Raw genomic sequence first — 143,269 nt, forward strand, 5'->3', positions numbered from 1 at the left:
CCATTCCCAGGACACAAAACTATAACAGTTTAGGATTGCCAACTTCCAGGTCAGAACTGGAGTTCTTCCATAATGACAACCAGTCTCCAGACCGTGTGCGCAAAGTGCAGCCAATTCATAGCAACGCCCCAAAGGGGTTGTCAAGGCAAGAGGTGAGCAGAGGTGGTTTGCCATTCCCTGCCTCTGCACAGCAACCCTGGAGTTCCTGGGCAGGGTCAGCCCTAAGCCGTTGCCCAGGGTGGCAGTCCTGGGGGAGTGCTGAACTCGGCACCCGGATCTGACTTGTGGGGACGGGGGGACGGGCAGGGGGTGATGGCGGCAGCCAGCCAGAGGGAGGTGGCCTCATTGCCACCAGGCCTGCTCACCACAGAAGGAAAGGGCGCCCACTCGCCCCCCAGCCATGCCTGCCACCACCTCCTCCTTCTGCCCACTGCGCTGCTGCTGCTGCTGCTGCTGTTGGGCAGCTGCCTACTCCTCCTCCAGGCTGGCAGCAGCCTCAGCCTCAGTTAGAGAGTCAGCCACCTGCCCGCTGGCCTGTCACAGCTGGTGCTGCCAGGCTGGGCTGGCAGATGAGCACCCCTGCCTCACTCATGTGGGAGAAGGGCTGGCAGGGCACCTCCCCTGTCACAGGATCCCTGCCTCGCTGGGCCTCAAAGAGCTGCCCGGCCAGCGTGTCCTCATCCAGAGCTGCTCCCGGAGTGCAGCGGCTCCTTGAACCTTCGTCTTTACTGGGCTGGGGCGGGGAAGTGCATGGCTGCACTCCAAGATCCCTCCGTCCCGTAGCGACAGACCTGCAGGTTAGTGATCTCCAGACTACAGAGATCAATTCCCCTGAACAGAGTGGCAGCTTCAGAGGCAACCTACTGTTGGCAGTCTTCAGGTGGCAGCTGCAGAGCTCCTGGAATTACAACTCATCTCCAGAGCAAATGGCTGGAGAAAATGGATGCTTTGGAAGGGGCTCTATGGCATAATACTCAACCCCTTCCCTCCCCAAATCCCACCCTTCCCAGGCTCCACTCCCAAAATCTCCAGGAATTACCCAATCCAGAGCTGGCAACTCTAAACCCTAGGTACATACACCATTCATTTCAGGTGAAACCCACCTCAATTCTCTCCTCCTTGGGCACCTCCTCTAAATCATACAGTATCCACATATTTCCACCCCACCACATGGGATTTTTGGGGAAGGGTGTGAGAAGCTTTTTGGATGTCTTACAACAAAAACTAACAATATATACAACAGCAGCAATACAATTTTACACCTGTAGATCAAACACTCCCTTCCCTATTTGGGCCCATCATAAGACCATAAGAAAAGCCATGTTAGATCAGGACAATGGCCCACTATTTGCTGCAGGCTTCATGTCCATCCTATTCCCTTTCATTCCCATCATACAACCATAAGAAAAGCCATGTTAGATCAGGACAATGGCCCACTCAGTCCAACAATCTGTGTCACACAGTGGCCAAAACCCAGGTGCCTTCAGGAGGTCCACCAATTGGGCCAGAACTTCAGAAGCCCTCCCACTGTTGCCACCCAAGCACCAAAAATACAAAGCACCACTGCCCCAGACATAAAAACATAAGAGCAGCCATGTTGTATCAGGCCAATGGCCCATCCAGTCCAACACTCCATGTCACACAGTGGCCCAAACCCAGGTGCCATCAGGAAGTCCACCAGCAGGGCCAGAACTCCAGAAGCCCTTCCACTGTTGCCCACCCCCCAAGCACCAAGAATACAGAACATCACTGCCCCAGACAGAGTGTTCCAGCTATACCTTATGGCTAACAGCCACTGATGGACCATATGTTTATGTAGTCTGCTCCATATGTTAATGTAGTTAATGTTAACTATATGTTAATGTAGTCCTCTCAAGTTAATTACTCTTTGGGTGAAGAAGTACTTCCTGTTCTAAATCTACTGCTCATTAATTTCATTGAGTGCCCACAAGTTCTTGTATTGTGAGAAAGATTCTACCTTCTCTATCCCATGCGGAATTTTGTAAACCTCTATTATAAATTTTACAAATGTCCTTTTCTTTCCTTTTGCACCTTTAGAAGCTCATTGCTTCACAAATCTTGAGTAACAGAAGACACTTATTTCCTGTTTAGGTGGATTTATTAGTGGAAAGTGTACTCTATTATAGACATGAAAAGACTAGGGCCCGGCTTCCTCGCCCTGCTGCTGAACTTGCACATCTGCTAAACTCACCCGCTTATTCTCTCATTCTAGATGCTTTCTCACTGGAGTGGAGATACTTTGTCACTGGAACAGGGCTGGGCCTGCTCATAGGAACCCTAAGTCAATAGCTTGGGTCAAAAACTCCACCCCCACTGGAGCCACTCACACTGACTGAGGGCTAACCAAGAAAAGAGAAAAAAGAAAAAGGGAGAAGGGAGAAGAAGGGAACAGATCTGGTTTCTATTTTTAAAGCCCCTCTCTAGCCTTTCTTCCAATGTACAGTCTGCTGCTTTGGAATTTGCATTGCAAACTAGGGCTGCGATCACAGTCATGAAATAATGCACTTCCAATCCACTTTTAATGTAATTTCCAACTGGATTTTACTGTGTGAACTGGCAGCATCCACTTCAAAAGTACATTGAAAGTGGACTGAAAGTGCATTATTTAGTGTGTGTGTGAAACAATGACTGGAAATTACAACATAGGAAGAACAGAAGAGGAAGGTTCAGTGCCAAACATTTGTAGCCAAAAGCAAGGTTGTGAGAAGCATGACTGAACTCCAAAGGGAGTTCTGGTCATCACATTTAAAAGGACCACATTCCTTTTAAATGCCTTTCTTCCACTGGAAATAATGGAGGCACCTTCTTTTGGGTCTCTTAGACACTGGTTCATTTCCAGTTCTGCAGCAATAGCTGTGCCCCTGGCAGACATAACGCAGCAATGGAATCCTCTCAACCTACAATGGAGAAGTGACAGGACAGGCTTTTGAAACTTTTCAGACAGGCCTGGCACAAAAGCTGGCCCCATAGATTCCCCATCCTCATGCCCCTTTTGTACTATGCATGGATGCCTCAGGAGCTGAGCTTGGCAGGGCCTGTGGATTGACCCTAAAGGAAGATACCTCTGCTGAAAAACAAAAGTCCTCTTTTTCCCTCATTGCTATGATCCTGACCTCCTTCTTGACATCTTGGCACGGAGCCCTTGGAACTCTCTCCATCATTTCCCTCTAGTTTCGCCTTTGTACTTTCTTGTTGCAATTGTCTGCTCCTGCAAGTCTTTCATTCTCTATCAAAACACCTCCTTATACTCCCTCACCTACAATTAAGTTCTTCTTACAGCTCTCTGGTTTTCAAAAGCCCCACCAGCAACTGTTAAAATCACAACCTTGTTCTGCTGTTTATAATTCAAACGTCTGCATATTCTCTGCCATGTGGTCGGGCCTCCCTTGCAGTGTTCAGCACTCTGCTCCATGCTTCACATATAAGAACATAAGAGTGGCCCTGCTGAATCAGAGCAGTGGTTCCTGCTTCCAGTGACCAGTCAGATGCCATGGGGCTGGGGGAGGTACCCACTGACTGCCGGCATCAACCTTTAAAGTCCCGTGCATCCTGGGACTCACGCCTCAAAGACCAGCTTCTCCCATATGGACCTACCTGCTCCCTCAGGTCCTCTTTGGAGGCGCTCCTTCAGTTGCTGCTGCCATCTGAGGATAAAAGGGTGGCAACCCACAAAAGGGCCTTCTCAGTTGTGACACCAAAACTTTGGGACTTTCCCCGGGGAGCTTAATCTGTCTCTCTTTATTGATATCTTCTGCCAATAAGCAAAATCATTTTCTGTTGTTGTGTTTGGCACACCTCCAGTAACTGTTATTGGCCCTCCTCCCTGGTTCTGCTATCATTTGTTTTTTATTGAATTATTTAAAAATTTTAAATGCTGTTTTTAATTGTTTTTATGTGCACTGCCCTGGGGTCCTTGTCAGGTGGAAAAGTGACACTGAAATGCTTTGGATACATAAAGATCTGCGGGCTGTCATGGCTACAGCCTCTGCAGACTGATAGGCATTTTGGAACCCCAGTTTTTTCAGTCAGGATCCCAGAAATCTTGCCCATCAAACAGTGAGATTAGGAAAATACAAAACGTGAAGCATCAGCACTGCTGCCTTGTTCGTTCTAAGCACCCGCTCCCTTTCTCATAATGAGTCTGCTCTCCCCCAAAGCCCAACAGACCAGATACATCACATTCCTCCCTCTAAATTAAGTAGGAAGGGGCTTCCTATTTTGCTTTCACATACCAGAAACCAGATTGAGAGTCCTTTTGTACAGAGAGGTGTCTGATGGTTCTGCATGTAATTCATGAAAAGACATAAAGTGACAGGCTGGAATCCCGCCTCCCCCCCCCTGCCTACCCTTACCCCCACCTCACATCAGCAGGAGAGATTAGGTGGGAACGTGGACTGAAACTCTTATCCTACATTGTCGCTGTTTTCAGGTGGCCCAGCACAGACTCTAGTTAGGATATCTGATCCGCACAGTAAACAACCATTCCTTGGGGACAACCGCTGCCTGCCTTAAGACATTCTGTCTCTTGATCTACAAAGCAAGGCTTTCAGTTGATCCTGAGAAGTTCAGACCTGCTAGTTTTGGAGAAGTGACTGCAATGGTGGTTTTAGCTGATGACCTCTGTCTGAACACAGACAAGGATCTTGCCTCTTTGCTGTGCCTGATGGACTCATCAGCAGCCGTTGATACACGGTGAACCATGGCATCTTCTTGAGATGTTTGGAGGCAGAAGCAGGTATTAGCAGATGTGCTTTAGATTGCTTTAAAGAGATCTTTATGGAGGGTTGCTTCTGGAGACAAATTGTTATCAGTATTGGAGCGCTCCTGTGGGGTTCCACAAGGCTCATCTCTATCCCCCTTGCTATTGTCTGCATATAAAGCTCTTAGGGGAAATAAGTCCTGGTTTTGAAGGAGATTGTTACCAATATGCTGATGACACTCCCCTCTCTCTCCACATCACCTGGTGATGCTGTAGAAGTCTTGAGCCACTGGTGTGGTTAAGGGCTAAGAGTGAACAAGATGAAACTGAGAGGTCAAGCTAGCTGAGAAGGCCAAAGTCTTGCAGGATGTTGTGCATTCCACATTTGACAGGGTTCAGCTCACCCTTGCTAACTTAGGAGCCTAGTCCTAACTTAGGAACATAAGAGAAGCCATGTTAGATCAGGCCAATGGCCCATCCAGTCCAACACTCTGTATCACACAGTGGCCAAAAAAATTTATATATACACACACGCTGTGGCTAATAGCCACTGATGGACCTCTGCTCCATATTTTTATCTAAACCCCTCTTGAAACTGGCTATGCTTGTGGCCGCCACCACCTCCTAACTAACAGTTGCACTCAATACTCAGTATTATTCCGAAAGAAGCAAACTAACATAGCTGCAAGAAATGCTTTCTACCACAATTTTAAATCAGAAGATACCCTCCTACCTTGAATTGGCTGAACTGGCTACGTGGATCCATGATAATAACTTTGAGACTAGACTACTCATAGAAATCCTAAATCAATAGACTAGGTCTGCCCTTGAAGTCACCTAAGAAACTCCTGTTGGTACAAAATGCTGCTGGTTGGTTACAATTGCAAGCTAGGCAAAGAATATATAGTATGCCTATTCTGCAGACCTACCCACTGAAGAAATTGGTCAGAATATCACAGAAGGGACTGTGTAATTTGGCTATGGCTATTTGAAAGGACGTAAATGGATACCAACAGCTGTTCTCTGTCACTGGAGTAAGTCCTTGTTCATCTTATTACATTCAGACGCCACTTGATATCATGTATATCCCTGGAACTAAGGAGAGGGTAGAGGAAAAGAAGTGTCTCAAATACAAAGTAGAAAAAAGTCCGAGCCCAGTGGCACCTTTAAGACCAACAACATTTTATACCTTGAATATGCGTGCATGCACATGAAAGCTTATACCCAGAATTAAACTTCGATGGTGCCACTAAACTCAGACTTTTCCCCTGCAGCTTCAGACCGACAGGGCTCCCCACGTGACTCTACCTTCAAATACTACGTTACACTGCTCTCTAGTGGAGACGGCTTAAAAGAGTTTATTTACAGAGACTCTTAGACTGTAACCCTATGCATATGTAATTATGGGTACATTCTATTAAAAACACTGATTTATTTCCAATTAAAGACACTCAAGATCAGACTGCTAAAGAGTGCAGCCTCTATCACTGCTGGCACATACTTGGAAGGCAAATCCCATGAAGTGCAAGGGAACGATCATACCAGCAGGCTCTGCTGCAAGTGCTACCACCATTAGTGTATACAGTTGGCTCCCTAAGCACACCTGCCCACCAGATGGCGCTATTTATTCTTTTCCTCCTCCTGGCAATCCCATTGACCTCCCCTTTCCATGCTTCCTTTTCTTCTTCCTACACATCCACCAACCAGCCTCTTCCATGCCCCCTCCATCTTCAGCTGCATTTATGCATGTTATTTATATCCAACCTTTCTCCACAATGGGCTCAGTTTCTGAATATAAACATCCGCATATGGGGCCATGTTGAGAACTAGACATATTGATTATTCCTTCTTGATTTCTCCTGCAAAGTGATCAAAGTAGGGTTTTTGTTAACTCTGTGATCATAATGACCAGCACTATGTGAAAACTATGCTCACTATATTCTTCCAGGCAGTTCTTGCTTCCTATCCCATCCCTCGGGCATGTTTGCTTCTCTTAGCAGCAGGGAAACCAGGTGATTGTCTAGGGCGCCAGCCTTCTAGGGGCACTGAATTGGCTGTTCCCTGTGTGACTCAGTGACATTATCAGTGGGGGGGGGGGTGGGACCAGAAGTTAGTCTTGCCTAGGATGCCAGACAGCCTAGGGTTGACCCTGCTTAGCTGTAGAAAAAAGCAGGAGTCCTGTAGCATCTGAAAGACTAACCAGATTTGTGGCAGGGGAGAGGTTTCTTCAGCTACAGCTAGAATAACAACCAGCGGCTTTCTCAGTAGTTGGTCTGATCATGTGCAGAATTGTCTGCCGGTGGGCATTACAGTGAGGAGTCTCTTCCCTCCCACCTTTGAGGAATGGGCCATTAGCTGCTTTTATACAGTTGTGTTGGTCTAACTCTGGGGTGCTTAAGAGCCACCTGAAATAAATGTCAGATGTTTGAGAGCCGCAAGGCATGAACTTCAGATATTTGAGAGCCACAAGAGGAAGGCAGGCAGACAAATAGGTGGAAGAGGGAGAGGTAAAAAGAAAGCAACGTTAAATGCATTCTCTAATTATATTAAGCATTTCAGCTTAAGGCATTATTAGAGATAGAGAAGGAAGGGGATCAGAAATGGATACGGTTTGAGAATGAAGCTAATAATGGGGTAGGAAAACATGGCATCTTTACGAACATGGGGGCGAAGGAACTTAATTTAAACGTGGGACCAAGGAAAAATGGGTTAAATGTGTGGAAGAAATGGCAGCCAAAATGGCTGAATCTGGTATCTAGATGGACACCATTAGAAACGTTGATGGAGGGAGATAAGGAGCACAGGTGGAGCAAACTACTTAAGATTAAAGGATTTAGAAGGGTAGAAGACTTGTTAATATTAGATAAGTTAAAACCATTACAGGAGTTACAAGAAGCCGTAGGAGTACAATATTGGCTTAAGGCTACAGGATTGTATACTAAAGTTAAGAAGGAAATGGAGAAGAGTAATTTAAATGAAGAACTTATGGAAAAGTTTTACAAATTAATGGGAAAAACAAAAAAAGGATTAGTAAGCATCTTATGCAGGAGTATGAATTCAGGCAACGAAGGAGCAATAAGCTACCTTCAACGGACATGGAGTTCAGAAGGCCAAATAACGAAACAAACAGGGGAGAAGTTAATGGAAGGTTTAAAAAAGGTTAAGATTCATAAGGTTAGAGAAATGGAACTGAAATTTTTCACCAAATGGTATAGAACTCCGGCTACCTGGAGGAAGTCAATGGAATCCTCTCTGCTGCCCGCCCAACAACATGTGATTTGGACCCTTGCCCCTCTTGGCTGATTAAATCTTGCCAGAGGGAGCTTAGATGTCCTTTACGGGACATCATAAATAGATCCCTCTTAGAGGGGCGTTTTCCAACACCTCTGAAAGAGGCCTTGGTCCGCCCCCTCCTGAAAAAATGTACAGCAGACCCGGCTGAATTGGCAAACTATCGACCGGTGTCTAATTTACCATTTTTAGGTAAAATTATTGAGAGGGCAGTGGCGTTGCAGCTACAGAGGTTTCTAGATGACGCTTCCGTCCTAGACCCGTGCCAGTCTGGTTTCCGGCCGGGCCATGGGACAGAGACGGTTCTGGTCGCCTTGGTAGATGACCTCCAGCGGCAACTGGATCGAGGTGGTGTGGCAGTGCTGATGTTGCTAGACCTGTTGGCTGCATTTGATACAGTCAACCATCAGCTGCTGATCCACCGCCTTGCCAACATAGGGGTTAGGGGGTTGGCCTTACAATGGCTTTCCTCCTTCCTCATGGGTCGGGGACAAAGGGTAGCGATTGGGGATGAGCGGTCCCAGAGGCGCACACTAGATTGTGGGGTGCCTCAGGGAGCAGTTCTCTCCCCGATGTTATTTAACATGTATATGCGCCCCCTTGCCCAGATTGCCTGGAGGTTTGGGCTGGGGTGCCATCAATATGCAGATGACACCCAGCTCTATCTGCTAATGGACGGCCGGCCCGCCTCCGTCCCAGGGAATCTGGACCGGGCTTTATAGGCTGTTGCTACGTGGCTTAGGCTGAGTGGGCTGAAGTTGAACCCGGCGAAGACAGAGGTTCTCTGTGTGGGTCGTGGCGCTCTGGGGAAGGAAATACTTCTCCCGGCCTTTGATGGTGCACCGCTGAAGGCGGCGCAACAGGTAAAGAGCTTGGGTGTTTTACTGGAGCCTTTACTATCAATGGAGGCCCAGATAACAGCCACTGCCAAGTCAGCATTTTTTCATCTGAGGCGGGCGAGGCAGTTGGCCCCTTTCCTAGAGCGTCGGGACCTAGCAACGGTGATCCATGCGACGGTCACCTCAAGACTGGACTACTGTAACGCCCTCTACATGGGGCTGCCTTTGTGCCGGACCTGGAGATTGCAGCTAGTGCAGAATGCGGCGGCCAGGCTGTTGCTAGGTCTCCCAAGTTGGGAGCATATACGGCCGGGGCTACGCGGACTGCACTGGCTGCCAATTGTATACCGGGTCCAGTACAAAGTGCTGGTCATTACCTTTAAAGCCCTATATGGCCGAGGACCGACCTACCTAAGGGACCGTCTCTCCCCGTATGAGCCCCAGAGAGCACTGAGGTCAGTAGGGAAAAACAAACTGACCATCCCTGGGCCAAAAGAAGTTAAACTTCAGAATACCCGCGCTCGGGCCTTTTCTCCCGCAGCCCCATACCTTTGGAATCAGCTCCCAGAGGAGGTGCGGGCCCTGCGGAGCCTTGATCAGTTCCGCAGGGCCTGAAAGACCACCCTCTTCAAGCTGGCGTTCATGAATTGCTGAATTATAGTTGTAACAAGGAAAACGCCAAAATGATCTGGTTCAGGGACCCTGTTATTATTATGTCAACTGACAGGGATAGCGTCAAACAATAATGTTAATGTTAGATTTAGTAATGTTTTAATTAAGTATTGACTGGTGTTTAAATAATGTAATTTAATGTTTTTATCTATTGTATTGTTAGCTTGTGGATGTTGTTAGCCGCCCTGAGCCTGCTTCGGCGGGGGAGGGCAGGATACAAATAAAATTTTACTTTACTTACTTAAGCCAATATGTTTCCTGGGTTGAGCCCTAAGTGTTGGCACTGTAAGAAAGAGAAGGGATGGTACACCCACATGTGGTGGGAGAGCCCTGAGGCCAAGAAAGTTTGGGAAATGGTAGTGGGAATGATAAAGAAATTCTTTCAGGTAGAGCCGAGAATTAACTTTGAATTAATGCATATGAGTATATTAGGGAATGAGACAATAGGGAAGAATAATCAAGATTTACTAAAAGCAATGATATCAGCGGGTAAAGCGGTAATAGCGGCAGGATGGAAGGATAAAAGTAAATGGAAGGAAAGAACTTGGCATAACTATCTCTTTGATTTTATCCAGTCAGATATAGTTGCTATAATGTCGCAAGAAGAATGTCCTGCTTTGCAGAGGCTGCCAAGCTATTCGGCCTAGAAGTTAGTCTGAAGAAGACAGAAGTTCTCCACCAGCCTGCACCCCAGGAAGATTATCACCCTCCCTGCATCACTGTGGGTGAATCAGTTCTGAAGACAGTCCAGCAGTTCAGCTACCTGGGGTGCATCATCTCCTCAGATGCCAAGATCGACAAGGAGATTGACAACAGGCTGGCAAAGGCAAACCGCGCATTTGGCCGACTGCACAAAAGAGTGTGGAGCAACAAGCATCTGAAAAAAGGCACAAAGATCAATGTTTACAAAGCGGTTGTGATGACAACCCTCATCTATGGCTCCGAATCGTGGGTTTTATACCGTCATCACCTGCGACTCCTTGAGCGCTTTCATCAGCGCTGCCTTCGCACCATCCTCAACATCCACTGGAGTGACTTTGTGACCAACACTGAAGTCCTCAAGCGGGCAGAGGTTACCAGCATCGAGGCACTGCTGTTGAAGACGCAGCTGTGCTGGGCAGGGCATATTTCTAGGATGGAAAACCACCGCCTTCCCAAGATTGCCCTGTATGGCGAACTCTCCACCGGCCATCGAAATAGAGGGGCACCAAAGAAGAGGTACAAGGACTCCTTGAAGAAATCCCTTAGCACCTGTCACATCAACCATCACCAGTGGTCTGACCTAGCCTCAGATCGCAAAGCATGGAGGCACACCATCCACCAGGCTGTCTCTTCCTTTGAGAACACACGCATAGCTGGTCTTGAGGACAAAAGGAGATTGAGGAAGAATCGCACTGCTACAGGACCAACCCTAAATCAGACTTTTCCCTGCAGCCACTGTGGCCGGACCTGCCTGTCCCGCATTGGTCTTGTCAGCCACCAGCGAGCCTGCAGCAAACGTGGACTATTGCACCCTTCTTAAATCTTCGTTCGCGAAGCCAAGCCGAGAGAGAGAGAGAGAGAATGTCGCAAGAAGAATCATGGGAGGAAAGAAGATCAAGAATCAAAGAAAAGTGGCGGACCTACCTGAAATGTGCGAAGGAAGAAAGGAGAGTGGACATTCAGTGGAAGCTTCAAGTCCTTTGTCCCTGGCTGGAAGAAGAAGAGGATGTATAGACTAAGGGGGGTGGGTTGGGGGGAAAAATGTAAAATGGATACCAGAAAGCATGTGGAGAAATGGATAGTGAATAATAATAATAATAAATATACATTTTAAAAAATGCATTCTCTAAGCCACTGGCTGGCTTGGCGACTTGATTTCAAGAGACAAATGCCTTCTTCCAAGCCAGCCGATGGGGCGGTGGGGCTTCAAGAGCTTCACAACATGTGTAAAAGAGCCACATGTGGTTCCTGAGCCACAGTTTGGCCACCCCTGGTTTAACTACTGCTGAGACTTTTGTGTTGGTGGTGGCATGACGGATTTTTTTTTGCTTTTTAAATTGTGCTTTGATAGGTGTGCTATTTTTAAGATTTGATGCCTTCGTGGCATTATGTTGTTTGCCAGGGGTGTCAAACATGCAGTCCGGGGGCCGAATCAAGTCCCCACAGGGCTCCTATCAGGCTCCCGAGCAACTGGCTGTCATCTGCTTTCTTCTCCTTCTCTTGCTTCCTTCATCACAGCTTGCTTTGCCAGGCATGCTCAATTGCACAGCAGAGCTACAGAGCAAAACCTACATTTTCTCCATTTGCTGAGGCTCCTCCCTTGGGGAGGAAGGGAGAGCTTGCTTTGCCAGGTTCTCTCAATCACAGAGCAGAGCTATGCAGCCAAGCCAATCTTCCTTCTATTGGCTGAGGCCCCTGGGGAAGGAAGGAAAGACCCAGAGCTTCCTTTGGCCAGTTCCCTGGGCCCCATGGGAGAAATACAAAGAAAGCACCCTTAAGACTGAGCGCTAATATTTTAAGGATGTTTTAAGGTGTTTTTTTTTTAAAAAAAATTGTGTCCTTTATAAAGTTTATATCTCTGCTACCTAATCTTAAATAGGTACACACACGGCCCGGCCTGACATGGCCCGCTCAACAAGGTCTCATTTATGTCAGATTCGGTCCCCATAACAAATGAGTTTGACACCCCTATTGTATGTTGTCTGGGGACAATGGAATCCAAACATTTTACAGATCTCTCAACACTAGGGAGGGTTGTGTTTTTCTAAACAAAAAAGGAAAGAACTTCACGTGACTTTCATGCCCATTATGTTCAGCATCCTTCAAGATTACTGCAGCCACAAACCACCATAGAAACTTTTTAAAGCACTGGATAACAAAACAGTTCCGTTGTCGTCTTTGTTAACTTCTTATGCCACTTTTAGCAGAGTTAAAGGGACAGCTGCTGATAGGGAACATGGGGAAATCCAACTGTGATTCACTCTCATCTCCGCCAGCTGCAAACAGAAACAAAGCCCCGTTGCCCAATGGGAAATGGGAATTTTGTGCCACTCGCTCCACTGTCTCTGCACACACAGCAGACCACCCGCGTGGTGTAGCAAAGCGTGAGGCTGGGGCCTGGGAGGGAGACCCCCCCGCCCTGTGCCATAGAAGCTTGCTGGGTGGCCTTGGGCCAGTCGCTCTCCGCATGACCTCCTTAGCAGGGTTGTTGTGAGAATAAACGGGAGGCGGGCAGAGCCACGGAGGGGTCAGAGAGGGCGCTGCCGGCCCGGCGGGAAAGAGCGACCTCTGCAGCAGCCGGGGAACTCCCGCGTGCAGCCAGCCGGCCAGGGGCGGGGCGGGGCGCCGGCGACAGCCAATGGCCGCTCCCGCTTGGCGCCCTCCCGCCCAGGCGGCGAGGCCGCGGGAGATTTCCGCCTCTCTGATTGGCCGAGCGCTCGCAGGGCAGATCTCGAACGCCCCTCGGCCGCCTTTTCTCGCGAGGCTTGGAAAGCGCGCGGTTTTCACGCCGGGGGAAGCGGCGGCGGCACTTTTCTCTCGCTCTCTGGCGCGCGGAGGGGAGCGGCCATGCCGGTGGAGCGCGGCGCTGGTGACGCCTCGGGCGGGAGCGCCTCAGGTGCGGAGGGGGAGGAGGGAGGGAGACCCCGGGCATGTGCAGAGGGCGGCCGGAGGGCCAAATAAAGCGGGGGGGCGCGAGAGTGAGCCTCCCCTCCCCTCCCCCCCTTGCAGGGCTCCTGGCGGCGGCGGCAGAAAGGAGGGGCGAGACGGAGGAGGAGGCCGTGATCACGCCGGCCATGCGGCAGGAGGAGCAGCAGCTGGAGGCCCAGGGGCGGGAGGAGGAGAGGCAGATCATGGAGCAGGTAGGCAGCCCTCCCCCCCCCCCGCCATGCAATAGGAGAACTGGGCGGGAAACAGTGAAATGACCCCCCCCCCCTCTGGGAGGCTCATCATCACTTCCAGAAGTCCTGTGGCGTCTTCATCAGTAATCAGCGTGTCAAAGGTGTTGGAAGGGTCCTGTTTCTCTGAAGATGCTGAGGTCTGTTGCTCTCTCTTGGGTAATGCTCCACTACAGGTGGCAGCTTTCTCTTGCTTAAGCCAGTGGTGTGGTGGTGACTGCCTGCACTTCTCCTCCGCTGTGCCTACCCAAATTGGGAAGGAGCCGATTCTTGGATCTTCTTCATACACTGAATACTTCGTGAAATCTCTTTTTAAATTCGAGACAGCTGAATGACAGAAATGAAGTTCAAGTGTCTTCTAATAGAATGATAGAAACGGCAAAATGTTTTTAGTGGGCAAGAGCATTTATTAATGCATGTGATATTTGAATGCAGTTCAGTGGGTACTACTGAAAGAATGGGTTGAGCTCTTTGGAACAGTGAGTTGAATCGGATCTAAGAGTGAGGTTTTTCTACCTTAGCTTTTCAACAGCTGCCCTCTAAGCTCCTGAGTTTCAGGGAACCCTCAGGGCAGAACTAGTAAAAATCAGGAATGTGTGGTGGTGGTAATGGAATGTGCTGTCAGGTCGTGGCTGTATTATGGCAGGCCTGTAGGGCTTTCAAGGTAAGAGATGAACAAAGTTAGTTTGCTATTGCCCGCCTCTGCATAGAGACTTGGTGCTTCCTTGGTGGTGATCTTCTGTCCAAGTACTAACCAGGGCTAACTCTTCTAAGTTGCTGAGATCCAACAACATGGCTTATCTGGGCCATCCAGGTCAGTTAGGCAGGAGTGCCTGCACTAAAAAAATTGATAGGTGGCTGTTGTCATTGTCTTCTTTTGCTTTGCAGGCTCGCATGTCCTGGGATAGAGATTCAGGTGAAATGCGCCTTAAGAGGCTTCAACACTTGCTTGAGAAAAGCAATATCTATTCAAAGTTCTTGCTGACCAAAATGGAGCAGCAGCAGCTGGAGGTAAGTGTGTTCTGTCAAAGCTCAGAAGCTAGACTAAGTCTGTACATCTAAGTTGAGTGTAGATCTCAGCAGGCAGCTGTGTTGGTCTGAAGCAATAGAACAAAGCAGTAGACAAGTGCACCTTTAAGACTAACTTAAGTCTTATTCAGAATGTAAGCTTTCGTATGCTCTTAAGCAGCCTTCATCAGACAAAGCTTCCTGTTCTGTACGGAGATCATATTTGTGTCCTGTCAGGTTGCAGCCGACTCATGGTGACCCCAGGACCATGGCATTTTCAGTGCAAGAGATGAACAGAGAAGGTTTACTGTTGCCTTTCTCTGTATAGCAACCCTACTATTTTGCATGCCAATTCACTGCCCACTCTCTATATGTAGGACTACTAATTCCATACTATTGTTTGATGAAATGAAAGCTTACATTGTGAATAAAACTTTGTTGGCCTTAGAGGTTGCTTCTGGACTCCAACTTTAGAAGATTGTGGTTGATGAGTTAAAAATGCATCTCAGGTGGAATCAATTTTTATGTAAATCAGTTCTCCTTCAGTGGAGGGAAGTCATCTAAAAGGTGCTTAGGTCACCACTCGCCTCTGCTCACTCCATAGGGCTGTACAGAAAACTACAGTCATCCACCTTCTGGGTGACTTCACCTCCACTGAAGAGAAGGAACCTTTAGGTAAGTTCCAGTGTTCTGTTCTAAAAAAAAAAAGGTAAAGGTAATCCCCTGTGCAAGCACCAGTCGTTTCCAACTCTGGGGTGACGTCGATGTTTTCACGGCAGACTTTTTACGGGGTGATTTCATTGCCTTCCCCAGTCATCTACACTCCCCCCCCCCCCCCCCCCCAGCAAGCTGGATACTCATTTTACTGACCTCGGAAGGATGGAAGGCTGAGTCAACCTTGAGCCGGCTACCTGAACCAGCTTTTGCTGGGATCGAACTCAGGTCGTGAGCAGAGAGCTCAGACTGCAGTACTGCAGCTTTACCACTCTGCATCACAGGGTTCTGTTCTACAGGGCCTGTAAGAAAGAGTAGTTCCTCCAGGCTTATGGTTTTCCATCTTGATTCCATTTCCCCTTCCCCTTTTTCTTCATACCAGACAGTTTTCAGATTATTTATTCCCCCTGAGATGTTACACCATTTATTAGTTGTGTTTTTGATTGTATTTTATCATTTTACTGTATGTATTTTATTATTTATTTATTGCACATATCCCTCCCTCCCCAAACTGGCTCATTTGTATTGTATTAGAATAAAATTCCTATTGTATTAGAAATGTGATTTTTAGATTGTTTATTATATGTATTATGATGTTACCCTCTCTGAGAGCAGCCTATAAGTCTAATTAAATAACTTCAGATCTAGACACTAAAGACCTTTCAGATCATCTGCCAAAATAAGTTCAAAATAAAAAATTACTGAGTGCTTTCAGCTGGATTCTGTGACCACAGTGTACTTTTGGATGGCTTGTTTTTTTTCCTCTCTCAGTTTTAGATTGTTAAGTTAATGGCACCAGAGTCTTGTGTCCATTTCTTTGTTCTTATATTTTTAGGAGCAACAGAAAAAAGAAAAACTAGAAAGAAAAGAAATGTTAAAAACCATGAAGGTAAATGGCTTAATATTAGACAAATGTAGGATGATGAATACTTTCTGTAAACTGGCACAATGAGTTTGTTGCTGAATCTTCCATGGCAAACAGTCATCAGGGCTGGTTCTAGCCAAAAACATTTTTCTGTTGTGGTCATGTTGCTGGTGCAATTGTTGCTCATTTTGTGCTTTTAACCTGGTTTTCTACCTTTTTTTTTTAAGATCTTGGCTTACCTTTCATACTAGATGCAGATTTCACTGGGGAGCGGGATTCACACACACACACTGTTATCATGGTTCTGTCATTACTTTCCAGCCACCTTGAAAAGAAAGCTGGCTCAAAAATAACACAAAGCTACATTGGGCGGGTGGGGGGGGGAATCAAGCTGCATTTGTGTTGTGCTGCTCCAGGATAGCACTGTACTTGAATCCTTTGGTAATGCTAATTGCTGGAAGATACTGGATAATCTACCCTGAAAAGACCAGTTGGCCTTTCAGTGCTTTGTGGGAGGGGAAAGAGCACATGAGGAATTTTTCAATTGCAAATTGAGACAAGCAGAGAAAAACCTTTGCCAGTTGCATTGTGATAGAGAAATAACATCTTAATGACTTTTCAATTTTGTTGGTGTTATCAATGACACCAGGGCAGTGAAAATGCAGGAGGGGGTGTTTGATTCAAACAGAAGGTGTTCCATACTTTTCCTTCTAGACAAATGAGAAAGGAAATCCTGACAATGGGGAAACATTTTTTTTCCAGGATTTAAAAAAAAACCTCAGGGGAAAAAAACAGGCTGTTTAAGATTTATGCATGAATAGAGGACAATATGTGGATTTTTTTTTTTTAAAGTGCATGTCTAGCATTGCTGAAATGGAGAAAACACTCTGGAATCAGTCCAGGATAGAGTTGCCAACCACAAGGTGGTGGCTGGAGATCTGGGAATACAACTGGTCTCCAGATGACCAATCTTAGTTCCCCTGAAGAAAATGGCCACTTTGGAAGGTAGACTCCATGGCATGTAGCCTCTGAAGTCCCTCCGCTTCCCAAGCCCTGCCCTCCACAGTCTTCAAACCCCCCCCCCCTTCTCCAGGTATTTCCCAACCCAGAGCTGACAGCATTAGCTCATTTGGTGGGCACAGCTACATAAATGGCACCTTCAAGGGTTCCTTCCTACTTTATAAAAGGATAATTTCAACTTTATTTGGAAATCATTTATGTCAAAAGCAGTTTCTGAAGGGTATAAAAAGTCTGAGAATAATTGTTCATGCTAGTGATGTGGAGTATCAATGTTATGTGTATGAAACATACTAGCAAGCTAACATACCTCTTAAATTCTGTGCCTTATAGAATGAAAAACTTACTGGCGAAAAAGGAGGCAAACTTGGTAAGTCTAAAAAAGTCTAGCAATTGATCAGTTTTTCTTGTTCTTATACATTCAGCTGCTGAAGTTCACATAATATTTTGTTACAGGTGCAAAAAAGAGATCCAGAGACGATGAAACATACAATATCTCTGATGTCATGTCTAAGGAGGTAAATCTTACAGTTGCATTCCTTCCAAAGAATGGACAAAAGTGAGACCCAAAAGGGGCTTTTAAAGGTGGAGGTGGGGGAGGAAATGAAGACCCATATAGTTTATCCAGCGCTACACTGAAAAAACTAACCTAGGAATGCCAAGAGGGAGACAAGGGGAAGAAGTCTTAGAAGATCACATGGGCTCCAAACCCCACCCCACCCCCATTTATAGTGGCCTGATGATAGTTCTTACTCTGTGTAAGTCTTTAAATACCTGTTCCCTTTTGTTTTGTGCTTAGTATACCTCTTTAAATTTAAGGGTTGGGAAATTTCAAGCTTCTTTACATAGATTGTCTTAACTTCTGCTCTGTGGTGTTTTTGTGTTTGTGTGGTTTCACTAGGAAATTTTGTCAGCGGCCAAAAAAAGTAAAGCCGAAGACAATCAGGTATATCAATTTAACTTAAATCCTGTTTATAAATTTTGATTGGGGGCTGGCTTTTGTATTTCATCAGACTGTCAATAGCGTTTTGTAAATGCAAACAAAGTTTGTCATTGAAAACCTGTTTTTCTTTCTGAAATTTCTTTTAATTGTGGTGAAGACTGGTTGTGTCTTTTTTTGAAAAAAGCTTTTTTATGATTAGGGTATTTGGTAGTGTTCCTGAATGCAGTTCTGGGCACATATGAATAAAATGTTAATAGTGTGTATGTACTAACTGCAATGACATTCAGCTTGTCTGCTCAACCAAGTTAAGTCCTTGAGGTGAATGGAAGTGGGTTTCCACAATTGGAAGCCATTTTAGCCTTTTGCAGTGGAAACAGCAGAGAGTTCATTATTCCTGTTCTATAATTTTGCACCATTTGAATCCAGTAGCAATTGTATTAGGACCACAAGTCTTGCTTTTGAAGGATATTGGTTTTACTGTCTTGTGCGCGTATACTGCTATATTAAGAGAAAGAATTGTGTAAATTTCCACTCTGAACCTGGCTTTCATTGGTTGCATTTCTTGGGCAGCAGCATGGTTTTTAAAAAGAAACTATCCAGTACAGCGAATGTCATTGCATTTGAGAATCATTGAGTGATGATGATGTTTAACTGTTGTTAGCTGCCCTGAGCCCATTAGAGGAGGGAGGGATATAAATCTGGTAAATAAATAAATTATACTGGTTACCAGTGTGTGTGAACAAGATCTTGGAGTACAAGTAGATAATAAGTTAAATATGACCAGTCAGTTTGATGTAACGGCAAAAACGGCTAACGCCATCTTGCTAACAGACATAACTTCCAGCTTGCAAGATGCCATAGCTTCACTGTACACTGCACTGGTCAGGCCACACTTGGAGTATTGTGTGCAGTTCTGGAGGCCTCACTTCAAGAAGGATGTAGACAGAATGGAGCAGGTGCAGAAGAGCGAGGAGAATGACCAGGAGCCTTGAGACCAAGCCCCACAAGGAGGAAAGGCTGAGGGACTAGAGAATTTCAGTCTGCAGAAGAGGAGGTGGAGAGGGGGGACAGAATTTGCTCTCTATAAGTCTTTGAAGGGCTGTCACTTAGAGGAGGGCAGGGAGCTGTTCCTGTTAGCAGCAAAGGAGAGGACTTGTAATAATGGATTTAAATAAGGATGGGAAGGTATCAACTGGATATTCAGAAAACCTTTTTTAATGTAAGAGTTGTTTAACAGTGGAATCAGCTACCGAGGGAGGGGGCAAGCTCCCCCTCCATGGCAATCCTTAAGCAGCGGCTGGACAAACACTTGCCAGGGATGCTCTGGACTAGGCTGATCGTGCATGGAGCAGGGGGTTGGGCTAGATAGCCTGTATGGCCCCTTCCATGATATTTGAGTGGTATAAAATAGGGGTGTGTATAAATAGTCATGAGGGATACAGATGTTTGCTTGTATTCCAAGTGAGTTGTGTTTTGCATAAAGGTTTGAGGGTTGTTTTTTTGTTAGTGAGCCATATTCGCTTGGTTAGGCTTTCACCGTAGCTGCTAAAGCAGAATGCATCAGTGATAGCAAAAATTAATAGTTCAACATGTGGATGGGGTAATCCATTGTCTGCAAACTTTCTCTTATAGAATGAAAGCTCATCTCTGAAACTGTGCGCAGAGGAATTCCAAAATAATGGGGACTCAAATAGCATTATTAAGAACAGGTTGGCACAGGCAATGCGCCACAGCGCCAAGCATTTCATTGACCCGACGCGGATGTTTAATGACCAGCCGGTTCCTTTTCAGCAGCCCAAACTCTTCTCTGGAGGGATAATGAGATGGTACCAAGTGGAAGGCATGGAATGGTTGAGGGTATGAGTTTACTCTAAAAACTTTGAGTGGCATCAGAGAAAGCTGTTAAAGGTGTTCATGTAGCCATTTGGCCTGGGCATTCGTGCTCGGCTCCTGTTACACTGCTTTCAAATAGGCATTGAAGAGCATTGAGTGCAGTTGGCATCCAGCTTCTGCTGTGCCAAAATTTCCCTGCTGTTGCCTGCTTTTGTTAGAACACTTTGACATGCTATTCAGACAGAGCCAAGATGTGGTTCAGAGAGCTGAGCTGTGGTTTGAGGTAAAGTCTGATTGGCTGGCCTGTGATGACACCTGCTGTTCCCTCCCTGTTGGTCATGACTTGGGTAATGAAGGCAGACCACTGACTGGAAATCGTGGCAGACCTGGATGCACCCGTACCCCCCCCCCCCCAGCCTGGGCTGCCAGAACTGCCGGCTGGGGCCATGCCCATCTCTGCTCATCACGAACCAGTGAGAAGTGCCCTGGGGGAGGAGTTAAAGGGGTTTGGCGGATTATAAGGGCTTCAAATGGTCTGCTAGGTAGATGCAAACGAATGAATTTGCCCTTCTCTTGTGCCCACAGATGCTATGGGAGAATGGCATCAATGGTATTCTGGCCGATGAGATGGGTTTAGGGAAGACAATCCAGTGCATCGCAACAGTGGCCCTGATGGTGGAGAGGGGGGTCACGGGGCCCTTCCTGGTGTGTGGGCCTCTGTCCACTCTTCCTAACTGGATGGCAGAATTCAAAAGATTTGCTCCTGAGGTAAAATGCCATCTCTTGTTTATTATTAATTTATTTTAAACATTTATTAGCCTCTTTTCTCCCTTGCAGAATTCAAGGAAGCTTATAATATAATTGATTAAAAGAAACAAACACATTACTTTGTTTTCTCCTTGACCTCTGGAAGCCAGGGCAGGGACTGTGTCTCAGTGGCTGAGCATCTGTCTGGCATGTGGGAGGCCAGACAGATGCTCAGCGGTCCCTGGCAGCATCTCCCATTCAAAGGGTCAGATATGAGGTGACGGGAAAGACCCTTTTCTGTCTGAGACCCTGGAGAGCTGCTGCCAGTCTGAGTAGACGACCTTGATGGACTGAGGAGCTGGTTCAGTATAAGGCAGCTTTGCCTCAGCATTAGAAAGTGGATAAAGGAAAGGGAGGGATCTTGATGCTATAGCCCTGTCCCTTCCCTATTCTCACCTTATTATGATCTGGGGGGAACTGAGATAGCCTAGGTGAGCCACACACCACTTCTCCCCCATCAAGACCCCAAAGCCCTGGCGGATGCTTCAGGAGAAGTAGTGCCAGCTATAGAACTTGTATGAACTTTGGTTGACTTCAGTTTCGACTGGTGCTCTGAGAAATTAATTCTTGTTGATTGATTATTTATGAAATATTCCACCAGAAAAAGATTCTTCATTTGTGGCTCTGGAATCAAAACGTTGAGCAGATCTGTTGAGTGAAGTCACGTCCCCTGCTAGAAGCATTATCAAGACGGTTTGGATCTATTTTTCAACTAGTTGGCAATTCTCCCCCTAAGCTGTGGAGTCTTGTGAGCAAAAATTCTACTTCATGAACTACTGGCATTAAATATGTGAGCTATTGCATGAATTAGTTTTTTCCTGAGCAAAAAGCTAAACTGTGAGCTAGCTCACACTAACTCAGCTTAGAGGGAACACTGCCTGTTGGACTAGCTATCTACAATTTGAATGCATCTCTGAAGGTATTACTGCATGGTGGCCTGTCTATATTGTTGGCAAGGTGGTTGTTATATACGCGGTATTTGGGTATCTGTAAAATCTTATTATGTACACAGAACTGGTGTTAACAATTCAAGTTGACAATTACTTTATTGTAATAAGAAAAACTGTGCATTGCATTTTGTAGTCTTTCAGGGCTGCAGTGTTGTAGTTGTTAATCCAGTTTTTTTTATATGGTAAAGAGGTACCCCTTACTAATCAGCCAATGCTTCCTAAAAATAATTAGCATTTTTTAAAAGTTAAAACCGTAGCTGGCAGGCATCTAGCATGACTCATGTATGTGTGATAAAGGAGGTATGTTTTTTCTTTAAAAAGTAGTACAGAAATGTTGGTTGCTGTGCTCATCAGGGAAGACTTGAAAAATAGATTCCCACTGGTTTGCATCGGTTGAGTTCTTATTGAATGACTGGCTGGATACGGGCCCAGCAGCACCGTAGAGACGAACAAGGCGTTTTGGGGTCAAATCTGGCAAAGGGAGCTTTGACTCTCCAAAGCAGGGGTGGCCAAACTTGCTTAATCACATAGAATAAGCATTAAATGTTTGAGACCCTCAAGACATGAACTGTAGATGTTTGAGAGCTCCACGGAAGGAAAGCAAATAGATGGGGAGAAGGCGAGGTGGAAGGAAAGCAACTTTAACTTTTAAATGCATTCTCCAAGCCACCACTGACTGGCTTGGCGAAGTGATTTAAAGAGACCAATGCCTTCTCCATGCCAGCTGACGGGGCAGTGGGGTCTTCAAGCACCACACAGCATGTGTGAAAGAGCCACATGTGGCTCCCAAGCCACGGTTTGGCCACCCCTGTTCCAAAGCATATGCCTGGATAATCTCATTAGTGCTACTGGGCTCAAATGTAAATGCTGCAGGTTATTTATAATTTATCATATGGCATACAGTAATATAAAATACAAAACTAAGTTGATACAAGAACACAGACTGATTGGGCAGTCCCCTAAATACTAATATCTAAATTTTCAGTCCACTCAGTCACAACTGGGGGGAATGCAGAGAGCTCCGTTACATCTCCCTGGAAAGCACAATGCTCAGATTCCTGTGGCAGATGGAAGATAGTTTGGGGGGCTGCACCACAATTGCATTCAGGTCCTGGTATTTTGCCCCATTGAAACAACCGGTCTGCACAGCTGCCAAAGCCTGTTCATATTCTGTTAGCCATCTTCAGTACTCTCACGTGGCAAGTAAAATCCTGCAGGCCTCTCGGTGTTTATCAGGTTATGGATATTGGTTGGAACTGATTGCATCCATGTTTGCAGCCATTCATTCCCTCGATTGAAATGTGATTGCAGGATATCCAGAGAAATAACCTGTCTCCTTAGACATGAAAAAGTTTCCACAGCCCCACAACATGTCTGGTGCCAGTGCAGCAATCGCATCTTGCTTTGTCTAAAACATCGGTGCGCTCTCCAGTTTGCCAATCAGCCGGAATACTTAATTGCTAACGTAGGACTCTGTCTCAGTGTCCTGTGCTATACTGCAAATCAATGTGTTCATTTTTTCAAGGTCCCCATAATGCTGTATCACGGCACCCAGCAAGAGCGACGTGCGAGGCTTCATAAGATCCGAAAGAGGCATGGGTCTCTGAATGTCCATCCTGTGGTCATCACTTCTTTTGAAATAGCCATGAGAGACAGGCATTCTCTTCAGGTGTGTAAGAAATTGTGGTTTAATCAATATAGCCCAGCAGGATCCCTAATATGATCCCAAATACATATGCATGTTAAAACCTTTTGCTTTGCGGGCAGGTGTCATGCATGAATGTGCTCTTAACGCTGTGTTAATTGTTGCTTTGGGTACGTGTCAGAACTGGAAGAACTTCAGTCGAGGCCCAAGACTTTGTTACAAAAGTATAGGTGTTTATTGAGAACTACAGAGCTGAAGGTACAGGATAACACTGATGCCAAGGACTAGCATTAGTTACATTTTATGCGGTTGTAGCAACAATAATAAAACGATCTTTCACACGGCTAGAGACAACTGCCCGTTTCTCAGGGTCTGTTATCAGGAGGGAGGATGGAGTCCTGCTGAGAAGGCCTGGTCGGCCTGGCTTCAAAGAGCACCTGCAGATGTTGACCAGGGGTTATCTGCCATCCTCCAGTGATCACAGTTTGTTTGAAATGCAGAGGAATTTGTGTTAGTGGCTTGAAGCCGGGCACAGTGTGTTAGTATCGGGTTACAGCATTGAGTCAGTCTGGCTAATGGCACATAGGAAAGTTACAAGTTCTGACATACTGCCCCCCCTAAGCTCTTCGCCTTGGGCTTGTGCGGGTACAGTAGGTGGAATTTTTTAAGCAGTTGTGGAGCTGACACATCACTGGCTTTGACCCACTCATCACAGCTCGGGGGAAAGTACTTCCATCGAATCAGGTAATACAGCACCCCCCGCTTGACCCTGGAGTCTAGGATTTCCTGCACCTAATGGTGGCTCTGGCCCTTCACTCGAGTAGGAGGTGGCTCTGGAGGGCGAGGGTGCCAGGATGTAGCTCCAGGATCTTTGCGAAGAAGGCTGCAATGAAAAACAGGGTGGATCTTACTTAGCAGTTTGGGCAGTTCTAGTTCCACAGTTACACTGTTGATCACCCTCTTTATCTTGAATGGGCCCAAGTACTTGTAGGCCAGTTTGCGGCAAGCCTGAGGAAGGGGGAGGTTCTTCGTTGACAGGAACACCTTTTCCCCTTCCTTGAACTCCCACTGGGGGGAGTGTTTTTTATCGAAATGCCGCTTGTATTCCTCTTTGGCCTCATTCAGGTTTTCCTGAATCACCTTCCACCCCTGGCATACTCCCTCCCACCATTGCTGACAGGAAGTTGGTTCGGGGGCCCCCGCTGGTAGTTGGAGGTGCGGGAAGGGCTTCCCCTCATACCCATTCACAATTTGGAATGGAGAGGTTTTGGTGGAGCTGTGCAGGCTGTTGTTATACCCATATTCGGCAAAGGCCAACAGTTCCACCCAATTCGACTGCTGGTAATTGATGTAACACCGTAGGTACTGCTCTAAAAGCCCGTTCACTCTCTCCGTCTGCCTGTCCGTCTGTGGGTGGTAGGCGGAGCTAAGCCCCTGTTCTATGCCGGCAATTTTGCAAAACTCCCGCCAGAAGTTGGCAACGAACTGTGGCCTGCAGTCACTAATGACCTTATCGGGGAATGAGTGGAGGCGGACCACGTGATTGAAAAATAGCTGGGCCAGCTTCTTGGCAGTGGGCAATTTCTTGCAGGGGATGAAATGGGCTTGCTTAGAGAATGTGTCCACCACCACTAGGATCACTGTTTTCCCCTGGGAGGGAGGTAACTCGACTATAAAGTCCATTGAGACCACCGCCCAGGGCCTGCTTGCGGTAGGAAGGGGGACTAGGTGGCCGGGCGGTTTCCCCCCCCTTCGCTTTGCCATGATGCATGTCGGGCAAGAGCTTACAAACTCCGACACGTCTCTTTTTAGCTGTGGCCACCAGAATTGCCTATTGAGCAGATTCAGTGTTTTTATGTAGCCGAAGTGCCCCGTCAGGCGGCTGGAGTGGCATTGCGTTAGAATGTCCCCCCGTAAGCTCTTTGGCACATAGATTTTCCCGTTGTAGTACCAGAGCCCCCCTTTTCCTTTCTCAATGCCTTCGGGCCGCTCCCCTCCCTCCGCTTCCGTCTCGGCCACGAAGCGTTCCCTCTCCTTCGACTCCGGGGACCCCGTTTGCTTCCCCGACCGGGTGGTGACTCCCCCCGCCACTGCAGAGGGGGGAATGAGGGAGTCTATTACTTCCTCCCTTTGGCTGTCATGTTGGGGCATGTGCGAGAGCGCGTCGGCCAAGAAGTTCTTGGTGCCGGGGATGTGTTTTAGCACAAAGTCAAACTTGGCGAAGAACCCCGCCCACCGTATTTGTTTCGCGGTCAGCTTGCGGCGGCCGGTTAGTGCATCCAGATTTTTGTGATCAGTCCAGATCTCGAACGGGACTCGGGCTTCCTCTAACCATGACCGCCATGTCTTTAGGGCAAACGTGACTGCGAATGCCTCTTTATCCCACACTGACCAGTTTCTTTGCTCGTTTGAAAATTTATGGGAGATATACGCACATGGCCGGAGCCCCCCCTCATCGTCTTTTTGCATCAATATGGCCCCCACCGCGACGTCGGAGGCGTCGCATTGCACCACGAAAGGTTTTAGCTCGTTGGGGTGGGCTAGGACCGGTTCACTTGTGAATAGTCTTTTCAATTCGTCAAAGGCGCGCTGGCAATCGGGCAACCAGGCCAGGCGCGCTCCAGGTTTTTTCACCTCCTCCCCCTTCCCTTTTGTCTTGAGGAGCTAGGTAAGGGGTACCATGACCTGGGCGAACCCTTTGATGAACCCGCAATAAAAATTTGCGAACCCGAGGAAAGATTGTAGCTGCCATCGGGTTCGAGGCGGTTCCCAATCTAAAACCGCTTGAATTTTTGCGGGGTCCATCGCTAGCCCTTCCCCCGACACTCTGAAACCCAGGTAGTCTAGTTCCGACTTGTGGAACTCGCATTTGGTCAGTTTAGCGTACAATTTGTTTTGGTATTAAGGTGGTTAACACTTTTCTCACCAACGGTACATGCGACTTGAGGTCTTTTGAGTAAATAATGTCATCAAGGTAAACCACCACCCCCTTGTACAAATATTCTCTTAACACTTAATTGATAAAGTTCATGAATACCCCCAGCGCCCCCTGCAACCCGAAGGGCATCACTAAGTACTCGAATTGTCCCATCGGCGTGTTGAACGCCGTTTTCCATTCGTCTCCCTCTTTGATCCGCACGCGGAAGTACGCATCGCGGAGGTCGAGCTTGGTGAACACCTTGCCTTCTGCCACTGTGCTCAACAGGTCTTTTATCAACGGGATTGAGTAGGCGTTGGACATGGAAATCCCGTTTATCCCACGAAAATCTGTGCAAAGTCTCAAACTGCCATCCTTTTTCTTTCGGAATAACATGGGGGCCGCGTGGGGGGCCGTGGCTGGCTGGATGAACCCCCGCTTTAAGTTCTTGTCTATGAATTTTTTCAGTTCCGCTTTCTCCGCCCAGCCCATCGAGTAGAGCTTAGCTTTCGGCAGTTCCTGCCCCGGTATTAGCTCAATGGCGCAGTCAGCGGGGCGGTGCGGCGGTAATTCATCTGCCTCCTGCTCGCTAAAGTCCCTCTTCAGATCCCGGTATTCCTTCGGGATCGACTTCACCTCCTCTATGGTCAGACACAGTCTCTCATTCTGAGGTGGCGCTTTGGGCCCCCACTCTGTCCGCCAGTGGTGATGCTCGCCCCGCCAGTCTGGGAACCGCACGATCTATTCCTCCCACCGTATGTCAGGTTGGTGCCTCGCCAGCCACCCTGCCCCCACCACTACATCGAAGGAGGAGGACGGGGCTATTACAAATGTTTCTATCCCCCAGTGGTCCTCGGTCCCTACCGGCACGGCCTGGGTCTCTTGAGTGCACGGCTCCCCTCTCATCACTGACCCATCCATCTGCTCGAACTGGATGGGGTGAGGCAGGGGGGATCGGGCCAGCCCCAGGGCCTCTACTAGGCGCGGGGTGATGATATCCCTGGTGCACCCGGAGTCTATTAAGGCTCGGGCGTGCATGAAGCGTTTTAAGCTGGGGTTTAGTAAAGTCACTGCCATAAATAAAAGTTCCCCGGTAACTCTCACCGTCATTGGTGCCGGCGTTTCCCGGACCTGCTTTGCGGCACCGATTAAAGCAGGTCGTTGTCGTTTTCCGCCAACTCGGGCTCCCACGACTCCTCGCTCGACTCCGCAATGGTGGTAATTTCCTCGTCAATTGCCATGGATGCAGCGACGACGCCCCGACTGGGCTCCTTGGCGCGCCCTCCCCCCTTCTTCGGGGTGCCCGCGAAAGGCTTGGGCGACGGGGGGACTGGCGCCGGCTTCACCGGGCAGTTGGCGGCGATGTGCCCCAGGTCTCCGCACCTGAAGCACTTCCTGCCGGCCCCGACCGGCGTGGAGGTCGCTGGTGGCCTCTTCCCCTCTGGTTTGGCTGCGGAGGGGGTTGGCTTCCCCCCTTTCTTCCCCAGTTGTTGCTGGCGGCGCATCCCGACGTGCTGCAGGTTCGTCTCTACTTCTCCCGCCAGCTGGATCCAGCCCACTAGGGTGTCGGGTCTCCCTTGGTGGTAGCATCTGTCGAGGATATTCGCGTTCAGGCCATTCTTGAACGCCGAGTATTTCATCAACTCGCTCCAGCCCCTCACCACCGCGCAGTGGGTCATGAATTCGGTGGCGTATTCGGGGGTGGTGCGGTTCCCCTGTTCGATTCTCTGGAGGGCTTCGATCGCTTTTTCCTCCCTCAGGGGTCCCCGTACTGCCGTAGCATCGCCTGGAGGAAGTCGGCCACCGTGGCCAGTTCGGGCTTCCGCCCGGTGTACAGTCCCACATACCATTTTCTCGCGGCACCCTTGAGTTTGGAAGCGATGTGGTCTACGCGGCTCGCTTCTGTAGGGTAGCTCGCTCCCCAGTGCGTGAAAAAGTTGTTGCACTGGATGGTGAAATACTCCACCTCGTCCCCGTCGAACGTGATCTTTAGCTCGCAGGTCCCCCTGCCGTCGCCCCCTCTGGGTGCCGCAGGCGGTGCTGGTGGTGGCCCCGCCGGGGCCGGCGGAGGCGGAGCGGTGGGGCCTGGCGCCGGGGCGATCAGAACTGCCGGGGCGACCGGAGCCGGTGGTGCCGCTGGGACCGGTGGGGCGGGTAGCGGGGGCCAGGCGGGGCCTCCTCCTCCCCCGTCTACTGGGGCGGCCAGGGCCGCCGGCGGGGGGTTCGGCCCGTGCGACCGGTAGGGCTCCCTGCAGGGCTCGGATCTGGTCCCGGATCGCGCCCAGCTGTTGTTGCATCTCCTCCGCCATCTGCACGCGCGACTGGTGGACCTGGTCGTGGATATCTCTCACCCAGTCGAACAGCTCGTTGCGGAGCGCTCTGGTCTGGTCCCCGCTCCCGGGGATCGTTCCCTCTTCTCGGTCAAGGTCCCATTCGTCTCCCCCCGCTCCGGTCGCGAGCACCCGGTATCTCTCATCCGCCGCATCCATGAGGGCGATGGATTTCCGCGGGCTCCAACTCCGCGAGGGGAAGGCGTCCGTGGAGAAGTGCGCCGGGTCTTTGACTTTGCGTCTCACCGCGGTCACCCCAGGCTCTAGTGGCCTCTCCTCCGGTGGTGCGCTGGGCTCTCCGTTGTCTGGAGCCTTTGCTGCCATCCAGCCAGGTTGCCAGTTCGGATAAGTCCCAGTGTAAAGGTCATCAGTGTTATAATGTCAGAACTGGAAGAACTTCAATCGAGGCCCAAGACTTTGTTACAAAAGTATAGGCGTTTATTGAGAACTACAGAGCTGAAGGTACAGGATAACACTGATGCCAAGGACTAGCATTAGTTACATTTTATGCGGTCGTAGCAACAATAATAAAACGATCTTTCACACGGCTAGAGACAACTGCCCGTTTCTCAGGGTCTGTTATCAGGAGGGAGGATGGAGTCCTGCTGAGAAGGCCTGGTCGGCCTGGCTTCAAAGAGCACCTGCAGATGTTGACCAGGGGTTATCTGCCATCCTCCAGTGATCACAGTTTGTTTGAAATGCAGAGGAATTTGTGTTAGTGGCTTGAAGCCGGGCACAGTGTGTTAGTATCGGGTTACAGCATTGAGTCAGTCTGGCTAATGGCACATAGGAAAGTTACAAGTTCTGACAGTACGTACATTTCAGTAATGCTTTCAGTTTATCAGTGCTTATGGTAAAGAGTGTTTACATTTGTCCAGGTGCCTAGCGAGGCCTGCAGGCCCCAGGAAAGCCTGCTTAGGAGTTACTGGGGAAAGCCTACATCTCCCAGAATCCCTTCTGTTCCTCTGATTGGGTAGCGAGGGGTTTGGAAGGAAACAGGCCCAGCGAGGGGTGTGGCCTGGGAAGAGAATATAAAGGCCAAGCTCAGGAAGTGGGGGTTCTTTCCCTGGGAGGCTTAGCTGGAGGTAGGCTGTTGCCTGGAGAGCCGGAAGCAAGGGAGAGGCCCTTACTCAAGGCGGGGGGGGGGGGAGGTAAGTGTAGTATTAGAGTAGGGACTGTAGAGATAGACACGTTAGGGCTTTTGTTTATTTTCCCTTCACCCTTTTACTGGTTAATGCACCTTGTTAATTTGTATTGCACTGGAATAAAGCTTTTTGTTGTTGTTTACTCTGCCTGGTCCATTATTTGGCCTAGCTAAGGGAGGCCTGAAGGACTTGGGAAGGAACTCTGAGCCTTCCCTTCTCAGGGGGAACCCTTAACCCAGAAAGGTGGCAGCAATTTGGTAAGACCCCCCCCCCCCCCCTGAGTCATGACACCAGGTCTTTTTTAGAGAAAATGAAAAAAAATTCAGCACCTAAACATTTTTGAAGTGGCGAAATTATATAAAATTTAGGTCCTTTCAAATTGGTCTATGGGGCAACCTCTGTCTGAAGATTTATCCCTGCTGCCCTGACCTGGGTGTGGCCCAGGCTAGCACACCCGAAGCAGGATCAGCCCTGGTCAGTATTTGGATGGGAGACCACTCAGGAAGCCCAGGGTCGCCACACGCAGGCAGGCACAGGCAAACCACCTCTGAACATCTCTTACCTTGAAGACCCCACAGATGTCTATGAGTCAGCTGTGAACTGATGGCGCTCTCGCTCATAAAATCTCTCCTACTGGAACGTGTCATTCACTTGCTTTTTACTGTTCAGGTGGTGATTGTCGCAAACTGTTGTGTGCTTTGGTTATCCTTATCTTCCGCGCCCCCACATCAGTCATCGTTATTTGTTTCACATCTTGCATAGTTGCATTTCAGTGAGACTGGTGTGGGCTGCTGTGGCATTGTTTTCCTTTTCATCATGCCAGCAGGAGGCTGTATAATGTGCCTTTCCTAACCAGCCTCTAATCTCCTCTGTCCCAGCAGTTGTCCAGAAACTTCAGCTGGCATTGCTTGGTTGGGGTCTGTCTGTCTCTCTCTCTATATATAAACACACACACACCCCGTCCAAGTCATTCAAAAGCAGGCGACTTTCATCTGTTAATTAGATGCTTAACTGAAGTTGTGACTCTATTTTTGGATTTGCTGTGCAGGGGTGTATGTGTTACCTGCTCCCTTCAAAGAAACTTTTAAGGGTATGATGACACTCATTTGTGACACACAACACTGCTTTGTGGAAGCGTGGCGTATTTGTGTGTACAGGAGTTGTGGGTTGACATAGTGGTGGGGGTTGCAGCATTGGGGGGGGGGATATGTGGAATGATTGTTGCTACCTAGCTTTCAAATGCAGAGCACCCCCCTCAGAATTGCAAGGTTGTCCTCATATATTTTGCTTAGGTTATGTTCTTTCTCTGTCTAAATTACTGTCAGAAAAACTCCCATCAGCTTGCAGTGTGGACTTCTTTGGCAGTTCCTGGGTTCTCTCCTTATGAAAGACCAAGCATGTCAGCTTGGGCTGACTACGGCTGTGAAGGCGGGCGGAGGGGGGAATGGGGGGAAATAACAGTTTTACCAGAGACACTTTTTCAGTTTTTCTGTTGGGAAATTTGGGGGAGTATTTTCAAAAATCCTATGAAGTTCCTGCTCTTTTTGAGCAAAGCTTGAGTTCAGTGGCATCTTTAGGACCAACAGTTTTATTCAAGGTATAAGCTCTTGTGAAAAATAATTTCCTCAGCCATTATATAGAGAAAGCGAGAGTTTAGACAAACAAAACTGGAAATTACCAGTCAATACATATAGGTAAAGGATGAACAGTAATTATCATGCAGCATAATAAAGATGATTAACAGATTCAAGAATCAAACAGGAACAATAAGCTTAGTTTATAGGGTAGCCATTTGTTTGGGTTCAATTCCGGGTTCAAAACAGTGAAGGAAATGTCAAAATTGGAGGTGGGTATATCAGTTATTGTAAGTAATTACTTGAGATTCTGCCACCCATCTCCTCTCAAACATAGAGGTGACTTTACAGCATCTTCTTCTTTGAAGTGGGGCAACTGGCTTTGTAGATTTTTCAGTTTATCCTGTAGAATAATTGGGAGATTTTATAGAACACTTTTTAAAAAACCTACATTGTAGACATATAAAGCAAAGACTTTTTTGGTTTGTGTGTGTTGCCAACAGTTTATGTGCTATAATATGTTTAATGATGATAAAGTGTTTCCAGTGTTATAATGTTTAGTTTAATACCGAAATAATCTGGTAGTCCTACTATTGTGGCTCTGACAGTTTGCATCCAAATAATACACTTCTGTTTACTAAATTTATTTTTGATTTTATTTCCCTCTATCTCTCAGATGGCAGAATTAAAGATATATGTGCTATGGTAGCATACTATGCAATGGTTTGCAACTTCTTCTCAGATACTAGGAATACTTATTATTTTTTTGTGTAGAAAATGAAGTTATTTATACTTTTACATTCCAGTGTGGTGTAGAGATTAAGAGTGATGGACTCTAATCTGGAGAACCGGGTTTGATTCCCCACTTCTCCACACAAAGCCAGCTAAGTGACCTTGGGCCAGTCTCCGTTTTCTCAGAGCTCTGTTAGCCCCACTGACCTCACAGGGTGCCTGTTGTGGGGAGAAGAAGGGAAGGAAGGTGATCATAGGTTGCTTTGATACTTGTTCAGGTAGTAGAAAGGCTGAGTATAAAAACCAAGTCTTCTTCAAATGGTACATTTTTATGTTAACTAAGTTATAAATGATAAATGATCTTTTAGATCAGTCAAATACAATTTAGGTTTTGCAGGAAAGAGGATTGCAAATATTCCAGTTTTCCCCAAGCTCTATCCCCCCTCCCCAACTTCAGAATTGCAGGAAATTTTACATTTCTGAGTTCTTGCGGTCCAAAGAGTCCCGGAGAACGTTGGGATGATTTTGTCTAGTCCAGTATCCTGTTTGTCAAAATGACTATCAGCTGGGCTTTTGAGGCAGTAGTTGTTCTTCTGTTGACTTCCACCACCTGGCATTCCATGTTGTCCTGCCTCTGAAAATGGAGATTCTGTTTAGCCACAGTTACTAATGGTCAGGGGTAGAATTCTAGCAAGAGCTCCTTTGCATATTAGGCCACATACCCCTGATGTAGCCAATCCTCCAATAGCTTACAAGACTCTTTTTTGTAAGCTCCAGGAGGATTGGCTACATCAGGGATGTGTGGCCTAATATGCAAAGGAGCTCCTGCTAGAATTCCACCCCTGCTAATGGTTATGATGAATCTTCTATGAATTTGTCAAATCTGTATTTAAAGCCAAGTAAAATAGTGATAGTTAACTATATCTTGTTGGCAGAGAATCCCATATGTTAATTACATGTGGTTTGAATAAGTAGTTTGTCTTTTTACCTTCCTGGCATAGGTTCAAGATATTAGGCTTTAAGGAAGAATACATCTCTTGAGATTTCCTATGGGAATCACTGGCGTCTGAAAACGAAACCATCTCATTTATGACACTTTAAAAACTTTTCTCCAGAGAAAGAACTGCAGGCCTTTTCTGGTCCATCTGGTTTAGTCATTCAAATCCAGGCAGCAGATTCCCCACCTTCTCTTCATACTTTCAGAAATGTGCTCAGCTCACTTCTTTGTGAAGTACAATAATCATCACAAAACATGGGAACAAAAAGAAGCATGCTTTTGTTTGTGCTTTGACCCCCTTAAAATAACCCGAAGCTTCTTTTCTCCAGAACTTCTACTGGAAGTACTTGATAGTGGACGAAGGGCACAGGATTAAGAATATGAACTGTCGTCTCATCAAGGAATTAAAACAGTTTAGGACAGACAATAAGCTGCTGTTAACTGGCACTCCCTTGCAGAACAATTTGTCTGAGCTTTGGTCCCTGCTGAACTTCCTGCTGCCAGATGTCTTTGATGACTTGAGAAGGCAAGTGTTGTATTGGGTGGGGTCTCTACACAAACTGCTACTGGAGTCCCCGATGCTGTGTCTGTGGGAGCCCTGGGGCCTCCCCAAACCATTCCTGGTAGAGCTGGTGGGCCGGATGGGACTTTTGCCCAGGAAGGTTTCTGACTGGCCAGCAGAGAATCAATTTGCTATGCAGGTTTTTTTAACATGAAGCTGTGGCAGCAGCCATTTTGTGACTGTGTCTGCCGTTGTGTATCAGAATTCGAACAGGGCCTGCAGGCAGAAAACGGCTGGGGACTCCAGGCCAGTCTTGCAGTCTTATTCATGCAGCCTGGACTCGCTAAACTGCCTTTTCACCAAGCAAGACCACCCAGTCAGTTTTTGACCATGACTGCATTGCATGTACCTAGATGTTTTGTGTCATATGCAGTCTCTTCAGGGTCTTGACTTGCAAAAGCAAATGTGAGTCAAATAGTCTGGAGAACTCTTCTTACCGTAGCAGAATGTATTAAAATGTGGGAAATGATTACATCTTAGCCGTTTTTCTTAAAAATCTATCCCTTTGTTTTCCTCCTAGCTTTGAGTCCTGGTTTGACATTAGTAGTATTTCTGAAACTGCTGAAGATATTGTTGCTAAAGAAAGAGAGCAGAACATCTTGCACATGTTGCACCAGGTATCAGTTGTCATAGATTAGATGAAAATACATTCATGGTTTTGTTGTTGTTGTCTGGAATTCTTCTTTTTTTCTGTTTACAGTAGAACAAAGTTTGAGAGCACTGGGACCTAGAAAACCCTCATAGTTTAATTCTGGGTGTCAGCTTCCATGTGCACACATACAAAAGCCTATACCTTGAATAAAACTGTTGGTCTTAGAGTTGCCCCTGGACTCAAACTTTGTTCTGTTACTTTAAACCAACATGGCAACCCACCTGAATCTGTATTTACAATAGAGTGCGCTTAAAATGAGTGTGCCCGCCCTTGCGTATCTACACACAGTATGCATCCCTGTGCATTTCGATCTACAGCGTCCCTCTTAATATTTGTGCATAGGTATGTGAAAAGTGTATTTGCTGAATAATTGAGCCAGTAATAAAAATACGAAGCGTTTCTGTTGAGCGGGTTCTGTGTCCAGACTCAGAGCTGGCGCATCCGCCCCATCCCCCTCCTGCTGCAGAAGCTCGCTGGGTGACATTGACTCAGTTGGGTGCAATATTTTAATCTTTAAATTCTAGATTTTGACCCCTTTCTTACTGAGAAGACTGAAATCAGATGTTGCTTTAGAGGTTCCTCCCAAGCGTGAAGTTGTCGTCTACGCACCTCTTGTAAAGAAGCAGGAAACTTTTTACACTGCTATTGTCAACAAGACAATTCGGAAGCTGCTGGAGGATGACCAGGTATTTGCTGTGGTGCTCTTCTGCACAGTGTCTGAGAAGCTGTAAAGCATAAGCAGTGCAGTTGCCAACTCCAGGAGATTTGCAGGGTGGAGACTGGGGAGGGGAGGGACTTCAGTGGGGTGTAATACCGTAGTGTCCCCCTGCCAAAGCGACTGTTTGCTCCAGGTAAGCTAACCTCTTGAGAGCCAGTTTGGTGTAGTACCTAAGTGCATGGACTCTTATCTGGGAGAACCAAGTTTGATTCCCCACTCCTCCACCTGCTGATGTGATTTTGGATCAGTCACGAGTTCTCTCAAGGCTGATCTGCTCAAGAGCACTTCTGGGAGAGCTCTCTCAGCTCTACCACCGCACAGGGTGTCTATTGTGGGGAGGGAAAGGAGATTGTAAACCGCTCTGAAACTCCTTTGGTTAGTGAAGGCGGGGTTATAAATCCAATCTCCTCTGCTCTGTTGCCTGGGATTAGTTGTAATCCCAGGAGATCTCCAGCCACCACCTGAAGGTTGCAAATTAGAAACAACCCACAGGACCACAATTACTAATATTTCATGCACTATAATTCCAAATTTATAGGTGAAAAGCAATACACACATACATTAGATTATGGAACGCTCTCAAAAATGTCTCAGTGCACTAAAAGTTCACAATACAAAGCAGAGTCCCATTGTCAAAGGAGGCCGACTTCATATCCTTCCAGCAAGGTACAGGCCACAATCCTTTTTCCAGTAATTTCAAGCACCATCCAAATGAAAGACAACTTCAAATCCTTCCTCCTTCAATTTATATAAATCCTTTATATAGTACATTTACATCAAAGTCTTTTCTCTTTCTGAACAGGCAACTGCTCAGAAACGGTTCAAGGCACGTTGTTGAAGTCCTGAAGCTGTTGTGAATATAGATTCTTGCCACTGGAGGTTGGACATTTGCTTGTGATCATCCTGTAGTCCAATTTTATGTGCCTCTTTCAAACCAAGCCCCTCTATCAAGCATGATCCATTTATTAGGCACATTTAATGTATTCTTTCTGGTGGATGGTGCAGAGTTTTGTGGCACTGGCCATGCACCAGATGACTAAATCCAGGCACTGTGTCTGACAGGTGGGAAATTTTGTTCCTAGTCCAATTTGGACCAGCAGCCTCTATAGAAGTCAAGGGCTTAATCCTGTTTACATGTGCAATATGCGCGTGAAGCTGCCTTATCCTGAGTCAGATCATTGGTTCCATCAAAGCCAGTATTATCTACTCAGACTGACGGCAGTTCTCTGGGGTCTCAGGCAGAGAAAGGTCTTTCACATCAACTATTACTTGATCCTTGGGATTGAAGCTGGGACCTTCTGCATGTCGAGCAGATGCTGTACCACTGAGCCATGCCCCTGGCCGGCCTTTATGGAAGCTAGCGGAAACCCAGTGGTCAGTTGCACTCGCCTTCTTGAAGAACAATGCACCCTGTTAATGGTTGCTTTCTTCCCACTGGCACCTGGGAAATGGCAGTCATGACAGCTACTTTTCTTTCCTCCAGGAGCCAGTGGTTGAATTGAACTCTGCAGGCAGACCAAAACGTCGAAGTCGGAAGCTGATTAACTATCGTGAGCCTGGTGAAAACGATTTCCCTGATGAACTGGAAGTACTGATCAGCAAAAGGCAAGAGGAAGTTGAAAAGGAGAGGTGCTTATCCTAAATCTGGCTTCATTCATTTACGGAGTGTCTGGTTTCATTTAGGATTTACTAAGATCTTAGAGACAGACAGTTTTTATAAAACATAATTTTGTACAAATGAGACAACAGTTGAAGTAAGAGTGTCTTGAAGAGTTGTGCTCACTGACTCCTCTAGAAGTCCCTGTAATTAAGAGCAAGGATAACACACGCACAAAGCTGTCTTATACTGAATGGCACCACTGGTCCATCAAGGTCAGGCATGTCTGCTCAGACAGGCAGAGGCTCTCCAAGAGACTCAGAGAACAACGAGGGCTTTTGCATCACCTGTTGCCTGATCTTTTTTTAACCTGGAGGTTCAGAGGTTGCTGAGCAGATACTCTTTAACGTTGAGCCATGCCCCCTCCCTGATTTTGATCTGTGTTTGAGTCATACTCATGGTGTCATGTTTACAAACTTGCCTTTTGCAAGGCCTGTGATAGAAGTGAACGTGCCTTCGGACTCAGAAATCAACCTGAAGCTGCAGAACATTATGATGGTGTTAAGGAAGTGCTGCAACCATCCATACCTCATTGAATATCCTTTGGACCCTGCCACCCAGCAGTTTAAGGTAATGGGTTACTGTTAATTGGAAGGGTGTGTGTTCTCATTCTCTCTGAAGCGCATAATTTGCAGAGAACGCCTGTAGACCTGTGTGGGTGTCTCTTCTTGCAGCCAAGAACACTGTAGTGTTTGGTATGCATTTATCCTTAAAACATCTGTGCTCATTAAAGATATATTCACAAAGGAATCTCCATGTTCAAAGGCACTAAACCTCTGAATCTCAGAGCCAGGAGGCAACGTTGGCCCTCCAGAGGAACTTGTTGGCCACTGTGAGACAGATGGTGGGCTGTATGGTCCACTGGTCTGATCCAGCAGAGCTGTTCTTATGAAGGCTGGCCTCTGTGCCCATATGTTGGCCCTCCAGAGGAACTCTTTGGCTACGGTACAAAACAGGATTCTGGACTGGTTGGATTACTGAAGCCAGCAGTGTAGAGCCAGTTTGGTTTGGTGGTTAAGAGCAGCAGACTCTAATCTGGGAGAACTGGGTTTGATTCTCCACTCCTCCTCCACATGCAGCCAGCAGGGTGACTTTGGTCCTGTCACAGTTTCTCTCAGAGCACTCTCACTTCCACCTGCATCACAGGATGTCTTGTGTGGAGAGGAAAGGGTGAATGTGACTGCTCTGAGACGCTGAGTGAAGGGCGGGGTATAAATTGATCTCTTCTTCATAAGTAAGGAGGAAGGGGATTGAATCACCAAGATTTCTCCCTTTAGCCAGCTCCCCTCCATAACAGCTTGAACTGGACCATTGAGCCTTCTCCTCGGCTGGCCTCCTTCCTTTTTTTATAGTGTATGCTCCATGTTGCCCAGACCCTTTAAAAGTCCTCCCCACTCCCATGAGAACTCTGGTGTGTGCAAGATGTTGGGTCAGCCGGAGAGACTCCAAGGCTTTAAGCCCCCCTCCCTCGATCCATGGCAGAGACTTCCTTTCCCTAAGCCTGTGTTATGCTGTCCAAAAGCTGCTCTCTTAAAGCTTTAACCTGCCAAAACTTGGTTCTCCTAAAGACACACAAAGGCATAATTTACTAAGACAGTAAATGAGCAACTTTTGAAGTTGGCAGCTCCTTTACTGTTTTCTGGAGTTAGGCACAATTGCCTTTTGTTGGGTTGTGTGTGTGTGCAAAATGTGCATCACATCCCAAGGTGTAGTAAGGAAGTCAAGCTAGAATGGACCAGAAGTTGGAATGCTGCACTGCTGTTGTAAGACACGGCCATCAGGAAGTCCAGGAAATTTGAGGTTTGAGCCATCAAGCTCTTCTTTCAGAAAAGGGTTTTTCCACCTTTCTGATCCTGTGCAGTGTCCCCCTTTGCCCCAAAGATGTTTCTGAATGCCTGCAGTCACCCTCTGAAGCACCATTAGGTGCATTGTGGGCAGTTGCAGAAACTGTGGGTACTTGTGCATTGTGTGTGAGTGGAATGCACCCTGGAATCCAGCTGCTAAGGCAGGGGTCCCCAGCTCTTTTGAGTTTGTGGGCACCTTTGGAGTTTTGACCCAGCATGGCAGCTGGATGAGGTGGAGAAACATAGACACTTGGAGAATGCTCAAGTTCAGGGGAGAAGGGATGCAATTTAAAAATATTTGCTGGCGAGAAGTAGTGAAAGAGAATAAAAACAGCATTGTGTTGGCAGCTGCCAGTGAAACATTTGTAGGTATTTGTGAGTTTCCTGCATTGTGCAGGGGGTTGGACTAGATGACCCTGGAGGTCCCTTCCAACTCTATGGTTCTATGATTAATCTGCATAACCAAGCAGTAGCCCTCTGAGGAAAGTGCCTTAGCTGGTCCCATCCGCTTTCTGCTATCAAGTTGGTGACCCCTGCCCCAGAATGCAAATTCCATTTAATGAATGTGACATTAAATTACAGATTTGAGTCCAGGAGCATCTTAGAGACCAAGAAGATTTTCAAGGTTGATGCTTTTGAGATCGAAAGCTATCATAACCTCCCACATCTCGCTGGTCTTTAAAGTGCTGCTGGACTTGAATCCAGCTCTTCCACCGCAGACCAGACCATCTGCCCTAAAATGGATCTAATTTGTTTTTTCTGACATCAAGGTTGATGAGGATCTAGTGAAGAATTCAGGCAAGTTCTTGCTCTTGGATCGCATGCTGCCAGAACTCAAGAAGCGGGCCCACAAGGTATTGCTCATTGGTTGTGACAGAACACACTAAAAATGCCCTTAAGTGAAAGGTATAATTTGTCATCTTTTTTCTGTAGGTGCTGGTATTCTCACAGATGACCAAAATGCTGGACATCTTGATGGACTACTGCTATCTGAGGGACTACCAGTTCAGCCGCCTGGATGGGACCATGTCCTATGCAGAAAGGGAGGAAAATGTAGGTGACTCCTTCCCTTGAAAGGCCTTGGCCGCTGCACTTGGCAGTTCTGACACTCCTTCACACACTGCAGCAAATAATTTGTCAGCCATGCAGAAAAGCAAGAAGCCTGACTGGGAGATGCACAGGAGGGGGGTTGGTGGTGGAAAAGGCCAGCAAGTCACAGCTGACTCATGGGAACCTGTAGTGGTCTGCCATGACTTGCCTCCTCTCATCCAAATACTAGCAGGGCAGGGCTTCTGAGATCTGACAAGATCGGGTTATCCAGGTCAGGGCAGGGGACTTGGTGACAGGGTGTGCTGAAAGATCTGCATAGGCTTCTAGACTCCATTCAGAGAGCTCCATGGCGTGGGGCAGAGCACCTGAAGGACCACTTCCTTCCATCCTGCCAGTTAAGATTTGCTTCCCAGTTCTTGCTCTCTATTCCCCCTGGCTTCAGAGGAGAGGCAAGCAATGGCTTTTCCAGTGGTGGCACCTCTCTAGTGGTACTTCCTTCCCCTTAAGGTTTGCCTGGAGTGCCTACACTACTCTTTAGCCAGGCTAAAACATTTTTTCCCAAAAAACTTAAATGATTATTTGCTCTTTCAGCTTTGTTTTACAGTTTGCCTTTAACCTTATGTGTTTAATACTCTTTTGAAGCTGCTCCGTGATTTCAGTTTTTATGCTGTGGCTGAATCTCTGCTTTTAACAGTTAACATGTATGGTTTATGTTTAAATTTGTAAACTGCTTTGGGCAGCTTCTCTGGAGAGGCAGCATAGAAATTTTCCAAGCAAGTATGTGAGAGTTGGTATAGCTGCAGTGAGTGGATTTTGCTGTGCCTAGACTGGAGTAACTCTTTGTAGGGCATGATCTGGAAAGCATTTGGTTCTGAGTAGCACTGCGCTGCTAGATGGTGTGTGAAGAGGTGAGCGTGGTGAAGTTAAGCCCAAGAGTTTCCTGACAAACTGAGCCTGTGAAAGTAGCTGAGGTTGCAGTGGAGACCTCAAAACTCTGTAGTTATTTGATTTTGCCAAATGAAATTCAGTTTTGGCAGAATTCTGATATAGTGACAAGGGGAAAGAGGGCACAGCAAATCTTCTACTCTTTCCTGAGTTCTGAAAGTTCCCAGGCTTAGGCTGAAGGTGCTCTTGCAGCATAGGGAACCCCTCCCCCCCAGTCAAAATACAGAAGATAGAAGGCTGTGGATAAAAATTAGTCAGGGTATTGCAGTAGAAAGCAAGCGCTAAGTGTTAGTCCCAAAATGATGCAGGTAGAGCTTCCATGTAGCAGCCCATAGCCAGGGTAGCCTGATCACATCAGAACCTAAGCAGGATCAGCCGCGGCCAATAGTTGGATAGGAGATCAAAGACTAGGCTTGCCATGCAGAGGAAGACAAAGGCCAGCCATCGTTACTCATCTCTCTCCTTGGAAAACCCCAGGAGGTGGAACTTCGTGGGGTTGCCATGATTAGGTTTTGACTTAACTGCACTCTTACCTTACCTTAAAACTGCCATGCGCTTTTGCAGCTGTAGTGAGGAAGGAAGCTGAGAACAAAGAATAGCATGCCCCTCTGCCTTCTGGGAGCCAGTGTGGCGTGGTGGTTAGTGTCAGACTAGGATCTGGGAGACCCAGGTTCGAATCCCCACACTGCCATGGAAGCTTGTTGGGTGACCCTGGGCCAGTGACACCTAACTTGCTGGGTTATTGTGAGGATAAAATAGAGGAGAGGATAATTATTAAGCCACATTGAGTCCTCACTGAAAAGAAAAGGCGTATAAATGAAGTAAATAAAATCAATTATATGGCTAAAAGAGACAATACATATCTGGATGTTTCAAAATACAATATAACCATGTTTCCCATTGTGTACTGTGTTTGCTTGAAGGAGATTGTCTTTTATGCCTTAAAGATGCTTGTTCGGTCTTTTGTAGATGCGTAACTTTAACACGGATCCAGAAGTTTTTCTCTTCCTGTTGAGCACACGGGCTGGAGGTCTTGGTATCAATTTGACGGCTGCCGACACAGTCATCATTTATGACAGTGACTGGGTATGTTTTGCACACCAGCAGACATAAGTTGTGAGCCCCAGCCCAGAGGGCTATGTGTTGAGTTCTTGCACACACAGGGAGCTACAAAGTCCCCTCTGTGTGGCAGTGACCCCAAGTCCATTCCTGAAACTTGTGGCAGTTTCAGCAGTATTCTTCTAGTGCCAGGCTGTGATGAGCCAGGTGCCAGAACAGAGCATTAGGACCGTGCCCCCCCCTTTTGGGACTGTTGAGGCTTGCCGAGAAATGCCTACCTGACTAAGTTCACACAGGCCCAGTTATGCCTCTTGCAGAAAGAGTGTGAGGTTCAAAAGCTGGGGTTCCTGAAACGTAAAGGTTCTGTTATTTACCCTACTCTGCCACAAAGGCAGGTTTCTGGCAACTGGCGCTGTTTTGATATTGATTATTTTAACAGTTTTGTGTGTGTGTGTTTTTAAATTTTTAATAAATTCAGTTTCACATATTATAAAAACAAACTCAAAAGAACACAACAAATCAGATAGGCAATACAATGAATAATAAAAACCTAATTCAATATATAATCAAATTTGTAAGATAACAAGATCGCATATTTTGCAGTCTTGTCATTCTTCAAGCACCTATATATTTTAACACAGCTGATACTTGTCTTTAGGTTGTTGTTTGCTCTTGGTGATAACTTGCCAGTGTGAAGGTGGGCTTATCTCTGAATAAATGTTTAATATAAATACAGCACTCAAAGGCAGATCCAGTCCTCCTGTGCATTGTGCAGTGTGGAACAGCCCTCTCAGGTTTAGAAATAGAGGGACTTGGACACAGTTGCGCTGAATCTTCTCCATAAGGCGTTGGATCTGTTGTCGGTGATGCTGGTCTTCTCGAATAGTTTGGCTGCTTTGTTGTTTCCAAAAGGAATCTTTGCAGTGAGAACTCCCATGCAGAGAATCCAGCATTACTCAAAAACTCAGCAGAAGTTTAACGTGAGGTTCAAAGGGTGACTTACCTTGCATTCCTTTCTCTGCCATAGAATCCTCAGTCTGACATTCAGGCCCAGGATCGCTGCCACAGAATCGGCCAGACAAAGCCAGTGGTTGTGTACCGTTTTGTAACCGCAAACACCATTGACCAGAAGATTGTGGAGAGAGCAGCTGCCAAAAGGAAGTTGGAGAAACTGGTCATCCACAAAAGTTAGTGAACCTATCAGCCCCGAAATGATCTCTTTGGCTTCTTGTGAGAGCCGTTGCCCTTTCAGGTGGTTCTGTGCTCTGATCAGCCCAGCTGAATCTCTGCATGACCAGGCCAGATATGCTTGCTGCATTGCCAGTGCCCATGTCCCAACATCTGCTGGGGAGGGGCTGAAGAAAGGGGAGGAAAGCGCACAGAGGTTTCCAGAGAGGGAGTAAGCCGTTGGAGCAGTGACTGTTGTCAAGTCGGCTGAATTCAATAACGAGTCTCTTGATAGAGTAACAAGTTTATTGTAATCAGAACTAGAGACCATGGCAGAGATTGAAGGACTGAAATACATATGCACTAATCCAGTATTTAAGGTATGAATCTAAAGGATTCCTACGGGGGGGGGCAATCTATGCAACACATCTTCACACTAGGATGCTACTTCTTTCGTTCCCAGGCCGAAGCCTTGACACCCCATACTCCCCACAGAGAACAAGGCTGGGAAGGCGCCACTATCTTGTTCACAGGTTAGCATTTCAAAGCAGGTTACACAACAAAGGCATTTCTAGAGAGGGGGCAGGAGAGTGAGCTAGCAGCCCCCGGTGTACACTGTAAAGTACCCAGACTCCTTTACTTCAGAACCAAACTTAATACAGATATTGAGTAACTCATAGCAGACTTGACATACTGCCCCCCCCTAGGGCCCCCCCTGCCGGGCGGCCTTGCAAGGAGGGCGATTCACATTTATGGCTCCGGAACTCGGGCCCCGAGAGGCTCCGGCACTCCCCCTTCGAGGGGAGGGTTGGTGAATCTTGCGAATGCCATTTGGACGGCCCCGGAGATCTGCGCAGTAGGCTGCAATGAAAAACAGGGTAGACTTTACCAAGGGCAGGGGGGAGGTCTAACTCTACTGTCACCGGGTTGATCACCCGCTTGATTTTGAATGGCCCTAAGAACTTAAAAGCCAATTTCCTAGACGGTTGTGCCAGAGGCAGGTTTTTTGTTGACAGAAATACGGAATCCCCCACCTTCAAGTCCCAGACTGGCACATGGCTTTTATCGTACTGTTTTTTATACGCCTCCTTAGCCAGCTTCAGGTTTTCTTGAATGGCTGGCCAACATTGGCTGGGACCTTGCCACCATTGCTCGAAACTTGAGCCCGTCAATCCCTCCCCCCCTGGCAGCATGGGGATCGGCTTTCCCTCATACCCAAACACTGTTGCAAAGGGAGATGCTTTTGTGGAACTGTGAGCGCTGTTGTTGTAAGCGTATTCAGCGAAGGGGAGGAGGTCCACCCAGTCTGACTGGCGTAGGCTCACAAAGCACCGTAGGTACTGCTCTAGCACCCCGTTCACTCTCTCAGTCTGTCCGTCCGTCTGGGGGTGATAGGCAGAGCTTAGCCCCTGTTCCATCCCTAATAATTTACAAAACTCCCGCCAGAAGGTGGCAACGAACTGAGGCCCCCTGTCACTTATGACCTTGTCAGGGATGGAGTGATGCTTGGCCACGTGGTCGAAAAATAAAGTCGCTAGCTTCTTGGCCGTGGGTAATTGGCTGCAGGGGATGAAGTGGGCTTGTTTTGAAAACGTGTCCACTACCACCAGTATGACTGTTTTCCCCCGGGAGGATGGTAGCTCGACTATGAAGTCCATGGACACTATGGCCCATGGCCGTTTTGCTGTTTCCAGAGGCTGTAGGAGTCCCGGGGGTTCCCCCCCCCTCTTTTTTGCCATCACACACACCGGGCAACCAGCTACAAAGTCCGACACATCCTTCTTTAGGGACGGCCACCAGAACTGCCGGTGCACTAAGTGCAAGGTTTTTACATAGCCGAAGTGCCCAGCTAATTTGGAGCAGTGACATAGTTGGAGAATTTCTTTCCTTAATGTTTCCGGGATGTACAGTTTCTCCCCCTTGTACCAAAGAGCGTCTTTTCTTTTCTGCAACCCCTCCGGCCGCCCACCTCCCTCCCGTTCGGCCTCTAGGGTGATTCGTTCTTTGCTTAGCCCACTCAATTCCTTTTTCCTCTGCGAGCGGGTAGTGACCATAGCCGCCACTTGTGTGGGGGGGATCAGGGAATCTACCACTTCCTCTCTCTGGCTCTCATGCTGTGGGAGCCTGGACAGGGCATCTGCTAGAAAATTGCGGGTCCCTGGGATGTGCTTCAGGGTGAAGTCGAATCTGGAAAAGAAGCCCGCCCACCTGATTTGCTTTTCACTCAATTTTCTTTTCCCTGTTAGTGCCTCTAGATTTTTGTGGTCCGTCCATATCTCAAAGGGCACCCTGGCTCCCTCCAACCAGGACCTCCAAGTTTTCAGTGCAAACATGACAGCGAAAGCCTCTTTGTCCCACACTGACCAGTTCCTCTGCTCCTCTGAGAACTTTCGCGAAATGTAAGCGCAGGGTCTCAGCTTCCCCTCCTCATCCCTCTGCATGAGAATGGCTCCTACGGCGACATCGGAGGCGTCGCATTGGACCACAAACCCCTTCCGCTCATCTGGGTGGCTTAAGACCGGCTCGCTTGTGAACAGTTGTTTAAGCCGGTCGAAAGCCGCCTGACAAGTCGGTGTCCAATTCAGCCTGGCCCCTGGTCGCTTTGCCTCCTCCCCCCTCCCCTTCGTCTTCAGGAGGTCTGTTAGGGGCAGAGCGATCTGGGCGAACCCTTCAATGAATGTCCTATAGAAATTGGAGAATCCGATGAAACTTTGGAGCTGTCTACGTGTCCTCGGGGGGGCCCACTCTAGAACTGCCTGAACTTTAGCTGGATCCATGGCCAGCCCGTCCCCAGACACCCGGAAGCCCAAATAGTCTAGTTCCGTGCGGTGGAACTCGCATTTAGACAGCTTGGCGTAGAGCTGGTGCTTCAGCAGGGTGGCCAACACTTCCCTCACTAGTTTCACATGGGATTGTTCGTCTTGCGAATAAATAATGATGTCATCAAGGTACACCACCACCCCCTTGTACAGAAATTTCCGCAATACATCATTTATGAAATTCATGAACACCCCAGGTGCCCCTTGCAATCCAAACGGCATGACTAAATATTCAAATTGCCCCATCGGGGTGTTGAACGCCGTTTTCCACTCATCCCCCTCCTTGATGCGCACTCGGAAGTACGCGTCCCGCAGGTCAAGCTTTGTGAAAATCTTCCCCCCCGCCACCGTGCTTAGCAAATCTTTGATGAGGGGGATGGGGTAGGCGTTTGACATGGAAATCGCGGTAATCCCACGAAAATCAGTGCAAAGCCTAAGACTGTGGTCCTTTTTCTTTCTAAACAACACGGGGGCCGTGTGGGGGGCCGTCGCGGGTCTGATGAACCCCCTTTTCAAGTTCAAGTCTAGGAATTTTCGCAGCTCCTTCTTCTCAGCCCACCCCATTTGGTAGAGCTTGGCCCTGGGAAGGCTTTCCCCGGGGATTAGTTCTATCGCGCAGTCTGTGCTCCTGTGGGGGGGTAGCTGGTTGGCCTCCCGCTCACTAAATACTTCCATCAGGTCGCGGTAGGCGTCCGGGACATGGTGCACCTCTTCCACCAGGACGCACGCCCTCTCCCGAGCGGCTGGCGCTCGTGGCCCCCATGCTGCCTGCCAAAGGTGCTGGTTGCAACTTGGGTCGGGAAATCTGATGGTCTGGGCTCTCCAGCGGATGAGGGGCTCGTGCTTCTCCAGCCACCCCACTCCCAGGACCACGGGGTAGCCACAGGCGGGCGCGATCACAAACGTCTCTGAGTCCCAGTGGTCCTCAATCCCCAGGGGGCACGGCTCAGTCTCTTGCGTGCAGGGTTCCCCCCCCATTACTGACTCATCCATCTGTTCAAGGTGCATGGGGTGGGGCAGTTGTAAGCGTTTCAACCCCAGAGCCTCCACCACCTTGGGGGAAATCAGCTCTCTATTACAGCCCGAGTCTATGAGGGCCCGGATCTGTAGGAACCTTTTTAGCTTTGGGTTCAACAATTTGACCACTATAAAGTACAACCTTCCCGTGGGTCTCACCGTTAGCGGTGCCTCCTCTCGGTCGACCTGCTGGTTGGCACCGTTCAAAGCAGGTCGGCGTCGTTTCCCGCCGGCTCCTCTTCCCACGCCAGCTCGGCCAGCTCCTCTGACAGACGCACCTCCTCCTCTTGTAGGTCGTCTTGCACCAGGAGCGCGCTGCTCTTCGCCGTGTCCTTAGGGCGGCCGGTGGTTTTCTTGGGGCCGGGGGTGCCCGGGCGGGTGGCTCCCTGCGGTGGGGCGGCCCCGGTGGCTGATTGGGGGCAGCCGGAGGCCAGATGGTTGGGGTCCCCACACCGGAAACAACGTCGGGGCCCCCCCGGGGCAGCCACCGCCTGCTTCTTGACTTTAGGTGGCTCAGCCTTCCCGGGGCTTGCTTTCGGCGTTCCCCTGCCGGCGGCCAGTGCTTGGCACAGCATCGCCACTCGTTTCAGGTTGGTCTCCACCTCCCCCGTCAGCTGAATCCACCCCACCAGGGTATCGGGGCGGGCTTGCGTGAGCGCTCTATCCAGGATGCTCGGGTTCAGCCCATTGGTGAAGTGCTCGATCTTCATCACCTCGTTCCAGTTCCGAGCCCGGGCGGCGTTGGCCTGGAAGTCGGCCGCGTACTCTCGGATGGATCGGGCCCCTTGCTTCATGTTCCGCAGCGCCGCCAGCGCTCGGGTTTCTTGCAGGGGGTCCTCGTACTGGGTCAGCAGGGCTTGCACGAAAGTGTTTACGAAGTGGAGGACCGGGCTGTTGGTTTCGCATAGGCTCACATACCACTTCTTCGCTGCGCCCCGTAGCTTCGACCCGAGGTAGTCCACGCGGCTCATCTCATCGGGGAATGAGTCCCCCCAGTAGTGCATGTAGCTGTTCGCCTGGATCGCGAAGTAGTTCACTTCCTCCGGGTCCCCGTCGAACGTGGCGTCCAGCTCCCGGCCTCCCCCCAGGTCTCTTTGTCTGACCGGGGCAGGAGGGGGCGCCGCTGGGGCTTGCGGGGCCGCTCCGGGTGGAGGGGCGGCGGGGCCCTGTTGAACCGGGGGTCCCCGCGGACCCGTCGGGGCTGGCTGTTGCTGGCGAGCCCCAGTCACCCCCAGCGCTCTGCCCAGCTGCGCGGTCAGGGTCTGCATCTGGTCCTTGAGGTCTCTCACCGCCCCGTCGATCTCCCTGTGGACCATCGCGCAAAACGCCTCGTACTCCTCATCGGTCTGGTCCTTGGGGCTCGCCCCTCCGTCATCCGCTCCGCACTCGGCCCCTTCGCTTCCACTCCCGGGGGCTTGCGCCCCCACGGCTCCGGCGCCTTCGCTCGCATCGCCCGGGTGGGCGGCGGCGGCCTCAGCCAGTTGGACCCGCTTGGTGTGGCGGGTCATGATCGCCTCCCGTCGGACCGGGGCTTGATCCATCAGCGTAGTGGAGGTCCTTGGCTGGTATTGCCGTGGGGTCACCACCAGCTGAAACTGTGGAGGGGAGGCCGCGGTCCTTCTGGCAGTATGGATGTGCCAGGGTGTCTCGGCCCCCTCCACTCTGGTTGGGAATCCTCCATTCTCCGGAGACTGTTCGGACATCGCCTTTTCAGTTGCCGGAAAGGTTGAACTCCAAGATAGAGGAGTCCTTCAAAATGTCAAGTCGGCTGAATTCAATAACGAGTCTCTTGATAGAGTAACAAGTTTATTGTAATCAGAACTAGAGACCATGGCAGAGATTGAAGGACTGAAATACATATGCACTAATCCAGTATTTAAGGTATGAATCTAAAGGATTCCTACGGGGGGGGGCAATCTATGCAACACATCTTCACACTAGGATGCTACTTCTTTCGTTCCCAGGCCGAAGCCTTGACACCCCATACTCCCCACAGAGAACAAGGCTGGGAAGGCGCCACTATCTTGTTCACGTTAGCATTTCAAAGCAGGTTACACAACAAAGGCCTTTCTAGTGAGGGGGCAGGAAAGTGGGCTAGCAGCCCCCGGTGTACACTGTAAAGTACCCAGACTCCTTTACTTCAGAACCAAACTTAATACAGATATTGAGTAACTCATAGCAGACTTGACAACTGTCCCCAGAGTTGCAAGATAATTGGGGGTGGGAGGCAACACAGCCAGTCCTTCTTTTGGACCCTCTGGGTTTAAGTGGTTGTGGGCTGGGCCCAGGGCAGATCCCACCCAGACCTGAACCACCTGATGCTGAGCACAGGAGATGAATTCTTCTCTGCATACTTTAAAGCTTTTGGTTACTGGCTTGTCAAGAGTCATAGGAATTTGGGTGGCTACATGTAAAGACTTCTTCCACAAAAGAGAAGTTTTTGCTGAATTTGGAGCGTCTAGGGAAAGAAAACAATTCTTTGTTGGAGGGGGGTGTAATTTAGTAAAAAGCCCTCTTGATGCCAGGCCGAAGGGAAGACACCTTTGTCCACAGGACCTTGTCACACAAGATTTTGCACGACAAATGCTTCTCTTTGAGGCTTCCTCGTGCCAGGCTTGTGCTTTGGAGGCCAGAGCAAAAAGTGCTGCAGATGCTGCTTTCTGGTCCTTGTCTGTGTTTTTGATTTCCGGGGAGAGCGCTGAGAGAAGACACAACTTTAGTCAACCAAGGGCATTAAAGAAACTAATGTAGAACATGGCAGGATGGTCCCTCTTGTCTGTCTTCCAGATCAATTTAAAGGGGGCAGACTTGGTGCGAACAAGAGCTGCTTAGATCCCCAGGAACTGATGGAGCTGCTGCAATCCAGGGACTACGACAGGTCAGTTCCCCTCTGGCTGGAAGAAGAGCATCCTTGGTTTGGCTTCTTGGCACAGGAAACATATTATTTGGGGCAGGGGGAGCTGCAAGAAGGTTAATTGCTGAGCAGAAAGGTTAAAACGGATAAAAGGAAGTCCTTCTTCACCCAAAGGGTGATTAACATGTGGAATTCACTGCCACAGGAGGTGGTGGCGGCCACAAGTATAGCCACCTTCAAGAGGGGTTTAGATAAAAATATGGAGCACAGGTCCATCAGTGGCTATTAGCCACAGTGTGTATGTGTATATAAAATTTTTTGCCACTGTGTGGCACAGTGTGTTGGACTTGATGGGCCGTTGGCCTGATCCAACATGGCTTCTCTTATGTTCTTATTCTGAGGACTGATTTTCATGTTTGTACTTTAAATGTGTGTTCTTCATGCCATCAGGGAAGTTAAAGGATCCAGAGAGAAAGTTATATCTGACCAAGATCTAGAGCTACTGCTGGATAGAAGTGACCTTCTTGGTAAGTCCAGATTATGTTTCCTGTGAGCATTGAGTGGCTCTCTAGCAGCGCATTTGAAGTGTGAAACTCCATGTATAGAGGGAGAGCTCAACTCCTTTATTTTGTCCAAGAAAAGATGCCCGGGGGGGGGGTCTGAGTGTCACCTTAGAGCAAGGAGGGGTAAGCCATGACCTCGTTAACATTCATTTGGAAACAACCTGGTAACAAAGCCCTCCTGCAGCTCTTCAAAGTGTTCAAAATCTGTGTAGGGTATCCATTTTAATTTATTAGATTTCATTGTTCATTCTTAGCAAGTCATAGGAATGCCTTTGGTGATATCAGAATCTTTTCCAGCTTTAGCAAAAATCTGCATTTTCAGTGTGGAACTTCCAACCCAGTCTGCACTCTCACAATGATAAGTAGCAGCAGGATTCTGTGACAACATCCTGCCCTTGATGTGGCTGGTCATCTGTTTTGCAAGTTGCCCTCCCCAAGGTAGCTGTTGCTTAAGAATATAGCATAGTTAAAGGAATTATAGCAGAAATTCTTTAAGATGGTTTTAATTTTATCCTGTGGCTTATGATTCTTCACTGAAACCAGGGCTTTTTGAGCAGGAATGCAGTTCTGGCTGGCTTGGCACCAGGGTGTGTGGCCTAATATGCAAATGAGTTCCTCCTGGGCTTTTCCCAGAAAAAGCACTGTGTGAAACAATGGTGACATCAGGGGGTGTGTACTAATATGCAAATAAGTTCCTGCTGAGCTTTTTCTACCGAAAAAGCCATGACTCAAACAGATGACTGGACAAATGTAGCTTTCTAGATTTTTGTGATTATACTGTATAGCTTCAATGTAAAATTTTAAGGTTTTTAGGTTTTTAAATGCTTGATTTTAAATGTAATAACTTGTTCCGATTTTATTGTTTTATTGTTTGTTGTAAGCCGCCCTGAGCCACTTGTGGGAAGGGCGGGATATAAGTTACGGAATAAATAAAATAAATAAATAAATTTAATTCTGTTCAGTCTACTGAATAAGATCTGCCTCAATTCTAACCCCTATAACACTATCTTTGCTATTTTAATTTAACCCCCAGTTTCAAAAGCTGTCTCGGGTCCTTGTCTAATAATTATAGCCTGGCATAAAAAAGTGTCTCCAAAGGGGGGTGGGGCGTCGCTCTAAGATGGCAGACCTGCTTTGAGTTAGCTCTGCTCTCTTTGCCTCCTTACCACTAAAAAAACCGCTATGGACAACAACAAAAGTCACAAACAATGAAGAAAAGTACCCGGAAGATGCCTAAACCATCAAAAAATCCAGTTAAGTCAGTTGAAAACTTTTTTCCTTCCCTAACTTCTAAACTTACCGCGGGAGATACAGGGCTGTTAACACCAGCTAACATGGCGCCCGTTACTAACTCTTCCCAAATGGAAAATGATGCTGACAATAATGAAAGCCCAATAACAAAGGAAAATCTGTTCGTTTTCAAAGAGGAGCTATGTAAGTTCTTTACAAGCTCAATGACAAGCTTGCTCCAACCAGTTAATATAAAACTGGACTCATTAACAGCTGATTTAAAGGAAACTTCTAAAGTGGCAGAAAATGCCACCGAAATGCTTTACTCTGCACAAGATGAAATAAAATCACTGCAGCAGTTTGAAACGAGGGCGACAGAAAAAATCATGATGCTGGAAAATCGCTGGAGAGAAAGAAACCTCAAAATTAGGGGGGTAGAGGAGGGCGCGGAAGATAATACTACCCTAACCAAACTGGTGGTGGAATGGCTAAACAAATCTATGAAAAATGATGACATTTCGTTAAATAACATATCCAAACATAAATAGACTGGGATCGAAAGCATTGGGGAGAAACAGACCAAGGGACATCCTCGTGCAATTTAGTTCCCTGGAGGTCCGGGATGCTATACTCCAAGAGGCACGAAGAGCCAACTTCAAATTTAAAGGGGAAAAAATCCTTTTTCTTATGGACCTTTCTCCAGAGGCTCTTAAAAAAAGAAGACAACTTAGAGTGGTGTCCATGAAGCTATTTGAAAAGAAGATTAAGTTCTGCTGGAGTCCAGCCTCCGACATGATTTTCAAAAATGGCGCACTTTTCCAGGCGTCTGATGGCATTACGGGGAGGGCTTTGCTAGCAGCCATGAACATCGCAGTCACCCAAGAAGAAGAGGAACACCTGCTTTTGGCTGATAAAGACATGACCTGACTGTGTGTTGTTTTCAATACTGAGCATTAATCTCTTTTGTTATTTCGTCCTGGTTTAGCGTCTGTTTTATGCGAGACTCTGATCGGCTGTCCTGAGTTCGCTCCAGCAGCGGCCATGAACTTCAACAGGAAGCTGAAGCAAAAAGAGCCGAAAGCCAATTCCTGATATTGGAAGCAGACGCCAGGCTTATAAATTCTGCAATTAAGCCCTTTTACTACTTGTTCATTATTTTAAGTTTAGGTTCACTGGGACACGTTACCCTTTGCACCCAGTGCTGAAGAGTTAGTCTACTTTCGTCCCGTGAAATAACACGTTACTCTTTGCACCCAGGGCTGAAGAGCTAGACTATTTCTGTCCCATGTTATTGCGGCTTTTTGTCCACCAGCATTACTAATTTTGTAGGACTTGTACTGCGGTTTTTTCTTTTCTTTTCTTTTTGGATTTGAAGGGTAGCACTTATAGTTGGAAAAAACTTTCTTACTGAGCTAGGGGGTTATTGATTACAAACCAATAGTGAGAGACCAACAAGTCTATAAGTTAGTTTTTATTATTTTCCTGTGGTCTTTAATGCATGCCTCTATATAATAAGAGTTGTTATCTTGTTATGAAAACTACTTAGCTCAGTTAATGTATTCCGTTTAACCTGAAATACCAATTCATTAGAAATGTTAGTATTTAAGGATATAAAAATTGATTTGTTGAATAGATATTAATTAATTAAACAAGATTTAGACTTAGGAAATATCATTGTTGTTGAACTTGGAATTAATGAATTTTGGCAGAGTAAGCACTTTATTGAGAAGATATAGTTTAGGAAAGGCAAGGGAAATTTTAGTTAAAAATATTAAGGTAGTCTTCCAAACAAAACAGTTAATGAATTCTATATAATCTTCTTCGTGGTCTCTGTGCAGTCCCACACATGGGTTTTTCCGCTGGAACGAACCCGACCTCGGAGAATTCAAAGCTAGCCTTAGGAGTTATTTTTGGCACGCACTTCCTCCCGCCCTGGGGAGCAGGCATCCACTGCGCATGCCTGGAGCGGGGGGAAGGCGCTCCACCCACCAGTTTCTTTCCGACGGCCGACCGGGATAGTCCTTCCTCGTTGCGTCTCCTCTCAACTTGCCTCCTCAACTGTTTTTTTCCTCCGCTACCGCTAACGTTCTTTCTTCGTTTTTCTGCTCCGTTTACTTCTGTCTGGTATAGTATAAAAAAAAAAAAAGAGTTCTTTATATATTCTCCTTTTCCCTCTATCTCTTCCCTTTTCCTCCTTCCCCCCCCTTCCCCCCCGGGCGTATGGAAGGAAAAGAAGTTAAAATCACTTTTAAAAAGTGCATCCGTTGTGGGACTAAGATCCCCTCCTCAGACGGCCACGCTTTGTGCTTGATTTGCCTGGGCGAAACCCACAGGATTGACGCTTGTGCTCACTGTGCCCAGTTCGGCAAACAAGCTAGAAAGAACTGCGCCGCTAGACTGAACAGTCACCTACTGACCCAATCTCTGCGTCCGGCTATGTCTCAATCTTCTGATCCTCAGAAGTCACCACCTTCCCTCACACCTCAGAGGGTCGGTACGGTCCAGGCAGCTTCTGTGGCTCTGACTCCCAGGAAGCTTAAGCCCTCAAAACACCCGAAGAAGCACCACGATTCCAAGAAAAAACATGGTGAATCGACGGGTAAAGAGAAATCTTCGCCACACCAGTCGGCTTCGGATGCGAAAGCCGCCTTAGCGGTCTCTTCACTCCGAGTGCTCACGGCTCCAACGCCGCCTCCAGTCCTGACTCCGGTAGATGCTATCGAATCCGAGGTCATACGAATTGGCTCTCGTTCGCCTTCGATACAGGAATTCCTGCCGGAGGACCTCTTGGCGAAGGAACCTACCCAGCCATCTTCACAGCTTCTACAGCAACAGCAACTGCAACAGCAACAACTTCTACAGCAACAGCAACTGCAAAAACAGCTCGACCTTGATTCCTTCCGGGACGTTACTGTCCCTCGTACCTACAAGGACGCTATGGTGTCTCCCCTCCGCTTCGACTCTCCACGCCATCGAGACCACGCACCCGATAGGCGTCACGGAAGATCACTCTCTAGGGACAGACATCTTGCGTCCCCCAGAATGAAGCACCGGTACCAGACATCCCCATACTGGGAGAAGACCACACGATACCGTGAGCGATCCTTCAGTAGAGACGAAGGGAGTCGGTACCATAGCAGATCACGCTCTCCATCTCGTTGCTCCTACCCGCGCTATACGCCGTCAAGATCCCCTTCTATAGAATCTTACCGCACCCGTAGGCACCGTGACCCACGGCACCAGGATGTGGAACATCGAGAACGGTACCACGACCGGTATCAACGACACGACTCGACTAGGTACCAACAACAGGACCCGGCACGGTACCAGCAGCAGAAAGACTTGGGCCGGTACCAACCACAGGATTCAGCACGGTACCAACAACAGCACAGCCCAGCACGGTACCAACAACAGCAAAGTCCAGCACGGTACCAACAACAGCAAAGTCCAGCACGGTACCAATGCCATCTGTCATCTCGTTCTGAACATGCGGTATCGCCTCGCCATCGGGTTCCAGTCTCTCCTACACCGTCAACATCCAAGCAAACTAAACCGCCCTTACCACCGGATCCAGAGGATCCACGGGACGAAGACGAGTCAGACCTTGAGGCTTCAGACTCTTCACAGTCCTTATCTCAGCCGGCCTCCCCAGCCTCTGACATAGTCAAGCCTGCAGATCTCTCTCCCTCAGAAGGGGCCAAGTCCTATTTGGACCTCATAACCGACATGGCCACAGCTTTGAACATTAAGTTAACCACCGACCTTCCTAAAGTTACCGACGTCGTCCACGATTTGATCAATGCAGACCTACCTGCTACTTCATCATTACCCATGCTTCCAGTCCATCTAGAGGCCCTAAAGGAGGCTTGGGATAAGCCAGCCTCTATACCACCAACGTCCAAACGTGTCGAGTCACTGTACAAAATTCACGCCCCGGAGTCAAAATTTTTGTTTAATCATCCAGCACCTAACTCTATGATTGTGCATTCGTCGTCAAAAACTAAGCAAACACGCCACCCTGTACCACCAGAGAAAGAGGGGCGTAAACTGGATACACTGGGGAGAAAACTTTATTCAATCTCCACAGCATCAGTAAAAATTAATAATTACATGGCTCATTTTGCGGCATATGCACACAACATTGCAGCACAGCTCACCACTCTGGTACCATCGCTACCTGAAACATCACAACGACAGGCCACCAAACTGCTAAGAGAGCTCAATCGTCTTAGCAAGCAACAAATCAACACTGTTCGCCACTCAGTTGGATGCACATCCAGATCAATGGCGACCGCAATAGCTCTCAGGAGACACGCCTGGCTTCGCTCGTCTTCCTTACAACAGGACATTAAGTATAAAATAGAAGATCTCCCATTTGATGGGCAGGGCCTGTTTAATGCCACCACGGATGACATCCTTACCACCGTGGATGACAGTAGGAAAAGAGCAAAACGACTGGGGGTAACCCAACAGCAACCTCAAGGTAACAGGCAGAGACCTTGGAAAACCCCCTTTTACAAGCGCACTAGATCTCCAAAGCAATCTGATTACTGGAGAAGGAGGGCACCCCCTGCAAAGCAGCCCTTTCAACAACGCCAAAGACCGCAAGCTCCAAAAAAGACCACTCCAAACAGTCTCTTTGACTTCACCCCCTCCACTCCCAGACTCCTTCCCTTCCTACCGACGTGGCAGTCCATAACAACGGACTCTTGGGTACTGCAAATTGTAAAGAAGGGTTACTTCATAGAGTTCACCTCACAACCAAAGAACTCGCACTTCCTTGTAACCCCCCCCTCACAGGCTCTACAAGACGAAATCAACATCCTTCTGGCCAAACAGGCCATAGAGCCAATCCCCTCCCAATACCATCGCACGGGGTTTTACTCCCGGTACTTTCTGGTACCGAAGAGAGACAGGGGCCAGCGCCCAATCCTGGACTTACGCAGACTGAACAAATACATACGTCCCACAAAATTCCGCATGATTACCCTACAGTCCACACTGCCACTCATTCCCAAGGACGCGTGGATGGCACTGATAGACCTGCAGGACGCGTACTTCCACATTACCATCAACAGCTGCCACAGAAGATTCCTGAGGTTTGCCATAGGGGATGCCCACTACCAATTCAGGGCACTTCCCTTCGGCCTATCAACCGCCCCAAGGGTCTTCACAAAATGTATGGCAGTGGTAGCAGCATTCCTCCGTCAGCGGGGCATAGCCCTTTACCCCTATATAGACGATTGGTTGATGGTGGGAATCTCGGAAGAGCAGCTCAAGGAGCACATTCAAATAACACTTCACCTCCTCGCTACTCTAGGGTTGCAGGTCAACCACCAAAAATCTCAACTCTCCCCCTCGCAGACAATACAATTCATCGGGGCATATCTATCCACCACAGACCATATGGCATACTTACCCATAGACAGGGTTACAAATATCCAAACCCTGGCCAACAATATAATCTCCCATCCGACACAAACAGCTCTCGTGTTTCAGCGCATGCTGGGTCTGATGGCAGCAACAACCGCCGTTCTCTCATATGCTCGGCTCCACATGCGGCCTCTACAACTGTGGTTTGTCAGGACCTTTCACCCACAGAGGCAATCACAACGGACGCTACTTTCAGTTCCCAACCACATTCTGCCGTCCTTACAGTGGTGGACAAGCCAGCACAATCTTCTACAAGGAATGCCATTCCTGAAACAATCACCTTCAACTGTTGTCACCACAGATGCATTGAGGTGGGGGTGGGGAGCTCACCTCGATTCTCTGATGGTCCAAGGTCAGTGGACAGCGAACGAAAAGCTCCTGCATATCAACTGTCTCGAGCTCCTTGCTGTTCACAGGTCACTGAAATCCTTCCTGCCATCTCTGCACGGTCGCCACATACAAATAACATCGGACAATGTGGCGACTGTGTTTTATATCAATCGGCAAGGAGGGACTGCGTCCTCCCGTCTCTGCAAGATGGCACTACGCTTGTGGCATTGGAGCATCGCTCACAAAATCCATCTGACTGCAGTGCACTTACCAGGGGTGCAGAATACGCAAGCAGATACTCTGAGCAGGATGACAATAAACGATCACGAATGGCCAATCAACAGGAAGTATCTCCTCCCTGTCTTCACTGTGTTTGGTGCCCCAACCATAGATGTCTTTGCGTCCCCGGACAACGCTCAATGCGACATTTTCTACATGAGAGGCCCCCCATCCTCCCTGTCACCAGGGGATGCGTTCCTACAAACGTGGAACGGCCCACTTCATTTCCTTTTCCCACCGATTCCGCTCATAACAAGGACAATTCAGAAGTTGCAGTTGGACCACACGAACTGTATCTTGATCACTCCTTGGTGGCCGCGCCAGGTGTGGTTTACCACTCTGCTCCTCCTATCGAACAGGACTTATCACTGCTTCCCACAGGTGCAAGATCTTCTGTCACAACAGAAGGGCAGGGTCCTACACCACAATCCTTCAGTCCTCAAATTAACAGCTTGGAAGATCAGTTTTTAGGTTTTCCTGACGATGTCAGACACATCCTTTTAAACGCCAGGAAGCCTTCTACTAGGAAATCCTACACAGCTAAATGGAAACGCTTTACTCAATATGCCAAGCGCAATAATTTCCACCCTGCGTCCTCCTCCATCTCGCAGATCCTTACTTACACCGTCTCTCTTTCGGAATCTGGCCTCACTTACTCCTCACTCAAGGTGCATCTGGTAGCCATCTCCGCCTTCCACCAGAGCATAGAGGGCCGTACAGTATTCGCACATCCTGTTACAAAATCTTTCTTGAAGGGAATTCTCCACCTTAAACCTCCGACTAGGCAACTCTGCCCTACATGGAGTCTATCTGTCGTGCTCAGTCAATTGATGAAGCCCCCCTTCGAACCAATGGCGTCTATCCCCTTGCACCTTTTATCGTGGAAAACAGCCCTGCTAGTTGCACTCACCTCAGCTAAAAGGGCCAGTGACATTTGCGCTTTTCGATCTGATCCGCCCTACACTGTCTTTCATCACGACAGAGTGGTTCTGAGGCCGGACCCAAATTTCTTACCTAAAGTGGTGTCACCCTTCCACCTCCAAAGTGTAACCACTTTACCATCTTTTTTCCAACACCCCTCGGATTCGGGACAGAAATCCCTCCATAACCTCGATGTGCGTCGAGCCCTTGCCTTCTATCTGGACAGGACTGCTGCATTCCGCAAAGATACCGCATTGTTTGTTTCCTACGGAACCCACAAGAAGGGACAGAAACTCTCTATACAGAGACTGTCTAAGGGGCTGGTTGAGGCTATATCACTTTGTTACAAGTTAGCTAAACAACCAGTTCCAGAACCTCTAAGGGGACACTCTACTAGGGCACTAGCCACATCCTCCGCCTTTGCGAGGGGCATACCCGTTGAAGACATCTGTGCAGCAGCAGTATGGTCTTCATCGTCCACCTTTGCCACGCATTATGCCATGGACATTCATGCAAGGCGAGATTCTTCCTTCGGGCAAGCCGTACTCCGCTCCATTTTCAACTGAGATGCCATGCTCTCCAATGGTGAGTGGGAGTACCTTTACTCATCTGTTATGTATAACCTAACTTCTGAAATTTCTCTTTCAGAAACAGCACCCACCTCCGTGCAGGTTAGCTCATCAGTCACCCATGTGTGGGACTGCACAGAGACCACGAAGAAGATAAACAGGTTGCTTACCTGTAACTTATGATCTTCGAGTGGTCATCTGTGCAGTCACACACGCCCACCCATCAGTCCCCGCTGCTGTTTCTGCGATTCTACATCCCTTAGACTATATTGCACTTAACAGCGGCTGGAAAGAAACTGGTGGGTGGAGCGCCTTCCCCCCGCTCCAGGCATGCGCAGTGGATGCCTGCTCCCCAGGGCGGGAGGAAGTGCGCGCCAAAAATAACGCCTAAGGCTAGCTTTGAATTCTCCGAGGTCGGGTTCGTTCCAGCGGAAAAACCCATGTGTGTGACTGCACAGATGACCACTCGAAGATCATAAGTTACAGGTAAGCAACCTGTTTTTTTAGTTGTTATTTATTTCTTTGGTTATAAAATGATCATATATTCTTATTTCATGGATAGTGAGTATTACATGACTGTTGGAGTTGTAAGTAAACTACTCAACTGTGCTAAGTAACACCAACAATGTAATTGAGATATGATCTCTACATTCATTTTTTACAAGGTTTTTTCAACTTAAATTTGTTTGCATATTAGACTGTTTGGTAATATACCTTAAAATCCTTTATGTATCACTTTACATTTACCTCTAATGCATAAAGTTCGGCAAACAAATAGCAGAAACAAAGTAGTTAAGTCATTTAAATGTAATACCCATTCCTCTATTTTAATTTAATGAATTTGTATAAGTCTAATTGTCGTTCATAGATTTTCTTAAACAGTAAAGGAGGAAAGAGGAGCACACATTTTAAAATCTTAACATTTGCTAAAGTGCCCTCCACCTAAGTTAGAATAAAAGTAATTTTGTTGATATACTCTCAGTTCTTTTGTGAGAGCTTTATGCTTAAAGGCTCTCTTAACCCTCTCTACAGGCAGAGGTGTGGAATTGAATCCCACTAGTTGAGGATTTTGTACATATACAAATAGTTTTTAAAGTTTAAAGCTTTTATCTTGTACTTTAGTGAATCTATACATAAAGGCTGTCCTGTTGAGTTATATAGAAGAAAGTTGAAGCAGTATTGTGCACAAAATGTCTAAACACATAAAAATAGTCTCATGGAATTGCAGAGGCTTAGGTAATTGTATCAAGGTCAAAAGAATTTCAAACCTTATGTATAAAGAGAAAGTAAACGTTTTATGTTTGCAAGAAACTCAAGAGATTCCATTTTAAAATCCAAATGGTTCTCACAAAGCTTCCAAGCACCAGGCTCATCCAAGGCAAGAGGAGTTGCCATTCTGGTCTCAAAAACTATCCCCTTTCATTGTAAAAACACTTTAGTTGATCCTCATGGTAGATTTCTGTTTATCAAAGGTGGTCTTGATGGATTGGCATTTATTTATTATATAGACTTATATATATATATATATATATAGACTTATATCCCGCCCTTCTCACCGAAGTGGCTCAGGGCGGCTTACAACATTGTAATTCACATAAATTCAGCTTAAAAACATTTACATAGTAAAATTAAAACCATAGTTAATAAAACTTGACAAGAGCGTCAATTTATGCCCTAAACAATAATCAAATAGAGTTCCTAGAAACTGTTTTCTTAAAACTAAATAAGTTTAAACAGGGAGAAGTAGTGATTGGGGGAGACCTTAACCTAATAGATGATCCTAAGTTAGATAAAACATACAAGAACAAATTTGAAGTGAAAGGGGTGCCTGCCACGTCCAAATTACAATCCCTTTTCTTAAGATATAACCTAAAAGATGTTTGGAGAGTACTGAATCCAGGTGTAAAGCAATACTCTTTTTTCTCACCAGTACATAACAATTATTCTCGTATTGATTACATACTCATGTCTAATGACTTACGACAACACACAACTGAGTCTGATATTGGATCTCACTCACTGTCAGACCACTCAATCATATCAGCTTCAGTTGATATGTATAACACAGAGGACATTGGCCACTCATGGTCTTTAAATTCTTTATTACTACATGATCAAAGTTTTTGTGATACGGCTATGAAACAGATTGAGGAATATTTTCATTTTAATAATAATAATAATAATAATAATAATAATAATAATTTATTTTTATATCCCGCCCTCCCCGCCAGGCGGGCTCAGGGCGGCTAACAGACATGGGGTCCCATGATTCACATTAAACAATAAACAATATAACAGGCATGGGAGTCCCATGATTCACATAAAGCATAGCAATTTAAACATTAATTACAAATAAGTTATTTAAAATACATAAAACATATAAAATAGGTGCTAAAATAATATAGTCCTGATGTATATGAGATGGCTAAATATCTGTTCGTTCATTATCAGGTTCTGTCTCAAATACCACAAGATGTCTCAAATGCCAACTGAAAAAGAAATGTTTTGCAAGCCCTGCGGAATTGGTTCAGGTCCCGCAGGGCTCGCACCATCTCTGGAAGGTCATTCCACCAGCGAGGGGCTATCACCAAGAAGGCCTGCTCCCTAGTGGCCTTCAGCCTAACTTCTTTTGGCCCAGGGATTGTTAATAAATTCTGGGAACCAGACCTCAGTGCTCTCCGGGGTACATATGGGGAGAGGCGGTCCTTTAGGTAGGCAGGTCCTCGGCCATATAGGGCTTTAAAGGTAATAACCAGCACCTTATAGCGAACACGGTAGACAACCGGCAGCCAGTGCAGGTTGCGCAGCCCAGGCCATGCAGGCTCCCACCGTGGTAGTCCCTCCAACAGCCTGGCCGCCGCGTTCTGGACTACCTGGAGTCTCCGTGTTTGGTACAAGGGCAGCCCCATGTAGAGGGCATTGCAGTAGTCTAACCTCGAAGTGACCGTTGCGTGGATCACAGTTGCTAGGTCGACGCGCTCCAGGAAGGGAGCCAGCTGCCTCGCCCTCTTAAGATGGAAGAAGGCGGATCTAGCAGTGGCAGCTACTTGGGCCTCCATTGATAGGGAGGACTCCAGTAGCACTCCCAGGCTCTTGACTTTGCGCACCGGTACCAGTGGCGCTCCGTCAAAGGCCGGTAAAGTAATCTCCCCTCCCGGTCCTCCGCGGCCCACACAAAGGACCTCAGTCTTCGCCGGATTCAACTTCAGCCCGCTCAGCCTGAGCCAGTCAGCCACGGCTTGTAGTGCCCGGTCCAAATTTGCTGGGACATCACCAGCCCGGTCGCCCATCAATAGATAGAGCTGAGTGTCATCTGCATATTGATGGCAACCCAGCCCATACCTCCGTGCAATCTGGGCAAGGGGGCGCATAAAGATGTTAAACAGCATCGGGGAGAGGACTGCTCCCTGAGGCACTCCGCAATCGAGTGGGTACCTCTGGGACAGTTCCCCCCCAATTGCCACCCTTTGTCCCCGACCCTCAAGAAAGGAGGAGAGCCACTGTAAGGCTAGCCCCCGAATTCCTGCGTCGGCGAGGCGGCGGGTCAGCAGCCGGTGGTCGACCATATCGAACGCCGCCGATAGGTCTAACAACAGCAATACTGCCGAGCCGCCTCGATCCAGTTGCCGTCGGAGGTCATCCATGAGGGCGACCAGGACTGTTTCTGTCCCATGGCCCGGGCGGAAGCCGGACTGGCATGGGTCTAGGACGGAAGCGTCCTCCAGAAATTCCTGTAACTGCACTGCCACGGCCCTCTCGATAATTTTGCCTAAAAAGGGCAAATTTGAGACCGGCCGGTAGTGTGCCAATTCGGCCGGGTCTGATGACGGTTTTTTCAGGAGAGGGCGGACCAATGCCTCTTTCAGAGGTGTTGGGAAAACACCTTCTGAAAGGGATCGATTTATAATATCCCGTATAGGATATCTTAGTTCCTCCTGGCAGGCCTTAATTAGCCAGGAGGGGCAAGGGTCCAGATCGCAAGTCGTGGAGCGTGCAGTGGCAAGAACTCTGTCGACTTCCTCCAAGCTGAGCGGGTCGAAGCAATCCAGAGTTGAATCCGAAGACACGCATTGGGCTTCGAGTCCACTTACTGCCTCCAAATTGGCGGGGCAGTCCTGGCGGAGCGATTGGACCTTATCCGCAAAGAATTTCGCAAAAGCCTCGCAGCCAATCTCCAATTCCTTAGCTTTAGAATTGCCTTGAGGCAATATAGTCAAATTCCGAATTATTCTAAATAATTGGGCTGGGCGCGAATTTGCGGATGCAATCCTAGCCGCAAAGTATGTTTTCTTTGCGGCCTTGATTGCCATCTCATAGGACTTCATAAACTTCCTATAAGATGTTCTAGTCGCCTCGTCACGAGTGCGTCGCCATTGCCTCTCTAGCCGTCTAAGGCCTTGTTTCAGCTGGCGTAATTCCGGGGTGTACCACGGAGCCAGCTTAATCCGAGGTCGCAGAGGGCGCCGAGGTGCGATCTCCTCGATGGCCCTAGAGAGCCGGCTATTCCAGGTCTCAATCAGGCCATCAAGGGAATCGCCAGAGGACCAGGAGTCCCGCAGAGCCATCTGGAACCGTTCCGGGTCCATTTGGCTCCGCGGGCGAGCCATAATCGGCTCCTCGCCTAAACAGGTTCGGGGGGGCATATTTACGCGGGCCTTGAGGGCGAAGTGATCCGACCATGGCACTACCTCTATGGTTATATCGCTCACTACAATCCCGGCCGCAAAGATCAGGTCTAACATATGTCCGGCCTGGTGGGTGGGGGTTGCAACAAATTGAGAGAGTCCCAGTGTCGCCATGGAAGACACTAGGTACGTCGCCTGGCTGGAGGACGGGTCATCGGCATGGACGTTGAAGTCACCCAGGATTATCAGCCTTGGGTGCTCCAGCGCCCAGCCTGTCGCCGCCTCGAGCAGGGACGGTAAGGCGTTGGCCGGTGCGTTAGGCGTACGGTACACCAGCCAAATCGCCAACCCCTCTTCATCCCCCCACGCCAGCCTGGCACATTCAATGCCCTCAATCTTTGGGGCCGGGAGCGCCCTAAAGGAGTAAGCCTCCCGTGCAAATAATGCCACTCCTCCCCCCCGCCCGCTAGTCCGCGATTGGTGGAAGACCGAGTAACCTGGGGGAGCTGTTTGCGAGAGGGCCACTGTATCACCCTCCCGGATCCAGGTCTCGGTCACGCAAGCCAGGTCCATATTCTGCTCGAGCATAAACTCTCGGAGAATTGAGGTCTTATTATTGATGGACCTGGCGTTGCACAACACCAATGACGGAGGCGGGTTACTCCTGGTCCTACTACCTGTCACCCTTGGGATGGGCCGCAGGCTGGAGGGGGGCCGAGCACCGACTTGTCTCTGTCCGCCTCCCTTATAATGTCTGCTCACACCGCCATACCTCCCCCTCCCCAGGAGCACCGGAATCCCTGAGCCAGCCATTCCTCGCTGGCAGCAGCTGCAATGAAACCACTATCAGGCTGGTATCTAATTACACACCCTCCTCACTCCGTCTAACTAACCCTAATACCAATTAACCCAAAACCCCCTCCAATCCTTATATATATTTGATAAAAATAATCCCAATAGCAATTAATTTACCCCTCCCTAATTCCCATCAATTTGCTAACAATATTTTTATGATCCAATTCAAATATACAATAATCAATCAATGAGTTAATTAGTAATAATTTAAATTTTTAACTACTGAATTCCGGAGTGGGTTGGCAGTTCTTAAAGTGCGACGTGAGTGCAGTTTGGACGCTCCTTGTGGGTTAGCAGCCACCGATAGGTATGATAAAGTGTTGCCGCTCAAATTACAGTCAATAGTCGGCCAGTCAGTACAGGGTAAAGTAAAGTGCACAGTGCAGGGTCCAGGGCCAAGTGTCAGTGGTTGTGCCCAGTCATGTAAACGCGCCAGATAGTTCTGAAAAATTGCAGGCTCCGGGTGCAAATAAAGATCTCGTGGTTGGGGCTTATTCGTTGTATCTCACGCAGGCTGGTGAGCCCGTGGTGGGTAAAAACCCCCCTCGTACTCCCCGCCGCGCCGTAAAGCCCCTCCTGTATTGCCTGTAGGGACAACCAATTCATATGGAGCCCTATTATGCCTGTACGGCCAGTTGTTGGTTTCAGGCAGAAGCACCCGGGTCACCCGCATCAAGGCTCTCTCTTGGGCGTCAGCCCCTTCGTCGCTCTGGCGCTCCTCCCGTCGCTCCTGTTCTACAAGCGTCAGGAGTCTCCCACTGCTCTCCCGGCTCGCCGCTACTCCTCCGTCACTCCCACTTCGCAAGCACAGGGGTCTCTCGTTATACTCGCCCTGTTCTCCGCTCTCCATTCCACTCCGTCTGCCCTGCTCTCCCTGCACTCGTCCCCGCTCGGCCGCTCGGTCGCCGGATCACCAGGCCGCCGGACCACGATGTCGATTTTAATCCTGGCCTGGGCGTCTACGTCGCTGCCGCGATCGACTGCGGTCCGCTCCGCCGCCTCGATTGTGCTCGCGGTCAGGTAGGCCGCGCGGTCCGCGCTCGGTTTGTTGTTACTGGGAGCGTCGGCGTCGGTGGCCCCCAGTAGCCTCCAGTTTCCTGCAGTCTCCAATGTCTCGTTCCTCGCCAATGTCAAATGCCAGCCTGTCGGGGGTTTTCGTAAGTGGTTGATGGATAGTAGAACCCGGTACTCGGGAGCTCTAGCACCTGAGCTCCTTCCTAGGTCGCCATCAAAAAGGCCTTGATGGTTTGCACCAGGGCTTTTTTTGTGCAGAAATGCATAGGAATGTAGTTCTGGCTGGCTTGGTGTCAGGGGGTGCATCGTGTGGTGTAAAGCAAGAAGTTGTCTGGGATGCGTTCAAAGCGGTAATGAGGGGCAACCTCCTCTCATTAGCAACTCACTATAAAAAAGAAAAACAGAAAACCATAAGTGATTTACAAAACAATATCAAAACACTAGAACTAAGACATGAGATATGGAGGCAAAAGAACCTTAAAAAACCTAGAATTTGAATGGAAGAAATTAGCAGTACTTGAAACATCTCAAATCCAGAAACAACTAATGTACTTAAAGCAGAGATATATCACTAAATCTCCTAAATATCTGAGATTATTGAAGCATAGAATATCCCAAAAAAAGACCTCTTCGTTAATTTATGCTATAAGATCCTCACAAGGTGAAATGCACCTGAAAACAAAAGAAATCACAGCACAATTTTTAGATTACTATAGAAATCTATATAGCTCTAATAATCCTCATCAGAATTCTATTGATGAATTCCTTAAAAAAATTAATTTTAAGACTAAAATCTCAGAAGAACACCTCTTTTTTCTTGAAAAACCTATTGATAGTACTGAACTGCAAAAATCATAAAAACTATGAAAAATAATAAAGCGCCAGGTAATGATTGACGTCTGAATTTTACAAAAAAAATTTTACTTAATATCTTGGATCCACTCCTAGAAACATGCAATTCAGTACTTTCAAAGGGCTCTATGCCTGATTCATGGAAAGAAGCGAGAGTAATAGTTCTACCTAAACCAGACAAGGATAAATTAAATGTAATTTCCTATAGACCAATCTCTATCCTTAACCACAACTTCAAAAAATTTTCTTCTACCTTAGCAGCCAGGTTAAATAAAATCATTTCTAATTACATTCATAAAGATCAAGCCGGTTGTATTCCGGAAAGATCAATAACGGACAACATAAGAAAGATTCTGAGCATCATCAATTATTATAAGAATACTAAAATAGAGGCAGTTATGCTGTCTCTTGATGCTGAAAAAGCCTTTGATAAGGTAGAAATTCCCTTTTTAAAAACAGTTCTTAGAAACATGGGATTTGGCCCTAATTTTTTATGTTCAATAGAAGCTATTTATGAAGATCCCAAAGCATTCTTGTCCATTAACAACTATAATTCACAAAGATGGACATCAAGAGGAACTAGACAAGGATGTCCCCTATCCCCAATTTTGTTTGCCTTGTCCTTAGAACCCCTAGCCCTGGCTGTAAGATCTGATCCTCAAATAAGGGGGTGTCAATTGGCTCTCAAAATGCTTCCTATAAAGTAAGTTTATTTGCAGACGATACAGTCTTCTACTGTACAAACCCACTACCTTCCTTAACTAGATTAATGACGTTAATTGAAGATTTTGGAAAAGTCGCAGGTTTCACAATAAATTTCAAAAAATCAGAAATATACCCTATTTGGTTGGGGTCTGATCTGGAGTCCAAGTTAAAAAGCGAATTTAATTTCAAATGGGTCAAATCCCACTTTAGACATTTAGGAATTTTAATACCTTTGGATTTACAGAATCTATTTAGAGAAAACTTTGACCCCCTATTAAAATCTATAACAACGACTTTCAAAGACTGTGAGAAACTTTCATTAAATTTATTAGAAAAAATAGAGCAACTAAAGGTCTTTATTCTACCAAAATTTTTATTTTTATTTCAAAACCTTCCCATAGTTATTAAACCTGAGATTTTTTAAAAATGGAGATCGTTGTTTCTAAATTTTATATGGGCAGGGAAAAAACATAGGATAGCCTATTCAACCTTAGTGAAACCTTTAACTCAAGGCGGAATGGCGCTTCCAGATCTGGAAAAATATTATTTGGCGGCTCAATTAAAAAATGTTTTGTTATATGCGACTCCACACCCAGAAAAAGGCTGGGTTCATATAGAACAATCTTTTATAGAACCAAACTTAATACATGAAACAATTTGGAACAGGCCTAGCTCACGTAGTTTAAATATTCAATTGAACCCATTTTTGAAGTTAACTCTGAATGTTTGGGACAAATATAGGCATATACTAGTGCCTCATCCTTCCCCAGCAACAGTTTTTTGGGGGCAAGACTGGTTTCCAGCTGCAAAGGAAAAAGCAAGTTTTAAGAACTGGAGAGAGGCAGGTATTTTTAGATTCAAACATTTAATTATAAATAACTTAATTAGATCGAATAAAAATTTAGAAAGAAAATTCCATTTTAAGGCCAACTGGATGCAATACAATCAAGTACACCATTTATTACACAACCCAAATATTTTGTCCCAATTGAATAGACCTTTGAAAGCCTTTGAAGAAGCCGTGACGGATTCAGAACCTAAACTTACGGGAAAGACTGCGATTATCTATAAAGAACTAAGTAACTTTAAAATGAATATAGAAAGCTCAATAGTAAAAGCTTGGGATAAGGATTGGGGGGCTAAAATTACAATAGAAAATTGGTCAAACATCTGGTCATCATATTTATACCACAACCCTATATTGAATTTGCGGCTACAAAATTTTAAAATTTACTCCAGATGGTACTTGACTCCACTGCAGATTTTTTATACTAAAAGATCAAAAGATGCTAACTGCTGGAGAGGGTGTGGCCATATTGGCTCATTTATCCACTGTTGGTGGGAATGTCCTGTTTTGGAATTCTGGAAGAAAATCTTACCCACGATTGTACGTATCATAGATCACAAGGTGCCCTTCTCCCCTGAATCAATATTGCTTAACCTATGGAATAATTCGGAAATACCAAAACATAAGAAAGAATTGGCATCTCTGCTTATTATAGCAGCGAAATTATTAATAGCTCATCAGTGGAAAGCTTCAGTTCTACCTTCTAAACGAAAATGGTTTCTAAAAATTTGGGACCTAATAGTGATGGATAAAATAGCTGGTACCAAACAAAATTCAGAAGCATTTGATAAAGGAAGCGAGAATATGTTTATAGAGAAATGGTTTCTCTTTTTTGCTTATATACAATCTGATCAAAGTGCATTTTGTAAATTACCAGATAAATACTTAGATTTTGCTTTTTATTAGATATTTACTTTGTATATCATATACAAAACAGGATGGCTTGTGTTATAGATATTGCTATTGTTATAGTTGATGTTTGTAGAATTATGTTTTTATTAAAAGTTTAAACCGGGGGGAAAAAAGTGTCACCAACGCATAGAGGTTTAGAAAAGGATGGGGGGTGTTTGAGCTTGATAAAAAACCCAAACCCATCTGCATCCTTCAGAAGAAGCTTCATCCTTCTCAGTGGCTCTTTGCTGTGCCCTCTGGCTCTTCTCAGCACTGTTCCCTGATGTGGCACCTGCCCCATGCGCCAGGAAGGTGGGCAGGGTCCTCACCCTGAGGGACTCGGGGCTGGTAGGTGGTTCTGACCTTGAGACGGTTGCTGCTAGAGGGACAGGTAAGCTGTGAGGTCTCTCTTAAGGAGCTTGCCTTGTGCCAAAGATGGAAGTAAATGTGGCCTTTTTGTCTGTTGGCAGTTCTGAATGTGGCTGTGCAGGAGCTGTGGAGTAAGTACCACTGCCTTAGACCTCAGAATTATTTTTCCCTTCTAGATCAAATGAAAATGACTGTACCGCTTAAACAGAAAAAGGGAGTTTTCACTGTCTTGGAAACCACGGAAGATGCCGGCATAGAAAGTGTACTATGAAAGAGGAGCACCTTGCCTTCAGAGGACAACATGCACCCGATCGATCTGAACTCAGAAAGAACTCTGCCAAGATGGACATATTCCAGCATTCTCGACCTTGGTTCTGAGTATAGTATTCTTAAGTGATAATAGAAGACTGTAAAATGTAATTTAGCTAAATTGGCCTAATTAGTGGCTTTTAGGGGGAGCTCCTTGTTGATAAATAACTGACATAATTTTTCTGGCTTTCATTGCACCTGTTAAGCTGCTCAATATGTACAGTTCTCTGGAAGTCCTGCTTAGAAAAGCTTTTGCTTTTTAAACAATGTTTTGATTCCTGGTGGTTTTATGCAGACAGAAGAGAGTCCCCATGTTCCTTGTTCACCAGGTGTGACTTTAGTTTTTGGTAACTGCAAAGAGAATTTATTTGCGTTAAACCTGAAGTATGAACTTTAGTTTTGGAGCAGCGGCACATCTGCAGCACGGTGGCTGCAGAGGGACAGGCTTGCGAACTCCTTAGGACCCTGCTGGAGAGACGTCTTCTGCAATTGGACTGTTTGTTTTTAGAGGCACCACTAAAAAAAGGTTACCTTCAGCAAGCAAGCTGAAGATCTTTTCTGAAGCTACTGTTTTCTTTTAACTACCTTTTTTGAATTCGTGTGTTTTTTAAGTCTGGGTTTTGAGGCTCTGTACTTCTTATCTAACACTTGGAAGAACCAGGGGCCGCTGAAGCGGGCAGTGCCCGGCAGCAGCTGGCATGACCCTCCTGGCTCGCTCTTCCTGTGTTCACCGTTTGACATCTGTTTTGGTCCTGGTTTGTTATGCAAAACAATAAAAATGACTCTTCCATGTTAATGATAGAGGCAATGACCTTGTAGCTAGACTTTTGGTGAGGTGCATGTTCCCCCTAGCTGCTTTTACAGAGGATTGGGGGAGGTATTTGTGAATTTCCTGCATTGTACGGGGGCTTGGACTAGATGACCCTGGAGGTACCTTCCAATTTTATGACTCTGTGTGGCAAGAGCTTTGACTGCAGTTTCATAGAGGACTTGCATGACAGGCCGACAGCGTCCTCTCGCTTTATCCCTACTGGAGTCGGCAGCAGAACTCAATGTTGGTACATGCTGGTGATTTCAAACACACCCACACTCCGTGGACAATGGCTGTTTAAGTGGTCCTTCTGGGATGCAAAAGGAAAGGCGGGTGAGGGCACTGTGCTTATGAATTCCCCTCAGACTGCGGCAGCCCTAAAGGCAAACAAGCCAGAGGACCCACCCCCCCCCCCACCTCCTGCCACAGGCCAGGTTTTGGATGTTGCTTGTATGTGCAGAGGGCTAATAAAAAACGTTTAAAAATGGCAAATTAAATCTGGGGGAAACCAAAGAAATAAATCTATAAACTAATTGTACTATGGGAATGACAGCTGTGCTAAACTCCCACACCACTTTCCCCAAGACAGCTTGAAATCCCATCTAGCTTTCAGACAAGAAAGAACCTCCAACCTGCCAGATGAGGGAACCACCCCACCCCACCCCAGACAAAAACAGCCAACACAAGTTTGAATCAACCACTTTATTGAACCAGAAAGGGAAGTTGGGTGTTAGTTTGGCTTTGTGGACTGACAGTATTCAACAACTGACAGTGAGAAGCAGTGGTATAAAAAAAAGGCAATTTGGTAAGGTCTATCATGTTTATCTTAAAAATGTGTGTGTTGTGCTATCACAGTAGTCTGGCAGCAGCCACCAAAAAGGTCCACTGCAGAAGCCTTGCTGAATATTTGTGTGGCTTGAAGAATTTGGAGGTGGGAGACAGTGGCGCTTTGGCATATGTCAGTGGTGAACCACCCGTTTCACTGTGGAAATACAGTGACCACGTCATAACCCTCAGGTGGTGTGGCCCGTTCCCGAGCATGTTTCTCACAGTAGATGCGGTCCTCCACAAAGAAGTGCCCTTTCTGCTTGAGGTTGGTTCCACAGTCGCTGCATACGTAGCATTCGGGGTGGCGGTTTTTGTCCCGGAGCTTTACAAAAACACCTCTGGGGAGAAAACAGGACCAGAGTCAAAGGTGAGGACTGGGAACCTCTGAGAAAAGTGCTGTGTACAGACTGGTCTTGTTCTGTTGTCCTTTATTGCCATCACAGCTGACTTATGGTGACCCCAGAGAGTTTTCAAGACAAGATGTTCAAATGTGATTTACCACTGCCTGCCTCCTTGCACTCCCATCCATATTTCAGCCAAGGCTGTTTATTGGCTAAAGCTAAACAAAAATTGCTCTTGGCTACCACCTGTCGAAAACATGTCCCAACTTATTCTGAAATGCTCTAGCCAGTGTTAGGTGGGGTGAAGTGGTCTACACAGAGGCCCTTCTCAGCCCTCTTCCCAGCATGGCACGCTCTGACGCTGGAAGGTGAGCACAGCATTCAGTGCCTGGTGTGGTCTGTGTTTGGCAGGTTGTTCCCACCTTGAAACAGCCACAGGAACTGGAGGATGGGTAAGCCATGAGCTTTCCTGATAAACCCATCTCCTTGGGGAAGACAGCCTGCCCTTCTCCACAGCCTCTGCACTCATCTTGGGGTCTTTGAAAGCCATGGTACCGCCTAGCCTTTTTAAAGCCTCTTTTTAGCTTACAGGTGGAGATCAAGCTGGCCCCAGAGAAGAGAGGAAGACCACCATTGTGGCTGCCCCCTCAGGAAAAGAGTAAGCCAGTCACAATGGGGGGGGGTGATGTGCCCCACTTTCTCCATCTGTTTCCTTTCCTCTGGGCCTTGCTGGCAGCAGTGCTCTTCTCCCCTGAGCTGCTCTGCCTCATGCTGATGAGGGAACAAGAACCCAGAGAGGGAAGCAATTCCCCTCGTCCAAGGGCTGCCTCGGGGGAAAGAAGACCTTCCGTGTTCAGGTGCAATCAGGAAACTGAAAAAAGCTTCAGCAATGCTTGGTTAAGCTTTGAATATTAATTCTTTTATGCTTGGTGTGGCACACAGGGTCACATGGCTCTCCACAAGCTGCAGAATGAGGACCTGTAAGCTAAAAAGGGGCTTTAAAAAGGCTAGGAGGCACTGTGGCTTTCAAAGACCCCAAGACAAAATGGACTTGTGGAATGTCTCCTTTAAAGAGTTTCACCAGGTCATGCAATAATAAAGCAAGAGGGATGCTGTAAGGCCATGGTCCTAGGACCTCTGCAGATATGAACATATGAAGCTGCCTTCTACCGAATCAGACCCCTCTGGGTCCATCAAAGTCAATATTGTCTTCTCAGACTGGCAGCGGCTCTCCAGGGTCTCAAGCTGAGGTTTTTCACACCTATTTCCCTGGACCCTTTTTGGAGATGCTAAGAATTGAACCTGGGACCTTCTGCTTACCAAGCAAATGCTCTACCACTGAGCCACTGTCCCTCCCCTAGATTACCAGATTTCCTTGACCTTATTACAGGTTTTTTGTGCAGACAAACTGAAGGGGGGGGGGGGAGATCCACGCATGTGGCCCTCAGCTCCTTGGTAGAAGGATGAGGGAAATGTGCAAGTTGCAGGCCTTCCTGTACTCCACTTCCTGATCTGGGCGCCTCAAGATGTTCAGAATAATCCTCCCTTCCCAGCCCCAGGCTGTTCTGGAATGGAAGGGACTGCCAAAGAATGGATGACCTGGCAGCACCCTGGAAATTGTCTCATTCGTACTCCAGAACACAGAACTTGGAAACATCTGCTGGGCCTAGAGTCTAGACGATTACAGGCGACATTGCAGGTGTCTGTCACTTTCTTTGCTGGCCTCCAGGGTGTTGCTAACAAGGAGAGGAGGCCTTCTGTGGTGAATTAAGAGTTACCGGTACTGACTCCATACAGACCTTTCCAAAGCATGGAGTGAGATCACTTGCTGCTGCTTACGAAATATGTAACTTTCTTATCCCATGATCCAACTTGAGAGGGATTGCTGAAATGTGGTGCATCTGTGCAATCAGCGGGCATGCTGGGAACTTTGTAGAACATTCATTCCCCAAATAACCTGGGGTGAACTGTCCCTTTGTGGATGCAATTGGGAACATTCTAATCTGTGAATGGACATTGAAGCCCCCACTTTCTAGGCCACTGGGTAGGATCTGGGAGAGCCCAAGTTTGAATCCCCCCTCTGCCACAGATCCTTGCTGGGTACTCTTGGGCCACTCACTTATTCTCAGCCTCACCTCACGAAAATAACTGGAGGAGAGGAGACTGATGCAAACTGCTGTAGGGAGAGAGGTGGAACATGAATGAAATAAATGAGTGAGAGATGTCTCCACCTCCCACAGGGACCAGCTTCTGCACTACTCCATGGGGTCTGGGTGCCAATACTCACACGATGCCAGAGCCGCACTTATCACAAATGGGCAGCTTCTGAGCATTTCCGATGGATGCTGCTACTTTGGTAGTTGGAGCTCTGACACTTCTAAATCCAGAAGGCTTGTCAGGATCTCCTGTGAACATTCAAACACAGGATGTTACAGAGTAGGACAGGAAGCCGCAGTCTGAGAGCAGGAAGACTTCTTTGCTGAAGGATAAGGAATGCAGCTGGGCCTGGGGACAGAAATGCTTCACCAGGGCAGAGAGGCCGTCATGCTCAGATCCAAAGTCTAAATTTTTGGTGGCAGGCTTTGATGGTGGCCAATGTGGAGTCTTTTAAAAAGGGACACATTATTTTCACTACACATAGAAACCCCTTTCAATTTGACAAGAAGGGGCTGCTGCTTTTAAATGTCCCATTCTGTTAATTACTCAAGTGGTCCTGCATAAAAAGACAATTCAGCAGCTGATAGTTGTTAGGAAAACCTCTACAAACAAACCAGTTGCATTAAAATCTAACCAGAAAAAATAGCAATTGGGGTGAATCAATAATGGGGGGAATTAGCAGGCTGCCTGGGGAATAAAACTGTGAAGTTTACTCATCATTGTGGGAAGGGAATTCTAGAGTCAAGATGCCACCACAGAGAAGACTGTGCTGATAGGTGCCCCCCCCCCCCCCCCGAAGACTGGGGCAGAGAGAGCCAGTTCTCTCTTCTGATAGGAAGATCCCAGGATGGGAAGTCCAGCATTCTGAGTTCTGTCTGGAATCCCAGTTACCAGGCAGTTTTGTTTGTCTGAAACAAGGTCCATTATGTTCTAACTCGGCCACATACTGCAACTATATACAGTGTATAGTAAAATTCAGCCCTAAAAACATATTTTCAGTCAGTAATGTGGCAGCATTCATTTCTGAATGTGAGGAAGCAGATATGCTCTCAGATTTACAAAACAGAGAATGCAAACAAAAAAAAGTTTAAACATTCCTAGAGAAAATGGTCTCCTTATATCCTCCAGGGATAGGTAGAGGAAAGGAATTCACAACTTTTTAAGAGAGGTACCCGTATTTTTCACTCCATAAGACGCACCTGAGCATAAGACGCACCTAGTTTTTAGAGCTGTTTGTGTGAATTTAGAGGCATTTGTGTGAATTTTTTTGCAGTATTCGCTCCTTAAGACGCACACACTTTTCCCTCCACATTTTTTTTGGGAAAAAGTGAGTCTTATGGTGCAAAAAATACGGTAATTCTAGGCCAGAGGTATGAAGAAATGCTGATTCTCAGAATTCAAAAACAATCTCTACTTGGGTCTGGCCTATTATCACCTTCATGGTCCTCCCCACAGATCCTTTGCCCAGCCTTTTCCTGTATCCCAGAAGATTTATGCAAATATACATTTTATCCAGAAAATAGAATTTCAGCCTTGCTGTGAGCACTGCCACTTCCCACCGCGGGAGAAGAACAGAGGGCCAAAGCAGAGGAGATGCCGCCTTCAAGGTCTTCACTCGGGCCAGGAGAAGCTGCCTCACAGCCACCACCACCGGGGCCTGATTTCACCACAGTGTTGGGGATCTCCTGAAATGATCTTCCTGATCTCCTGAAATGGTGCTGGGGGGCATGTTTCAGCTCTGAGAAATGACATGGGGGAGGCACTGTGGTGGTCCCAACCAGAACTGGGTCCCTACAGCCCTCTTGAATGGCACTCCAAAAGAAGAGTAGACCCCTGGGTGTCCCATCTAGCTTGACTCACAGGGATTGTAACCTCAGTCCAGGGAGCTCAGTCAGAGCAATGGCACAAGGAGGGGCGACCCTTGACACATGCGCGTGTCACGGAGCATGGGGTTTGGCCCTGATACCTCTTTGGAACATTGCTGGAGAGATCTTCTGCCTTGCTTTGTAATGAAGAAGTGGGAGGGGAGGGGAGTCCCAAGGGATGTAAAGAGAATGGCAGGATTTGAGCGGGAGAGAGAGATGCTGTGGGGGTGATATCAACATGACAATCCATTATGCTGCTTAAACAGCTGTGGTCTTCAAGATCGTTGTGAGGCCAAGGTAATGGATCTCTCACTATTCCAGAACAAATTCTGTTGCAGGTTAAGAATTAAGAAGCCGTGCATGAAGACAAGTTAATCGTTAATAATATATATTTGCCAGAAGAGACGTGCCGCATCATGGCTGGGAACTCTTGCCCATGACTGTGTTTCCCCAGCATTTCAAAAAGGTTAAATAAGTAGGCCCCACTTGATCCCCAACTCAAACCCACTTCTTCTCTCTCCACTCCCACAGCCTCAAGCCCTGAAAAGGAACAAAGACAGGAATCCTTGAAGGTCAGTTTTGAGAAGCAAAGCCACACAGGTGGGGGTGAAAGGATCAAACCTTCCTTTCCCCTGCTGCCTTCCCACGAATGCTGAGCTCCTCTCAACAGCTTTTAGTCTTTTAAAAATGACAGGATGATCCAGCCCCGGATCTACCAATGCCCTGCTTCTTTCAGCCCTACAAGACCCAAACTTTCATTTGGATCAGCACTTGGGTTGCTTTACTGTGCAGGTAAAGGAAAGGAAATCTTGCCATAAGTTAAAAGGAGGTTTTCTGTGCCTGTGCTCGTTACAGAGCCCTCCTTCCCAGTCATATGTTGAAGTTAAGGGCTGTTAAATGGCAGAGATTGTGTGCCCCTGGGAAGTCGAGGCCCCAGAGTGTTCCTCCGTTCCACAAGGCTGCCAATGGGGGTAGCCAGATGTTTCCTGGCAACTGGCAGGGGATGGCGGAGGGGGGGCCCAGCCGACACTGTGGTGACGGGTCTATGCCACTTGCAACATGATGTCATCAGCAGCAATTTGGCATTTATTTATTTCTTGATCTGATTGGATTTCTATTCCCCCTCCTCACAAGCAGGCTCAGGGTGGGTCATAACTGCTCATTAAACAGCATTAAAATGAAACAGGACAAACAATTTAAGCAAAGCTAACATTAAAATAAAATATAAAAGCCAAATTCCAGTCTAACCAGAATAAGATGGCAACAATTCAAGGCAGTCCGTAGGGCCTTCTGCAAGATGCTGACTTAGATGGTAGTTAACAGCAACCCATTTTCTGATGACGCTCCGTTCTCCTTTCAGCAGGGCAAATCACAGCGTCAGCACTGCAAGCAGGGGAGGCTGAGATGGATTGGACGTCTGCCACCTCAACTAAAGGCCCAGCAGAACAGTACTGTTTTACAGAATCTGGCTTCTACCACAGAGGTTTTGTCCAAATACCAGAGTGTCGCCCTGATGTCAGTGACAGGATGATGTGACTTCTGGGTCACGACAGAAGAGACACAGGCACGTCACTGCAAAGTCTTTTTCCAGCTAAGTCCCCACCGGTCAGCTGATCAGTGATGGGGTCTGGTGATGAGGGACCCCTGCATCCACCAGGGGGTCTGCCAACCCTATTGCCAGCTCAGGGTTTGGAAGTCCCTGGAGATTTGCGAGTGGAGCCCAGGGCGAGCAGGGAACTCAGAGCGTTAATAATGCCATCTAGAGCACCCCCCCACCCTCCAAAGCAGCCACTTTCTCCAGGCAAACTGACCTCTGTCATCTGGAGATCAGCCCCATTTCCAGGAGATTTCCAGGCCCCATCTGGAGGTTTGCAAGCTGAGTTCCGTCACCCAGATTCATTGCCTTGACCCTTGACAGTGGGGCTGTTTGCACCATGAGGAAACTCTTCCACTTGACTCTGGTGAACTTGAAAGAGTGTAACTCTGCTTAGGCCTGCATTGTGTGTGTGGGGAGAAGGGGGGGAGCCAGCCTCAAGGAGACAAAGGGGGAAGTGTGATGTGTGGGGCAAATGGAGAGGGTGTGGGGATGTGATAGTTACTAAGGATCTGAAACTTCTGCTATTCCTTTTCTTCCTTTCTCACAATACAAGAACTCGTGGACACACAATAAAATTGCTGAGCAGCTGGGTTATAATCAATAAGAGGAAGTACTTTGTCACCCAGTGATTAACACATGGAATTCACTGCCACAGGAGGTGATGGCAGCTGGAAGCATAGAGAGCTTCCAGAGAGGATTGGATCAACATATGGAGCAGAGGTCCATCAGTGGCTATTAGCAACAGCTTATCATTGGACCTCTCTGTCTGGAGCAGTGATGCTCTGTATTCTTGGTGCTTGGGTGGGGGCAACAATGGGAAGGCTTCTAATGTTCTGGCCCCACTGATGAACCTCTTGATGGCACCTCATTTTTTGGCCACTATGACAGAGCGTTGGACTGGATGGGCCACTGGCCTGATCCAACATGACTTCTCTCATGTTCTTATGAGCAAATAGGACAATCATCCTCCACAACAGGAGAATATTTCACTAGTTGCAATGGAACAATTATTAACCAGCTCTGCCTGAAGGTTCTCTCTATTCCCACCCCCCATTCAGGTCTACCCTCTCATGATGGACAGAGGAGCACCACTTCCGAGACTGAGGTTCTGGAACATTCTGCGCTTAGCTCTGCATACACAGATTCCAAACACTGTGACTCCAGATGGGTAGAAACACCTGAAATTCAACTTTTCCATCTCTCCCAGCCATCTCCTGCCAAAGAAATGGTTTGTGCATCTCCAGGATGGAAGAGATAGGACAGCTGTTTGGGAAAGGAGAAAGTGTGGCAGAAAAACAAAAACCAGGGAGTCACATTGACTGGAGGCACACTTGAACCAAGCTCAGGACCACCAAAGTAAGTGAGGAGAGAGAGCCCAAGGTTCATCCAGGTAAAAGACTATATGCTGTGATCTCTTCTCTTAGATATTGACTCAAATGGGGTACTTTTATTAATTTGATGCAACAAAAAACCAATGCCTTGTAGTGCCTTAATGACTGAAAAAAATATTTCAGCATAAGTTTTGCCCATCCTTCAGATGTTTACTGGGGGGTCCTCTGCTTTGTCTCCACAGTGCTGCAACACTTCTGGTTATAGTTCCTTTAGATGTGGTCCCAGTCAAGGGTTTATTTCTCATGCACTTCATTTCCTGCACAATGTATGTGCAACACTTCCCTCACCCCCAAAAAACTTTACCTTTTTCTCCAGTTTCTAAAATTTCTTGTAAAACAAGGAATGAGGTGGATTGGCGGGGGGGCTCATTGGATTCTTGATTCTCCTGCAGCATCTTGTAAACCTCTGAGTCCTTGTCAATTACTAAATTACTAGAAGGCTGGTGCAGTTGGTCCAAACTAAGAAAAAAATGTAAAGCAAACACTGTTAATATTTATAACTGTACTACAAAAAGAAAAAATCTCATCAGAAAACGCAGACGCAGCCCAAATCTCTGGAGATGCACAGAATGTGTTCACCCAAGCAAGCTGCAGTGAGATTTCAAACGATGTTCTAACACGGCAAAAACCAGCCATTGATTCCTTCCAGCATGTTCTTGGGCTGTTTTGTTTCAAGGGCTACCTACTCTCCAGTTGCAGCTGAACACATTAATTACTGCAGCAGGCCTTGCCCAATGAAGCCTGGTGAGAGACTCTCGCATTCAGGGTGCAACGCAGAACACTGCTTTAGGCTGGCCTGCCCAGAGCTGTGCTCCTGTGGTCGGACTGGGAAAAGCAGTTTGCAGTGCACCGTGAGGAATGCTACCGTACAGCCCAATCTTGTCAAATGTCAGAAGCTAAGCAGGGCCAGTACCTGGATGGGGGGCCACCAAGGAGGGCTCTGCAGAGGACGGCAACGGCCTCTGCTTCTCACTTGCTTGGAAAGCCCCTGGCTGGCGTTCCCCTATGGCAACTGTGACTTGACAGCAGGAAGAACAATATGCTCGGGAGTATATTAAAACTATGTCTTTTGGGAACAAATCTAAAAGAAAAGGATAAACAGGAGGCTTCAGCTCTCATTAATATTTAAGGGGGGAAAGCCGCACATTCAGTTGTGATTGGGAAATAAATCCTGTTTGGAAAGGGTGACTTGCCACATGGCGCCTTCTAGAGCAGGCTGCTGCTCCAGACAGGAGTGAATGAGGCTCCCCCCCCCCAATTGGGCCTTAACACACTGCGGCTGAAAGGAGGAAGACTGAACTGAATAGCAGAAGGATTTAGAAGGCGCTCCCATTGCCCCCTTGGCGCCATCCTCACATGCACCCGGGAGGAGACACAGGTGGTTTGCCGCTTTGGTGCTCCTCTGCCCAGGTGAGCAGGCCATGAGGCCAACAGGGACCCCTCTAGGACCCATGAAAGGCGCGATGTTCAACACAGAGGGATTCACAAAACTGGATGGAATCCTCCAGCCCTGCCCACGAACTCCACAGGAGGCAACTGAGTAGTAGACTGATTACCGCGCATCATTTGATAATGCCGAGATGAATGTGCCAAAATGTGGGGGAAAGGATTTGTGCTGCAGCAACATGCATGTTCTATGTGTGGCCTCTGCTGTGACAGCCCATTCACATGCTCTGGTCACCCTTGGAAAAAAAGCACATATACAAACTAGGCTTAAGAAAGAATTAAACGTTCTGTTTTGCCTCTAGGACACCTGTACATCTGAATTACTCACTCCCTCATGCAGCCAGGGAGAGAACTTAGGCATATTCCAGTGGGCACGCTACACATCTCTATGCTATCCTTGCACTTCAAGGGTCAGTTTGATATACTGGTGTCGTGGTTAAGAACACGGACTCTAATCTGGGAGAATCAGGTTTGACTCCCTGCTCCTCCTCCACATGCAGCTGCTGAGTCAGTCACAAGTTCTCTCTGAGCTGTTCTTTCAAGAGCAGTTCTCTCAGACCTCTCTCAGCCCCACCTACCTCACACAGGGTCTCTGTTGTGGGGAGGGGAAGGGAAAGGAGATTGCAAGCCGTTCTGAGACTCCAAGTGAAGGGCAAGGGATAAATCCAATCTCCTCTTCTTCAAAACGGACTGCATGAGTGGTCTTCGTTGGCCTCTCCCACCTCCCATGGGGTGTGGTGGTTTGAGTGTTCAACTGGGACTGGGGGGACCCAGCTTCAAATTCCCGCTTCCTGTTACCCCTGTAGATCTTGTCACTTCTCTCTCAGTCTAGCCTACCTCACAGTGTTGTTGTGAAGATAAAATGGAGGAGGGAAGAACCAGGGATGCCAGCCTCAGCATCTTGGGAGTAAGAGCTGGATAAAAATCCACCAGCTGCCTCCTCCTCTTCTGGACTCTGGAAACATCCCAGCTTAACTACTGCAATGCCTCATATATGGGGCTGCCTTTATTTGGAAATCCAGCTGTTCCAAAAATGGCAGCCAATGGGGGCAGGGGGCTGGGATCATATTTCTCCAACATGTCAAGGTCTTCCCTGGCTTCCAGTGTTTTAAAACCCTTAACAATTCTGGGACCAGGGTATCTTTCAGAGACACTTAATGAGGGACCTTAATTCAGTAACAACAATAAAATCTGCACACAGAAGACACTGTCTACTCCATAAGGCTGTTATCATCACTACTTGTTCAAATTTAAAACTGAGACAAGGGGAAGGGGAGAGAAAACCTAAGAAAGCGATACTACCTATATGTACTACCTATTAATCATATTTACACCATGTCTTTGCATTTCCTAAAAATTTCAGGTTCACATCTAGCAATGTCTTTTATATTACCAATTGTATTTTTTAAGTCAGTCTTTCACACAGATAATCCCACTTCATATTCTAATGGATATAAGTTGAATAAATAAATAATGGCTGCTTTGTCTATTTGACTTCTCTACCATTGAAGACTCCTCTTTGCCATTGAAGACTGTCTGAGAACTCCCAGTGGTTCAGAAAATGGCAGACTGATAACTGACGAGAACTCACCAAGTATTTCTATAATATTTAGAGATATTCTTCAATTCCAGTTTGTTTCTGGGCACCATTCAATGCTCATTTTGATCCATTAATACCCCAAGTGTATCTTGCTTGCTCCCGCATATGAATGTACATCCCAGTGAAGGCCTTCAGAAACCTTTCTCCGAGTGGCTCCACTTGAGACAGGAAGCCACAATGCCCTGATCAACTCCAGGGAACAGATTTTCTGGTGTATACGAGCAAACCAGTTTCTGGTCAATCTAAGCACCTGAGTGTCACATCATGCATGACAGGAAGAGAAAAGCAGCATAGAAAAAGGTTCCAAGAATGGAGTCATGCACCAAGGGCCAGTTCTAACATAACGTTTTCCCTTTCACAGCCAAGTGTTCATCCATGTTTCTCCCACTGGGTCCTGTATGGCTCGTTTTTTTCACCCAGTATGCTTTAACTTAAGCCACAACGAAGCTTCTGCATGTTTGAATGCTTCCCCATGATTCTGTCACAGACAGTAAGGTCATCCCAGGAACACAGAGGTGGAAGGAACAAATTCAGCCCTCTCAGATCAAGTCCAGCATGCAGATAGCAGAAACAATACCTTCGACTGGCTGGAAGCTAGAAACGTTACATCAGAAGTGACCCAAGCCTCCGTCTGCAGTGATGCGTCTGTCACCAAAAAGGCTCAGATTCTTTGTCACAAACAAGTGCAGGAGGGTGAGAAATGGGTAGCAGCTGAGGGGAAGCCATTTGCAGGCTGCCTCAGGGTTCAGGCCCAGTTACCTGGGGAGAGTGGGACTAACAGAAGAGATCTGCCCCTGCAAAGTGTCCAGGATGTTCCTCTGTGAATAGAGCTGCAAAGGAGAGTTAAACTGCACATGCCGCACTTGGATTCCGGGAATGTCCACCTCCACAGGGCTGTTGGGGCAGATCTGGGCCACTTCCTTGAGCTGCTCTACGCTCACCCTGGCTGGGTTCGGGATGGATGAGGTGCTGTGCCGCCTCTGGAGGGGGGAGGCGGAGGGCTGCAGAGGGGCATAGACCCTTGCAAAGGGGGCCTGGAATCCGCCAGGGGGGCACAACAGACTGCTCAGGAGGAGCAGACAAAAAAGGGGCAGGGAGGTCCACAGAGATTTGGAGTGGAGTCAGAGGAAGAAAGGAGGGAAGGAAGAAGTTAATATAAGAATCCTTTTCAGCACCAATCCTTAGTTCGTTGCATTCTGCTGCTTTTAAGGATTTCCCCCCCAGCCTGACTCCAGTACTGACAGCGAACGAGGCTGAAAGGAAAGTGCTGAAGGTGCAGAGGGGGAACAGGCAGGATTTAGCTCTCCTCACTTATATGCTGTTTCTAGTGAAAAAACTCAGAAATAAGAACATCAGAAGAGCCCTGCTGGGTCAGACCAGGGAGGGTCCACCTAGTCCAGCATCCCATCTCACACAGAGGCCAGCCAGTTCCTCTGGAGGGCCAACAACAGGGCACAGAGGCCGAGGCCTTCCCCGGATCTTGCCTCCTGGGCACTGCTGTTCACAGGCTGACTGCCTCTGAACACAGAGGTTCCCTTTAGTCACCATGGCTAGAAGCCACTGATAGACTTCTCCTCCTTGACTCTGCCTAACCCTCTTTTAATGCTGCCACTCCGCAACCCAATTTAGATGTGGTAGATGTGTCTATAAGCATCTCAGTACTGTCCAAGTGGCCCAGATTTCTACAGAATGCAGAAGGCCAACTGGAAAGGAAGACAGAATGGGCTTGTGACGAGGGGCCTCCCTCCAGAGGAGCGAATGGTGGGGGGGGGGGGGGGGCTGATTCCACCAGGTTCACCTGATCGTCAGCACAAAGGACGCTCCTAAGGAACCTTCTTTCAGAGAGGCTGGACTGGGCCAGCAGCCTGGCAGAAAAGGGATGCACCACCCAACTGGCAGACTTTGACATCTGACATCATAAAATGATAAGGTAGATCAATGGCCAGGTCAATAGAGAGGACTTCAACAATGATCAGGAACAAAATGCAAACTTCTGCTAGTATGTTCCATTAGTAAAACATGTAGGAAGAGATTTGTTTTTTGCAAATGCAACAGCTGTGTGGCTCCAGCGCCAATGTCACAGTTCTGCATATTTCTTTATTTTGTCGTAAACTGTCAGGGATGGAGAAGAACCAATTTGTCTAGTAGGTTTAGTCCATCTTGTCCATCTAAGTTTTTGACAAACAAAGGTTGACATTCAAATCATCAGACCTTTCTGTAAAGAAGAGGACAGACCCATTTCCATTGAACAGAGAGCCAAAAATAATGAAAACACAATAATCTCATAATAAAAGCTGGAGGCACCTGAGCGAGGGTTTTAGCGGCTGGTACCCCACACTGAATGCACGCTGAAAGGGCACAGGCTGCTGGCGAACAAAGAAAGGGACAAGCATTAGTTTAATTTTGTCTTCTCCAAAAGCCGCGCCTGGTCTCACAGGCACACACTAGCTATGTAACCAACCTGAAAGGAAAAAGGGGTTTTCCAGATAAATGGTAACCTGATCATGCTCATATTGACTACTGTCCTCCTCCGTAATAGAGCTAAGGAAGCACAAGGGGTGGGGTGGGGAGGGAACCACTTACTTTTTGGCAGGCTCCTGGGCACTCAAGGATGACTTTGACTCCACAGCATCATTGAAGGTTTGTATGTTTTCCGAGGAGTACAGGCCTGCTGGGCTGTTGTACTGAGATGTGATGACTTTGGGCGAAGTGCCAGCAGAAGTGGCAGCAGTGAAAGGCGCAGCACTCCGGTTATGTGCACTTCCTATGTGCCTCATTTCCTGCATGCAAGGGGAGCAGAGGCATCAGTCACAAGCACTGGACATGCAGGGGGGACGCAGCCAGCTGGTTTAAGGAACACGCCAATAAAATCTGTGTTTATTTGTGGGGGAAGTGCAAGCTATGGTGAAACCACTTTAAATAGGCTCTGGGACAAATCAAGAACAGTGGAGGTCCTGAGAAAGTCTGGGTTTTTTAACCTGAACACCTCAAACACACACAGCTGTGCACCTTTTGAACTAAGATGAAAATCACCTGCCAATCTAGGGAGTGAAATTCTTCAAACCCCCCTTGTTCACCTTCCCCCTGATACATCCATAGGTTTCTGCTGCTGCTCTGTACAATCTGGCACAACACTCTTATACCTGAGCCAATCAAAGAAGCAACAATTCATTCAGCAGAAGCTGTTTATGAACCCCAAACAGGGGCCAGAGGGACAGAATGTTCTTTGTGTCTCAGACAGGGATGCTTCCTTGTATGCCACCCAGTAAGCATTTCTGAAAACTTGATTCCAATTAAGTGACAGCCAGAAAACACCTTTCCCACTTAAAGCCAGGTAAATGGAAACAGAACTGAACCACTCAAATAAATGGCTTTCATAACCAATTTAAAAAACAAGGTGGGGCTTTCTTTAAATGAGCCCAAAAAGAATCTGAAATGGTTAATGTGTGGACATCCTTACTGGGGACTATTGCCCCAAGAGCCAATCCAGGTTTTCCTGAAAGTAATGCTGAGCCTAACAGGCCTCTTAGAATCACAGAGCTGGAAGGTACCCCCAGGGCCATCTAGTCCAACCCCCTGCACAATGCAGGAAATTCACAAATACCTCTGCCTTGTGGCAGTATTGCAGTCCAAGCTCTGCTCACGACCTGAGTTCAATCCCAGGGAAAGTTGGGTTCAGGAAGTCGGCTCAAGGTTGACTCAGCCTTCCGTCCTTCTGAGGTCGGTAAAATGAGTCCCCAGCTTGCTGGGGGGAAAGTGTAGATGACTGGGGAAGGCAATGGCAAACCACCCCATAAAAAGTCTGCTGTGAAAACACTGTGATGCGACATCACCCCAGAGTCGGAAATGACTGGTGCCTGCACCTTTACCTTTTTAAATTCACAGGCTCAGCATTGCTGTCAGGTGGCCATCTAGCCTCTCTTTAAAAACCTCCAAGGAAGGAGAGCCCACCACCTCCCAAGGAGGAAGCCTGTTCCACTGAGGAACCCCTCTCAGTTCTTCCTAATGTTGAGCCAGAAACTCTTTTGACTCAGTTTTTGATTCTTAATAATTGCAAACGCTCCTTAAAACCCAACTCCTTAAAAACAACTTCCTCCTAATTATATCTGAAAAAAAGTTCTGAATATTTTGAAATATGAGTGGGAAGTTTCCAGGTGGGGTGGAAAACCAGCCCAAGTAGCTTCCCACTTCCTCAGTATCCTCAGCATTTCACATCCAGGCAATAGAACTGAAACTAGAGACGAATCAAGCTGGAGAAGTTCTCCATGCACCCCTGCCCTGGAGGGCTGTCCCACCTCCTTCCCTCAGCAGTTCTGCCAACAGCTCACCCGCCTTATCAAAGGTCAGTCCACAACCCAACCAGTTTCTAGAGCCCTCAGTTCTCTCACACTTCCATGGGAACAGATACACAAAACAGGCAACAGTTACCTCATCCCTAGAGAATGTAACATGCAGGCTTTGGGTAACAGGAAAGGCTCAGGAAAGTCAACACAGCCATGACGTCAGCCTGGCAAGTCAATCTGAGGCTGGGAGGAAGGAAAGAAAGTCTCCACTGCTCTGCTCCCTCCCAGGCAATGCTGGTTCAGGCCTTGCTAACAGGGGGAAGACACAGACCAACAGCCACAAGTGCTGACACGCCCCGCAGAAGGGACTGTCTATCTCCTGCAATGGGCACAATGGCTTGTCTAAAGGGAGGCATCACGGTGCCAGATGACATCAGCGCAGTGAAAGCACCCAGGAGGTGCACGCAGCAGTGCATGGGGCCCAATGGCACAGACACATGCAAATTGCAGTGCAAAGATGTTCATACAGACTGGCCACATGCTTCGAGCTGATGCGCAGCTCAGTGAAGGATTCTGGCTGCGGCAGAGTCAGACAGGGTCCCAGAGCACCTGGCAGTCCACTTCCGCCGCTGGTCACTACAGCAAAGTGTGAAGCAGCCCCGGAGCACAAGCTTTGCCTTTGTCTATCAAGCCACGACCCCACCATCCTCACCTGTTCTCTCTCTTTCATCCACAGAGGCTAACACCACACCAACAGTCTAACCTTGGGGAAAAGCCGTGCATCCAACTGTCAGAGAGCAGGTTTCCTTCTTCTGGCCCTCCTTTGCATCACTTTGGGCGCCAAAGTTCCAAGGGAAATTATTCTGACTGTCAGCCCAAATCCCCCCTTCAGTGCTGGGGATGGCAGGATCAAATTCTATACGGTTCAAGAGGAGGAAGTCACAGTGGAAGTCTTTCCTTTTCCATTAACCCCAGCACTGGAATCTCCTTCCCTCTGAATGGGGATTTAGCCATTGTGGCTCTTAACCTCTGGTGGCCCACTAGCCTGTGAAATTGTTTAGCCCTTCAAGCCACCAGCTGCCCCCCCTTGGGGCAACAAATTCCTCCTGTTAATAGATCCAGGGGGGCAGCCATGTTGGTCTGAAGCAATAGAACTAAGCAGGAGTCCAGGAGCATCTTTAAGACCAACAAAGTTTTATTCAGAATGGAAGCTTTCGTGTGCTCTAAGCACACTTCTTCAGCCATTAAGTTACATGTTGTGTCTTCTCTCTAGGCCCCGAACGACTATTCTGAGAGACACAAAGGGGAGGAAACCTTTTAGGAACAGGGATCTTTTTCACACTGAAAATGAGCAAATCTAACTTGGCAGCCTCCCCCTTACCAGTCTCCGACTCACCCAACTGCCAGTTGTGAAGACGGGCTCCCATCATGGCAGGCCTTGAACAAAACAGCCAGCTACAGGGGCCAGATCTCAAATGTACATTTGCTGATCAACCTGCAGAGAGATTGTCCTTCCTCCAACTTTCTTTTAAAAGCTATTCGCCATTCCCCAAAATATATACCGTCTGTAGCAGCAGCTGATGCCTAAAATATCTTTCCCCAACAGGAGATATAAAACAGTTCATTTACAATGCTAAGAAATTATCTACATTCTCCCTATCAAGATAGTACATTTTAACCATTTCTATCCTCTGTCTGGAGCTCACACTCATTCACATAAACAAAAACCAAGTGCAAACATGTACTGAACGTAATGTCTTTTCACTGCAGAAGAAATGCAAACAGTGGAGCCAGTGCCCCAAACATTCTCAGTCATTTCCTTCCTCTGATGGCAGGAGAGCTAGAAAAAACCCACAAATGACCCCAGACCTTCAGTTCACGCCTCCTCAGCATGTCTCATTGTGAAGGACATTTGCTAAAAGACGACTCAAACATAAAGCAGAAAGGTTAGACTGCGAAGTCCTTCCTGGCTCTTGATGCCCCAGCTGTTTCCCCATCCAAACAAGTGGCATCTGAGCTGATTCACGTATGAAGCCATGCCATTCCCAAGGGCAAGAGTTCCCAACATGGTGCCCGACACTTTTTGTGGTTGACTTGACCTCCCGCAGCAGCCATTTTGTGGCAGTGCCCACCATGCGGTGTCAGGCTCAAAAAAGTAGGGGACCTGGAAAGCCTCTTTGCCAGGTAGAGCAGCAGAGGCCCACTCCACCTGTGCCACTAAGGAGCTGGATGCAAAACCCTGATTCAGGCTGTCCTTCTCCATCAAAGTCAGCTGGAAGGAGTGCATAGCTCTGGGTTCCAGGCCAGCAGGCTTCTGGGAGGCGTGTCCTCTGCTCCACATGCAAAGTGAGTTCTGGGCCAAATAAACACATGAACCAGCCCAGCCCATCAGCTCACTTCTTTGCAACACTCACTGCTGAATGTGGGAACTGGCTCTGCTGAAAGGCACTGAGGCTGGAAGGGCAGGCGAGAAGGAAGTTCCTGCTGCCCCTAAATTACTGTTGCTGCGATCTGTGCCGCTGAATAGGGAGAGGCAGGTGACTGCCCAAGGCATCATATTCCTCAGAACTCGGAAAGAGGAAGGAAATTCTTTGCATCCTTGACATAAATCACCAGATCTTCTGGCTCCTGAAGACGCGAGTCTGCCTTTTCCTGAGTCAGGACCTTCATCTGTATTGAGCGGCAGCGGTTCTCCAGGGTCTCTGTCCCTCATATTGCTTGCTACCTGATTCTTATAGCTGAAAATGCTGGGGACTGAACCGGGGACCTTCTGCATGGCAAGCAGCTGCTCTACACCCTCTTGCAGGATCTGCAGGTCAAGCGCTGTGATACTAGGGCAGGAGGCCAACAGTGGAAGAGCAGGTGGCTGCTTGCAACGGATGACCTGGCTCCTGGTCTAGTCTCACTATCCTTCCAGACGTTTGCCAACGCCAGACTCCACCTCAGAATCACATTTGCTGTAAGAAGGTTCAACGAACGAGTACATAAATGAAGCACATAGATAGATCCAGGTGGGCAGCCATGTTGGTCTGAAGCAATAGAACAAAGTAGGAGTCCAGGAGCACAAAGTTGTATTCAGAATGGAAGCTTTTGTGTGCATGCACACTTCTTCAGACAATGGAATGGGGTACAGTGAGCAGAGCTACTTATAGCTGGTGGGCAATGGTTAAGAATGCAAAGTGGTACAAAGTTAGAATCCAATGGCAAAACAGAGAAATTAACAAATTGAAAGAACATTTGGTCTGGATAGCATCTGCATGGGAAACCAATAAAAGGTAATAAAAGCAGTCTGTTCATTGCTGTATTGCTTACAAGTCTAGGTTAAACAAAGGACATGTCTCTCCTTGTAGACTGCCAATTCACAAGCCCCTGAAGGGATGGGTTCACCTTCCCCACAGCCTCTGGGAATGCTTCTTTGGATGGGAACGGAAGAGGTCACCCATTACTGTGTTCAGAATTAACAGCAGGCAAGATGCTGCTCTGGTCTTCAGCAGAATGCCCAACGTTTATCTGCCCTATCAGTTGGGGCAAGGTATCCTGATGGGAAAGTGCTGAACAGGAGATACCGGCCAGTCTTCTGGCAAGAGCAAGCCCACAGTTGTCTCTGTGCCTCAAGAGCCTGAGAAAGAGGCTGGATTTTGCAATTCAGTTCTATCTGCCTTCATAAGAACATCAGAAGAGCCCTGATTAGGAACTTTTTTAAGGTTTTACACAAAATTCGAAACACTTCTGGCTACATCTACACCTATCAAGGGTCTTTTAACGAACTTATATAAAATCTTGATTGAATCAGACTCTTCTTCATTATACTTTCAGGGAGCTTGGGAAGAAGATCTTAATACCTCATTAAGATCTTAATTCCTCATTAATACCTCATTAAGATCTTAATTCTACCTCGTGGCAAAAAATTTGGAACTCCCCTACAAACTCTTCTTCAATTTTCAATATTAAAATGCAATTATTTAAGATTTCGACACGCTGGTATTTTCATCCTAGAAAACTTCATCAGATCAATCTGCGACTCAGCCCACGATGCTGGAAGAACTGCAGTCTTGTTGGCACATATTTTCACTGCTGGTGGGAGTGTCCCTCTATTCAACATTTTTGGTCGGATGTTTTGCAACAAATCTCTTTAATAACTTCACAAATACTGTCTTTCTCTCCTGAACTACTTCTTTTAGATTTATGGGATGAGTCAACTGCAAATGTTTATCATAAGGATTTAATTCATATTCTTTTGGCTACTGCACATCTTACTATTGCATCGTCTTGGAAATCCTCCTCACCCCCAACTAGGCTGGAGTGGGTTGACAAAATTTGGGACCAAATTGTCATGCAGAAGATTACAACAGTCATGGATCGTGCTAACTCTGGTTCCAATGGCCCCCATGACAGATTTGTTTCTACATGGATTCCTGTACTGGACTTTATGTCACAGCATCAACTTCTCCCTTCAAACCGGACATATCACTCTTGGCTACATTTTTAATTTAATTTAATTTCTCTTCTTTATCTACTTGTCTTTCTTAATAAGATATTCCTTCTTCTTTTTTTCTCTTTTTCTTTTGTCTCAGGTATCCCCACTATTGAGCACATGGTTATTTATTTCTGGCTTATTTTATGCCCTGCGTTATCTCATTTTGACCACTAGAATATTATAGGCTGGTGCATCTTGGTCTATGCTAACACTATTTTTATTATCATATTTGCAAGTTTGTTTATTTGCTCTATGTTGAGATGCTCCTTATACTTCGTTTATTTGCATATCTTACTAATTACCTTTTGTTAATCTTTATTTATTTGTCATGATGCATTTTGATTAAATAAAGTTTATTTTTAATTTTTAAAAAAGAAGAAGAGCCCTGCCAGATCAGACCAGGGAGGGCCCATCCAGTCCAGCCTCGTGTTTCACACGGTGGCCAACCAGTTCCGCAGAGAGGCCGAGGGCTTCCTCCTGACCCTGGGATTCAGAGGCTGACTGCCTCAGAATGTGGAGGCTCCCTTTAGACACCTTGGCTAGGAGCCACCTATAGACCTCTTCTCCAAGAATCTATCTGATCCCTTTTTAAAGCAGTCTGTACCTGTAGTCATCGTTACATCCTCTGGCAGTGAATTCCTCTCCGTTGGATAGCAAAGGTACATCAGAACATAAAAATAAAGAAGTACAGGAATCTACTTAAGATTCACCAGTTAATATATGGAACAAGCGCTGCCAAATCAGTTTCTTCCATTGCAGATGACAATTTAAGAACTTAGCGCATCCCCACACGACTTGACCCCTTGTTTATACCTGGCCCTGCACCAGTGCTGTCCCAGAGTTCTTCTGTCTCTCTATAACCAACCACAAGAAAGGAATCTGTGCTACCACCAGACTGCACAGGACAAAGGTTAGCAAGAAGGAACAGAGTGCAATTCTTGCTACTTACTTGTTGCTGGGAAGCCAAGTTCATCTTGTATGGATTGGTTTTCCCTTCTTCAGTAACCAAGGGAGACCAGATTTTTGACTGAGTTCTGGAAAATGGAATATCAGGTGGTGAACTTCTACCATTCTTCAGATTTGCTAAAGCATGTAACAGATTGACTAAACACAATGCTTGCTCTCTGATAATGCCTACATCTTGTTGCCCATTCATATTCAGGGCTGGATCCAGGCTAACATTGCTGTCGGTGCACAGACTTCTGCCCACAGAGCACCATCCTCCCGTCTCTTCCCTCCTACAGCAGCCCCAAATGCCCCCCCCCAATCCTATTCCTGGAGGGGAGGGAACACCCAGGACCCTCCGACAAAGGCTAACCTGAGGGGGGACACTCTTGAATCCAGCCCTGCTTCTAGCTGTCCAGGAATGCTTTCTGACAGATGGGGATGGCAGTCTTGTAGAAAGAGCAGAGTTGGCCCAGTTACTTCTGCCTTAGTGAGATCCAGATTAGTATCTTGTAACACACTCTGCATAGGGGAGTGAAGACCACGTGGGGAGTGTCATGGATCCAAGGTTAGATGTCGAATGCCAGGACTGATATCAACTGCAACAAGCTGCTTAGAGGTTTTCCCTCCAATCCTGTATCATCTGCACCACCATCCCATTGATCCCTGAGCATTACTGAAAGCGAAGAACCAGCACTCTGGAGCCCTAAATAGTCTGAGACCAGGGGGTCTCTGGGACTGCCTCCTCCCTCACTGCCCTAACAGGTCCCATAACAGGAAATGGGCAACATTTATGCTTTAATTTATTTATTTAGTAGGCTTATTCCCCTTCGGTCTGCCAGCTCCAGAGATTTTGGAGGTAGAGCCTGGAGGGGGTGGGGTTTGGGGAAGGGAGGGGCCTTGGCGGGGTTGTCGAGCATGGCTAATACTGATCAGTAACTGATGGGTTTATGGCCTGACAAAAGCAGGTCTGGGTAAAATCCCAGAGAACCAAATGTTGTTAGTTTATTATTCTTTCCTGGCTCTTCTTTGCTTTATGACTGTTAATTAGAGGGAACAAAGCAATCAGCACCTTCCCATGAATCCTTCTACAGGAGGATGAGCCATCTGGGCAATGCAAGGCCGAATGCCTGATAATGCCCTGGGAATGTATGTAGTTTTGATATTCTATGTGAGAACGCTCCCCTGCTTCCCCTCCCCATAGGAATCCCTTTGAAGTGTATCTTAAAAGTTGTGTATCAATGCATTGCTTTCATTCTTCTCAAGCAAGGGCTTGAGCCAAAGTATCGGTCTGTCAATAAACGCAGTCTTTGTAGCAACCTCAACTCCAATTTGAACCCGCTACTTGACAGGGGTATGATGCCATACAGCAGAGGTGGCCAAACTTGCTTAATGTAAGAGTCACATAGAAGAAACATCAGATGTTTGAGAGCTGCAAAACATGAATGTCAGAGGTCTGAGAGCCACAAGGCAGGCAGGCAAACAGATGGGAGGGGGGAAAAAAGCAACTTTAACTTTAAATGCATTCTCCAAACCGCCAGCTGGATTAGCTTGGGGAAGTGATTGCAAGAGAGAAATGCCTTCTCCAAGCTGGGCGACAGGGTGGTGGGGGCTTTTAGAGCCACACAACATGTGTGAAAGAGTCACATGTGGCTCTGTGACAGGGTGGTGGGGGCTTTCATAGCCACACAACATGTATGAAAGAGTCACATGTGGCTCCTGAACCACATTTTGGCCACCTGTGCCATAGAGTCTACCATCCAAAGCAGCCAGGGGAGCTGCTCACTGTCACCTGGAGATAAACTGTGATACTGGAAGATCTCCAGGCCCCACCTGGAGGATGGCAACCTTAGCGGGCAAAAAGCAGCATGGCACCAAGAAGATGGGGGAGGGAGAAACTCAAGATGTTGCGGGGGGGCCCAAGAGAAGGGCAGGAGCACAGATCAGGTCTGGCATGCCCCAGTAACCCATCCAGCGGGTTCCTGCCTGCCCATTACTGGGCAACTCTGGTGACTTGGCCAGCCGCTTGCCTCTGCATGATGCAGCCTGTGCGGCATTTCAGTCCTGTCAGCCTTAAAGTTGAAGAAACAAAGAGCATACCAAGAGTGATTCCAAAGGCTGGCTCACCCGCCAGAGATTAAAATAGAAAAGGCTGGGCCACGGTTGCCTCTCCATTCCAGCCCTGCTCAAAGTTCTCCGTTTCCAAACAAGGAAGCAAATTGCCCCCGGCCTGCAAGGGTGGGGCTTCCTTTTCCTGGTACCTGCCGCAAAATAATTCCCTGCCTCAAACAACAACCCAATTACAGGAGAGATCAAGGGGGGGGCATCAGACAGGAGGACATGCCTTGCTGCCCAGGAAACAAATACAAAGAGGGCCACCACTCAGTGGCAGAGCACCTGCCTGGCATACAGAAGGTCCTGGGTTCAATCCCCAGCAACTCCAGATCAAGTCGTAGGTGATGGGAAAGACTGAGACTCCAGAGAGCAGAAGTCAATCCCTGGCAGCATCTCCACTTGGAGGGCAGAGGCCCCCAACAGAGACCAGTTTCGTGGAAGACGATTCTTCCATGGACCGGGGGGGGGGGGGGCAGTGCTGGAGGTTTTGCTACCCCAGGCTGCCCCCCTGCCCACGCCACATCCATGCCCCCCATGGAGGTCTTTAAATGTGGGGGGGGGGGGGAGACTGGGGCTGTTTCTGCCTCCCTTTCCCATTTAAAGATCCCCGCTGATTGGTGGAGGTCTATAAATGAGGGGTGGGTTAAGGTCACAGCAGCGCTGCCCCTTCCGCCATGCTGCCTCTTTAGTTGGGGCTGCTCTGCCTTGCTAGCAGGCCATTGGACCGGTGGTTGGGGACCCCTGTTGTAGGGGATGGGAAAGACCTTGCTCTGCCCGAGACCCTGGAGAGCTGCTGCCAGTCAAGGACAGACCAGACTGACGTGTTGAATATGCTGTAAGGTTAAGCAGCAAACCTACACCTGCCTCTCCTGGAGCTGAGGTGTGTGTCAGTCTCCACTCTCACCCTTTCCAAAATCTAAACTGCCCCCTCCCATCTCATCTGCAATTCACCACATGGGAGGAAGAAAAATGCAAGTCCTGGTATTCCATTTCTCTCAAAGGTCCTTTGGTGCATCTCCTACAAAATGTGTTTTCACCAAAGCACCTGGAAATGGTGCCTGAAGCGACCCACACACTTTAGTCAGGATGGTGAGGGGTTGGCCAAGGGTTTTGAAATTGGTATGGAGGGGGTGGGACTGCCTCATTTCCTTGTATTTCTCCCAGTCTTCCTTCTGGTCAACCTTGGAAGCTGGGTCCCAAGAGCACAGCAGCCAGAACCTCGAGCCAAAGATGACCTCTGCTTCTGAGGGAAGCAGCCCCCTGAAGTGTCCCCAGTGCTGGACAGCAGTGACACCTGCAGCCATCAATAACAATGGTGGGCCGAAGACCAGCTGCTCTGACCACATGTCCATATATAGGCTGGGAGAGACACGGCCTGCCAGGCTGGCTGGGACGGCACAGGTTTTTCCCAGGGCTACAGGGAATTCTCCGGAAAGTGACAGGCGAGAGAGAGTCAACAGAATGTCAGGCATTCCCAGACTACATAAACAGACCAGCCTCTATTTTGAGTTCCCAGTTCTGAACCCACTCGGAATGCCCCCACCCTTCCTGTGGCATGCCATAGAAGCCGAGTATATCTTGATCACTTCTTGCCCAAATATTGCCTGGCTGTATTGTTTGGGGGTTATTTCTTTTTACTTTTTCAGCATGAGGAGCTGCGCAAGTGTGTGTTTGAAGCTTCCGTTGTGCTTTGTGCCGATGGCAGGCCAATGCAGGGAAAGCACAGCCTGCTCTGCCTCTCTGCATTCACTCTCGGAAACTCTTCAGGTGCTCCGAGAATGAGCTGCCTTCATTCCAGAGCCTTGCAAGGCCAACTCCGAGAGGCAGCCTGTGTGCTGTGTGCACCAAGGCTGCTCGCTGCTATTTCTGCAAAAGACAGGCTGCGTGTCCCCTCCCAGCTCCTTTTGCTGTGTGCTGCCTCACGCCTGCAGATTAGCCCCGGCATTTGTTGCACAATGTTGTGCAGGAGTTGCTGGCCTCCCAGGGGGGGAGCAGAGGGGGGCGCTTGCCCCAGGTGCTGACAGGGGCGGGGCACCAAATTGGGTATGGAGTCCATTGTATTCTATGGGGCCATAAGATAGAGTGGTCCACAAGGGGGCGCCATTTTTTAATTTTGCTCCCCCCTCAAAAAACATGTAGCTCCAGTCCTGTGGCCTCCAGCATCGCAGGGGACGGGGAGAGAAATGCCTGGACTAGGAAGCCAGATCTTTGCCCTCAGCGGGCAGGCGACAATCTCTACAGGGGGCAGGAAGGAAAAGCAAGCGTCCATATAGGGGAGGGGGAGGCTTCAAGGGGGAAGCGGCATCTCTCAACTGACCCAACATGGTGTGTATGGGGGCGGGGAGCTTCTGCCCACAGGGTGTGTGTGTGTGCACATGGCGGGGGGGGGGGGGGTTAGCTAGGGCCTCAAGCTCAAAAGGGGCCTCCAAATATAGACATCTGTTAATTTGGGGGCATCTGATTTGATTTATTAGATTTATATCCTGCCCTCCCTGCTGAAGGAGGCTCAGTCAGTCACTGATAAGTGTCACAATTGATTTTTGTGTATTCCTGTCTGAACTGAAATGTGACAAGCTCCGACTTCATTGTGGCTGGGGAGCTCAACAGGTGGCCCGGGAGACCTCTGAGAGGGCCCGCTTTTGCCCACAGGGATGGGGTGCCTGTTTACTGCATGGGATACTCAAAACTATCCCCCTCTCCTTGGATGGCACCACCCGCGCCTGAGAGATCTGGACTCTACAAGAACCTCCAGCCTGAACGTAAGGAGAACCAGCACAGAGACCAGTCCCAAACAGGTACAGTCAAAATCTTTCTCATGTTTATTCAATGGGCTTTACTCCCAGGAAAGGGTTCTTTGGGTTCTTCTGAGAAGGGACTTGGTGAGCAGATGGTCACAACTTCTCTCTAGACTAAAATGGTCCAGCTCAAAAACAGCTTCTCAGGGCTGCAGCCTGACCATCTTCATCCAAAACATTCCGCAGAGACTGCCTTTCCTCAAGAGCAAGCCAGAACAGGAAGCAACAAATTCACAGCCACAGCCCAAAAGGCACTTCCTCCTCTGCTGGAAGGCGATGGGGACAGACACACACTTTCAAGGCCCTTTCCAACTGGTTGTTGCTGTGTGACATGGCAAAATCCACTTTCAAACAGTTTCTGAAGTGGACTGAAATGTTATTATTTAGTATGTGTGACCGCACCCTGTGTCTCACTCTAGACTTATCCATCCTCCTAAATTGCCAGCAGTCTCACTCCAAAGACGTTCATTTCCTGGGGTTTCCCGATTACACAGCAACATCCCATCAAGTTTTCCATTATAGGTGGCCCAGGGGAACTCCTGCCCACATGGGAGCCCTCTTTGATGCAATATTTCCCCAAACACCACAGCAAACCAGATTTGGGAAAGGCCGCAGGAAAGCCCTGGGAAACCCTGGAGGGACATGGAAGCACCATGACCTTGTGAGAGAAGCAAGAAAACAACCCAGTTCCTAAGGGGTCCCCATGCTGGGGCAAATAATTCCTTTGGTGACCAGTCATGCTGAAAAGAAAGAAGAGTGACCGCCCAGGTAGAAGCTCACCTGAACATGTGTGTCAGCAAATCTTTCCAACCTGAAAACCTGAAGGCTGCAGCTTGTGGGAAGCATCCAGGTGCAGGAACTGGATCTAACAAGATTAGTGACATTGAGGGTTACCAGCTCTGGGCTGGGAAATGCCTGGAGATTTTGGGGGTGGAGCTTGGAGAAGGGAGGGGCCTCAGTAGAGTATAATGCCACAGAGAGTCCACCTTCCAAAGCTGCCATTTTCTCCACAGGGGCTGATCTCTGTCAGCTCAAGATTAGCTGTAATTCCAGGAGATCTCCAGGCACCACCTGGAGACTGGCAGCCCTGATTACACCAGAGTTGGTGCCAACTTCCTACTCTATATTTAGAGCTGGGGCCATACATGTTGGGCTGAGCCAAGCCCCGTGGGCACCACTGAGTCTTCTGAATTTTCTGGCTGGGCCTGAGGGCACAGGGAGGGGGCAGGATGGCTTCTCCCTTCTCCCTGGTGCTGGGAACGAAGGAAGGGGCAAGAGGGACCCTCCCTTTTAGTTTCTTTTTTTGTTCCACTTCAAGTGCCTTTTCTTGCTCCTCACTGTCCCTTGAAGTGCAAGGAAAACCACAGGGCAAGTGGCAACCCCGGGCACCTGCCTACCCAGGGAAGTCTCCTCATACAACCCCAGACGTGATTTGAATCAGGGACACCAGCCAAGATGTGGTGCAGCTGGCACGCCCTGCTCCTTGGATGCCCGGCAGGAAAAGAGCAGGTGCTGACACATCCCCTTACAGAAGATGGAAAATGTGGCTTCCATAAGCGTTTAGGGATTAATACCAAAGAAAATGGTCAACAAATGTAAAACTGAGCAGTCCCGGGGGCCTGCTGCTGGGCTGGCAAAGGCACTCACAGACCCTTCCTTATTTGAGTGGGATCCAGGCGGGTCGCCCGGTTGGTCTGAAGCAAAAGAACTAAGTTGGAGTCCTGCAGCACCTTTAAGACCAACACAGTTTTATCCAGAGCATAAACTTTCACGAGCATGCACACCTTTTAGACTCATAACGTTTAACTCTTTGTTGGGTAAAAGCTTATACCCAGAATTAAACTTTGTTGAGTCTTAAATGTGCCACTGCACTCAAACTTTTTGCAAACCATTTTCCATTCTCTCTGTTTCCGCTGGTTCCCTCATTAATGCTCATTTTGCCCTTAGAAAGGGAAAAGTTGGATGCGCATAACAAGTTTCCCCTTCCTGGAGCAGCCTTTTGTGGTTTAGAGAACAGGCGCGTGCGGGCCCTGCTGCTGGTGTGGCACGTTCTCCTACGGGTCTCCCTCTTAAGCGCCCCCCACCAGCTAGAGTTTCAGTCTGGGCGCTTGTCTTGTAAAATGTACCAGGCTGGACCCTCTACGTGTTTCCTCTGGGTTCAGAAATTCCAGAAGATTTGGGAGAGCAGCCTGGGAAGGGCGGGGCTGGAGAAGGGGAAGGAGCTCAGTGGGGCAGAATGCCACAGGGCAATCACACCTGCATTGGTGCCCTGGACTTCAGGAAGTCCTACAAACGAAGGAAAACATTGTGTATTGTAAAATGGACTGTAAAATAATTCCAAATTAATATGTGAAAAATACTGTGGTTTAAAATGTTGTTTTCAATATGTATGTTAGTTAAAGCTCTCACAGAGCGTCCTAAGTTATATACCTAACATTTTTGCATTTAGCATAGAATTCAGTTCCAGAGTTTTAATTTCCTTTTATCATGGTTTATTGTGGCAAACTGTCCATCCCCACAAAACCATATGGTTTGCAATGCCAGTGCAGAGTGTGGCAGGATTACCATTAGTGCCACCATTCAACTTGAGTCAATATGGTGAGTGATTCAGACTATGATTGGGGAGAGCCAGGTTCGAATCCCCCCTCTGCCATGGAAGTTTGCTGAGTGCCCTTGGGCCAGTCACACACACACACTCAGCCTAACAAGCAGGGTTGTTGTGAGGATAAAATAGAGGCAAGAATGGCGTGAGCGGCTTTGGCTTCCCACAGGGGACAAAGACAAGATATAAATACAAATATATAGATGACATACACACACACACGCACCCCAAGCCCTGTGTCGGGTGGCGCTAGGGCTGAGAGGCTGGGGAAGCTGCACTCCAGTCCGACATCAGAGGTTTAGCCCGGCCAGGTTATTCACATTTGGTGTTTCAGGGTGAGACCCAAAGGGCCCAAGGCAGCTCCCCTTTCTCCAGCCAAATGGCTCACCAGCATCCCTCCATCCACCCACCCCAGACTGAGCCCACTGGCAGCTTCTTATCTCTGTTGGTGGGGCATCCGGAACAAACTTCACATGTGATCCACTGAGCACAAACATCTCCCAGCCAAATTTCCTTCAGGACTGAGAATCCCTGAAGTACTAAGGCTGAGTCACAGCATCCAGTAGTCTTGCGACAGCCCCACAATTTTAATCTCAAACATGGGGCTATTGTTGGAAGCATCTGACAAATCCCATCTTCATAGAAGAGGAGGATTCCTTTAATGAAGAGGGCAAGCGGAGGCTGGGCTGCCACCCCAGCCCAGCTGCCTCACCTCTGCAGTCAAGGAAGCCACGTTACCTGCCCACTGTCAGAACCATCTCGTCCACGCAGCCCTTGATCTTGTTCTGGGCCTCCAGGTGAGTCATGCCCTCCGTGTCCTCCCCATCAATGGACATGATGACATCTCCAATGCACAGATTGGCCTCTGCAGCTTTGCTACCTGGAGTCACCTGGAAGGAAGGGGAAAGAGGGGTCAAAATGCAACCCACCCTTGGCAGGGCAGGGACTCTGCCCATCCTCCCTCCCTGTTTTTGCTCTCCTGGATGTGGCCACCGACCCCACTTTTCCCACAGCATTTGCACTAAAATGTAGACACAATGGTGGTTTGGGTAGCTGTCCCCTCCCCCCTCAAGCCCTCTCTCACCACACTTTGTTGCTCTGCTGAGCTGCCCTGGAAGGCTTCCCTTGGCTTAGTGGGAAAGCCTTTTAGCGGGACGCAGCACTCAGCAGCCACCTGCCCTGCACCATCTTCAACGGGGAACTCAGTGCTGCCCCCACTGCCCAGAGCAGCTGTGGGTGGAGCCCCCCAGACACACCACGCCCTCCTTTCTCCTTTGAGCTGCAGAAAATCAGGTCTCTATTTTACTGGCCCAGAGATGAGGCTGCAGTGCCCAGATAGGACACGCTGGAACGATCATAACCCCAGATAACGAATACAATAATACAAACATTTACAAAAATTATTGTTTATAATCTCAGTCCATTCACTATGAAAATACTTCCAATGTATATCAATTTCATAGAATATATCAAAATCCTCTGTCTATGTATCTTTGTATCTATCTATCCATCCATCCATCTCTTGTATTCCAAAAAATGAGAACTACAAAAATCCTTTTCAGGTTTTACCCCAAATGCCATCGAAAGAGAATAAGTCTCACAGTTCTATAAGGAATATTAAAGATTTTCTTCTCTTACGGGGTACCAAAAACTCCTCTGAAGACTGCACAAAAAGCCCCAAGAGTCCTGAACTAGGCACCGACTAAGAACTTGTTTCATGCACACTTCTTCCAGGCGGCACCTCTGCAACCCGCTGTGTATCACAATTCCTGCCCTCACAATTCGTACATCAGGGTTTCAGTCATTCTGCAAATATCTATGTCTTCATCCCCCATCTGTATTCATGTCTCTAATGTTTCATTCACTAACCAGCATTCACCTAGGCCAGCAGGAGAGAATTACAGAAACTGGAAAAACAATCCAAACAAACAAACGTAGGGGTTAGATTGTCTGGCCAGGATCTGGGAGGAGAACCACGTTGAAGTCCCCAAATCAGAGATGAAGGACAAAAGTAATTAATCCATATTAATTCCAAAATCAGCCAGACAAGATCTAAGTAACTCAGAACACACATTTTATCAGATCAAGCACAGGGCATACCAGTGGAAACTCCTGTCTCAGACAGGCCTCCCCACTTAGGCTTGCCAGCTCCCCGGTTTGGGCAGGGGACCCCCCAGTTTTGCAGGCAGGGGGAAGCTCTGGCCCAACAGCCGTGATGTGCCTTTAAATTCTGGTGAATTTAGAAGAAGCAAACCGTGTTCTGGAATAGATCCAAGTGGGCAGCCATGTTGATCTGTTCTGCCTGAAAATTGCACCTTTAAGACCAACAAAGTTTTATTCAGAATGTAAGCTTTTGTATGCATGCATACTTCCTCAGACGAGGGGATGGGATGTGTTCTGGAATATGTTTGTGCCTTTAAATCTCAGCTGGATGAATGGTGCATGGGGTGAGCAGACAGAGCCAGGTGGCTCTTCCCGGTGACTGCGTGAGAGAAAGAGAGCCCAGTCCCTCTGTTTTGCATTGGTTTTAGAAGTCATTTGAATAGTAAAATGGATGGTATAGAGCCTGATTATGGGATGGAGGAAAATTCCACCCCCTGGACTGCCATCTTTCCTACTTACATTTCCCTGTGTTAGTCTGAAGAAGTTGTTTGCCACACAGCAGATGGTTACATGTATCAACTCCAGTGAATAAAGCGATTTATGCTGTTGCCCCAGTGAAATCACAAAAGTGAGGGCTTGCAAACTGTTTGTTTTGGTTGCTTGGTGAGTGCGTGTCCCTCAGAAAAGCCATGCTTGGAAATGCTACCCAAGCAAAGAAGGGGATTGTCAGGGATATGACAAATTTCACTTTTGTTTAGTGAAAGTCCAGCTGCTGGGGAATCCCTTGAAGGCAAAAAAGAATATGAGGAAATGAAGACTTCGTTCAGGGGAACTGCACTGTTTGTTTGTTTGAGGGAATGGGAACAGGCTCCACCCTCAAAGTTCCCAGGTATTTCCTGAGTTGGACCTGGCAACCCTATGCCATGTGGGGGGAAATCCCAATGGGTGCTTTAGTTCCCCTGCCCCAGAGATCCTTCATCTATCACCTCTGCATCTCATGTTCCTCTATGGAGGCTTTAAGCTACAGACTCCTTCCTCAAGGCTCTTTCTAAGCCAAGGTCTCCCCACCTGCTTTTCTGCACCAGCTTTTGGTGGCAAACTCCAGCAATTTTCTGTTACCCTCCAGCCAAGGCAAAATCCCCTCTTCAGGGTCCACATGCTGCAGCAAGGTTGTTCCCTCTGACTTTGCAGAAACACCCACAAAGTTTCCCCTTCCCCTTCAGTCCAGCTGCACCAAAGGAGCTATCTCTCAGCAGCTCACTCAGCCCAGCCCCAGGGCTGATTTCACAAGCCGCACCCATTGTTTCCTTTGGCAAACAGCACAGCATTCCAGTTTAGCCTCCAGGTGAAAAAGCTTCTCTCCTTTCAGTTCCAAAGCAGGCCTGACTGCAAATCTAATGTTTCTGCTACATGCTGGAAAGCTTCAACACTGGAGAATGCCGTCTGTGGCACCATCTGGGATGGCAGCGTTCACATTTTCTAACTTGTCCTAGCTGCACCTATTGTCCTACTGATTCTCCCAAATAAATAAAAAGAAGATTGTGCAAATCTTCTTCAGGGAAATGTACACAAGCCAACAAATGCCCTCCAGTCTACCATAAGCTGAGCTGAAACATTAAGACTGCCAAGCAATTAAAACCACAGGCTGCCCCACAAGAAGCACTAATTGCCTCTCCTGTTCACCTGCTTCCTACCGAAGACGACTGCAGATTTATACCCTGCCCATCTCTCTATAATCAGAGCGGCTTACAATCTCCTATGTCTTCTCCCCCCACAACAGACACCCTGTGAGGTGGGTGGGGCTTGGTGAGGCAGCTGCCCAGTGGCTGCCTGAGTTCCCTACACCTCTTGGAAGTCTCCCAAGACGCACTGGTGGCTTTCTCTTTCTCCTAAGGGGTGCAAAAGCAGGGAGAGGATCTTCCCCCCACACACACCTATTGGGAGTTTCCCGAGAAGCAGCAGATCTCCCCCCCACCCCCGCTCGGGAATCTCCGAGAAGTGCTGGCAGTGGGGGCTTTCTCTCTGCTCTTGCACCCCTGGTTTGAAATCCCCCCCCCCCAACTTCTGTCTCAGGAGCCTCCTGAGAGGCGCAGTGGCAGGGGCTTTCTCCCCCCCCACACACATTCTATCCTATGGGGATTGGGCTGACTCTGTGGTATGACCCCAGAGAAGAGGTTTGAAGTTTAGAACTCCGTCTCTAGTGCCATGCCACAGTGGCGGCCTGATCCCTCCATTCTATCCTATGGGCCCATAGGACACAATGGACTTCATAGGGCTCACAGGATAGAATGTGGGGGGCACAAGTGGTTAGTTTTGCCTAGGGCACCAAGGGTCTAGGGCCAGCCCGATCAACTATGGGAGTGAAGCAGTGCAGAAGAAGGCGAGAAGCAGGGCCTGCCTCTTCAGCCCCTCCACTGATCGTGTTTGTCCCCCCAAATCTATCACTTGTGTCACTGGATCACTGTCACAGGCCACCAGAGCCACAAATAATTTTCAGGAGGGAAAAAGAAACCTTCCAAACATGCCAGCAAAACATCCAAAAAAGGCACCCAGGCTTCCCTGCTGCCCTTTAACTTCACTCAGCCCTTCCTGACCCTAACCCTCTTCAAAAACAATGGGGGGTGGGGAGGGAAAGGCCTACCCACCCCCCTGCTCTGGCCACACCTCCCGCCAGTGTTTCTGACTGGGTTGTCCTCTCTGGACAGGACTGCATGAGATTCAGCTCAAAGCCCAGAGCATTTCTGCAATCTGCTCTGGAAACAGGAGGAGGAGGAGGAGACGATATTGGATTTATATCCCGCCCTCCACTCCGAAGAGTCTCAGAGCGGCTCACAATCTCCTTTCCCTTCCTCCCCCACAACAGACACCCTGTGAGGTGGGTGGAGCTGAGAGGGCTCTCCCAGCAGCTGCCCTTTCAAGGACAACCTCTGCCAGAGCTATGGCTGACCCAAGGCCATTCCAGCAGCTGCCAGTGGAAGAGTGGGGAATCAAACCTGGCTCTGCCAAATAAGAGTCTGCACACTTAACCACCACACCAAACTGGCTCTAAGAACGTTCTGCACACAGAATGCTCACCGCTACGGTCGGTTTTCACCACCTGAATAGCACCTCTCTCACCACAAACACCTCCCCTCAGTCTGCAGGCACCAAGCTGGACATTCTGCCTGCTGAAATCCCAAAGGAATAAGGATTCTTGGGTACACATTTCGGTTTAGTGCTTAAAGTGGCAGCCTACTCTGGGAGACCCAGGTTCAAATCCCCACTCTGCCATGGAGGCTTGCTGGGCAACCTTGGGCCTGACACCCACTCTCCTCCTAACCTACCTCACAGGGTTGTTGTGAGGATAAAATGGAGAAGAGGAGAATGATGTCAGCCACTCTGGGTTCCCCCTGGGGAGAAAGGCAGGGCATAAATGAAGACATATATTCCACTTGCTTGCTGGGGGTGCCACGTGGCATTCAGGGCCTGCCAAGCCCCCGTTCCCTCCTCTCTCTTGCCTGATCAGCAGGGCCTTCACGACATGGACAGGTGGCAAGATGGCTCACTTGGGGCTGGTGAAGGGCATGAAGATCACACAGGCAAGCTCAAGAGGCCATCAGCTGAGGGGGGGGGGGGGAATGGGACGGACAAAACATTATCTCTGGAATCCCCGTCGCCCCCTAAGAACGCCCCTAACAATACCATACACAGGTGGGTCTCAAAGTCATTTTCCCTCCCAGGGTTCTTTCATTTGCATAAAAAGGAGGACTTTAAATCATTGATACAAAGTTACATGTTACAAAATCTGTAGCTTTTCACATTACTTTTAGATTTCTTTTTAAAGCCCTTACCGCTGTGAAATATTTTAAAATACTATTTTGAAAATATGATTTTATTAAACTTTGATTTTGGAACACATAAAGCAGAATCTTGGCCATGCTATAAAAGTAAAATTTAAAAATAAAAAAGCCAGTATCTTATAATTTATTTGCAAAGCTGTTAGGTTATTGTAGGTGAACAAATCCACCCATCTCAGTTTTATTGCTTGCGCAGCTTCAAAGTTACAAAAACCCATTTGCGCCTAGTCTTTTCTGCAATTATATTTATGGAAATGAATTTCATTTGATTCAGCATTTCCCTCATCTCCAGTTTGGAGATAAGTCCTTCCATACCTGGTAACCATCGCACTTCCCTCAGATAATATGCCTAGAAAAAATTGTGGGTTTTTTTTCCCATGCTCAGTTGTCAAAGCCTTTCTGAAATCAAGAGTTTTGAAGCACCTTTAGGACTAATAGGTTTATTCTGGTCGAGGCCCACAAAAATTGTGCCTTGGCAGAGTCACACAGCTGCTCTGCTGCAACTTGCTGAGTGACTTTGAAAGGGTTCCCAAATAGAATCACAGAGTTGGAAGGGACCTCCAGGGTCATCTAGTCCAACCCCCTGCACAATGCAGGAAACTCACAAAGACTTCCCCCTAAATTCACAGGATCTTCATTGCTGTCAGATGGCCATCTAGTCTCTGTTTAAAATCCTCCAAGGAAGGAGAGCCCACCACCTCCCAAGGAGGAAGCCTTTTCCACTGAGGAATCGCTCTAATGGTCATAGAATCATAAAGTGGGAAGGGACCTCCAGGGTCATCTAGTCCAGCCCCCTGCACAACGCAGGAAACTCACAGGATCCTCCTCATTGGTGTGAGATGGCCATCCAGCCTCCTTGAAAAACCAAGGAAGGCGAGCCCACCAGCTCTGCTCTAAGGAGTTCCTGGCCTCGCATCCAGCTCGGGCACAGGAGCCGGCCAGTGCCCCGTGTTGCTCCTTGCGTGTCCAGCGGGAAAAGGGGGCTTCTGTCTCGGGGCATCCCCGAGGAGTCGCACCTTGCCCGGCTGTGCGGCGCTCTGCGAGGGGCGGGGGGGGGGGGGGGGGGCGCAGCAAGACCTTGGCCCCGGGCGGGCGGGGGGGGGGGGGGGGGCTCCGGGTGTCCCCACCCGCTTTGCTCGGCCCGAGGGCGGCGCGCTGCTTGGGCGCACGTGGCAGGCAGGCGGGCAGGCAGGGTCGGGGGAGGCCGCGGGGGGCGGGGGGGGGTGTGGCACTCTGCACGCGCGCCGGGGCTGCCTTACCCGCGAGATGGTGAGCGGCTGCTCGAAGTCCTTGCCGCCCACCAGGCGGAAGCCCCACGGCCCCGGGCCCCGCACGGCCACCCGCTGCCGCTGCGCCCCCGACGCCCCCACGCCGCCGCCGCCGCCGCTCATCCTTCTGCCGCCGCCGCTGCTCCTGCCCCTGCCGGCCGGCCGGCCCCCCTCGCCGCGCTCCGCCCTCCGCGCCGCAGCCAGCCAGCCAGCCAGCTCAGGCGCCGCCCCGCCCCGCGGCCAGGCCCAGCAGCGCCCTCAGCTTCCCCCCCCCCGCCCCCCGCCACGGGCCACCTAGTCCGCCCCCTGCACGAGGCGCCTCGCCCGAAGTTCGCAGGCTCCGCGTGGCTGTCAGATCCCTCCCAGCAACTGCGGTGCGGCAGGCAGGCAGGCCAGCGCCACTGGCTTCATCCCCTATTTGCCTGGCGTTTATGAGCCTCCCCCCTTTCGGAAATTCTGAAGTTTTACGTTTTCTGAAAGAATTTTTGAAAAAAAGAAGCCATCTTGCAGTGGGGAAAGGAGGCCTCTGAATCCATCCCTGTCTCTCAGCTTCAAAACCCGGACAAAACAAGTGCAGAAGACCCCCCCCCTCCCGCCGCCCCCTTCACAGAAGAGAACACTTCAAGCCAGGAAGGCTCCCCCCCGCCCCCCGCAAGCCCCTCTGCCTGGATCCCCAAGGCCTAGCCACAAAATCCTCAACACACATTCCTGGGATGCCACCAACAGGCCTCCAAACCATTCTGCCAGGGATTACAAGGACATTGAGAATAGTTAGAAGGGATCTCTGCAGTCATCTAGTCCAACCCCCTGCACAATGCAGGGCATTTGCAAAAACCTCTTCCCCCCACACCCAGTGACCCCTGCTCCATGCCCAGAAGATGGGGGGGAGGGGGGAAACCAGGATCCCTGGAGAAAAATTGCTGGCTGACCCCAAAGTGTCAATCAGCACTTCTCTGGAAAAGGCCACAAGAACGAAGCACTGATGCAGCCCTTCCTGCCCTCCTTCTCAGGATCTGCCTAATTCACAGAATCAGCATTGCTGTCAGGTGGCCACCTAGCCTCTGCTTCAAAACCTCCAAGGAAGGAGAGCCCACCACCTCCCAAGGAGGAAGCCTGTTCCACTGAGGATGAAGAAGATATTGGATTTATACTCCACTCTTCATTCTGAATCTCAGAGTCTCAGAGCAGTTTACAATCTCCTTTCCCTTCCTCCCCCACAACAGACACCCTGTGATGTAGGTGGGGCTGAGAGGGCTCTCAGTTCTGCACGGACAGCTCTGTGAGAGCTATGGCTGACCCAAGACCATTCTAGCAGCTGCAAATGGAGGAGTGGGGAATCAAAAATGAGTCACAAATTCCACATTCTTTGGCTGTCAGAAGGCTCCTCCGCTCCACACTTTGGAGCCTCTTCCAGGCTCGAAATGTTTCCTCTCTCTTTCTCTCCCTGACAGCCCTCTCTGCACTCTTTGCCCTGCAGAAGGGATGACTCATCGTGAAGCATATCCTGCCAGGGACTCGTCAGCCAGGCTGACAAATTGCCTTTGAAGTCCAGCCAAAACGGCTGTGGGCACATCCCAAAGAAGCCCGAATGCGGCTGTGCAGAGTCAGACCTGAAGTTTTCCTTCGGCTCCCTTCTCTTCTGAACTGCCCTGTCAGCTTTCATGATGCTCAGGCTGTGCAGAAGCAAACACCAAACACCCACTGAGCAAACACTCTTAACCTCTACACAAATTGCCAAGCAAGGTCCCCTGCTCAAGGCCAGAGGACAAGCCTGGCTCAGCCCCCTCCCCAAACCGATTTCCTATATAAACTCATAGAGGTGGTTCCATGACTCAAGTGTAGAACGTCAGTTTGGGGACAGGGCTGAACCAGGATTCAAGGTCTAGGGCAGAACTGACCTGAGTGCTGGATCACCAGGATGCTGGGAGGCCTGGGTTCAGATCCTCCTTTCTGCTATAGAAGCTGTCTGGGCCCATCATGTCTTCCCAACCTAGCCTACTTCACAGGGCTGTTGTGAGAAAATGGAGCAGGGGAGGAGGCCTGTGTTCTAGGTACAGCCTCTTCTAATCTGAGATGCTGTGAATTTAAGTCGATTGAGAGAGGGAGGGCAGGAGGCGATGTGCCAGTGCACTGCTCTTGTGGCCCTTTCTTACCTGCCCAGGATAAGGCTGCCAGTGGCCACTTGGGGGTCAGGGAGCAATTTTCCTCCAGGCCCGATTGGCTGAAGAATCCTAGAGGTGTTTTGCCTTCCTCTGGACATAGAGCAGAGGTCATGGGAAGGAGGGAGGGAGCTGTGAATTTCCTGCACAGTCCAAGATGATCGTTGTGTAAGGTTTTGCCCAGAATCTATCACAAGACTTCTTGAATAAATGCAAAAGGTAGCAAACACTTGTAGCAGGTGCACACAAGACTACTTTGTCTTGCCAAACTGACAATACACAAAAGTTACAGCCCAAATATAGATTAAACAGCCCAGCACTTCTTCCGCCTAACTCTCTCCCTTTGAATTAGTTTCCTGACCACAGTGTTGCTTTTCTTCAGTGTCGCATTCCAGCTCTGCAGACATTTTCAGTTGGTACCTCTAATCTGTTCCCAGGGAGACAAGATTAAGCCCTGGCTTCCCACAATACATTAACCTCATTTATGGTCTTATATGTTACCAATCCTAGCCTACATAAATCTGTAAAAAATATAATGAGTATATATAAAGGTTAGTAAATATTTGGTGTAGTGGTTAAGGGCAGCAGACTCTTAACTGGGAGAACTAGGTTTGATTTCCCACTCCTCCACACGCAGCCAGCTGGGTGACCTTGGGTCAGCCAGAAGCTCTCAGCAGAGCTGTTCTCTTAGATGCCCTTCTTGAAAGTGCTTTCTCAGCCCCACGTATGTCACAGGGTGTTTGTTGTGGGGAGGGGAAGGGAAAGGACATTCTGAGACTGAGTGAAGGCCGGGGTAGACCCAATCTCCTCCTTCTCCTCCTCTTACCTGGAGCTCCCTTTCTCTCCCCACTCTGCTTTCCACACTTATTATGAGACAGTAATACATGTTGTATGAACGCTCTGATGCCATTCTGATTATTTTTAGCTATTTCAATTAGATTTTAAATTGTACCGTTTATGTTGTTAACTGTCCTAAGCTCTATGAATTCAGAAAAGGGCAGTATGCAAATCTCAATTATAGACAGGCAGACAGACAGACAGAACATTTTTCTTTACCCCGGCTGTTAACAGAGGGATTCCTTCCTCTTGAGATGTGTTTCTGTTAAATACTGGGTTCGATGCATTGGAGTTCAAACAGAAACATGCTTTATTGGAAACTACATACTAAGACAAAATGGCGGGGCAACAACCTCACTTATAAACATGGAAAAGAACCACATCCAAGATCCTCATACCAAATCACGGCAGTCAAGTTTCGTGCCAAGACTGCTCATTGGTAACTGCTAGTGTCCAGATCTGTTGATGTATCAAAGAGTTTCTAGCACAAAAGCTCCCCACCAAACATAAAGTCCAGCACATAACAGTTTCTATCCTAGTCCAAGAGCTGGTTGACAAATAGCATTTGAGGGCTGCTTAGTCAGCAAGCCTTGGAAGCGTTGCATCTTTCCAATTATGGCCAAACAAGAGGTTACATTTTTCAAATAACTCTCGTTCCTGTCCAGGGGCCTTGCCATGTCTTTGCTGGGGTTGCAGGCCTCCCTGTTCTCTAGTCTGTAACTCTGATGGGGATGTTGGGGGAAGATGTGCAGGGTCGCTTTTGCCTGTTGCTTTGGCTTTTGCCTGTAACGCATGAAGTACACACTCTACCCCAGTAGAGAGGCTCATGTCTGGAACTGAAGGACGTAATCTCTCCTAGCAGAGACTTTCCTGGCACCTGTTAGCATGCAATGGGGTGCTGCGTGAGAAACTGTTACCTTTGTTTTCCAGTGGCTTTTTGCTCTGAATTCTGGTGGGCTTGCAACAGCCCAGGAGAGGGTATATAGATCTGACTCCAAGGGTTATATATAGCCAGATCTGACACAAAGAGTCATACCTGTTGTAATGTGTCATTTTCTGAATCTCAGCCAGAGGCCTCATTATTAAGGACTATTTAGGAGCTGATAGTTCCCTTTGGCCAGATAGCAGCTTCTGTGAACGAGGTTTCCAGGTCCCACAGGGCTCCCATCCGTCCAGAGTCCTCCCAGCTGCGGCTTTTTATGGAGTGCCACTGTCGCCCAAAGGCAGGCCTGTCATGCATAGAGCATCCTCTGTGTGTGCAGAATCCAACACATGCACAGTTCAATATAATATCCTATTCAAAAGGAAAGGGCTGAAAGGAAGGCAGATACTTAATGAAGAAGTAACCGTTATTGCCACACTGGAGGTCCAGAGCGAGAAAGCGAAATGTCAGATAAGCCAGGGGAGAGGGGCCGTGGCATAGCAGCAGAGTGCTCACTTAGCATGCAGACGGTCCCCAGGCTGTCTGTTACCTTTGCTTTGCAGGGGCTTTTTGCTCTGAATTTTGGTGGGCTTACAACAGCTCAGGAGAGGGTATATAGATTAGTGCCCATGCTAAGCTCCCATCCTACGCTCAGTTCCCCCACGCCTCCAGTTACAGGATCAGGTAAACAAGACGGCCCCTGATGGACCCAGTAGAAGACAGCTTCATGTGTCCAAATAAGGCAATGCTGCAATGTATGATCCCAATAAAACCTGCTGCCACCTGTCCAGAACAGAGCAACCTGGGGCTGCAGGGTTGGTGGCAGAACCAGCATGAGAGGAGACCAGCATGAGAGGAGACCAGCAGGAGCAGAACCAGCATGAGAGGAGACTTCCCCACCCCCACCATCCTGCCACCAAAGAGGGCCCCTGGCCCCTGAACTGGGAAGGGGAGGGAGTTCCATCAGCAAGGCCCTTCCCCAGGCTGGCTACCTTCTCCCTGGCAGCTAGAGCAGTTCTGACAGTGAGAGCGGTCCCTCAGTGGAACAGACTTCCTTGGGTGGGTGGGGGGGGCTCTCCTTCCTTTTAAAAGCGAGATTAGATGGCCATCTGACAGCAAGGAGGGTTCTGTGAATTAGGCAGGTCATGAGAGGGAGGGCAGGAAGGGCTGCATCAGTGCTGAGTTCTTGTGGTCTTTTCTTACATGTCCAGGGAAATGCTGATGGCCACTTTGGCGTCATAATACTGGGGGCAGCAATTTTTCTCCAGGCCAGTTTGGCCAAGGGATCCTGGAGGTTTCTGCCATCTTCCTGCTGACAATGTCCAGAGAATAGGCTGGTTGTCCTACCTGAGTTCTTGGCCTGAAAATCCAGATCTGTCCTCTGCCCAAAGTATTGGAGAATTCCGGAGGCTTTGGTGAGATCGCTCCACTTCTTGGAGGATCCAGGCAGCTGGCTGTTCCCATCCAAGAGTGCCCAGGAAAATTCTTACCTGTGTCTAGGGCCCTGTGTGTGATATCAGGTGGGATATTACATCCAGGCCTCTGGTGCTTTAAAGTCACAAATGCTGTGGGGCACACAAGGACAGGTTGTGTTGGGTGACCGTGTGGGTACCACCACTCACAGAACTCCAGCTACATGATTTTTATGCCCCTTAAGCAGACAAATAGAGCCCTGTAGCACAGAGTGTTAAAGCTGCAGTATTGCAGTCCTGAACTCTGCTTATGACCTGAGTTCAATCCCTGGTGGAAGCTGGGTTTTCAGGTAGCCGGCTTGAGGTTGACTCAGCCTTCCATCCTTCCGAGGTGGGTAAAATGAGTCCCCAGCTTGCTGGGGGGAAAGTGTAGATGACTGGGGAAGGCAATGGCAAACCACCCCGTAAAAAGTCTGCTGTGAAAACGTTATGATGCAACATCACCCCAGGGTCAGAAACGACTGGTACTTGCACAGGGGACCTTTCCTTCCTTTCCTTAAGCAGACAAGCAGCCTTAGATTGTGTGCTTGTTGAATTCACTCTCTGAATCCAGGGGGTCAGCTCTCAGACCCTCTAGGTGGCAGTAGAAGGCAAAGGAAAGCAAGGTGCAGTTGTAGGCTATTTCCACCAGATGCCAGCAGAGAGGCAGGAGAACAGAATGCCATTCTATGCCAGGCTTTTGGGTGGGTGGGTAGTCATGTTTGCCTTGACCCGAGAGCAGAATTGTCCAACATGCAGCCCACCGGCAGATGACAGAGGCTGGGCATTATGTAGCTTATATTGTCCCAGTGCTAATAAATATTTGTTTGTTGTTTCTTCACATTTCTATCCTGCCCTTTGCAGATGGGCACTGGAAGTGGGAGGGCAGGCATCAGGGAAATCCTGTAAGGAAATACCAAAAGAGTGTTTTACTTGTCTTTGCATTTTGAATTAAAAATATCATTAATTGGGTTTGCCTGTGTCCCTTATAAAGTTTAAATCTTTGGTACTTGGCATTAAATTTTATGGCACGCATGGCCCAGCTCATCCAGCCCGACAAAGTGAAATTTCTGCCAGATCTGACCCTTCGACATCTCAGCACTAGAGGGTTGGGAACTGAGGTTGCAGGGGCAGGATTCCGCCACCTGGTGGGAGTAGAGATGGAGGGTCATGGTTGCATTTGGAGTCCCAAGGGAAACTACGTTTGCCCACAGTTCTAAATCAACCCCTGCTGCAAAAGTAGTTCAGCCTACACCAAAGGGAGGGAACAGTCATTCCAGCAGCTGCACTCCAGCAGCAGGGCCAGAATGAAGGGAGGAATTGCATGAAAGGCTGCTCTTTGGAAATGCAGTTAAACGAAAAATCAAAATCTATGAACACAGAAGTCTAAATGGTTTGGTTTGTGGTTGGTTGCCAGCAGGAGGTGGGGTAGAGTGGAGACCTGGGGCAGGCAGCAGCGACAGTGTGACATCACTTCCAGGAAAACCCAGAGGTTTTGTGACTCAGTAGGAGTCACAAAAATGTTATGGTTTTACCATAGAGTTTCCAGTGATTCTTAACATGGCATGGCTTCACTTTTGGGTTTTCCTAGAAGTGACTTCATACTGTTGCTAATGGCTGCTCCCTCATGTCTCCAATCCACTTGGGCTTAGAGTCATAGAATCATAGAGTTGGAAGGGACCTCTAGAGTCATCTAGTCCAACCCCTGCACAATGCAGGAAACTCACAAACACCTCCCCCTAAATTCACAGGATCTTCATTGCTGTCAGATGGCCATCTGTTTAAAAACCTCCAAGGAAGAAGAGCCCACCACCTCCCGAGGAAGCCTGTTCCACTGAGGCATCTGGATCGATGCGGCTCGGCAGTGCTGATGTTGTTAGACCCATCGGCAGCGTTCGATACGGTCAACCATCAGCTGCTGACTAGCTGTCTTGCCGACGCGGGGATTCAGGGGTTGGCCTTGCAATGGCTCTCCTCGTTCCTTGATGGTCAGGGACAAAGGGTGGCGATTGGGGGTGAGTTGTCCCGGAGGCACACGCTGGATTGCGGGGTGCCTCAGGGGGCAGTTCTTTCCCCAATGTTGTTTAACATCTACATGCGCCCCCTTGCCCAGATTGCCTGGAGGTATGCGCTGGGTTGCCACCAGTACGCTGATGACACCCAGCTCTATCTACTCATGGATGGTCGGCCTGACTTGTGTCCCAGAAAACCTGAACCTGGCATTACAAGCCATGGCTAGATGGCTCAGGCTGAGTAGGTTGAAACTAAATCCAGGGAAGACAGAGGTCCTTTGCTTGGGTCACCGTGGTCCGGGAGGGGAAATTCCCCTACCAGCTGTTGACGGTGTGCCACTGACAATGGCGCACAGGGTCAAGAGCTTGGGGGTACTACTTGAGCCTGCCTTAACCATAGAGGCCCAAGTAGCAGCCACTGCTAAGTCCGCATTTTTTCATCTTAGGCGGGCGAGGCAGTTGGTTCCTTTCCTGGAACAGGACGATCTGCCAACAGTGATCCATGAAATGGTCTCCTCAAGGTTGGATTACTGTAATGCCCTCTACATGGGGCTGCCCCTGTGCTGAACCTGGAAGTTGCAGCTAGTGCAGAACGCCGCTGCTCGGCTGTTATTAGGGCTCCCTAGACAGGAGCACATTCAGCCGGGCCTCCGGAGACTGCACTGGCTGCCAATAATATACCGAGTCCGGAACAAGGTGCTGGTTATTACCTTTAAAGCCCTATATGGCTTAGGACCTGCCTACTTAGGGACCGTCTCTTCCCATATGCCCCCCAGAGAGTGCTGCGATCCGGCTCTAGAAATCTGCTTGTAATCCCTGGGCCAAAAGAGGCCCGGTTGAAGTCAACTAGGGACAGGGCCTTCTCGATCACAGCCCCTTGCTGGTGGAACCAGTTACCGGAAGAGATCAGGGCCCTGCAGGACATTGGACAATTCAGAAGGGCCTGTAAGACAGTCCTCTTCCGGTTGGCTTATAACTGACCGGCATTGAAACATTGAAATATTCTGATGGAAGACTATAAGATAGCACACTGAGACTGAATGATGTATTGATATATTAGTTGTTTTAATTATGTAAATTATTATTGTATTTTAATTCTTGAATTTTATTGTTAGAATTTTTATGTTGTGAGCCGCCCTGAGCCCGCTTTGGTGGGGTAGGGCGGGATATAAATCAAATGAAATGAAATGAAAAAAATGAAATAACAGTCAGGAAGTTCTTCCTAATGTTGAGCCGGAAACTCTTTTGATTTAATTTCAACCCATTGGTTCTGGTCCTACCTTCCGGGGCCACAGAAAACAATTCCACACCATCCTCTATATGACAGCCCTGCAAGGACTTGAAGATGGTGATTCTATCACCTCTCAGCCGCCTCCTCTCCAGGCTAAACATCCCCAGCTCCTTCAACCTTTCCTCATAGGACTTGAACTCCAGACCCTTCACCATTTTCGTCGGCCTCTGCTGGACCCATTCCAGCTTGTCTAGATCCTTCTTAAAATGTGGTGCCCAAAACTGAACACAATACTCCAAGTGAGGTCTTACCAGAGCAGAGTAAAGCGATACCATCATATCACGTGATCTGGACACTATACTTCTGTTGATACAGCCCAAAATTGCATTTGCCTTTTTAGCCACTGCATCACACTGTTTTGGTTTTTTTTTGAAGAAGAATTTATAATTTTATTGAACAAGAAAAGAAAAATAAACATAAACAAGTAGGCAAATGAACATTACAGAGTTACAAGCATGCCAGCAAAACAGGGGAAGGGGAAAAAAAAACCGCACAATGTAACAAAACAAAACAAGAAAAAACACAAAAGTACAACCATAATACAAACCCACTCACACTAAGGGATGGAGAGGATCAGGTAAATTTCTATTACTCCATGTCAAAACCTATACTTTTCACCCAGCTATAAACGGGATCCCATTCCTCTTGACATTTTTGCACGTTACCATCTCTTAATCTTGTGGATAATAAATCTGATTCGGCAGCCTCTAACAATTTGGCAACAAATTCCTCTCTACTGGGTATCTTGTTAATCTTCCAATACTTGGCATATAATATTCGGGCTACTGTAACTATATACAGCAGTAATTTCAACTTTGTTTTAGCGATGGTTTGTCTACAAATGTTTAAGAGGTACAATTCAGGAACATGGCAAATGGATATCTTCAAAAAATTTTGCGACCATATATTAACTTGGGCCCAAATTTTTTTGGCATGCTCGCACTGCCACCAAACATGGAACAAAGATCCTTTAGCTTCTCGACATTTCCAACACTTGTTCGAGTATTTAGGATATATTCTGGCCAATCTGTCCGGGGTAAGGTACCATCTGTATACCATTTTATAAAGGTTCTCTTTGAAGTCTGCAGATCTTATTAATTTCAAGTTCTGTTCCCATAGTTTTTCCCACTCGGCCAAGTCTATATTGAATCCAAAGTCTTTTAACCAGCGTATCCAAGATTCTTTTACGATTTCGTCTTGCATCTTAACTTGAAGCAGCCAGTCATAAGCCTTGGAAATAAGCTTCTGCTTAGTCCCCATAAGTAAATCTAATTCATTTGGTTTATTTGTAAATCCTTTTTCTTTGTCCTTTTGAAATCTTGATTTGAGCTGACATTGCACCCACCAATCCAATTTAACAATTTCTTCTTCTATCAAGGCGTTTTGATTATCTAGTAAACTACCATAATTTTGTTGAATTTCCCAAGAGTACAGGTTTGGGTGTGTCAGGGCCTCTATTGGAGATAACCACATTGGGGTGTGAGAATAGTATACTTTAATTTCCAGCCAAGTTCTGTGTAAGGATCTTCTTATTTCATGTCTAAGAAACTGACTGGCTTTAGTAGGGGTACGATACCACATGTAGCTATGCCAGCCTTCCCCCAGGCCCGCCCCTTCCAGGACTAACAATCTCTTGTTCTCCAGGATACACCAATCCCTTAACCACGTTATACAGCAGGCCTTATAGTATAGATTCCATTCAGGAAGTGTCAGTCCGCCTCTTAATTTGCTATCATGCAACACTTTCGATTTTATTCTGGCTTTCTTGCCCTGCCAAATAAAGGTCTTGGTCATCCCATTTATTTGTTGAAAAAACATTTTGGGGAGAATGATTGGGATCATTTGGAAGAGGAATAAAATTCTTGGGAGGATGTTCATTTTAATTGTAGCAATTCTGCCTAAAAGTGATATCTGGAGGTCTTTCCATCTAATTAAGTCTTTTTGAATCTCCTTCAATATTTTATCATAATTGTCTCTGTACAAAGTCTTTAAGTCATTGGTCAAATAAATACCAAGGTACTTTATTTTTCTTTCGTGCTTGAACCCTGAAAGATCTTCTAATTGTTGAATCTGGGCTTTATCCATGTTTTTCGTTAAGATTTTAGTTTTGGATGCATTCAATTTGAATCCCGAAATTTCCCCATATTCCTTAAGTCTTTGTTTCAAAAGAGTTATTGATGAGGTTGGTTGTTCCAAAATGAAAACTAGGTCATCCGCGAAAGCTAATGTCTTAAATTCTTCATTTTTCATTTTGGCTCCTTGGATTTTTGGGTCATCTCTGATCTTCTTAATTAAGGATTCTAATGTTAAAATAAAAAGTAAAGGTGACAATGGACAACCCTGTCTGGTACCTTGTTCTATTTCTATTGGGTCCGTCATTATTCCGTTGAAATTGACCCTCGCTGCTTGTTTTGAATAAATTGCTGCAACCATTTTACAAAACTTTTCGCCACATCCAACAGCTGCTAACGTACCTCTAATGAAATTCCAATTCACATTATCAAAGGCCTTCTCTGCGTCAACCATAATTCCTGCAAACTGCTTATCGGGGTGATCTTTGTAATATTCAATAGTATTTAATAACAGTCTTACATTTTGATTCATAAGGCGTCCCGGGACAAAACCCGTTTGATCTTCATGGATTAGACCGGCAATCACTTTCTTTAGTCTGCCTGCAAGAATTGCTGCAAAGATTTTGTAGTCACTGTTCAAGAGCGAAATTGGTCTATAGTTCTTGATTTCTGATGGGTCAGTGCCTTCTTTGTGAATTAGGGTAATTAGGGCTTCTTTCCAGGAGCCTGGAATCTCTCCAGTATTTTGTATACTCTCTTTTTTAAATGGTATCAATAAAATATCTTCAAAGGCTCTAAAAAATTCAATTGGGAGACCATCTGGACCTGGAGTCTTGTTGCATTTTTGATTCTTGATCACCTCAACTATTTCATGGATTGTGATGGGGTTGTCCAGGATTGTTTGTTGTTCATGTGTTATCTGTTTCATTTTAACGTTTTCTAAGTAATCTTCTTGCTTTTGCTTTGTAATCTTTTGTTCTTTGTAGAGGTTCCGATAAAAATTTTGAATAATATCTTTCATTTGGGAGTTTTGGAAAACATCTTCCTTCTCATGATTTTTCAGCATTTTTATAATCTTTTTCTCCTTTTCTTTCTTTAATCTATAAGCCAGCCATCTACTAACTTTATTTGCGTTTTCGAAATAATTCTGCTTCGCCCATTTCAGTTTTCTCTCGATCTCTTCTGCTAAGAGGAGGTTAATCTGATGTTGAATAGAAATAATCTTGGCCTTGGTCTCCCTTAAATTGGTAGTCTTCTGTTGTTTCTCATAGGTCTTCAATTTGATTAAAAGTTCATTATATGATTTCATTTGTTCTTTCTTCCTCTTTATTGAGTATCTAATGGCAATCCCTCTGAAGAAAGCCTTAAACGCATCCCAAATCACCAGCATCCTTGTATCTATCTCCAAATTAAGGGTAAAGAATTCTTTAACTTCTTTTTTTGCTGATTCCAAAAATTGTTTTTCTCTTAAAATTTGTAAATTTAAGGACCATCGAGAATTTCTTGATTTTTTCTGCCAAGTTAATAAAATTGGGCTATGGTCTGCGTAAGTTTGAGGTAAAATGTCTGCTTGGTTTATAGATAAAATTAAGTTCACTGATGACCAACACATATCTATTCTAGACCACGATTTATGTGCATGTGAATAAAACGTGAAGTCTTTGGTGTTCGGGTTCTTAGTTCTCCAAACATCAACCAGGTTCAATTCATCAGCCATGTTTATGAAGGATCTGGGTAGTAAGTTCCAGATTTTCTTTTTTTGAGGGTCCTCAGATTTTTTATCCATTTTAATGTCAAATATTGCACTGTAATCTCCAATGATACAAAAGTTTTCCGAATCAAATTTTCTTAGTTTGGACTGTAATATTTGGTAAAATTTTTCCTGATTTTCATTTGGGGCATAGATGTTCCCCAAAATTATTTTGGTATCATTAATCTCCAGATCCACAATGATGATTCTTCCTTGTTCATCAGAGTACAAGCAATTGGATTTTATATGCTGTGAGACATATATGGCTACTCCCTTTTTTTTTTTTTGAGGGATCACAGGAAGAGTACAATACACCAAGCTTCTTATTTTCTAGATACTTCACGTTGTCCTTCTTAATATGAGTCTCCTGCAAGCAGATAATTTGTGAATCTGATTTTTTCAGCTGTTGAAAAGTTCTCTTTCTTTTCCCTGGTTCATTCAATCCGTTAATATTCAGCGAAAGTATCTTAACTCCAGCCTTGGAGTTCATTTTGCTGGTTCAATACTATCTGGTATCTTTGCTTGGTCTTTCCTGCTCTGAAGTCTTGTTTTTACTTTTTCAGTTTTCTTTTTAGCCATTTCGTCCCCACTAGGTTTCTTGCCAGCTTCTTCTTCTTCCTGGTCTTCTCCTGACTCAGAACCGTTTAACTTCAAGAACGCGGCACAGAAGTCCTCCATCTTTTCCTCTATGGTGATATTATATCTCTTGGACTGGAAGGTGAAAAACAAACCTTGTGGAATGAGCCATTTAAACTGGATTGAATGTTTCGTTAACCAGGACGAAAGCTTTTTAAATTTAAATCTTCTCTGACGTACACTCCACGGTATCTCTTTGAGGACCTTGATCTTGGTTCCTTTCCAATCCAATTCACATTCTCTTGCTTTTCTCAAGATCCTCTCAGAAGTTTCCGCACGAACAAACTTAACTTGTACTTCACGTGGGAGATTGAATTTTCTTGTGTAATTCGAAGAAACCCTTTTGGCCCAAAGGATATCCTTTTGGCCTTCTTCCAGTAATTCTTCGTCATCAATTATTAGGACATCCAAAATTTTACTAATTATATTTTCGTCTCTTTCCTCCGGTAAATTTTGAAAGCGTAAAATGGACGCAGCTTTTTCCATTTCTAGTCTTATCACTCTTTCTTCTAACTCCCACAAACTTTTTGGGTTTTCTGTAACTGTGCTAGTTGTCAATTTCTCTCGGTCTTCTAGCTTTTCCACTTTGGCCGTCAAATTGTGGACTTGTTGTGTGTTGGCCAACAATTGTTTCTGGAACTCTACTAACTGTTCGTTGGTCTTCTTAATCTGACCCATCAAATCTGTTTTCAAGCCCTCTAAGGCCTCTTGGTTCTGCTTGAACCCGGCCATGACAATAGTTTGGAGTTTCTCCAAAGAATCTTGATTGACAGCCACTGACACAACTTTGCTTCCTCCCGCTGGGGGAGTACCTTGCCCATACTTTTTAATCTTAGTATCCATCATAATAACTACTTATGTACTCTAACTATACAGATTACGATTGATATACTAGTACTGAATATACAACACAAGTTGTGTCTAATTAATCTAAATAGATTGATCTGTTAATAATTCCACTTACAGACACCTCTTACTTTGTTCCCAGTCAATCAGAACTTCCCAGTTAGTTCATTAAACAGTGAAAACAACAATTTAATTAGGTTTAAAAATTTTAAATCAAGAAATCAAAAAACCTGAAAATCAAGAACTCAACAATTCTATCACACTATAATCAATAATTCAAAAGGTCAATTCATTACTAAATCCACATGAGCACTTGTAATTAATTCTATATAGTACCCTGCCCCCCTACCAATGCAGACTATTAATCCAAAACAGCACGTTTAGTTCATTAAAATTCCATTCCTTTGAAACAATTATTCTGTGATTACAATTACAGTTATGCAAACTAATATACTTGATTTTATAAGTAGAAGGGGGGGGGGTAAAAAAGGGAAGGAAAGGAAAGGAAAAATTACAGACTAATGAAAAATCTTGAAAAGTAAAACTGCTAATATTAAGTTTTACTCAGTTATGACACAGTCCCTTCTTTCCTTCTTTCTTCTTTCTTCCTTCTTCCTTCTTCTTGTTTCTATCCTCCCATGTTCTAGGCTTCTTGCTTCTACCCACAGACACCACAGATGTTCAGTAACTCAAAGTTCTCTGTTCAAGCCGCTTGCCAGCACCAACCCCAAATCTTCAGAGAAGAGCGGCCACAGCAAACGCTGCTAAGAACCACTACTTCCCCCTTTAAACTTTTCTATACTCCGCTTCCCGTCTCCCGTGTAATTCAAACAACCAAAACGTTTCTCTCCCAAAAGAAAAAGGATTCAAAAGCCTATTGTTCTAAAAAAAAACACACACACACACATAGCAAGGTAGCAAGAAGGGGGGGGGGAATCCCGATTGATCTCTCTGAGTCTCACTGCCACGGCTCACCCCCTCAGCTCATCTTCCTGTAAAGCCCGTCCGCCATTGCCCCCGCTTCAATCCACACGCAGCAAACTTTCTCCGTCTCTCTCCGTCTCCGTCTCTCATCCTTTTAACAACTTCCATCCATCCCTCTTAAATTCCCGGCTTCAAAGTCAAACACACTGTTCAAAACTTTTCCAACGCTTCCTCGGCCACTCGTTCAGTCTCGCTCACTCACCAAGTCTGGGACTTGCCATTCCGCCGCTCCGCCATGCCTCATCTCTGCCGCCCTCGCCGCCTTCCTCCGCTATCCACCATCTGTCAGCGCACATAAGCCACACCGCCACAGCTCAGCTCACCTCGTCTCCGCTCACCCGCAACGCCGGTGCTTGCTGTTCAATGAGGTACCGGGTTCCTTCTTACGAATTAGTCGCTTTAGGGAATTCTTCCAAGGGAGTTTAGTATGCTCCCCCTCCAATCCCTTTCTCCGGTGGCACAGCTAAGCACCGAGGTGTTGAAGGGGTACCGGCCAAGGGGGAAACTGGTACTGAGTGTGGAGCCTCCGCTCCACCCCCACATCCAGAAAGCCCCCCAAGCTTCGGAGCATCCCCAGACGCCTCCTTAAGGGGTGCTTCCCAAACGGAAAGCCCCCTCAGATATCCCTCAAACAGAGTTCCTCCCGGAGCTCGGGAATGGAACTCTGCCTCACTCCGCCATCAACCGGAAGCTCCCACACTGTTGACTCATGTTCAGTGTATGATCCACTAAGACCCCTAGATCCTTTTCACACATACTACTGCTAAGACAAGTCTCCCCCATCCTATAACCATGCATTGGATTTTTCCTATCGAAATGTAGAACTTTACATTTATCCCTGTTAAAATTCATTTTATTGATTTTAGCCCAGTTTTCCAGCCTGTCAAGATAATCTTGTATCCTGTTTCTGTCTTCTTCTGTGTTTGCAACCCCTCCCAATTTCATATCATCGGCAAATTTAATAAGCATTCCCTCTATTCCTTCATCTAAATCATTGATAAAGATGGTGAAAAAACAGGTTCCAGGACAGATCCTCGAGGCACTCCACTTGTCACTCCTCTCCAAGAGGATGAGGAACCATTCACAAGCACTCTTTGGGTGCGATCTGTCAACCAGTTACAGATCCACCTAACAGTAACAGAATCCAAACCACATTTTACCAACTTGTCAACAAGGATAGTATGTGGAGCCTTATCAAAAGCCTTACTTAAATCAAGATACACGATGTCTACAGCATTCCCCTGATCCAGCAAGGTAGTCACTTTCTCAAAAAAAGAGATCAGGTTAGTCTGACATGACTTGTTCTTGAGAAAACCATGCTGGCTCTTAGTAATCACATCCATTCTTTCTAAATGTTCCAGGACCGACTGTTTGATGATTTGTTCTAGAACTTTTCCAGGTATAGACGTCAAAATGACGGGTCGGTAGTTACCTGGATCGTCTTTTTCCCCTTCTTGAAGATGGGGACAACATTTGCCCGCCTCCAATCTTCCGGCACCTCTCCTGTTCTCCAAGAATTCTCAAAAATAATAGCCAGAGGCTCAGAAATTACATCCACAAGCTCTTTTAGAACCCTTGGATGCAATTCATCTGGCCCTGTGGACTTAGTCTCATTTAAAGAAACTAGGTGTTTATGTACTACCCCTATGCTGATTCTAGGTTGGAACTTCATACCCTCCTTATATGTTCTGTTTTTGCCATGCTGAGCACCGTTTCCCTCAGAAGAGAAGACTGAGGAAAAGTAGGAATTGAGCAGTTCCGCCCTCTCTTCATCACCTGTTACAATTTCACTTTCTTGCCCTCACAATTGGCCTACCATGTCCTTGCTCTTTTTCTTATTCTGAACATAAGAAAAGAACCCTTTTTTGTTGTTTTTAGCATCTTTGGCCAGCCTAAGCTCATAATGAGCTTTAGCTTTCCTAACTTTTTCTCTACAAGCACTGGTGATTTGTTTATATTCATCCTTGGTTATAAGGCCCTCCTTCCAATTCCTAAAGGAGTCTTTTTTATTTCTCAGGTCTTTAGAGAGCTGTTTATGGAGCCACTTCAGTTTCTTTAGGCTTCTTCCATTTTTTCTTCTCATACAAATCATCTGTGATTGCGCTTTCAGTATTTCGCTTTTAAGAAACTCCCACCCCTCCTGAACCCCCTTCCTCCTAAGCATTTCTGACCATGGGATTTTACCCACCATAGTTCTCATAGCCGCCCTGAGCCTGCTTGGCGGGGGAGGGCGGGATATAAATAAAATTAAAAAAAAAAATAAGTTTATTAAAGTTTGCCTTTCCGAAGTCCAACCTATAAGTCTGACTACGTGCTCGTTGCCATGACAACACTAGCCAGAAGGCACATGGCAACCCTAGCTTTTATGGAAGGCGAGTTCCCACTTAAGCAACTCTTGTCCTTAATTGTATTAGCCCCAGAACACGAACAGCTGATTATGGGAGTGAATCTGTCCCCAGGATGGCTTCAGAGGGTGGCTCAAGGGGGTCACAACCTCATGAGCCCCCCCCCCTCAACGAACTCCACTCTCCCCAGGCCCCACCCTGGAATCCCCAGGAATTTCCCAGTCTGTCTCTGGTAACCCCCTGTGCAAAGGAGCAAGTTCTGGGGGCTCAGGCAGATGCCTCTTGCCTCAACCACTGAGCCATCCATCTAGATGTGAGAACAGCCAGGCATTGTGAACTGATCTCACCTGCCGCCAGGGCTGCCCACCCTCTCCATTGCCTGCCAGCCAGCCAAAAAGTAGCCAGGGAAGGAGCAGCAGGGCTGGATTAACAATTAAGCCATGTAGGCACTGGCCTATGGGCCTCCACACCTTTAGGGGTCCTGGGCTGGCTTCCCCCCTCCTGGTTCCCCCTCTGCTTGCAGCCCTCCCAGCCTGCACACGCAGCCAGCAACTGAGCCACTCTTTGCCCAGCTTGCCTGGTGCGGCTGCTGCTGGTGTCCTTGCCAAGTTTGCCTCTCTCTGCCTCTCCCCCACAGCTTTGTCCAAGGGGCTTTGGAGAAGGGGCCTGCAGGCTGCAGTGGGGACCATGAGCGGCAGGACGGGTGTTCCAACTTTGAGATAATTTGCAAGGGGCCCCATGAGATTTTGACTGCCTAGGGGCCTCCAAAGGGTTTAGTCCGGCACTGAGGAGCAGAGGCATTAATGTTCAGGGGCCCATTGGCCCAGGCCACTTAGCAACCTCTCTCACCCTGCTCTGAGCCTGGTCTCTGGTATCAAAGAGAGGCTGCGAAGAAGGATCTGAGATGGTTGGCTGACATTTGCTGCAGAGGGCCCCAAAAAGTGAAGGCAGTTTAGCAATCTGCTTTTGCTAGGACACCTGTGCTCTGCGGGGACTGAGCCTAAAGCTAAAATCCTCTCGCGTGGAGAACAACTGCCAGTCTCCTGCACACCGTCAGTCCCCTTTGTAAGAGGCGGGTGCTGGCTGGCTGGAAGTCTTCTCTGCCTCCACCTTTCCAAATCCCACCTTCTCCATAGAGCCACTTCACCCCATGTGCCCAGGAAGGCTTATTTCGTCTTCCTCTCAAACAAGAACAAAGTGTCCAAGCTTTGAACATTCCTGGGACTAGAACGAAAAGTTAATGAGGAATCTTGGCTGGAGGAAACAGTGCCCTGTTCTATGTGAGCTCTGCAGCTCACTGTCCGCCCCACAGCAGTGCCTTCCCCAACCCCTGCTGAATAGGCTTCTTGGCGCCCAGACTATTCCGAATTCCTTGATACTCCACTTTGCTGAGCTAAAGCAGGCACTGCCTTTTGTACTGGTGGTGACTCCCAGGGCCTTTAAAGGGAAAACGCTGGCTCTGCAACCTCTGATAGGGCTCTCTCCTGCTTCCTGCTCCAAGTACCTTGGCATTCCCTAACAAAGTAACAACATTCCTAGTCCCAGAAGAGAGAACTCTGAGCTCCCAGATTTTGCAGTGACGGGCATTGGGGTGGGGGATGGAATGCATTCTCCTGGCACCGCGTGCAGATTGGGATGAACAATAAAGCCCCAAAGTGCTAAAAGTGAGTAAAAGCTAGACTCTGCATACACATGATGTAAAATATTTGTCTTGCATAGTTATAATGTAGGCACGTTGCATGCACAAGCCGTTCTGCTAAATGCAGTCAAACACCAATCATAGCACTGGACCCTCAGGAACAAATGTCAGTTGACAAAATTAAAAGGGAGGGTGGGGAGCATTTATTAAGGACTCTCCTGTTCTGCCCACAAGATGTAGAGCCTAGAGGTGGATTGGCCATTGAATCCTCCCACTTCTAAACAGTTCTAGAATGAGCAGATCAGATCATGGCACACTCAGTTCTTCTCTTTTATGAATATAAGAACATAAGAGAAGCCATGTTGGATCAGGCCAATGGCCCATCCAGTCCAACACTCTGTGTCATACAGTGGCCAATATATATGTGTGTGTGTGTGTATACACACACACATACACATATATATTGTGGCTAATAGCCACTGATGGACCTCTGCTCGATATTTTTATCCAATCTCCCCTTAAAGCTGGCTATGCTTGTAGCTGCCACCACCTCCTGTGGCAGTGAATTTCACATGTTAATCACATGGGTGAAGAAGTACTTCCTTTTATCCGTTCTAACCTTACTGCACAGCAATTTCATTGAATGTCCACAAGTTCTTGTATTGTGAAAAAGGGAGAAAAGGACTTCTTTCTCTACTTTCTCCATACCATACATAATCTTGTAAACCTCTATCATGTCACCCCGCAGTCAACGTTTCTCCAAGCTAAAGAGCACCAAGCGTTTCAACCTTTCTTCATAGGGAAAGTGTTTCAACCCTTTAATCATTCTAATTGCCCTTTTCTGGACTTTTTCGAATGCTATAATATCCTTTTTGAGGTGTGGTGACCAGAATTGTACACAGTATTCCAAATGAGACCGCACCATCGATTTATACAGGGGCATTATGATACTGGCTGATTTGTTTTCAGTTCCCTTCCTAATAATTCCCAGCATTGTGTTGGCCTTTTTTATCGCAATCGCACACTGTCTTGACATTTTCAGTGAGTTATCTACCACGACCCCAAGATCTCTCTCTTGGTCAGTCTCTGCCAGTTCACACCCCATCAATTTGTATTTGTAGCTGGGATTCTTAGCCCCAATGTGCATTAGTTTGCACTTGTCCACATTGAACCTCATCTGCCACATTGATGCCAACGCACCCAGCCTCAATAGATCCCTTTGGAGTTCCTCACAATCCTCTCTGGTTCTCACCACCCTGAACAATTTAGTGTCATCCACAAACTTGGCCACTTCACTGCTCACTCCCAACTCTAAATCATTTATGAACAAGTTAAAGAGCATGGGACCCAGTACCGAGCCCTGCGGCACCCCACTGCTTACCGTCTTCCACTGCGAAGACTGCCCATTTATACTCACTCTCTGCTTCCTATTAGCCAGTTTTTGATCCACAAGAGGACCTGTCCTTTTACTCCATGACTCTCGAGCTTACTAAGGAGCCTTTGATGAGGAACTTTATCAAAAGCTTTCTGGAAGTCAAGGTAAACAACATTTATTGGGTCTCCTTTGTCCACATGTTTGTTCACCCCCTCAAAGAACTGTAACAGGTTAGTGAGGCAAGATCTTCCCTTACATAACCCATGCTGAGTCTTCCTCTATATGCATCTTCATCCCTTAAATACAGCTGACCCTGCTCACCATCAAAAGATACAACACTCTTCTTCACTATAGGCCGGGATCCTGGTATTTATTCGGAAAGGAAAAGACACAAAACCCAACACACACAAACTCTGATGAAGGAATTAATTACTAAAGGGAAAATGTGGTTATTTAACTGGTCATTTGTAATGCAGATGAACCTTCTGGGTCATTTATTACATGTTACTCTAATTAAGGGAGGGGAGGTGGCAGGGTCCAGCCTGAGCTCCTCAGCTGTCAGAAGTGCTTGGCAGAGAAACCTCCAAGAAAGGCTCTGTGGAGGCAGGCAATGGCAGACCACCTCTCTGCTTCTCCCTTGTCTGGACAGCCCTGGACAGCTGGGGTCACCATCAGACAGCTGAAATTCAACGGCACTTCGCCCACACAATGAAGGCCACGGCTGTGCTAGTGCATGCATCTAACAAAAAGCAAATAGCTATTTTTCCTGGAAAATACCACTCGGGATTTAAGTTTGACCAACCATAACCAGTTGCTGTTTTTCACATTTTCAAAGGAACACTTCTATTTTTCATTTATTTTTTCCTAGGGCTGCAGTCAGATACCAGCTAGCCACACCCCATACCCATTACCTTTTGGAACATTGTTCTCAGTAGATCCTGGACACTTATAGTTAATGACAGAAGGAAGTTGTCCCTCTTTAGGAAAGCTTGGTCAGTAGAGGGTTATCTCCTCTTATACCAAGACCTCATCAGAGGCTGTTAGCTGAGTGTGGGTCACAGTTGGTTGGCAGACAGTGGCTCAGAACAGCTGGAAGTCTGGGGCTGGGCTCACACGGACGCAATCACATCAGCAGCATGACATCATTTCCAGTGTAAACAAGGAAGTGACATCATGCAGCTCTAGGAGTCAGCACTGTGGGTAAATCATAGAGTTTCTTCTGCATCTTAGTGCAATGCGATGCAGGGGTGGTGCTGGGTTTTTTGCTGCCCCCGGCCGCCCCATACCTGCGACCCCCATGGGGGGTCGAACCGAGGCCTCTTTTGTCCACCCGAGTCTTGGACAGGCAAAAGGGGGCTGCGGGGCTGCTCTGCCTCACGGGTGAAAGGGGAGGTGGGGCTGCTCTGCCTCGCTCCAGGGCCACTATCCTCTGAGCATGCCGTCCCGCCACTCTCAGCTTCCTGGGTCTGTGGGAGGCAGCCATCTACTCCTACGAGTCGGCCATGGTGTGATGTCACTTTTGAGTTTTCCCATTGACCTGACAGCAATTTTTGTTTTATTTTTCTGCTCTACTAGGCGGTGGCAGGGGCCAAGGAGCTACTAGAGGGAGGCAACAGAGCAGGTTTAACCTCCACTTCAACCCTTGTTCTTTGTCTCAGGTGTTTTGAAGTGGCTTCCAAGTGTGGTGCTTTATTATTTACTTCTTGCTCACAATTTGTGGTTTGTTTGCACCATGCCCAAACTGAATAATGAACCCCCTTTGTTCCTTGGTGGTTCATTTGGTTTGTTTTGCAGGTCATTTTCCCAAACAGCCTGGTGCTGATTCAATCAATTCCTAAGCAATGCTGGGGGTGGACTTCTGGGAGCCCTAGAAACTTCCATAACTTGATCGGCTGCTCTGGGAGCCAATCATGGAGCTCCCATTTTGCTCTGTGAGAGAAGGCACCCTGACTCTGCTGCTCCCACTTTGTTGCAAAGAGAGCCGAAGGTGAGCTGTCCTGGGGACCCCTGCTTTGGGGAGCTGTAACTCGGATATTCCAACCTGGAGGGTGGGTGGAGGAGAGCCTGCTGAAGAGTGAGTTTTATACCTCCTGAACCAAATGAACCAATGAACCACTAACTAGTTTGAGCAACCATATGAATCATGAAATGAAACGAAGCACCAGTTTGGGCAATCAAATGAACCATGAACCAACACGAACCACCATTTCCCCATTCTGTGCCCATATCTATTCTACTTGCAGCCCTGAACAGATCAGAAAGTCCAGCTTCAGGAGGCACAGCAACGATGGGCCAGAACACATGAAGTCAGGCCATGGAGCGCTGCAGAGGGGGAGGAGGCGTTTGCAGGCCTCCCTCCCATGCTGTTCTTGCTAGCAGGACTGGCCATGCCCTTCGGCCCATTCAGGAAACCCATATGTGCATGGATGAGATGCCCCAGCAAATCAAAGCGCAGCCCACAGAGACCAGTTTCAGGCCAGGCACATGGGGGGAGCGGGAGGATGAAGCCACTTTCCCACACGTGCCACAGTGGTGATCCAAACCAGGATCTGTCTGAAGAAGCACAACTGAAGGGAATCTGCAAACGGCACCTAACTGTTACAGCAGCACACCAGGTGGGGGGCTCTCTGTGAATCAGCACCCAAGTCTCTCACCTGCAGTGACTGCTCACAGAGTAGCTGATGGCGCACCACTGCGTGAGTCTTATTCTGCCTGCATTTGATGAGGTCCTGTACTGGAATTTGCATTCGGTGTAAACACTGAAGATGAAGACTGTTTTGAAAGGGAACGAAATGCTTCCATTCCATCCTTGAGCAATCTCCTTTGTAAACACATCAGGCAAAGCCACCAAGAGAGAGCCTGGGCTATTTTAAGGCTAAAAATGCTATCAGAAGTTCAGGAAGGAGGCCTGTTGTTTTCTCTTTCTCCTGTGAGTGCCAAGAAATAGTTTTGCAGAGGCTGGGCCTGACCTTCCACCTCCTAACAATAGTTCATACTGTTAATTCCAGATGGGTTATTGTGTTAGTGTGTAGTGACAAAACAAAACAGGAGCCTGATGACACCTTTAAAAGGTAAAATGACACCTTAAAGACTAGCAAAACTTTATTGTTACAACATGAGCTTTTCTGCATTTCAGCTCACTTCATCAGAAGCACATTTATTGCTATGCTTTTAGAGTCACAACAGGGGTGATATTAAAAAATCCAGGTCAGCTGATAACAAGGTCAATGAAAGACTGTTCAGCTCACTTTGAATGGGGAGAGATCACTCTCAGTATTTGTTAGAAAGGCAAAGGAGGAGATTAAGCAAATATAAGCAAGATAAGCAAATACAAATGAAGTTTTCAGAGGTACAGCTGAACTAATTGACATCCATACATAAGGGATAGGTTGTGCAGAATATTAGCAGCTCTAGTGAATGAATAATTCCCATTCCTTGTTAAGACCTGGTGGAGTCAATACGTGGTCTTAAACTTGTTAATGAATTCTAATTCAGCCATTTCTTGTTGGATTCTTCCTTTGAAGTTCCCTCCCAGTAACATTTATATTAACCCCTGAAAAATGTTTCACACAATGGTGTCTGAATATTGCCATGTTTAATGTCAGATTTGTGTCCATTTATTCTTCTGTTTAGGGAGTGCCCAGTATTTTGTCACTGGACTACAGATTCCTCAGAAAGTCGGTAGCATCACAGAAGTAAGTGGGGTTCTGATAACAAAGGGCCTTGCAGACAAAGCCCTTGTGACCTGACAACTCCTACAGTGGCCAAACCAAAGCCTGAGACAATGGGGACCTCTTGTATTGAAAGGACTGTGCATTATGGGTAATGGACACAACAGGCCTGGCAGAGGATCCAGGGAAGTGTCTGTATACATTTGCTCCTTCAAAATGAGGCAATGGACTCCTATTTAAATCACCCAAGTGTTCCCAAGTCCAATTCAATAAATATCTGGGGACTTTAGGGGTGGAGCCAGGAGACATTGGGGGTAGAGTCAGGAGCAAGGTTGTGACAAGCATAATTGAACTCCAAAGGGAGTTCTGGCCATCACATTTAAAGGAACTGCACACCTTTTAAATGCCTTCCCTCCACTGTAAATAATAAAGGATGGGGGCACCTTCTTTTGGGGCTCATAGAATTGGATCCCCAGTCCAATCTTTTTGAAACATGGAGGTTATCTTGGGGAGAGGCACTGGATGTTATGCTGAAAATTTGGTGCTTCTACCCCCCAAAACAGCCATTCCAGAGCCCCAGACACCTGCAGATCAATTCTCCATTATACCCTATGGGAATTGGTCTCCATAGGGAATAATGGAGTGCCCAGCAGACTTCCCCCCTTGGACTTTCTGGTTACCCTGAAGCAGGGGGAGGGGCTCCAAATTGGGGGATCCCCTGCCCCCAATCAGCCTCCCTTGCTGAGCCATCCATCCTTAGACAGCCCATTTAAAGTTTGGTGACATCCTACTGATACACTGTTCCCAGCTTTGAAACGAACAATTTCAATCAATTTTTGTCTCCTGCTCTGAAATAAGATGGTTTTAATTTATTTATTATTTATTATTTATTAATTGATTTTAATTGTGCTTAATCTTGTTGTAATCTGCCCCGAGCCCATTTGCAGGTACAGTGGAATAAAAATCCACAAATAAAATAAATAACTGCATGCGTGGGTAATTCCTTCATAATTCCTCCCCGAAGAAGGGGCCACAATCCAATGGAACAGCACCTGGTTTGCCTGAAGCAGGTCGGACCCTGGCAGCACCTCCAGTTTGAAGAAAGGATCAGTGGATGCTGAAGACCCTTGGGAGCCCCTGCTTCACCCCGAGGAGACGGAACTGACTTGGGAGACCAAAAGTTGGCCTCAGGATAGGGCAACTCCATGTTGTCAACTCCTGTTTAGCCTTTTCTGGGATCAGAAAGTTTGCTAAAATTAATTTAATCTTAAAATAAATTTAAATTCTTAAAATGCTCTTGAAGTTACTCAAAGGTGATGTGCTCCTGAAGCATTCAAAACACTTAAGCAGGCAAGGAGTGTCTCGAGTTTTGCTCTCTCCTTGCTCTTGTTTGGGGAGGGGCTTCAGGGTGGGAGAGCTTCTCCTGAACCTTGGGCCATCCATCAAGGGTTGACTTTCCTCTCTGTTGCTCTTGGCCGGGCTGCTCCTTCCAGCCTCTCCCTGCCTGCACCCCACCAGGCAATGGTTTCAGCATCCTACCCCAATTAGGATTTTTTTTGTTGATGTTGGAAGAAATGTTTCACTTTGGACAGGATTAGGAAGAGGAATGCAATTTCAAGATTGCTTCTCCCATTCATCCCATGATCTATGCCCCCCCCCCCCCCGTTTTGTACTGATTTTTCAAGATGCAGTTAGACCATTTTGCCAGAACACTTCTGTCAGATGTGATAACAGTGTTTCCCTTTATCAGAATTCCACCATAACAGGGAGAAAGGCTACCTGGTCATGCATCCAGAGTCCCATTAACCATCACTGTAATTTGTCCTAGGATAACTGTGAGCCTCTTGTGGAGGCAGATCCAAGTGAAGAGCTGTGTTGGTCTGAAGCAGCAGAACAAAGTTTGAGTCCAGCTGGGGCCCCTTTCAGACCAACGAAGTTTTATTCACACCTTGAGGAGGTTCAGCCCCACATCCCCAGTCTCCATTTATGTACCCAAGCAACCCAAAGTCAGAACCTGAACCTTACATCAGCAAGATCCAAGGCCGGGGGCACTTGAAAGATCAAGGAGATTTCCAGAGGAGAAGCTCCCTTTGACTTGGATCTCAAAAGCTCCTCCCTGGAACTCTAGTTGGTCCTTCCGATGCTCCTGGCCTCCAACCTGCTACGGCAGACCAACCCAAAACTACCTTAAATCGAACTCACAACCTGCAGCTGTAACAGCTGTAACATCTGGTTCTGTCCAGTCATCATGCTGCAGGCAGGGGACATAAGAAGCAGGTGGGAGAAGGTGGCTTGCCAGAGCTACGCAGGTATTTCTGCCTTGATACAAGCATGAGGAGTAGAACCAAGAAGAGAGATTATTCGCAGGGTTGCGGCAGAATTATAGTTAAAAATAAGGTAGTCCCCTGTGCAAACACCAGTCACTTCCTTAGAGCTACTGCGGAAGTAAATTCAGGACCCACTTCAGGAGAAATGGGACGTTTGACCTAGCCAGGAAAAAGTGCTATACTTCAGACAGAAGGCAGAGAACTCAGAATGGAGAGCCAGTTTGGTATAGTGGTTAAGTGAGCAGACTCTTATCTGGGAGAACTGGGTTTAGAATCATAGAATCATAGAGTTGGAAGGGACCTCCAGGGTCATCTAGTCCAATCCCCTGCACAATGCAGGAAACCCACAAATACCTACCCCACTCTTCCACTTGCAGCTGCTGGAATGGCCTTGGGTCAGCCATAGCTCTCACAAAGTTGTCCTTGAAAGGGCAGAGGCTGCAAGAGCTCTCTCAGCCCAACCTACCTCACAGGGTATCTGTTGTGGGGGAGGAAAGATAAAGGAGGTTGTGACCGCTTTGGGACTCAGATTCAGAGTATAGGATGGGATATAAATCAAATATCATCATCTTCTTCTTCCTCTTTCTCTTCTTCTTCTCTTCACAATAAACCTAAATGGCTGTCCCCCTGCCCTCCGCATACACGTACCCTGCCACCCCCAAATGATGGTAATTATAAAAAATCTTAATGTTTTTTCTCACAGATTTAACAATTCAATCACAATATTATACAATTAATCCAAAGGAATGAACAGAAGCAATACATGTGATATAAGGCTGACTCCAATAGTATTCCATAAATATTTTGATTGTAATGAACACAAACAAAATTAATTCCATAATAATTCCAAAACTGTCAGTGCTGTAATTCAAAAACTCATACCTTTAGTTGCGGCAACTAGGCAGCCAAGGCTGTGGCACTAGTCTTTCCAAGGCAAACAAAAGCAGGTGCAGCAACTGACAGTCTATATTGATAGAACAACAAAGGTGGTTTCAGTGAAAATCCAGGACTTTAAGCATCTTCCCAGGATCTTCTTCAAATTCACAACGAACACTAATAGATAGCACTGAATAAACAAAAAATGTATAATACGATTGTTGGCATATAATCTCCATGCAAGAAAGTTACTCACTATTATTCATGAAAGTTACCCAATGCTTAAATGAAATTACTCTTTTCTATCAATAGTGTTAGGAGGAAGAGGAGGAGGAAGAAGAAGAGAAGGTTGGATTTATACCCTGCCTTCACTCAGAGTCTCAGAGCCATTCACAGTTTCCTTTCCTTTCCCCTCCCCACAACAGACACCCTGGCTGCAGTCACACTCACCATTAAATCATAAGAACATAAGAGAAGCCATGTTGGATCAGGCCAATGGCCAATCCAGAACAACACTCTATGTCACATAAGAACATAAGAGAAGCCCTGTTGGATCAGGCCAATGGCCCCTCCAGTCCAACACTCCGTGTCACACAGTGGCCAAAAATTAACATGTGAATTCCACATGTTAATCACCCTTTGGGTGAAGAAGTACTTCCTTTTATCCGTTCTAACCCGACTGCTCAGCAATTTCATTGAATGCCCATGAGTTCTTGTATTGTGAGAAAGGGAGAAAAGTACTTCTTTCTCTACTTTTTTCATCCCATGCATAATCTTGTAAACCTCTATCATGTCACCCCACAGTCGACGTTTCTCCAAGCTAAAGAGCCCCAAGCGTTTCAACCTTTCTTCATAGGGAGTGTAATCATTCTAGTTGCCCTTTTCTGCACTTTTTCCAGTGCTATAATATCCTTTTTAGGTGCGGTGACCAGAATTGCACACAGTATTCCAAATGAGACCGCACCATCGATTTATACAGGGGCATTATGATACTGGCTGATTTGTTTTCAGTTCCCTTCCTAATAATTCCCAGCATGGCATTGGCCTTTTTTATTGCAATCGCACACTGTCTTGACATTTTCAGTGAGTTATCTACCATGACCCCAAGATCTCTCTCTTGGTCAGTCTCTGCCAGTTCACACCCCATCACCCCAATCAGAGGTCTCAACCGGACCTCGTTTTATGAGATGGCATTCCACACTCACACAAGCGCAGTACCATAGGATATCATGCTTGGCTTTAAAAAAAAAAAAAAAGTGCCACCAAAGGTGATCTGCCCCCCCCCCCCGGTCATTTAAACACCCAGCCAGGGAGGGGGAGCACGGGAACTCTCTTTCCCATCTCTCTGCCTGGTGGGGAGATGGCAAAGGCGGGACATCTTCCTCCCTGCGGGGGTGTTTAAATGGGAACTCTCTTTGCCGTCTCTCCACCTGGCAGGGAGATGGCAAAGGCGGGTGATCTGCCTTTCCCCCACATTTAAACACCCTGCCTGGATGTTTAAAGTGTGGGGGGGTGAAGCCCGGGAACTGCCTTTGCCATCTCCCTGCCTGGTGGGGAGATGGCAAAGGTGGGCTATCTTCTTCCCCCTCCCCATTTAAACACCTCCAAATCTGAGCACAACGCGTGCAGGAAAAAGCAGAAAAATTGCACAGGAATTAAAACATCATTTCTGGATTGGTTTAAAAAATTGATCGTGTTACTGGCCATAGAAGCAGTTACCAGATTTATCGATCACACAATCACTGATGCAATGATATCATTTGGAGTGGGTACTCGCAGGGAAGCAGATGTGCGCTTGCAACGAGTCGACTACAATGGAGCGTTCAAACATAGAAAGTATGCACGGGAGTCGTCAGAAGCATTCTTAGTTCGGATTTAATGCACTATCAAAAAAGTCCGCATCCCATTCGTGGTAGTGCAGGACACAAATGAGCCAATAACCATTGCCAGATGCTGATGTTTGGACAGCTCCATAAAATCCGACATGCATTCGGTTTTCATCCATGCCCAGTTTATGTGCGTCTGACCTAGGTCCCTGTGTGGTAGGTGAGGCTGAGAGAGTGCTTTCAAGAACTGCTCTGGAGACAACAGTTCTGAGAGAACTGTGACTGACCCAAAGTCACCCAGCAGCTGCATGTAGGGAGGAGTGGGGAATCAAACCCACTTCTCCAAGTTAGAGTCTGCTGCTTTTAACCACAACACCGGACTGGCTCTCCAGGAAATTATCCAGGCAATTAGGAAGTCTCCAGGAAATTATCCTAGAATAAACACCTGGTTATTAAAATGAGACACAACATGAAACTGAATTGAAATGAGTATTATTGAATATCATTAATAAACTTACCTCTCAATACCACTTAAATGTTTATATTTATATTAGGAGCAAGGCCATCCTGAGCCTCTTCTCTAACCAGATGCAAAAGCCTTCTGAATTTTGCTGGCAAAATTTTCTCTCAGTATGACTTAAGTGTTTATGGTTCTGCAATTATTCAGAGCCTATTTTATCTTTTAAAAGTATTATATTTAAAGTGCATCTAAACTTGGAAGTATTATACATGGTTTCAGCCCACAATGACTTTGTTGTTATATTGTGCTTTATACCTTTAAGAAAAGAGTCCCATGGTGGGTTGTTGCAGTACTGCAGCCCAAGCTCTGCTCACACCTGAGTTCAATCCCAGTGGAAGCTGGGTTCAGGTGGCCGGCTCAAGGTTGTCTCAGTCTTCCATCCTTCCGAGGTTGGCAAATGAGTCCCCAGCTTGCTGGGGATAAAGTATAGATGACTGGGGAAGGCAATAGCAAACTACCCCATTAAAAAGTCTGCCAAGAAAATGTTGTGATGTGACATCACCCCATGGGAACTCAGTGCTTGCAGCTCAGTGCTTGCCCAGGGGACTTCACCTTTATCTTTAAGAAAGAGATATCCAACACACAGCTGCATGCATGGAATTATTTAGAACAGTTTTCTTTAAATAGAGTTAATTTCAAGGGTTTTTTTTAGAGAGCAAATAGCTTAATCAGTTGGCAACTTGGGCAGGCTTTCAATACTGCAGCTGAAGAGACTGATTTATGTACAGTATTATATCAATATCCACTATTTGTTAACAAGTGTATTAGCATCATTTAGCTCCTTCTAAAACTGATCTTTACTACTGTTGAACAATTTACCTGTCTTGGCACCTGCTAACATGCAGTGGGGGGGTGAGGCTGGGTGAGAAACTGTTACCTTTGCTTTGTGCAGGCTTTTTTGCTCTGAATTCTGGTGGGCTTGCAACAGCCTGGGAGAGGGTCTGTAGATCTGGCCCCAATGGTTAAAGCCAAATCTGAGTCTGACACAGAGTCATACTGCTGTGATAAGTCTATCAATAAAGTGACCCTTTTCTGAGCATTAGAGATAGGCCTGCTAATTGAGGACTGCTCAGGAGATGGCAGCCACTCCACTCAACACCATTGGGAGAAGAGCCGCTTGAGTTAGAGAAAGACTGGTGGAGTTTTGGCTGAGTGGAGCGGACTGGCAGGATGTAGATTACTTCCTCTTTCTCCAAACCCTCTATATAACAATGCCTTCCACTTTCAAAAAATGGCAAAGTTCCATCAAATGACTTTTTCATAAGGCAACAACAACAAATGAAGGTACGTAGATCTATTCACTCAGTCAGCCTGAATGTTGCTAATCAAAGTTATGTTTTGAGTCAAATCAACTCAGACGACTCCTTCATATAATTCAGAGCAATGATTTGCAAACTTGGGTTTCCATAGAAACCATTGCAATCTCATCTGCCTTCTTGAGCAATGTCCTTTTTATTTATGCCTTGCACAGCTTACAGAGAGAAGGAAACAAAACCAGTATTTGTTAAGATAAAACAGTTTATCAACTCTGAATTATCATCACACACAGGGTCTTGCCTACTCCAGGCTGGGAAATTCCTGGAGGTTTTGGGGGGTGGGGCCTGAGAAAGGTGGGGTTTGGGGAGAACTGAGGCCACAGACTCACCCCTCATTTCCTCCTGAGACCTGGTGTCTGGAGAGATCTGGAGGCCCCACCGGGAGGCTGGCCTCCCCAGACAGCCCAACCATAGCCCAAAGGAGCCATATGCCTGAACCAAGCCTCAGAAACCTTGAGGGGGAGGAAGTGTTCTCTGTGCTTCAAGGCATCCCACTGAATTCACCAAGTGAGGAATCTTATTTCAAGTCAAATTTATTTTAATAAGTATTCAGCCCCAACTGCATCTCACAAATTAATTTTTAAGAACTCCCATGTATCCACAGAGTAGTAATCTCTACCTTCTATACTGTTTTCTTAAGTCAAGCATGTGGCAAAGTGGGAGGTGAGCTTGTCTTGCAGGAGACTGACATAAGGCAAACCTCTACAGCAGGAGTGGCCAAACCGTGGCTCAGGAGCCACATGTGGCTGTTTCACACACGTTGTGTGGCTCTCGAAACCCCCACTGCCCTGTTGGCCAGCTTGGAAAAGGCATTTGTTTCTTTAAATCACGTTTCCAAGCCAAGCCAGCTGGTAGCTTGGAGAATGCATTTAAAGATGCTTTCTTTCCACCTTTCCCTCTCTCCCTCCCCCATCTTCCTTCCTGCCTGCCTGCCTGCTCTACAGTCTTCTAAATTGTGATATGCACAAGCTAAATTGTAGGGAGGAGGGAATACACCATTGGGACCCCCCCCACACACACACACAGAATGCAACATAAGTTTGCCAACTCTGGGTTAGGAAATTCCTGGAGGTGTGGAGAGTGGGTGGAGCCTGGGGAGGGGGAGGCTTTAACAGGGTATAATGCCATGCAGTCCACCTGTCAAATAGCCATTTTATCCAAGGGAAATGTCTTTATAGTCTGAAGATTAGTTGTAATTCCAGGAGATCTTTAAGCCCTAGCTGGAGATTGGCAACCCAGTTATTACTCAGAACACTGCCTAGGGTGACCATAATGTCTGAAGGCCAGCCAGGGACACCTTGGGAGGGAAGGGGGGAGGAAAGGGTGCGCGCGCGAAGCGCGCCCGCCGCCGGAAACAGGAAGTGACGTCACTTCCAGTGACGTCACTTCCGGTGACGTCATGCCACCGCCGGAAACAGGAAGTGACACCACTTCCTGTGACATCATTTCCCCGCGTCACCTGCCGGAAACGGGAAGTGACATCACTTCCTGTGACATCACTTCCCCCAAATGACATCATTTCCCCCAAATGCCACTGCCGGAAACAGGAAGTGACTTCACAGCACTTCCTGTGACGTCCCCAAAAATCCCCCAAATATCACCGCCAGAAACAATTTTGTTCTCAAATCCTGTATATACTTCATCAGTATATGGGATAAGGCACTTTCTCAACTGTGCTGCATAATGCAGCCTATTTATTTTGTCCTGTTTGCTCTGTTGGCTCTATCTGCGCCACCTTCATCACTTTCGGGGTGTGGATCCCCCAGTGGGGTGCTCTCCCGACTCCCTCCGCCGGCTGTTTCTGATAGCCCTGCGCCCCCTCTTTCATTTGATATGTGTCCCGTGCGGGTGCCACCCTCCCGCCGGGAGATGCCGCAAAATGAGCCCCCTTGAGGCTTATGGCGGCAGGGCTCGGGGGAAGCGAGCTAGACTGCTGTTCTTTTGAGGGGTTATAGAGTGTTTCGAGCCCGTCCCTGTGGCATCGGTCCCATCGTTGTAGGGCCCAGGGGGCCGGCGCAGCGGCCCGCCGAAGCAGCCTGTCACTAATAACACAGGACGAGATGCAGGACAGGAACCCGGAAGTGACCGACAGGCTGCTTCAGCGGGCCGCTGCGCCGGCCCCCTGGGCCCTACAACGATGGGACCGATGCCACAGGGACGGGCTCGAAACACTCTATAACCCCTCAAAAGAACAGCAGTCTAGCTCGCTTCCCCCGAGCCCTGCCGCCATAAGCCTCAAGGGGGCTCATTTTGCGGCATCTCCCGGCGGGAGGGTGGCACCCGCACGGGACACATATCAAATGAAAGAGGGGGCGCAGGGCTATCAGAAACAGCCGGCGGAGGGAGTCGGGAGACCACCCCACTGGGGGATCCACACCCCGAAAGTGATGAAGGTGGCGCAGATAGAGCCAACAGAGCAAACAGGACAAAATAAATAGGCTGCATTATGCAGCACAGTTGAGAAAGTGCCTTATCCCATATACTGATGAAGTAAATACAGGATCTGAGAACAAAATTGCACCAGAAGACACAAACACAAAGCTCCCTTACACTGAATCAGTGCTTGGGTCCACCAAAGTCAGTATTGTCCACTCCAGTCACAAACACAAAGCTCCCTTACACTGAATCAGTGCTTGGGTCCACCAAAGTCAGTATTGTCACATAAGAACATAAGAGAAGCCCTGTTGGATCAGGCCAGTGGCCCATCCAGTCCAACACTCTGCGTCACATAAGAACATAAGAGAAGCCCTGTTGGATCAGGCCAGTGGCCCATCCAGTCCAACACTCTGCATCACATAAGAACATAAGAGAAGCCCTGTTGGATCAGGCCAGTGGCCCATCCAGTCCAACACTCTGCGTCACATAAGAACATAAGAGAAGCCCTGTTGGATCAGGCCAGTGGCCCATCCAGTCCAACACTCTGCGTCACATAAGAACATAAGAGAAGCCATGTTGGATCAGGCCAATGGCCCATCCAGTCCAACACTCTGCGTCACATAAGAACATAAGAGAAGCCCTGTTGGATCAGGCCAGTGGCCCATCCAGTCCAACACTCTGCGTCACATAAGAACATAACAGAAGCCCTGTTGGATCAGGCCAGTGGCCCATCCAGTCCAACACTCTGCGTCACATAAGAACATAAGAGAAGCCCTGTTGGATCAGGCCAGTGGCCCATCCAGTCCAACACTCTGCGTCACATAAGAACATAAGAGAAGCCCTGTTGGATCAGGCCAGTGGCCCATCCAGTCCAACACTCTGCGTCACATAAGAACATAAGAGAAGCCCTGTTGGATCAGGCCAGTGGCCCATCCAGTCCAACACTCTGCATCACATAAGAACATAAGAGAAGCCCTGTTGGATCAGGCCAGTGGCCCATCCAGTCCAACACTCTGCGTCACATAAGAACATAAGAGAAGCCCTGTTGGATCAGGCCAGTGGCCCATCCAGTCCAACACTCTGCATCACATAAGAACATAAGAGAAGCCCTGTTGGATCAGGCCAGTGGCCCATTCAGTCCAACACTCTGTGTCACATAAGAACATAAGGAGGGAGGGAGCAAGGGAGGGAGGGAAGGAAGGAAGGAAGGAGGGAGGGAAGGAAGGAAGAAAGGAAGGAAGAAAGGAAGGGAGGAGGGAGGGAGGGAAGGAAGGAAGGGAGGAGGGAGGGAGGGAAGAAGGAAGGAAGGAAGGAAGGAGGGAGGGAAGGAAGGGAGGAGGGAGGGAGGGAAGGAAGGGAGGGAAGGAAGGAAGGAAGAAAGGAAGGGAGGGAAGGAAGGAAGGGAGGAGGGAGGGAAGGAAGGAAGGGAGGAGGGAGGGAGGGAAGGAAGGAAGGAAGGAAGGAAGGAAGGAAGGAAGGAAGGAAGGAAGGAAGGAAGGAAGGAAGGAAGGAAGGAAGGGAAGGAAGGAAGAAAGGAAGGGAGGGGGGAGGGAAGGAAGGAAGACCGCCCCCTCCCGCCAGCCCCCCCCCGCTTTTGGCCCCCACCCTCCCTGCTTACCTTCTTCCAGGGTGGGTGACGGCCTCTCCTCCCGGCGGCTGGTGCTGATGGCGAGGCTGGCGGCGGCTGCGGAGGCCGGGGAGGGCCTCCGCTGGTCTCTGGAGGACCTCCAGCGACCAGCGCCGGCCTCTCCGCGGCCTCCGCGGGTCGGCGCTGGTCGCTGGAGGCCCTCCAGAGTCTCTGGAAGGCCTTCCGGGACCAGCACCGGCTGCTGCGCGGCCTCTCCGCGGCCTCCGCTGGTCGCTGGAGGCCCTCCAGAGTCTCTGGAGGGCCTCCAGCGACCAGCGGAGGCCGCGGAGAGGCCTTCGCTGGTCGGCGCTGGTCCCGGAAGGCCCTCCAGAGTCTCTGGAAGGCCTTCCGGGACCAGCGCCGGCTGCTCCGCGGCCTCTCCGCGGCCTCCGCTGGTCGCTGGAGGCCCTCCAGAGTCTCTGGAGGGCCTCCAGCGACCAGCGGAGGCCGCGGAGAGGCCTTCGCTGGTCGTCGCTGGTCCCGGAAGGCCCTCCAGAGTCTCTGGAGGGCCTTCTGGGACCAGCGCCGGCTGCTCCGCGGCCTCTCCGCGGCCTCCGCTGGTCGCTGGAGGCCCTCCAGAGTCTCTGGAGGGCCTCCAGCGACCAGCGGAGGCCGCGGAGAGGCCTTCGCTGGTCGGCGCTGGTCCCGGAAGGCCCTCCAGAGTCTCTGGAAGGCCTTCCGGGACCAGCGCCGGCTGCTCCGCGGCCTCTCCGCGGCCTCCGCTGGTCGCTGGAGGCCCTCCAGAGTCTCTGGAGGGCTTCCAGCGACCAGCGGAGGCCGCGGAGAGGCCTCCGCCACCGCCGCTGGGCCCCGCGCGCGGGCGGGGAAGGCGGCGAGTGAGGGAGGGAGCGTCCCTGCGCGTGTGCAGGGGCCCTGCGCACGCGCAGGGACGCTCCCTCCCTCCCTCGCCGCCTTCCCCGCCGGCGCCCGCGGCCCACCGCCTCCGGGGCTGGCTAAACCGGGACCTCTAAATGGTCCCGGTATAGCCAGCCCGGGAGGCGGGAATAGGGGGCCAGAACCGGGACATTCCCGGGCGCCCGGGATGGTCTGGCCACCCTAACACTGCCAAGGCTAGATGAGCACATGAGCGATGCCAACCACAGCTGCCCTGTCAGTCACATGGCTGAGGTCTGGGCGAGGTGACCAGCAACCAACTCACCTGGCCCTGGTAGGGTTGCCAGGTCCAACTCAGAAAATACTTGGGGGTGGAGCCAGGAGTCTTTCCCATCCCCTAAAATAAATAAATAAAACTATAGTAGTGCAGTTCTCCTGAATAGTCTTCATTTCCTCACCCCCAGCAGCCGCAATTCCAGTAAATGAAAGTGAACTCACACTCACAAAGCAGCCAAAATAAACAGAGTTTGCAAGCACACACTTTTGTGATCTCACTGGGGCTTTACTCACAGGAGCTGCTGTATATACACCAGCTTCTTCAGACTAACACAAAGGGCTTTTTTTGAGCAGGAATGCACAGGAATGCAGTTCCGGCTGGCTTGGCATCAGGGGTGTGTGGCCTAATATGCAAATCAGATCTTGCTGGGCTTTTTCTACAATACATGGTGTCAGAGATGGGATTTTGCAGAGGGGCTTAGAATCCTGCATTAAATACAAAAGTTGGAACTGTTTAAACCCTGCTCTGAATGAAGCTTCTCTGCAGTCTCTGTACTTACATGTAAGGCTTCTAGGTCCCTCTGAGCAGCTGGAGGGGGGTGGAGGGGGGATTACCATTAACAGGGAGTTTCATTCCATATTTCAGCAACATGCCAATGTGACTTCCAACATGACCTGGAAGTGACATAGGCAGATCCAGAATGTTGAGGCGATGCTCTGGTTGTTGGGGGCGAAAACTTTGTATTAGAATTAGCTTCTACCATAGAGTTTTTGCCCCAAAAACTGCCTCAATGCCCCCAGAAGTGATGTAGGCATGTCACACTGGAGTTCCATAGGCAGATTGCTGAAATGTTGGGTGGTCCTCCCTTCTGGAGGGGGGGGGTAAACCCCTCCTGCTGGCCAGCTGTTCAGCAGCAGAGAGAAGGCGGCAGGGGTTCTGGCTTATATGTGTTCCGTGTAGGGCTGCCAACTCAAGTTTGGGAAATGGCTGGAAGCAGAGGTCAGTGGAGGGGAGGGATCCCCATCTTGGTATCTCTGTATATCAGCATCCCAACAGCACAGGTTGCCAGCCAGAAACTGGGGGCAGGGACATGGGGGTGCTACTGAAAAAACATGGAAGTGGCACAAAGTGTGGGGCCAGGCATTCCCCGAGACAGGCCTGTCACTGTGCTTGTGATGGAGGCCATGAAAATCTAGCTGCTCCTGACCAGGCCGCCTTGGTATGGATGCTGAAGCCCCTCAGGACAACCAGCCTAGAAGTCTTCAACACTTTCCCCAAGACCACCTCCATCAACTCTTGCAGGGAAGATGCCCCTTTGGAACCTGAACAGAATCCCAGTCTTGTCGTGCGAATGATCCCAGTGCTTGGTGCAGAGCCTCAATAATGGACATGTCTTCTGGATGAGGCACCGTGCTGGCAGGGGAAGGGGGGAGGAAATCACTGTTGACTTTGACACCCCCTCCCCAACTGCCAGGCCTGTGCTGCTGCATCATGGCGTACACCATGGGATGCAGTCGGAAGAGTTTAAGCCCTCTCAGGGGTCATTTTGTAGAAAAATAGGTGGTGGAGCTCATCCAGGGATTGTTATGCAGCTGCACCTTCTATTCAATGGACAAGGTGGGAAGGAGGAGGTGGAACTCTCAGAAAGATTCAGGAGCTGTGCTCCTGTGAGCTCCCACTGAATCTGAAGCCTGACCCCTCCCCTGGCCAAGTCCCAGTGATCAACGCCAAGCGAGCCCCCTTATCTGGAATTCAGTCCTGGATGTTGACTGACCTAGCATTGGCTGTGCATGTGGCCACCAGAATCACTCTTGGGCGGAAAAAAAA

General features: G+C 47.8%; 2 protein-coding genes across 2 annotated transcripts; one reads left to right on the forward strand and one right to left on the reverse strand.

Annotated features, from left to right (window-relative positions):
* Nucleotides 1–12,982: 12,982 nt before the first annotated feature.
* On the forward strand, nt 12,983–69,809 carry HELLS (helicase, lymphoid specific). Its single transcript, XM_060240987.1, has 22 exons — nt 12,983–13,120; nt 13,234–13,364; nt 14,289–14,411; nt 15,958–16,011; nt 17,338–17,374; nt 17,461–17,522; nt 17,906–17,950; nt 19,580–19,804; nt 20,366–20,548; nt 23,063–23,206; nt 33,207–33,403; nt 33,960–34,056; nt 34,616–34,777; nt 36,293–36,438; nt 36,898–37,036; nt 39,081–39,164; nt 39,244–39,363; nt 41,275–41,391; nt 42,392–42,551; nt 49,155–49,245; nt 49,672–49,748; nt 68,881–69,809. Exons 1-22 carry the CDS (start codon nt 13,072–13,074, stop codon nt 68,973–68,975), a joined length of 2,538 nt encoding a protein of 845 aa, XP_060096970.1. The 5' UTR covers nt 12,983–13,071; the 3' UTR covers nt 68,976–69,809.
* A 702-nt stretch (nt 69,810–70,511) lies between these two features.
* LOC132573469 (PDZ and LIM domain protein 1-like) lies at nt 70,512–105,596 on the reverse strand. Its single transcript, XM_060240958.1, has 8 exons — nt 105,465–105,596; nt 99,005–99,156; nt 90,759–90,843; nt 83,354–83,415; nt 81,809–82,111; nt 78,308–78,462; nt 73,281–73,398; nt 70,512–70,990 (listed from the first exon to the last, which is right to left on the reverse strand). The coding sequence occupies exons 1-8, from the start codon at nt 105,594–105,596 to the stop codon at nt 70,804–70,806; spliced, it is 1,194 nt and encodes a 397-aa protein (XP_060096941.1). The 3' UTR covers nt 70,512–70,803.
* Nucleotides 105,597–143,269: the final 37,673 nt, after the last annotated feature.

Source organism: Heteronotia binoei, chromosome 6 (genome assembly GCF_032191835.1).
Source record: "Heteronotia binoei isolate CCM8104 ecotype False Entrance Well chromosome 6, APGP_CSIRO_Hbin_v1, whole genome shotgun sequence".
Taxonomy (NCBI): domain Eukaryota; kingdom Metazoa; phylum Chordata; class Lepidosauria; order Squamata; family Gekkonidae; genus Heteronotia; species Heteronotia binoei.

Excerpts from the sequence above, each read along its gene's own strand:
- HELLS (XM_060240987.1), top strand. The coding sequence starts at position 13,072 with ATGCCGGTGGAGCGCGGCGCTGGTGACGCCTCGGGCGGGAGCGCCTCA. Across the intron at positions 34,778-36,292 it reads AGCTGCTGGAGGATGACCAG|GAGCCAGTGGTTGAATTGAA; the intron begins GTATTTGCTGTG and ends TCTTTCCTCCAG. Across the intron at positions 49,749-68,880 it reads GGATAGAAGTGACCTTCTTG|ATCAAATGAAAATGACTGTA; the intron begins GTAAGTCCAGAT and ends TTTCCCTTCTAG.
- LOC132573469 (XM_060240958.1), bottom strand. The coding sequence starts at position 105,596 with ATGAGCGGCGGCGGCGGCGGCGTGGGGGCGTCGGGGGCGCAGCGGCAG. Across the intron at positions 99,157-105,464 it reads AGCCGCTCACCATCTCGCGG|GTGACTCCAGGTAGCAAAGC; the intron begins GTAAGGCAGCCC and ends CCTTCCTTCCAG. Across the intron at positions 83,416-90,758 it reads ACTTGGCTTCCCAGCAACAA|CAGCCTGTGCCCTTTCAGCG; the intron begins GTAAGTAGCAAG and ends TTTGTTCGCCAG.